Genomic DNA, 144,179 nt, shown 5'->3' on the forward strand with positions numbered 1-144,179 from the left:
GCACTCCCAAGACCCAAGAGGCTGACCTCAGCGCCGCATGGCGGTGGTGCGCCTGGCACCCTCGGTGGAGACCGTCCAGGTCGTGACAGAAAAAGTGTGCCTCCCCCCGCTGGAGCGGTGACTCAGACGGCTGGGAGCGTCGTAGGGGAGGCCGCTCGGCGCAGCGCTGGAACTCGGGGCAACCACTGGGACTCCGGCGGCTGCCCAGGGGAAGAGTGGCGAGGAGAGCTGTGTGGACTCAGGACACTGGGGCCTGCCCTGAGGAGGAGGAGGAGGAGCGTGGCCACTTGGATTCGGAGTGACTGCACCAGAGCTGCAGGCGGTTGCCAGAGGAGAAGCTGCGCGGCGAGCTGTTTGGACTCAGAACGACTGCTTCTGAACGCCGGGGCCTGCCCTGAGGACGAGGAGGAGGAAGAGGAGCGCGGCCGCTTGGATTCGGGGTGACTACACCGGGGCTACAGGCGGTTGCCAGAGAGGGGGCTGCGTGGCGAGCTGTTTGGACTCGGACCACTTCTGGGCCCCGGGGCCTGCCCGGAGGAGTGGGAGGAGGAGGAGGAGGAGCGCGGCAGGTCGTTTGGACTTACAGTGACTGCATTGGGCGCTCCAGGCGGCTGCTCAGGGGAGAGGGCGAATGGTGATTGTTTGGACTTGGAGTGGCAGCTCCTGAACACAGGGGGGCTGCCTGGAGGAGAAGCGTGGTGGGACGCTTGGTCTTGAGTGGCCACACCAGAGCTCCGGGCGGTTGCCCAGAGGGCCCGTGCTGCGGGTCGCATGGACTCAGAGCGGCCACTCCTGAACACCGGGGAGTTATCTGGAGAAGGAGGAGGAACGGGGAGGGTCACTTCGACTCGGGGTGATTGATTGCCCAGGGCTGCGGGTGGTTGGTGGAGGTGGAGGCACGCAGTGAGTTTCTTGGACTCCTAGTGACTGCACTGGAATACTGGGCGGCTGTCTGGAGGAAGAGGCGTGTGGCGGGTCTCTGGGATTCAGAGCGATTGTACAGGGCCCTAGGTGGCTGCTCAGAGGAGGGGCCGCATAGCCAGGCGATTAGGTGCAGAGCAGGGTCCCAGGATCTAGGAGGCTTCTTGGTGGAAGAGCCACACAGAGACAGGCTTAGGGCGGAGCGAAGGTTCCAGGCCTGCGGGCAGATTCTCTGAGGAAGGGCAGCCTAAGGAAATTCATCTGCAAAGGGTGAGGCTCCCAGGCCCAGGAGGTAGGGCCGGGCCCCTGGGAACTTTGCAGAGGAAGGCAGCCCAGCCCAGGCAGTAGCTGTAAATTGAGGGGAACCTCTAAGAGGGAACTGACCAGCGAGACCTCCTCACCGGGTGAGTCTTCCCTGCTGGGTGAGGTTTCCCCACAAGGAAACCACAAGGACGGTAAAACCAGAGACTCAGGCCCAAACAGGCCTTGCCTCAGCCCACAGCCTAGGTCCCCTTTGGATGACCATTGGTTAACAAGTGGAGGCACCTCTGCCCACTAGCAGGGATTATACCCCACCTGAAGGCCACCACTCCTAGAGATGCAGCTTTCTTGTGGAGCACCGCATTATCAACTTCCTCCAAGACTTCAGCCTACTGAAGGCTAAGGGGGGATATATATAGAAATCTTCAGGGACATTGTAAGTCAATAGAGGAAATCTGCAATATCTCAGCGGTTCTCTGATACCTGAACAATATGAGAAAACAAGGAAAGAAAATGCTGCAAACAAATCTAGATGTGACATCAATAAAACCCAATGACAGCATGGCAGAAGAAATGACAGAAAAGGAGTTCAGAATGTACATAATTAAAATGATCAGAGAAGCAAACGATGATATGAAAGAGCAAATGCACGCACTGAATGATGAGAGGAAAGAGCAAATGTAAGCATTGATTGATCGCACCAATCGACAGTTAAAAGAGCAAATACAGGAAGCAAAAGATCATTTCAATAAAGAGTTAGAGATATTGAAAAAAACCCAAACAGAAATCCTTGACATGAAGGAAACAATAAACCAAATTAAGAACTCCATCGAAAGCATATCCAATAGGATAGAACACCTGGAAGACAGAACCTCAGACATTGAAGACAAAATATTTACCCTTGAAAACAAAGTTGAACAAACAGAGAAGATGGTAAGAAATCATGAACAGAATCTACAAGAACTATGGGATATCATGAAAAGGCCAAATTTAAGAATTATTGGGATTGAGGAAGGCCTAGCGAAACAAGCCAAAGGAATGAACAACCTATTCAATGAAATAATATCAGAAAATTTCCCAAATCTGAAGAATGAAATGGAAAATCAAGTTCAAGAGGCTTATAGGACTCCAAATACACAAAATTACAACAGACCCACACCAAGGCACATTATAATGAAAATACCGAACATACAAAATAAAGACAGAATTTTAAAGGCTGTGAGAGAAAAGAACCAAATTACATTCAGGGGGAAACCAATACGGATATCAGCAGATTTTTCAATCCAGACCCTAAAAGCTAGAAGGGCCTGGAACAACATTTTTCAAGCCCTGAAAGAAAATGGATGCCAACCAAGAATCTTATACCCAGCAAAACTTACCTTCAAATTTGACGATGAAATAAAATCCTTCCATGATAAACAAAAGCTAAAAGAATTTACAAAAAGAAAGCCAGCATTACAGAACATTCTCAGCAAATTATTCTATGAGGAAGAGATGAAAAACAAAGAAGCAAATCAGCAAAGGGAGGAATTATCCTAAAGGAATTGTCAAATAAAGGAGGAACCAAGTTGTGTCAAACAAATAAATAAATAAAATTTAAAAAATGAACCAAATGACCGGGAAACCAAATCATATCTCTATAATAACCCTGAATGTTAATGGCCTGAATTCATCAATCAAAAGACATAGACTGGCAGATTGGATTAAAAAGAAAGATGCAACAATATGTTGCCTGCAAGAGACTCACCTCATAGAAAAAGATACCCATAGACTAAAGGTGAAAGGAATGGGGAAAAACATACCACGCACATGGACTCAGCAAAAAAGCTGGAGTATCCATCCTCATTTCCGATAATGTGGACTTCAAGCCAAAGTTAGTCAGAAGGGATAAAGAAGGTCATTTCATACTGCTTAAGGGAAGCATAAATCAGCAAGATATAACAATCATAAACATCTATGCCCCAAACAGTGGCTCATCCATGTATGTCAAACAAATCCTTCTCAATTTCAGAAACCAAATAGACCATAACACAATAATACTAGGTGATTTTAACACGCCTCTCTCACCACTGGACAGATCTTCCAGACAAAAATTGAACAAAGAAACCATAGATCTCAATAACACAATCAATAATTTAGACTTAACGGACATCTATAGAATATACCATCCAACCAAGAGCAAATACACTTTCTTCTCAGCAGCACATGGATCCTTCTCTAAAATAGACCATATATTATGCCACAAAGCTAATGTTAGCAAATACAAGAAGATAGAGACACTAGCATGTATTCTATCAGATCATAATGGATTGAAGTTAGAAATAAATGAAAGAGCAAAACACAGAAACTATTCCAATATCTGGAGATTAAACAATATGCTATTATATGATGAATGGATAACAGAAGATATAGGAAGGAAATTTAAAAATTCTTAGAGGTAAATGAGAACAAAGAAACATCATACCAAAATCTCTGGGACACTATGAACGCAGTACTTAGAGGGAAATTTATTTCATGGAGCGCATTTAATAAAAGAAGTAAAACTCAACAAATAAACGACCTAACACTACAGCTCAAAACCCTAGAAAAAGAAGAACAGAACAGCACCAAAAGTAGTAGAAGACAGGAAATAAACTCAGAGCTGAAATCAATGAATTGAAACAAAAGAAACAATACAAAAAGTTGACAAAATAAATAGTTGGTTCTTCGAAAAATAAACAAAATTGATAACCTTTAGCCACACTAACAAAGAGAAGACGAGAGAAAACCCAAATCACTAAAATTCGGAATGAACAAGGAATATCACAACAGACAGGATTGAAATACAAAACATAATTAGAAGCTATTTTGAAAATCTATACTCCAACAAAATAGAAAATTTCGAAGACATCAACAGGTTTCTAGAGACATATGAATTGCCTAAACTGATCGAGGAGGACATACACAATTTAAATAGACCAATTTCAAATACTGAAATAGAAGAAGTCATCAAAGCCTACCAACAAAGAAAAGTCCGGGACCAGATGGGTTCTCAGCCGAGTTCTACAAAACCTTTAAAGAAGAGCTCATTCCAATACTTCTCAAAGTATTCCATAAAATAGAAGAGGAGGGAACCCTCCCAAACTCATTCTATGAAGCCAATATCACCCTGATACCTAAACCAGACAGAGACTCATCAAGGAAAGAAAATTTCAGACCAATATCCTTAATGAACATCGATGCAAAAATTCTCAACAAATTTTAGCAAATCGCATACAAAAACATATTAAAAGATAGTGCACCATGATCAAGTGGGTTTCATTCTGGGGATGCAAGGTTGGTTCAACATCAGGAAATCAATAAACGTAATTCACCATATTAATAGACTTAAAGTCAAGAATCACATGATTATTTCAATAGATGCAGAAAAGCATTTGATAAAATACAGCACCCCTTCATGCTCAAAACACTAGAAAAAATAGGGGATAGTGGGAACATTCCTAACATTGTAAAGGCCATTTATGCTAAGCCCATGGCTAATATCATTCTAAATGGTGAAAAACTGAAAGCATTCCCCCCTAAAAACTGGAACAAGGCAGGGATGCCCTCTTTCACCACTTCTATTCAACATCGTTCTTGAGACTCTGGCCAGAGCAATTAGACAAACCAAAGAAATTAAAGAGATAGAAGTGGTGAAAGAGGAACTCAAACTATCCCTGTTCGCTGATGACATGATTATATATTTAGAGGAACCTGGAAATTCCACCAGAAAACTCTTAGAACTCATAAGTGAATTCAGTAAAGTAGCAGGTTACAAGATCAATGCCCATAAATCCAACGCATTTTTATACATAAGTGATGAATCTTCAGAAAGAGAAATTAGGAAAACTACCCCATTCACAATAGCCTCGAAAAAAAATAAAATACTTGGAATCAATCTCACAAATAGGTGAAAGACCTCTACAATGAGAACTATACAACACTAAAGAAAGAAATTAAAGACACCTTAGAAGATGGAAAGATCTTCCATGTTCTTGGATAGGAAGAATTAATATTGTCAAAATGGCCATACTACCTAAAGTGCTATACAAATTCAATGCAATTCCAATTAAAATCCCAAGGACGTACCTTACAGAAATAGAGCAAGCAATTATGAAATTCATCTGGAAGAATAAGAACCCAGAATAGCTAAAGCAATCCTTAGCAGAAGAGTGAAAAGGGGGTATTGCAATACCAGATCTTCAACTCTACTACAAAGCAATAGTAACAAAAATCGGCATGGTATTGGTACCAAAATAGAAAGGTAGATCAATGGTACAGAATAGAGGACACGGATACAAACCCAATAAATACAATTTTCTCATACTAGACAAAGGGGCCAAAAATATGCAATGGAGAAAAGATAGCCTCTTCAACAAATGGTGCTGGGAGAATTGGAAATCCATATGCACAGAATGAAACTAAACCCATATCTCTCACCATGCTCAAAACTAAACTCAAAATGGATTAAGGACCTCGGAATCAGACCAGAGACCCTGCAGATTATAGAAGAAAAAGTAGGTCCAATCTTCACCTTATTGGTCTAGGATCAGACTTCCTTAACAGGACTCCCATAGCACAAGAAATAAAAGCTAGAATCAACCACTGGGATAGATTCAAACTAAAAAGCTTTCTCTCAGCAAAGGAAACTATCAGCAATGTGAAGAAAGAGCCTACAGAATGGGAGAATATCTTTGCCAATCATACTTCAGATAGAGCACTAATCTCCAGAATCTATAAAGAACTCAAAAAACTTACTCCAAGAATTCAAATAATCCAGTCGACAAATGGGCTAAGGAAATGAATAGACACTTCACAGAAGAAGATCTACAAGCAACCAACAAACATATGGAAAAATGTTCAACATCTCTAGTAATAAGAGAAATGCAAATCAAAACCACCCTAAGATTCCATCTCACCCCAATTAGAATGGCGATTATCAAGAATACGAGCAACAACAGGTGTTGGCGAGGATGTGGGGAGAAAGGTACACTCATACATTGCTGGTGGGGCTGCAAATTAGTGCAGCCACTCTGGAAAGCAGTGTGGAGATTCCTTAGAAAACTTGGAATGGACCCGCCATTTGACCCAGCTATCCCACTCCTTGGCCTATACCCAAAGGACTTAAAATCAGCATACTACAGAGACACAGCCACATCAATGTTCATAGCTGCTCAATTCACAATAGCCAGACTGTGGAACCAACCTAGATGCCCTTCAATTGATGAAAATGATAAAGAAACTGTGGTATATATTACAATGGAATATTACTCAGCCATAAAGAATGATAAAATTATGGCATTTGCAGGCAATGGATGAAATTGGAGAATATCATGCTAAGTGAGATAAGCCAATCTCAAAAAGCCAAAGGACGAATGATATCGCTAATAAGTGGAGGATGACACTAATGGGGGGGAGGGAAGGGTTAGTGTTAGGGTTAGAGTTAGGGTTAGGGAGGGGGGCAAGTATGGAGGAAGGAAGTACTGTATAGAGGGTAAAGAGGGGTGGGGGGGTGGGGGAAGGGAAAAAATAACAGAATGAATCATCAACATTACTCTATGTAAATTTATGATTACACAAATGCTATGCCTTTAGCCATGTACAAACAGAGAAACAACATGTATCCCATTGTTTACAATAAAAAAAATTAAAAAATATAAAAAAATAAATAAATAAATGGTTTATTTTTGCTCATAGTTGGAAAGTTTTAGTTCATAGTTAATAGGCCCTGTTGCTTTGTGGTCTATGATCAGGCCATACGTCAGGTCTGGATGCATAGGGGGCAAAACCTCTCACTTCATGTCTGGGAAGCAAAAGAAAGAGAAAGTGGGCATTTGCCTGCCTCTCGCCAGTCCATCGCCTGCCTCACTCCTCCATCACCCAACACACGAGAGTTCACCTCCCGATGGTCCCACAATAGTCAGCAAACTGATTGCCGACTGCCAGTGGAGCACCAGCTGCCTGCTGTTGCCTGGATGTTCACTGTTACAGTACTTGCAGGTTTGATTACACGTGGCTGCCCGCCATTTTGAGACAACAGCCAGGCCCCCTAGGACCCCTGGCCGGAATGACTGAGCCCCTATCCAGGATCCCTCAGCCTGACCGATCACTCTCCTGCTCTGGGGCCCTCACATCCACTGACTGCTCCCTTCTGCCAGGACCCCCAGACCAACTGACTGCACCCCATCACCAGGACCCCAGACCTACTGATTGCACCCGGCCTCCAGGATCCCACAACCACACCAAACACACCGGACCTCCAGGACCCCTGCCTGACCAACTGCATCCCGCCTCCAGGACCTCCTGCTGACCACGGCCACACCCTGAACTGCAGCTCCCATTTGCCAATACATTTGGAAGCCAGAGCAGCCATCTTGGATAATCCTAGAAGCCATAGCTCCGATTTTAGGTGGGGCAAAACGCATCCTGAGATGCCTACTAGAGGCTTAAAGCACATTGTCAGGTACCTCTCCTGCATCAGGCTACTGAACTCTGGGAGGTTTCATTACTATATGACTGTTATACTGTAGATTTTCTTTTTTCTCCTTATTGAAAAAATTTGTTTTTATTTCTTTACTTTTCTTGCTCTCTTTTCCTTTTGTTTACCTGTTCCCTCAGTCTCTTTGTCCCTTTTTTGCATGCTAACATCCAATTCTTTTGATTACACTCTCACCCTTTCTATTATCTAGAACTTCTATATATTTTTTCTTATCCCATTAACAGCCACATTCTACATCCCTCTGCATACTCTTTGTCCTCCATTTGAAACTGCAGACCCTATTGCAAATATGTTTGTTTTACTGAAGATAATATTTGAACTCATTCTGTTTATTATGACAATTTTGTTATTGTCCTCATAGGGCTATTTGGTCTAGGATTGCATAGTGTCTGAATTGGGCACTGCTAATATTGATCTCCCATTAAAGAAAAGGTCTTGGAAACCTATAGGGCCACTATAAGCCTATAGTGGGGAATCTGCAATACCCCAGATCTGCACTGCTAGAGGAGAAGATACATGAACAACATGAAAAAACAAGGGAAGAAAATGATCCAAACAAATCTAGATTCTAAATTAATAGAATCCAATGACAGTATGTTAGAAGAAATGTCAGAAAAGGACTTCAGATTATACATGATTAAGATGATTTGTGAAGCAAAGGATGAGATAGAGAGCAAATGCAGGCAATGAATGATAATACCAATAAGCTGAAAGAGCACCTGCAGGAAGCTAAAGATCATTTCAACAAAAAGATAGAGATTCTCAAAAAAAAAAAAAAAAAAAAAAAAAAACGGAAATCCTTGAAATGAAGGAGACAATAAGCCAAATAAAACTCAATGGAAAGCATCACCAACAGACTAGACCACTTGGAAGACAAAACCTCAGACAATGAAGACAAAACATTTAATCTTGAAAATAAAGTTGCCCAACAGAGAAGATGGTCAGAAATCATGAACAGAATCTCCAAGGACTATGGGAACATCAGGCTGAAAAGTCTAGGATCTCAGGAGGATTGAAGATCTTCCCAAGTTCTGCGATCAACTTACCAGTGCTAAGTTTGCTGGCAAGGCTCTCTGCCAACTGACTTCCTTTGGCCAGCTGCTCTCGGAAGTGCTGCTCCATGTAGTGGTCCATGCTGTTGTGCTGAGTAGCTCCTCAAAGGTCTTTACTGTGTTCCTGACATGCTGGATGAGAAGGAAGAGACTGCTCTCCCAATCTTCATCTTCTGCTGCAGACGAGTTAACTCTAGAGCCTGATCCTGGATCAAGGAATATTTCCTAAAGTGGGAAAGCAGCACAGCAACAGGGTAGAAAAGGTTATGGTGCTTCAGCAGAAGGTACTTGAGAGTATCACCAAAAAAGGCCCAATGTTTATCAACCTGAGCATGGAAAAGGAAAGAAGAAGGAAAATTAAAATGTCCTATAGGTGAAAATTCTTTCGAAAATAGTCATTCCTCCTTTGTCATATTTCTGAAAATGCAACCAGATTTTCTTCTCTTTTCATCTTTCAAATCTGCCATTCAGTACCTTTCTTGAGCTTATAATACATTTCAGTTTGGCAAACAAAACCAGGTGTTTATTGGAAAGTTGAGAGAAAAAAATCAGTCATGTGAGAGAAGAGACCACATCAGGTTCCAGATAGCAAAATTTTTCTTTCACTAGGATGAACTCTTGTGTCTTTTCTATAGATAACCAGTTGGCAAGACATCTTCCAGCTCCTATAATTTAACCACTGAATGCTATCACTTATGTTTCTTCCACTATAACTAGTTCAGTGCTTTACTCACAGGTGTTCAAAAGAGTTTAAAATAATTTGAACTGAGTTAGAGTATCATGATATACTGTCTAATGTAACTTTGTTAGAGAGAGTAAAAGAGAATATTAGTTCTTCTTGCTCTTGAGAGAGGCAAACTAGTTAAGTATCAGTAGTAGGAATTGGCAGGGCTGGATTTTAGTCCCAATTCACCCTATCCTTCCACTGAAAACTTGGGAAGTCAGTCTACTACTTTGTATCTCAGTTTCTCCATCTATAAAGAAAATTTAAAATACCTACTTTGCTTTTCTGAAAATATGATAAGTACTAGAATTTAATGTTGGAACAAGTACAGCAAAATCTGTAAAGCATTTAAAAGAAGACAAATTATCCCTCGTTACTTTGGTAATGGTAAACCTATATGACCACCTTGACATCTACTGTGTTTCTACAGCTGGTTGGCCAGAGTAAAACCAAAACCTTCTTTCTTGGAGACTTGTCAGTGTTATCTGTATTGTTCCAGCAGGGACCATGGGTACTGGCTATTTTGTGAAAAGCTGAAATTTGCCAGAGATCCCAGAGTTGCTAGTTTAGAATAGGTTATCCAGGTACTGGAAAAACTCAAAGTGGGGATTAGAGCAGCTCTTACCCCAGATAGCACAGAATCACTTTTGAATCTTTTAAACATTATACTTTATTCACATTTCCATCCAAAGTTTCTCATGTCATTATGCAACTAATTAGAATAAGCTGGGAGTGCTTTATTCATCTTACATCCACAAAACCAAACACAGAAGAGACTCTCATTAAAAATGTTCCATAATGAAAAAGAGAAGTGCTTGCAAACCTCAACTCATCCCTCATTGCATTTCTGCTCTATGTGTCTCTCAGGAATCCTATGAATTCTCCATTGAAGCACAAAACTCTTCCCTCTAAGATGGATCCTGTTCCTACCTGTGGAACACTCTACAACATGGGAACGTCCTTTGGAATTCATCCCAACAGGTGACAACTTCTTAAGGAGTTGGGCTCACCTTGTGTTCTTCAGCTGGGCTGAAAAGCGGCTAGAACAGTTAGAATGTTCTGTTGAGACTACCTTTTTATATATTTTCCTTCCCCACTCAGTTTGGGCTCTTCCATGGAAGAGACCACATCTTATTGGTGCTTAATATAGTGTCTAGAAAATTAAATATTCAATAAATATTTATGCCATATTGTGTTTTTTAAAAGCCTTTCTAAATATAAGTAATATTAGGTATAGAAAAGTTTATTCCTGGGGTTTCAGATACAAATATCTCTTTCTGACCCTTAGGATAGAACTATTTAAGGTAAGAACTAACATCTCTAATTCCTTTCTAAACATCTTTCATCTTTTCATCTAAGCTCACACTTCTTGGTGATCTTTTGTTGGGAGAGCAGCCCCAAGGTCAACATCCTGGGGTATGGACCAGGACCTTATACTCAAATTTCCTTCCTCTTGGATTTGATATTCCTTTTCCTAGTAGCATAAACTAGCTCTGTGTCTATCCTGTAGATGTTCAAGTCCTTGCTGCTTGGTACAAGCTACTATTAAGATTCTGGTGATGTGAGCATTTCTTAGTTCCCTCACTTTTAGACCCTGGCCTCACTTTGACACCTATGCTCACTTCAGCTACTCAGGCCTCCTTATCACTTCCAACCCAGAATGTGCTCCTTCTCCCATCTGCTCTTTCAGTCTAAAATCTTAGGATATAAGTATAGTGTTCCTTGAAGAAAAACCACAAACACATATATACACACCTACACGTGCAATCACAGGAGTATACAAATGTATATGCACAGACATATTAAGAGCCAAGATCTGATGCTGGATGTAAATACTAAGGTAATAGTATACCAGTCCATCAAAGATGCAGAAGGGCAGGAAGGGACCTCATCTAATTTCACAGGTAAGGACAGTAAGTCTCAGTAAGAATAAGAAATATACCTGATCTCCCATAATTGGTAGGTAGAAGAGTCATAAATAAAAATTTTGGCTCAAAACTCCCAACCTAGGCTGGACAAGGTGGCTCATACATGTAGTCCCAGTGACTTAGGAGGCTGAGGCAAGAGGATCTCAAGTTCAAAGTCAGCCTCAGCAATGGCAAGGCACTAAGCAACTCACTGAGACTCTGTCTCTAAATAAAATAATAGGGGTGGGGATGTGGCTCAGTGGTCGAGTGTCCCTGAGTTCAATCCCTGGTACCTAAAACAATAACAACAACAAAAATCCTTCTAACCTAATGTTCTTTATCAATACCATACATCTTGTTCTGACTTTCAGGGATCTCTAAGATAAATAAAACTTATTCCACTTTCCTGGAACCTATCTATTATTCTGTATACTATAGGTCTTTTATTTATTCTCAGTTTTCAAGTAATAAATGACACGTCACAATGAAAATTAAGTCATATTTAGTTAATTTGTTGGTATAGTATTTGGCAATTGTGCTGGGAGGCAGTCTTCATGAGAACAGTGGCTCGCCCTGCCTTGTTTGCTCCATATCCATAGTGCCCACGTGTTTGCCATGTAAAAATATTTGTTGAAAAGTAAATGTACTGAGTTTGCTGCAAACAACTAATTTAACATATTTTTCCTACCAAACTCTTTCCTGGAGATGTGTTGAAGAAATAAGACACAGCCCTTGGAAAAGACAGTCCTGGATTTGAATGCTAGACTCTCCATTAACTATGTAATATATTGGGTAATTTAGTTCTTTATGACATCATCTTTATTAGTAAAATGGCATTTATGGTACTAAATTGATAGAATTTTGTGGCATGTATGACTTACTTTCTAAGAGTTTGATGAAAATATATTACTCAATAAATATGAGTGTCCCATCCCTATTTCTGGGTGGGCCAGCTACTGACCAAGGGATCACCTGCATCATAGTCATGTGGAACATTGATAAACTCTGAGGAAGTTCCCAGGAATATGCATTTTACATAAATAACCTGTTAATTTACATGCAAGTACAGACCTAGTGAAAGTCAATGTTTATTGTGCTCTAGATTAGATTTCTCAGGATCCTGTAGTCTTGGAATAAAGAGTTGAGGATCTAGTGTAAGATCAAGGAAGGAATCACTTTGGAATTACAGATGGGATATATTATTCAGATAGAGCTTGTCAATGGACAAATTATGGAGGTTTGCCAAAATTGTGTGGGAGCAGGAGGAAAAAAGGGCTCATATATAGTTTCAAAAAACACAATCAACATTATAAGTTTATGTTTAGAAAAAATCCTAACATTTTCTTAATACAGTATACCTAAAGTAAATCTCAATAAAATATCCCTGACAAGTGGTGCTAGGCATGAGGTAGAGTCTATATTCTCTATCTTTAGTGGTTTGCAAGGTTTAAACAACTCTGAGACTCACTGTAGTATCTTCATATGGTTCACAGTATCTTCACATGGTATCTTCACTCACTTTGAATGTGAGACCAAGGAGCTACCTTATTCTTGCCTAAGATGCCTTTACCAAGCTTATATGAAACCAAGATTATTATTAAAAGCATGAAATAAGAAATTTTGCCATGATTCAAGATATACAGAGCGTAAATGGGGGATCTATATAAATCCACCTTCTTGGGCACTGGGATGGCTCAATATTCAGCTGAGAAACACGTGAGGCAACAGGAGATTCCCATCAATCCAGGAAAGAGATACAACTCACATGATGAAGGCATCAACTCAAGAACCCATGGAGATTTTGTATTTGTTGAGTACATATGTGGTTGTTAGAATAAAACGAAATTGCCTGGTATAATTTAAACTAGTTAGTAGTAAACATTTTACAGACTTTTTTCTAAAGAAAATCCAGGAAGGTCTTAAGAGAAAGCCCTACAATTAATCTATGAAGCGTTTCAGACCCTAAAAGCCATTACGACAGCAGCAATGACTTAATTCTGACCATGGAAGTGTCTTACAATGGTCTCTTACCTGCCGTAAGACTCAGAAGAGACTCCTGTTTCCTCAGGCCAAGGATTCTGCTCATTCATCTCCCCTTTCAGCAGGTCCCTTCTTCTCTAAGGGATGATCCACCCTAGTCTTCAGATGGAACATTTTCTTAGGAAGAACGCTCTTATAGCCTGGATGGAGAAGAAATGTGTCTAGGTCTCTGTGATGGCCAGGATTTTCTCCAATGCTACCTAAAGGAATTAAAACAAAATTAAAGATGTTGGATTACTAAAGGAGATCCCACAGGCGCACAGAAGCACAGGAGTAGAACCTAAAGGAAAGTAAAGAGTAAAGCCCACAAAGTGCCCCTTTGAAGAGGACCCCAGCAACCCGTTGGGTTAAAGAATGATATAGCAAGTAAGAAGAGATGCTGACATGATGGGGACAAGGAGGGTCCACAAATGTGTTAGAAGAAAAAGCAAGAAAATGATTAACCAAATGAATGAAAAAATGGGATATCGACTGGTCTAAGGGATAGGTATTTTTGATTATTATATTTGAGATAAAGTTCCTAGTGAATGTCCCTTTGGACATCAAGAAGTATTTTTTACCCAGAAATTCTGAGAGTCATGAAGGTAGAACACAATTTGAGATGTCAGAACTCAAATCCCAAATCACTGTGACATTAACAATAGTGCTACGGGAAAGATTCAGGGTGCCAGGTCTTGAATTACAATCACAGAATTAGAATGTGGAGGTAGCTAAAGAAGCCCTGCCTTCTGGTATCTGCCATACTCAACACAGGCTGTCTTTCTCTGGCTGTCTTACCAATATAGGTCACCCCTCCTATCAGCCAGTTTTAATATCTGTGTACCTTTTTGCTCATATTGAAAAACAACCATTTTTTAAAAAAAATCTAAGCATATTTCTTTTTCGGTCTTGCTTTTGCATAGAAAACAGCAAAACAACATGTTCTTAGCATTTTTTAATATTTAACATATATTTTATTGGTACATAATAATTGCACATACTAGTGGGAGTCATTGTGACATATTCATGCATGCACATCTTTTTATTTTCCTGAAGACAGTTTCAATGAAAACAATTTTGGGAGCTTTTTGTAAACGAGTTCTTAAAAACATCTAGAGGTTCTTACTGTTTCTCTCTAGGAACTCTGGGTTTTCATCCTCTACAGTTTTTCAAGGACAAAGTGACCAAAAAGACTATAACGTTCTAAGTTTAGCACAACAATGTCTTATCTTTTCATCTCATAAATTTATAGTATAATCCAATGCAATATTGGCTTTCTTTCTCTTGCAATAGCAACATGTAGGTGTTTCTTTTAACACAGGGTCAGTTTTAACCTTCCAAATGCTCATCTCCATCCAACTTTGTTACTTCTAGGTGTTTTTGCATTGCTTTTTTCTCTTTTAATGTCTATGAACATTGCACTTTGATACACTGTGTTTTAAATTTTATTCTGGCTTTGTAAGTTCCTTTCCCATTTGTCAAAGTCATTAAAATATTTTATTAATTTACTTGAATGTGAGTAATAGGTACTTCAGATTGTGTTGACTCATAAGTCTAATGGATTTCTTTATTCTTTTAATCAGGTATTGGCAGAGTTGCCTTAGCTGAAAATATGAAAATGATTTTATGACAGATCACAGTAAAATCTAGGCCACAGAATGGGTGGAGAGGATGGCAAGAGCAAGAAATAGTTTTTAGTGACAGAACAGTTGAGACTGTGAAGAGAGTTTCAGATACAACTAGAATGGGAGCGATCCTCTTGTCGCTGGCTCTTTGCGGTTCCAAAATCCGTGGATATTTGTCACTGCCTGCAGCAACAACTTGCACGGGTCTTATGGGTGGTGGAGTGGAAACTGAGGCACTTCTATCTTTCTCTTTAGTGCACTGCTTTCTTGCTTGTTTATAGAGGATAGAGGAAATGAGGTTTACTTGCTTTGAGAGGAGAGAGAGACCCCGCTTATCAGAGAGAAAGAAACTTTGCTTAAGAAACTTTGAAAGAAAGACAGGCTTTTCTTAGAGCTTAGAAGGAGAGAGGCCTGCCATGCCTTAAAGTCCTGCATCCTGTGACCTAAGGTGCCCTAGTGATGCGTCTCAGTTCTCCGTTTGGCAATCTGCCTTCCGCCCCTGCCCCTACTCGCTGCTGTGTTCTTTCTTCTCCTGCTTTTCTGCTAATGGCTGCTTTTTTTTTTTCTTCTCTGGCTACTGCTGCGCCGCGTGTCTTCTGCTACTGCTTCTCTGCTAATGGCTGCTGTGTGTATGTCTCACTCAGCCTACGCTTATATCACCTCCAGGACGCGGAGAGCAGGGCCACGCCTCTTACACAAAGATCAGGTGAGTGGTCGATCAGGCAATTAATGCTCAAGAACACATGCGCATACATTGTGTGCATGGACGAGAAAATCACCTGAGTGTGCTTATGTCAATTAACCTCCTCGCTGCCGATGTGATCAGGCGCCATCCTGGCGCCGCCAACATGGCATAGCCCCCAACATCCTCTGACTTTGCTTCCACTTCCTAGGCCTCCATTTTATGGTGCCTGGGTGTTTAACAACAGCACTCCTGAGGAGAAAGTCCTGATTTGTACCATTTGCCTATTGCCATCAGGTAAATACACTCACACTGGCCAATTTTAATCGGCCACTGAAATATCACTGAATACAGAGTTGGGAAGAGAGGCTAAGTAGCACATCATGATATAATATTCCACCATATAAATTCAACAAATGTACCACTTACACCCATTAGGATGACTACTATTAAAAAACACAAACAAAACAAAACAAAACAAAAATAAATAGAAAAGAACAAGTGTCCATGAGGATGGGTAGAAATTGGAACTCTTTTTTTTTTTTTTTTTTTTGGTACTGGAGATTGAACCCAGGGGTGTTTTACCATTGAGCCACATCCCTAGCCCTTTTAGTTATTTTGAAATAGGATCTTACTAAGTTGCTTAGGGCCTTGCTAAATTGCTGAGACTGGTCTTGAACTTGCAATCCTCCTGTCAGTAGTCTCTTGGGTTGTTGGGATTATAGGAGTACGCCATCAGACTTTATGCTTTGTTGATGGGAATATGGAAAACATTATGGCAGTTCATGAAAAAATTAAAAATAGAATTAAAATATGATCCAGCAATTTTACTGGGTATATATTCCAAAGAATTGAAAGCAGTACAAAAATATTTATATCCATGTTCACAGCAGCATTATTTGCTGTGGCCAAAATATAGAAGTAACTTAAGTGGCCATCAATTGTTGAATGGTTAAACAAATTGCGGTGTGTTTATGTATAATGACATATATTTAAAAAAGGAGAAGCTTAAAGACATGCTGTATGAAATAAGCCAGTCAAAGAAGACAAATACAGTATGATTCTGCTCATATAATGTACTTAATATTGTCAAATTCATAGAGACAGAAAGTAGAATGTTTTCCAGGGGTTGGGAGAAATGGAGAATGAATCATATTGTTTCAATGGTATAGATTGCAGTGTTGCCAGAGGGAAAAGAGTTTTGTGATGGCTGGTGGTAATGGTAGCACAATAATGTGAATTCGATGCCATTGAATGTATACTTAAAAATGATTAAGGTGTTAGATTTGATGCTATGCATATTTTATGACAATTATAAAATACACTAGGCACAAATAATTTCAAGAACATAGATAATAGTAAAATGGCACAAGATTAGGGTTGGGAATATAACTCAGTTGGTAGAGTGCTTGCCTCATAAGCACAAGGCCCTGGGTTCTAATCCCCAACACCATCAAAACAAAAAGATGTCTTGAAATAATTAAAAAGCAATAGGTTTTTAGTTCTTATTTCCTTTATGTGTCAGCATATGTTTGGCCTTTTAACATGTATTTCAATCATCGACAAGTATCACTTTTACTTTCTGAATGAAAAGGTTTAATTAGCCAATGCTAAATGTTGGGTGCTATCTCTACCATTCAATTTGAGGGGAGTCAGCAGAAGAGCCCATGTTTCTGGTCCTCTTAGGACCTGTTAAGTGGGTTCTCAATATACACTTAGGGATGGAGAGATGCCACTAAAGAATCTACACTCAGACCACAAAGGAAATGCAGTTGTTAGCATTTAATGAACCTCCCCCCAACCCTCTATAGCTTCAAGCTTTCAGAAAACAGGTGTCCCCAACACATTTAGTATTCTCAGAATTTGGCCTTCATGATGACAGCCTACTTTGGGAGCTTTCCCTTCCCCAGAACTTTGTAGTAGCCCAATTACATCATATCAATGATGGGAGTGGCTCCTGTCTTGCTTTTGGCAGCACTTACTCGTGTGTGATCAATATCTACAATTATCAAGGTTGACTGTTGGACCAGAAGCTCTGATTCTTCTTTAAGTGGTAATGCCTTATACCAACTTTCCCAAACCTGGGTGACATTGTCAAAGTTGATCCTATGGTGGGTGATGCATGTCACCATGATTACCCCAGGTTTCTGGTACTTCCTATGGTTGCCAATGTAGCTGTGGTTGTGACTCATGTGACCTCAAACTTTTTGTGTCTTCCTCTATCTGGATGGCAAGTTAGGGTTGAGGACAAAAGATCTACTTGTATTTTTGATATAATTTATTTAATTGTAAGTGAATATGCTTTAACCCAGAGATGCCTCTGTAAGAGGATGTTTTTGATATCTAAAACATATTTTATTTTCTTGCCTACTCACGTATGATCCCAGTTATGTTAAGTTTCCAGACAGGCAAAACTTAGTTATAACCACAGAAATCAGAAGAGTGATTGCTTCTTTGAGGTATTTTGACTGAAAACTTACATGAGGAAAACTTCCTGTGTTGATGGAATTGTTCTCAAGACTTGGTTTGGCTGATGATTATAAGTGTGTGTACATTTGTCAAAATTCACCAAACTATATGCTTTATATGCATTACTGTTTATAATTATATCACAATAAATACCGTTAGCATAAAACATGAAATTACAGAAAGTAGTTGTTTTAGTTTTTGATTTCTTCATGATGCATGTTTTACTTTATGTGTTCTGTGAAATCATAGAATTTCACATAAATTAAAACATAAATTCTAATAGAATTTTATATTCCCTGGAGAGTGCCAGGACTTTATTACTAATATTAACTCTATTTTACCCTCTTCCTGCCTTTTAAAAATATATGTTTTTAGTTGTAGATGGACACAATGCCCTTATTTTATTTATTTATTTATTTATTTATTTATTTATTTATTTATTTATTTTTATGCCATGCTGAGGACTGAACCCAGTGCCTCACACATGCTAGGCAAGCACTCTACCACTGAGCTACAACTCCAGTCCTTTTCCTGCCTTTTGAGTTATTGTAATCCATTTTATTTCAAAGTACATTGTAAGATAGACTATTTTATTGTTGAGACAGTGATATTTATTTGATTAGCTCACATATTTAACTTATCCATGGCTCTTCATTTCTTCCTTCATTTCTATGTTTCCCTTGGGACCATTTAACTCCTAAATGGAGAACTACATTTTACATTTCCTTTAGTGAAGATCTGCTGTTTATCTGGAAAGACTTTAATTTCACCTTTGTGCTGAAAGACATTTTCCCAGCGGATCAATTGTAGGTCAGAAATTGTATTATGGCTCTTTAATAATGGTTTCTTTGTCTTCCTTTTCTATTGTGTTTGTTCACTCTCAATCTTTGAAACACATTTTTGTTTTTGTTTTTTACCTTTGGTTACTTCTATATCTTCTCCTTTGATTTTCAACAGTTTTAAATGTGCTTAGTACAACAACAAAAGAAATGCCTTCACCAAAAATAACACAGAGAATAATGATGATCTTGATTCTACTGATAACATTGTGGATGGAGCAATTACTCAATCAGGCACATCCTTCAAGTAATGTGCTATGTATTACCATCTTCATATTACAGTTAAAAAAAGATTGAGGTACATCAAGTTTTTTTTAACTAACCTAAGGTCATGCAAGAAAAACAAGACTTCATCCCTGAAGCCAGGCTTAAATTACACCAGGTGATTCGCCATTCCTGTTCCAAGGAATTTCCAAGGCTTCCCACTATATATTTCTCAACAAATTTTAAGAGAAGATGAGAAACCATGAGGATCACAGGAGTTAGTAAATTGTTTGTTTTTGAGGGGTCAAATCCACTTGAATGTTATAACATAGTTTGGGGGTTGGATGTTATAAAACACCCGCAGCGTCCCTGGGTGGGCTTGAACCACCAACCTTTCGGTTAACAGCCGAACGCGCTAACCGATTGCGCCACAGAGACGGGACAGGCCGCAGCCTCTTCTGTACAGAGGATGAGCTCTCACTAAGTGTCAGCCAGTACCATCTATCTTCCTTTTGCAATTTGGGTAAGCTCCAAAACCTGGAAAAGCTGGAGTGAGGAATAGAGCTGGCAGTTTCGTTTGAAACCCGTACTTTTGCCGTTGGGTGATGCCAGAAACCAGAGGGCAGCGGAATGGTCCTCGCCTACCTCAGAAGCCAGCGCTCCTGGAGATATCTGGACCCGGGTCTGAGCAAGTTTGGAAGATATCCAGCCAAGGCACTCAATTAGGATTTGCATTAATACATTTGGACCACTAAACGTAGAAAAGGAAAATAGCCAGACCGTATATGAAAACAGACCCTCAGATCCACAATCTGCAGCCACTTACCCGGGAAACCAGTCCCTTATCTAAATAAACAACCCGAGAAGCCGATCTGCTGCAAATCGGACTGTGTAGGAAGTCAGTCCGTTATCTCTAGTAATCATTCAGAAAGCCGAACAACTTCAGTTAATAATTGGTTCAAAATGCCCGGAACTTGATCAGTATCTAACCGCTTCCCTAATTTTTGTTACCATAGCAACTTAGGCCCAATCAGAGAAAGCCAAATATACACCTCTAACCAGTCACACAGGATGACCCACTTCTAATTAGCTCACCTGCATCTTCCTCATGCCAGCAGTCTCCAACCAGGGCCAACCTAAAACCTACACTTTTTTGTTTTATAAATCTTCCCCACTTCTCTCTCTGCTTTAGAATCTGTCAAAATGGAAGTGACTTGGTTGACTCCCTTGCTGTGGCTAGCCCTGAATATGTGCTCGGTCCTCATTTATTTCCACACATCGTCATCTTGAAGCTGTTAGTCCTTTGAAAAATTCTGAGAGCCAAAAATGCTGCAGAGGAAAGGGTTTTCAAAGGAGGAATTTATTTGTATTTTTTTTAACAGACTTTACTGCGGCCTCTGTTTGCTTCCAGAAGTGCAATGTCCCATGAGGTGGGCAGCAGAGGTGTTACAGCGTACCATCTATGCTGCTGGAGGTCCACGCACTCAATAGGACAGAGATCTGAGAGGTCCTTGGGGTCAGTGGGCAGGACCCGGGCCAAAAGGACCTGTGAAGGAGAGGGAAAGAGGAGACAAGTGTGGAAAAGGACAACCAAGACCTCCTAGGAAATATACAGAGGCACAGGCCAGATCCTGCATAGTAGGAATTGATTTTTATTGTGTAATTGAATGGGGAGAAATGGAAAGAGTACATTGAAAAAAAATTTAAAAACGCAAGAAACTGTACATATCCAAAAATAAAGCAGGAAAATATTGTGAATGTTTTCACGTAAAAAATATTGAGGGCAGCACGATTGTTGTCAGTAGTCTTACCAGGCGTCTTGGTCGTATTCGTGGCGTTAAGACTTTTCTAGTTTCTTGCTTGGCAAGATTTGTTATGTTTTAGTGTCTCTTTTTAAATCCCTGAACCTGCTGCACCTGGTATGTGTGGCCAGAGAGCAGGGTTTACTAAGGTTCTCCATGACTAAGTCGGAAAGGAAGAAAACTCCCAAGCACTAATCTAAGAGCAGAGTTTCTAAGTAGCACTGGACAGTAGCACTGAACCTGGAGGAGGAACTGTACCTAAAGGTGAAGCCCTGAGGCCTGAGGTTATGGTTCAGTGGTAGTGTGCTTGCCTTGCATATGTGAAGCACTGGGTTCAATCCTCAACACCACATGAAAATAAATAAACAAAATAAAGGTATTGTATCCATGTACTACTAACCAAAAAAAAAAAAAAAAAAAAAAAGAGGTAAAGCCCCAACTGTGGAATCCTACTGTGGAGGATCCTTTATCTGCAGTTTGGGCTATTGTAAACGTGTGGTCACAATAGTCTTCTAATCGAGATGTTTCAAATCACAGCAAGGCTATTTGAGATGCAATGATGATGAGCTTTTTACAATAGCATCTAATACTACAAAACCTAATAAATGCAGTAAAACTAAACTTAATACCATCATCCCATCTCTTCCTACCCCAATTTTATGCAACAAATACATTATTGAAGTATAATTCACATAAAGTGCACAAATCTTATGTGCATGGCCTGATGAATTTTCACAAATTTTCACCTACATCAACTGATAGAAATACTTTCAAGACCTCTGAAAGGTCCATAGAACTCTTTTCAGTTAATCTCCATCCACCTTTGGTTCATTTAAAGAAACCCATTTTGTTTTCTGATTCTAGATTAGTGTTGACTGGATTTGGAATTCACATAAATGAAAATAATTTTTTGTCTTGGACTTTTATTTCATGCAACATGTTTTTGAGATGCATCCATGATGTTGAGTGTATTATTTTGGTGTTATTGGTATTATTCCTATGTGTAAACTTACCACTGTTGATGGACTACTGGGTTATTTTCAATTTTGTCTGTTGTGAACAAAGCTGTTATGTTCTTGTACAATTCTTTTTGTAAATATGTGCATTCATTTGTCTTGAGTATATGCTTTGTAATAGAATTGCCAGGTTATAGGGTAGTTATAAATGTAACTTTATTAGAAATTTGCCAAATAATTTTCCAGAATTGTTGTGCTCTGTTTTACATCAGCAACTACTTAACCTGGGTCTCTCCATGTTCTTGTCAGAACTTAACTGTTCTCTGTCTTTACAGATAATGGACATTTGGGTTGTTTGTAATTCTGGTTATTGTGAACAAAGCTACTATGAAAATTCTTGTTATAATCTTTGTGTGTATATATACATAAATATATATTATATATTTATGATGTACATATATAAATATTTATTATATTTATAATATATATTATATATTTAAATATGCATATATAAGTAATATATTTATATATGTATATATAAATATATATATATTTTTTTTTTTCAGTCCTTTGGGGAAAATATCTAGGTGAACAATTGTTAGGAACAAAGGAATGTTTATGTTTAAATTTGAAAGAGACTGTCAAACCAGAATGGTTATAACATTTTACATTTCCACTAAAAATCTCTGATTTGTGGTTGTTCTACATCACCAAGATTTGTTCTTTTTATATTTTATCATTTTAGTCATGTTCCTGAGTTAAGAAGTATCTCAATGTGATTTTAATGTCTATTTCCCTAACAACTAATGATACTGAGCACTCTTTTATAGGCTTATTGATCATTAGTATATATTCTCTTTGGAGAATCTGTTTAAACTTTGCCTATCCTAAAAATGTGTAAGAATTCATTATATTTCCTGGATACTAGTTCTGGTCTGACATATTTTATGAATATTTTCTCCTAGTCTGTGGCTTGCCTTTTCATTCTTACTGGTGTCTTTTATGAGAAGACATTTTTAATATTGATAATTTATAATATTTCCTTTTTACTTATTTCTTTCTGATATTCAGGAAATATTTCTTGGTCAAAAGGACATTATCATCTAAAAACTTTGTAGTTTATATGGTTTGGTCTGTGATCTGACTCAAATTAGCCTTTTTGTGTAAATTGTGAGGTAGAGATTGTGGATATGATGGTCAGCTTTCCATTACTGTAACAAATACCTGAGATACAAAAAGAGAAAAGATCTATTTTGGCTCAGTGTTTTGAAGGTTTCACTTCATGATTCATTGGCCCTACTTTTGGAACCTGTGGCAAGACAGTGCATCACAGCTGGTAGCACTAATGGAGCAAAGCTGTTCAGCTCATGGCTAAGACTAAAAATCTTTTAAAATAAGAATACATAGAGGGAAAGAGGAAGAGTTTGGGAATCTTATAATCCCCTTTCAGGGCACACCACCAATGACCTAAAACCTACCCACTAGGGTCTCGCCTCTTAATGTTTCCATCACCTCCCAATAGCACCAAGTTGAGGACCAAGCCTATAACACAAGGGCCTTTGGGGGACATTACATATCCAAATTATTGCAGTTGGGTTTTCACTATTAGATATTCAGTTAGTCCAGCATTATTTGTCAAAAAGACATTCTTTTCACCATTGAATTGCTTTAGTACTGTTTATGAAATCAACTGACTACATAACATGTGTCTGTTATAGGCATCTCATTTTCATTTATCTATACATGTATCCTTTGACCATTCTCATGCAGTTTTGTTTATATAGCAATAAACAGTTTATGATATTAAGTCTTAAAACCCTTCAGGTTTGACTTTTTCATATGACTCAATAAATCTGAAATGAGTACAGACCAAAGTATCCACCATTCAAACCAAGATATGCTGCCACTTACTCCTCATTTCATTGTAGACAAATGATTTTACATATTATGACTGACTCCTTTGCTAAAGATCCCCTATTAAACCTTCTGGAGAAAATAAATCTAATACCTTCAGAGCTGAACTAGACATAAAATGTCTGCAATATTCAGCAATGAATTTAGAATTTTCTTGAAAAATGAAACTCATTTTTCAGTTTCTTTGGCCACAGGAATTTTTCTATTACTTATGAGTATGAAACAAAATGTTCCATTGCAATATTCTGTGCTTCGCAGGAAGAAAAGCTTTAGTAGATACAACTAATATTTAGAGGCCAATATGAGGTTTTTTCATTTATCATCTTTCTCATTTTTGTAAAAACAGCATAAAGTGGGCTTTAAATGCTGGTATAATTTTTGGAATCTGCATTTAAATTTCAAATGATTAAAGTATTCATTGTGAACATCCTAGACTCATCTTAAGTTCCATCAAGAATGCACTTAAGTGGGCCCAACATTAGGGTATAAATCTGTAGTTCGTGTGTGAGAACTTCTCAGCAGGATTTGCTTTCTTTGGAATGGATAGTGATCTTGATTTTCCCTCACACCTGATAGTCCTCAGTACAAAACCTGTCAGAAATAATTTCCTTTGTTAAAAGATTTTACAGTATTCTTTTTTCAGAGAACGATTTTAAATAAGTTAGTTGTATCCTTAGAATTCACAGAAAACTTGGGGAGAGAGCATCCAGCCATTCAAGTTCAAATGCAATCCAGCTGGAGAGAAGGAGACATTGTACACTCACCAGTAATGGGCCAAGGCTGTCTGCTTTGGCTCCAATGGGAGACTGGAAGTCCCTTCGACAGCGACAGGAGTAGCAAGTTTCAGAGGAGGCCAACTTCACCTTTTTGGTGCCTTGAGATCAGAAAAATCTCATGGGATTTCTGCCCTTCCTGTTTGTCTATTCAACCTCTCTGCTGCTTCAGGACCTTTTTCGAACCCTAGTGGACAGGGTCCAAGAGGGCAGCAGCCCTTGCCTGCGAGTTTTATGAGTTCAAACCGACACAGAACATTACTGACCTTACTGACGGCGGGTGAGAACGCCAGGAAAGGGGGCGGCAACGGGTGCCCAGAGGAACCTTGAACTCGCCACCAGCAACCCACCCTGAACCTCCCAGGCTCCGGGCAAAGTGAATAAACGCCGTCTGAAAATTCTCTGCAGGTGACTGGGAAGGGAAGAGCCAGCAAGAGGAGCTGTGCTGATAGGACCTAACCCTGCCCCTGGCCCTCGAAGACGGCCTCGAGAGATTGATTTTGACAGGCAGGGCCAAAGAAAACTCTCAACAGTAGCCCAAACTCGGATCCCCAGATTAAGGATTTCAGACCCTAAAGTCTGGGCGAGCCATGGGTGGCAAGTTAAATCGATCTTCGTGCCTTCTTGTTTGCCCAAATTCAGAGACCAAGAAGAGTAAAATTGTGTGGCTAAAGTCTGCAATTAATCAAAGAGAAAATACAATTTTCTAAGTAATCGGGTGTGGGCTGTGAGAGAGGGACTCACGCGAGTTTGGGGCGTGAGCGTGTGGAAGGATGGGAGTTGCCATCAATGAACACGTGAAAAGGCTAGTGCAGCAGGTTGTTGTGAGAACAGCCGCTCAGGGCCCTGAGGTCTTTCTTGAAAAAGTTTTCCATTCGGGCGATCTAGGTTTCTGCATATCTTTGGTTACTTTAGTATTCCTGATTCTGAGGTGTTCCGCCCCTTCTCACCTTGCTCACTTCCCCTTTCCTGCGTCTTCCTGGCATATTAGTCCTCCGACTCCAATCGGTTGACAATCTCTGCCCACGCTGCCTCCTTGCGAAAGTACATCTCCAGGTAAGTGAAGTTACCGTGGCGAGGTAACTTGATCTGGTACTTGTGGGCTTGCCTCTCGGGAGCTCCACTGGAGGAGCGGAAGTTGGGCTTCGCTCAGTGCGCGGTGTATTGAATTGCAATTTGGATAAAGCAGGGAGCCGACTTGACAATTCCCTGAAGGGGAGGGAGGCACCAGGAGGATAGGAGTTTTCCGGAGGTCAGTGCAAGATGGTCCCCTACAGAAAGGATTTTAAAGAAGGTGCACAGCCTGAGGTTTTCAGGTGGTCTAGTGATTTGAATTCTGAGCCCTCACTTGCTGTAGCCGGTACTTGATTTCTGTTAGAGTATGGGATCTCTGCTCCCTGTGTCTACTCTACCTACTGCTGTGCCTCAATTTCTTCAGGAGTGTGCTGGAGGAATGGAGATAATATGGATTCTAAAATTGAAGCTACTCCGTAATATTTTTTTTTTTAACTAGGATATTTGCAGATAGTGGAATTGCTAGGTGAAATATAAAGTGAATGTAAGAGTCGTATGCATTTTGCCCCAAAGTACAAGTACCAAGTACATGCCCCAAATTTTATGAGATTGCATTTTTTTATCCCACATTTAAAGCAACACTAAAAATGATCAGTCTTTTAGATAGATTTTTAAACTACTTAGTGTTCCAGCAAACTCGAATTCAAGACTCTGATCTTTTCTGTTTTGGTGTTTACCCTTTCTTCCAGGTAAGATTGGTCAGAATTTTAAAAAATAATAATGTAAGCTTGGCTTTTTTTCAGTTCCTAAATTTTGTGGATGTGGTGCTGTTCCTTGTCTAGTCTTGTGGATATTCTTAAGACTTTAGGAACTTCTGAAAGGTGGTGCACAAAACGGTCCAACCCAAATCCATCTTCCACTTTGGAGGTGTTGATGGAAGTAAATCAGCAACAGTGATAAAGGCAACAGCATCTGAAGAACTAAGACTGATTGAAATCAGAACAGATTTTTAAAAAACAAATTGTCTCCCCACTCCTACACCAGGGTCTCAGTATATGAAGCAAGTGTTCTACCACTGTTCTACATCCTGTGTTTCTTAGAGGGGGATTGTTTTCTTATTTTAATTATTATTTTGTGTGTGTGTGTGGTGCTGGGATTGAACCCAGGGCCTTGTGCATGCGAGGCAAGCACTCTACCAACTGAACTATATCCCCAGTCCTAATTTTCATTTTTATGAGCAATTTATTTTGACAAGGACATTAGTGAAGGGAAACTTCTTTATTGCATCATTAACTTCTCTATAACTTTTCTCTTTTAATTTAATAATAATGAATTTCATAATAATTATAATAAAAATAATATGTCACATCTTACATCATTCACATTGACCTACTACAAAATAAATGGGCCGAACTTTGGTAGGAGTCATAAGTTGGCATGCATGGTGGCTTCTGTATCAGAAATATAGAGTCCTTTACTTTGTGAGAGACAGTACTTTTTTGGTTTGTTTTGCTTTTCCTTTTGGCTGGCAGAGGGATTGAGCATTGTTAATTCTTTGGCACAGTTCCAAGAAACTGCCTGGCAAGCAAGCTACTGCATTTTGTTGAGCCTTCTGCTCCCTAGCAGAGATCTGATAACACTGCAGTTAGAGCTATTGGGATTGAAAATTTTGTTTTGCCAACCAAACAGGACAGCCACAGGAGTAGCTAGTTTCAGAGGAGGTCAACTTCACCTTTTGGGTGCCTTGAGATCAGAAAAATCTCATGGGATTTCTGCCCTTCCTGTTTGTCTATTCAACCTCTCTGTTGCTTCAGGGCCTTTTTCGAACCCTAGTGGACAGGGCCCAAGAGGGCAGCAACCCTTGCCCTACCAGGCCCTCCCTGCCTGCGAGTTTTATGAGTTCAAACCGACACAGAACATTACTGACATTACTATTTATATACTGAAACTTCAGACATCAGAGGCTATAAGCACTCATGCTAAATTATGACCCATCTATTGGTGACAAATGTTAAAGGAATTTGCCCATTAACATTTATTTACTTGCAACAGTACCCTGAACTGAAGAATCTCCTCTGACAATTTAAGAGCATTCACAGCATAGGGCTGTAACTCATCCATTTCAATTATACATTTCTCTATACATTGAATTGGCTCAGAATCCTTACTCAAGATTTTTTCCCCCTTTACTGCAAGTTTTACCTAAATTCCATTAGTTGAATTCATACTTTCTCTTAGAGAAACACAGACCAAGGAGTTGAATGCATGAACTTGGCAAGTTACAACAGTAGCTGCCAGGTGACCATGTCATCTCCTTGAGTGAAAGTAGTGGGAGTATAGGGAGGTATGACCAACTTTGGAGGTCAGTTGGAGCAGTGGGGAGGGTTTATTTCCACCTGAAGTACTTGAGTCAGGATGAGGAGAAGAGAAGGATTGGATGTGCAAAGGGAGCAAATCCACCACAGCATAGCTCTGCAACTGCTTTTAGTTTTAAGAGGCCATCCACTCAGTTTTAACAAATTTTAGCAACAACTTAAGCACCATTTGAATGCCTGGTTTCAATCCTCCCTTGTTGATGCTCAGCCTCCAAGCAGTCATTAATATATAGGGTAATTGGAGGTCACCCAACAATCCGGGAAGAACATATTGGTACCACTCTGGGAAGCCTAATGTCTTGCATTGTGACCCCTTTGGGCAGGAACTTGTCAAGTGGTCAGGTAATCCCAAGCAACAGTATAATGGCAGGTGGTCTTGTCACAACTTCCATAGAATCCTCTTGTCATGAGATAATGAGCTCCAAAAAATCCAAGTTGTTTATAATTATATACACAGAGTAAGCAAGATTAGCGCTATTATCTGCTCTCACACCATAATCCTATAGCATGACACCAAAGTGGACAAGACAAAAACGAGTAATGGGTTGCCGTGTCATGAAGGAGCCAACGTTATAATACTGCAGCTAAGTAGTTATAGTCTGTAGTTGTATCCTATGGGAATGAGGACAAGATGGAAATTTCCATGGCTCTTAGAACCAGGGAGGCTCCCACAAAAGATCAGTAAGAAACAACTTTCTGGCAACTGCTAACAAAATTGCCCTATCTTCCCGTGGTTCAGCAGGACTTTTGGCTAAGGTTTGGGGTCAGACTATGGGTGAAACCTTGTCTATGTAGTTTATATGGAGAAGTATAAGGTAACCAGAGCAATGACCTTATATATGGACTTTGCAGAGCTAGATTGGATATAATATCCTTGGTTTGTACTTTCTTAAGTTTCTTGAAAATGCGGCTCCACTGTTGCCTTGCCTTGTATGTTAGTGTGCATCTAATTGTTACTCATATAACTTATTTCACAGAGTTGCTTAGAGAAGAACCTGAGGATGTTTTCTATAATTTTTAATAATTTTACTATGATATTGATCTTCTTGGGTAAATTTTTTTTGGAGGGGTGGGGGGAACTTACCAGGGACTGAACTCGGGGGCGCTTACCCATTGAGCCACATCCACAACCTGTTTTTGTTTTTGTTATTTGAGACAGAGTCTTGGTAAGGTACTCAGGGCTTCGCTAAATTGTTGAGGCTAGCCTGGAACTTGTGATCCTCCTACCTCAGCCTCCCCAGTTGCTGGGATTACAGGGATGCAGTACCAGGCCCTGCTCTTGGTTTAATCTTTCCTGATACCTGATGGATCCTTTCAATATGCCCCATCACAAAAGTAAAATCTATCATTTTTTTTCTTTTTTATAAATTGTCTCCTAGATTGTTCTCCCTAAAATCTGGTTACTATTCAGAGAAAAAGTTTAAAAAACTAAAAATTATATAACACATGATAATTTTTATTCAACAGAGATTTCCAAACAAGTTTAAAACAAAACAGAAAACAGCTCTTATGCCAGGCGGGGTGGTGCACACCTGTAATCTTGATTATTCTGAGCAAGAGGATCACACTTGAGGCCAACTATGGTGAATTATTGAGATCCTGTCTCAAAATAAAAAATTAAAAGAAACTGGGAATGTAGCTCAATGGCAGAGCACCCCTGGATTCAATCCCCTGTTGGGGGTCGGGGAGAGGAGAAAAGAAATCAAACTAAACTGATGGTTTCAACACATTATTTCCAGTTTAAACTATTAAAAAACAAATCACATGGAGTGGGGTTGTGACTCATGGTAGAGTGCTTGCCTAGCACGTGTGAGACACTGGGTTCAAATTCTCATCACCACATAAAAAAAAAAATAAATAAGGATATTGTGTCCATCTACAACTTAAAAAAAAAATCACCAATAATTTATAAACAAAAGGTAGCCGTGTTAGAAGAAGGAAACTTTTAAATGCATTTATTAATATATTTATCTTTAAAAGAGAAATAGTGTTGTTGGTTTGAAAATATTTTTTTTTAAATTTAATCTTCATTTAAGCTATTCTTGAACAAGAAAAAAATTTGGAAGATTAATCACCCCTCGGGCGGGAATTTTCTAATTGCCAAGAGATATAAAACAAAAGCAGATAGTTCCCCAAGTCTGGAGTTTGCTTTCTATTATTAAAAATATAATTTTTAAGCCAACACTCTGAAGACCACACATCGCCAGGGATACGGAATCCTTCCCTGGACACCGATGGGCCCACGGAACACGAGCTGGCCACGGGGCTGACCTGTGAACAAATTTGGTTCAGTGTGTTTGGGGTACAAGACCTGGGAGTACTCTTGCCACCTCTACTCAAGGCTGCCCTCTGTTGCTCCTCCTCACCCACCTCCCCTTTCCTTGGGACCCTGATGCCCCCTGGACACCTGGAGTGTCCTACTGGTCTTTCTCCCTTTTCCACTTTCGTTCCCTCAGTGAGAGTTGACCCAGCACTCAAATAGGGACCCGATGGATCCAGGGATCCGTGAGCAGAAAGCAATAATGGTTTTATGCGATGTTCAAAAGCAACCCACCAGAAACACTTTCAAAGACACTGGGTGGTTATTTAGTCCAGTAATTGCAGGGTCCTGGATTAAATGGATTCCGAGTCTTTAAGGAAGACATTGCTCGGTAGGGGCAGAAAAAAGCAGCCCACCAGTGCATTGGCCAGAAATCGAACCCGGGTCTCCCGGTGTGGGAGGCGAGAATTCTACCACTGAACCACCAATGCCCTCTTCTGGCAGTTTGTAGGTAGAACAATTGAAAGATAGTATCCAGAAAGAAAGATTTAGATTCCAAAAAAAAAGGTTTTGGTTTTGTTTTGTAGTGTTGGCTATACTAGACAAAACTATAAATATCAAAATATTGGATTATTTAGCCAAACACCTAACTCAGAAACTAAGTCTGTTCCAATGTATAACAGATCCTTATAAAACAAATATCACTCATGTCCATTGTTTTCTGATTCCAAATCTTCAAGTTTCACCCTCAAACTATTGCCTTACTGGTCTGAGAAGGTCACAAAAACTTGTAGGTTAGGTAAAATTCTAATTCAAGAAAGAAATAAGGAGAAGCAGAATTAAAATTAGAAGAAAGGAAATAAAAGGACAGAATCAAGATAGATATAATGAAGCAACAAATTCTGGTTCATGCAGTTAGTCCTTTGTAGCTGTTATGGTACGTTTGCTGAGTGAATGACCAGTCTTGTAATCACCTGTAATACTAACTATGTGTTTTTAACACTATAAAGCATTGGAAGAGATATGTGATATAAAAAAATTAATAATGCTTGCAATCAATGTTTGCTTGGGAGAATTTAATTTCCCAAGTTTATGTTTTGCATTTATTATCAACATAAGGAATAGGCTATTTCAAGAAACATTGATGGTTAAAATATTAATATATTGATATTTTAATTAAGTTCAAGTGGCAGAGACATTCTTTCACTAATTTTCCCTGGGAGAAATAAAACTGAGGAGAAGAACCTAGAGAACAACCCCATAAGTAGGGCTTTGAAATCATTATGAAATCTTATCTTTTGAAAGATAGGAACCATAAGATGTAATCATGCTTCTCTTTTGGAGACATCAAGCTAGGTCGAACTGAGTCACCAGCTTGAGTTGAACAAAGACATCACTCTTCATGTACACTGACCTCGCAGAACTTTGTCTATATATGTCCTTTGTATATAGATAAGATACACACGCACCTAAGATGCACACCAACTGGTCAGCACAACTTTAAATACCATATTCATCCAACCAGACCTCTATTTATTCCCTAAACTATAAACCTGCACTTCCTACTCTTAACTCCTAAGTTACAAAATGCTTCCTATAAGGCTCTTTATTACCAAGATGAACCCCAAAAGAAGAACAAAGGTGATCCCGTGAACAACCTGGAATGTTTTTACCAAGAGATTATAATGAAAAAAACGTCTTGAAGAGTTCCAACTTATGAGAGGTGAACTCTTTGCTTCCCACTCACTGGTCTCAGCCACATCAGTGGGTGATAGTGACACAGCTGAGAACCCATCATTACTCCAGGACAAGGGAAAACAGGCAGCCCAGGGTAAAGGTCCCAGTCTCTGTGTGACAAAAGTTATTGATTTTTCACCTGAGCAGTGTTGGACTGGGCCTAAGAAGCTGACGCAGCCAATAGAATTTGTCCCAGAAGATGAGATCCAGAGAAATCGTTTGTCAGAGGAAGAGATTCGAAAAATTCCTGTTTTCTTCATATAATCCAGGGGAACCAAACAAGGTATAGGCCAAACCAAGAAAAACAACATGGGTTGTTTCATTTTATTACCACTACCAAAATAATATTTTAAAATTAGCTTTGATTATTCCAAAGATCATGACATAGGCATAGTGATTGTGTTTATCCTTGACCTTGGCTATTCATTCTCTGCATAGTATATAAGTAGCATATTTCCCAAGATGTTCTTTGTGCTTCTCTTAGGTCCTAAACTACCCTTAGAATTTTAACAAAATCTTTATGACATGTTAGTCCTGCCCATTAGAAGCCCTTAAAGGAAGGAAGGAAAAGTAACCTGCCCATTGAAGGAAAAGTAACCTCTAATTTGCTAGACTAGTAATAAGTATTATTCATAGGACCACCATAACTGGTAGCCATGATGCTTCTGGAATTAGTCAATAATAATTGACCACCTGGTTGTAAGTAAGAGTTAACTGTTGGTTAACATGTGAGTTTTCCAGAATGCTCTGCCTGACTTCCATGTGACATATGACTTAAGTTTCTTTTAAGAGAAGAAGCAAAATGTAAACAAAGGTCCTCTGAGCTTTGAGAAATTGGCAACAAATTAACATTATGTATTATCCTTGTTTTATAGATCAAATCATTATTTCATGTCCATGGTATGTATATGTAATATCTGAAATGGAAAACTCATTTCCATGTTATCCAATAAGACAACACAAGCCCTTAAAGGATTACTATACTGTGTTTAATTTAAGATATAAAACAAATGATAATGCTAGTTTCTGACTATTCCGGAACTTTTTTTAAAGTCATTATGGATGAGGGACATTAAAGTGCTTTTTTTTAGTGTTCGGAAAAAAGAAAAAAAAGCCTCGTATGCATCTCAGAGTCACAATGCTAAAACTCAACAGGCTAGTGAGTTCCCTATTGGCTTATCACACCACCCTCCATCTCAACATTCTGTAATCAGACCCAAGCACAGCATCTCCCAAAGAACAGTGCATTGTCCTCAATGTTTCACTAAAATCTGTTCCTACTCCTGCCTAGTACATTTACCCTCACCACTATCCATCCATCCTGTTGTCCAAATCAGATCTTGCTATCTTCTTTAGATGAATGCTTTCAACTTCTCAATACAAGTTTATTTCCAGTATAATTATTAGTATTTAAATTCATTTTGCTCTCATTGCCTCTTCATAATTACATTCTTCCATGCCACTTTTTATATCCATTAATACAAATAGATTTCTAAAAAACTGACTTCCCTATAGCCAGTCTTGTCTACTCTAAACCATTTGCCACATTATATCCTGAGTGACCCTTCCACAGTGCAAATCTGGCTATACCTGTAGCCCCAAAACACATCTACCAATATGGTAGTCAAGTGTGTTAGTTAGCTTTCCACTACTATAACAACACCTAAGATAAATAAACTTATAAAAATAAATGGTCGCAGTGGTTGTCAGGAAATGCGAGTGCAGCCACATGGCTACTGCCAGTTATGCAGCGAGGATATCCGGTGGCTGCAAAGTCTGTAATTTAGAATAAAAAGAGCACTCCCAAGACCCAAGAGGCTGACCTCAGCGCCGCATGGCGGTGGTGCGCCTGGCACCCTCGGTGGAGGACCGTCCAGGTCGTGACAGAAAAAGTGTGCCTCCCCCGCTGGAGCGGTGACTCAGACGGCTGGGAGCGTCGTAGGGGAGGCCGCTCGGCGCAGCGCTGGAACTCGGGGCAACCACTGGGACTCCGGCGGCTGCCCAGGGGAAGAGTGGCGAGGAGAGCTGTGTGGACTCAGGACACTGGGGCCTGCCCTGAGGAGGAGGAGGAGGAGCGTGGCCACTTGGATTCGGAGTGACTGCACCAGAGCTGCAGGCGGTTGCCAGAGGAGAAGCTGCGCGGCGAGCTGTTTGGACTCAGAACGACTGCTTCTGAACGCCGGGGCCTGCCCTGAGGACGAGGAGGAGGAAGAGGAGCGCGGCCGCTTGGATTCGGGGTGACTACACCGGGGCTACAGGCGGTTGCCAGAGAGGGGGCTGCGTGGCGAGCTGTTTGGACTCGGACCACTTCTGGGCCCCGGGGCCTGCCCGGAGGAGTGGGAGGAGGAGGAGGAGGAGCGCGGCAGGTCGTTTGGACTTACAGTGACTGCATTGGCGCTCCAGGCGGCTGCTCAGGGGAGAGGGCGAATGGTGAGTTGTTTGGACTTGGAGTGGCAGCTCCTGAACACAGGGGGGCTGCCTGGAGGAGAAGCGTGGTGGGACGCTTGGTCTTGAGTGGCCACACCAGAGCTCCGGGCGGTTGCCCAGAGGGCCCGTGCTGCGGGTCGCATGGACTCAGAGCGGCCACTCCTGAACACCCGGGGAGTTATCTGGAGAAGGAGGAGGAACGGGGAGGGTCACTTCGACTCGGGGTGATTGATTGCCCAGGGCTGCGGGTGGTTGGTGGAGGTGGAGGCACGCAGTGAGTTTCTTGGACTCCTAGTGACTGCACTGGAATACTGGGCGGCTGTCTGGAGGAAGAGGCGTGTGGCGGGTCTCTGGGATTCAGAGCGATTGTACAGGGCCCTAGGTGGCTGCTCAGAGGAGGGGCCGCATAGCCAGGCGATTAGGTGCAGAGCAGGGTCCCAGGATCTAGGAGGCTTCTTGGTGGAAGAGCCGCACAGAGACAGGCTTAGGGCGGAGCGAAGGTTCCAGGCCTGCGGGCAGATTCTCTGAGGAAGGGCAGCCTAAGGAGATTCATCTGCAGAGGGTGAGGCTCCCAGGCCCAGGAGGTAGGGCCGGGCCCCTGGGAACTTTGCAGAGGAAGGCAGCCCAGCCCAGGCAGTAGCTGTAAATTGAGGGGAACCTCTAGGAGGGAACTGACCAGCGAGACCTCCCCACCGGGTGAGTCTTCCCTGCTAGGTGAGGTTTCCCCACAAGGACGGTAAAACCAGAGGCTCAGGCCCAAACAGGCCTTGCCTCAGCCCGCAGCCTAGGTCCCCTTTGGATGACCATTGGTCAACAAGTGGAGGCACCTCTGCCCACTAGCAGGGATTATACCCCACCTGAAGGCCACCACTCCTAGAGAGGCAGCTTCCTTGTGGAGCACCGCATTATCAACTTCCTCCAAGACTTCAGCCTACTGAAGGCTAAGGGGGGATATATATAGAAATCTTCAGGGACATTGTAAGTCAATAGAGGAAATCTGCAATATCTCAGCGGTCCTCTGATACCTGAACAATATGAGAAAACAAGGAAAGAAAATGCTGCAAACAAATCTAGATGTGACATCAATAAAACCCAATGACAGCATGGCAGAAGAAATGACAGAAAAGGAGTTCAGAATGTACATAATTAAAATGATCAGAGAAGCAAACGATGATATGAAAGAGCAAATGCACGCACTGAATGATGAGAGGAAAGAGCAAATGTAAGCATTGATTGATCGCACCAATCGACAGTTAAAAGAGCAAATACAGGAAGCAAAAGATCATTTCAATAAAGAGTTAGAGATATTGAAAAAAACCCAAACAGAAATCCTTGACATGAAGGAAACAATAAACCAAATTAAGAACTCCATCGAAAGCATATCCAATAGGATAGAACACCTGGAAGACAGAACCTCAGACATTGAAGACAAAATATTTACCCTTGAAAACAAAGTTGAACAAACAGAGAAGATGGTAAGAAATCATGAACAGAATCTACAAGAACTATGGGATATCATGAAAAGGCCAAATTTAAGAATTATTGGGATTGAGGAAGGCCTAGCGAAACAAGCCAAAGGAATGAACAACCTATTCAATGAAATAATATCAGAAAATTTCCCAAATCTGAAGAATGAAATGGAAAATCAAGTTCAAGAGGCTTATAGGACTCCAAATACACAAAATTACAACAGACCCACACCAAGGCACATTATAATGAAAATACCGAACATACAAAATAAAGACAGAATTTTAAAGGCTGTGAGAGAAAAGAACCAAATTACATTCAGGGGGAAACCAATACGGATATCAGCAGATGTTTCAATCCAGACCCTAAAAGCTAGAAGGGCCTGGAACAACATTTTTTCAAGCCCTGAAAGAAAATGGATGCCAACCAAGAATCTTATACCCAGCAAAACTTACCTTCAAATTTGACGATGAAATAAAATCCTTCCATGATAAACAAAAGCTAAAAGAATTTACAAAAAAGAAAGCCAGCATTACAGAACATTCTCAGCAAATTATTCTATGAGGAAGAGATGAAAAACAAAGAAGCAAATCAGCAAAGGGAGGAATTATCCTAAAGGAATTGTCAAATAAAGGAGGAACCAAGTTGTGTCAAACAAATAAATAAATAAAATTTAAAAAAATGAACCAAATGACCGGGAAACCAAATCATATCTCTATAATAACCCTGAATGTTAATGGCCTGAATTCATCAATCAAAAGACATAGACTGGCAGATTGGATTAAAAAGAAAGATGCAACAATATGTTGCCTGCAAGAGACTCACCTCATAGAAAAAGATACCCATAGACTAAAGGTGAAAGGATGGGGAAAAACATACCACGCACATGGACTCAGCAAAAAAGCTGGAGTATCCATCCTCATTTCCGATAATGTGGACTTCAAGCCAAAGTTAGTCAGAAGGGATAAAGAAGGTCATTTCATACTGCTTAAGGGAAGCATAAATCAGCAAGATATAACAATCATAAACATCTATGCCCCAAACAGTGGCTCATCCATGTATGTCAAACAAATCCTTCTCAATTTCAGAAACCAAATAGACCATAACACAATAATACTAGGTGATTTTAACACGCCTCTCTCACCACTGGACAGATCTTCCAGACAAAATTGAACAAAGAAACCATAGATCTCAATAACACAATCAATAATTTAGACTTAACGGACATCTATAGAATATACCATCCAACCAAGAGCAAATACACTTTCTTCTCAGCAGCACATGGATCCTTCTCTAAAATAGACCATATATTATGCCACAAAGCTAATGTTAGCAAATACAAGAAGATAGAGACACTAGCATGTATTCTATCAGATCATAATGGATTGAAGTTAGAAATAAATGAAAGAGCAAAACACAGAAACTATTCCAATATCTGGAGATTAAACAATATGCTATTATATGATGAATGGATAACAGAAGATATTAGGAAGGAAATTTAAAAATTCTTAGAGGTAAATGAGAACAAAGAAACATCATACCAAAATCTCTGGGACACTATGAACGCAGTACTTAGAGGGAAATTTATTTCATGGAGCGCATTTAATAAAAGAAGTAAAACTCAACAAATAAACGACCTAACACTACAGCTCAAAACCCTAGAAAAAGAAGAACAGAACAGCACCAAAAGTAGTAGAAGACAGGAAATAAACTCAGAGCTGAAATCAATGAAATTGAAACAAAAGAAACAATACAAAAAGTTGACAAAATAAATAGTTGGTTCTTCGAAAAAATAAACAAAATTGATAAACCTTTAGCCACACTAACAAAGAGAAGACGAGAGAAAACCCAAATCACTAAAATTCGGAATGAACAAGGAAATATCACAACAGACAGGATTGAAATACAAAACATAATTAGAAGCTATTTTGAAAATCTATACTCCAACAAAATAGAAAATTTCGAAGACATCAACAGGTTTCTAGAGACATATGAATTGCCTAAACTGAACGAGGAGGACATACACAATTTAAATAGACCAATTTCAAGTACTGAAATAGAAGAAGTCATCAAAAGCCTACCAACAAAGAAAAGTCCGGGACCAGATGGGTTCTCAGCCGAGTTCTACAAAACCTTTAAAGAAGAGCTCATTCCAATACTTCTCAAAGTATTCCATAAAATAGAAGAGGAGGGAACCCTCCCAAACTCATTCTATGAAGCCAATATCACCCTGATACCTAAACCAGACAGAGACTCATCAAGGAAAGAAAATTTCAGACCAATATCCTTAATGAACATCGATGCAAAAATTCTCAACAAAATTTTAGCAAATCGCATACAAAAACATATTAAAAAGATAGTGCACCATGATCAAGTGGGTTTCATTCTGGGGATGCAAGGTTGGTTCAACATCAGGAAATCAATAAACGTAATTCACCATATTAATAGACTTAAAGTCAAGAATCACATGATTATTTCAATAGATGCAGAAAAAGCATTTGATAAAATACAGCACCCCTTCATGCTCAAAACACTAGAAAAAATAGGGATAGTGGGAACATTCCTTAACATTGTAAAGGCCATTTATGCTAAGCCCATGGCTAATATCATTCTAAATGGTGAAAAACTGAAAGCATTCCCCCTAAAAACTGGAACAAGGCAGGGATGCCCTCTTTCACCACTTCTATTCAACATCGTTCTTGAGACTCTGGCCAGAGCAATTGACAAACCAAAGACATTAAAGGGATACGAATTGGGAAAGAAGAACTCAAACTATCCCTGTTCGCTGATGACATGATTATATATTTAGAGGAACCTGGAAATTCCACCAGAAAACTCTTAGAACTCATAAGTGAATTCAGTAAAGTAGCAGGTTACAAGATCAATGCCCATAAATCCAACGCATTTTTATACATAAGTGATGAATCTTCAGAAAGAGAAATTAGGAAAACTACCCCATTCACAATAGCCTCGAAAAAAAATAAAATACTTGGGAATCAATCTCACAAAAGAGGTGAAAGACCTCTACAATGAGAACTATACAACACTAAAGAAAGAAATTAAAGAACACCTTAGAAGATGGAAAGATCTTCCATGTTCTTGGATAGGAAGAATTAATATTGTCAAAATGGCCATACTACCTAAAGTGCTATACAAATTCAATGCAATTCCAATTAAAATCCCAAGGACGTACCTTACAGAAATAGAGCAAGCAATTATGAAATTCATCTGGAAGAATAAGAAACCCAGAATAGCTAAAGCAATCCTTAGCAGGAAGAGTGAAAAGGGGGTATTGCAATACCAGATCTTCAACTCTACTACAAAGCAATAGTAACAAAAACGGCATGGTATTGGTACCAAAATAGAAAGGTAGATCAATGGTACAGAATAGAGGACACGGATACAAACCCAAATAAATACAATTTTCTCATACTAGACAAAGGGGCCAAAAATATGCAATGGAGAAAAGATAGCCTCTTCAACAAATGGTGCTGGGAGAATTGGAAATCCATATGCAACAGAATGAAACTAAACCCATATCTCTCACCATGCTCAAAACTAAACTCAAAATGGATTAAGGACCTCGGAATCAGACCAGAGACCCTGCAGATTATAGAAGAAAAAGTAGGTCCAAATCTTCACCTTATTGGTCTAGGATCAGACTTCCTTAACAGGACTCCCATAGCACAAGAAATAAAAGCTAGAATCAACCACTGGGATAGATTCAAACTAAAAAGCTTTCTCTCAGCAAAGGAAACTATCAGCAATGTGAAGAAAGAGCCTACAGAATGGGAGAATATCTTTGCCAATCATACTTCAGATAGAGCACTAATCTCCAGAATCTATAAAGAACTCAAAAAACTTTACTCCAAGAATTCAAATAATCCAGTCGACAAATGGGCTAAGGAAATGAATAGACACTTCACAGAAGAAGATCTACAAGCAACCAACAAACATATGGAAAAATGTTCAACATCTCTAGTAATAAGAGAAATGCAAATCAAAACCACCCTAAGATTCCATCTCACCCCAATTAGAATGGCGATTATCAAGAATACGAGCAACAACAGGTGTTGGCGAGGATGTGGGGAGAAAGGTACACTCATACATTGCTGGTGGGGCTGCAAATTAGTGCAGCCACTCTGGAAAGCAGTGTGGAGATTCCTTAGAAAACTTGGAATGGACCCGCCATTTGACCCAGCTATCCCACTCCTTGGCCTATACCCAAAGGACTTAAAATCAGCATACTACAGAGACACAGCCACATCAATGTTCATAGCTGCTCAATTCACAATAGCCAGACTGTGGAACCAACCTAGATGCCCTTCAATTGATGAAAATTGATAAAGAAACTGTGGTATATATATACAATGGAATATTACTCAGCCATAAAGAATGATAAAATTATGGCATTTGCAGGCAAATGGATGAAATTGGAGAATATCATGCTAAGTGAGATAAGCCAATCTCAAAAAGCCAAAGGACGAATGATATCGCTAATAAGTGGAGGATGACACATAATGGGGGGGAGGGAAGGGTTAGTGTTAGGGTTAGAGTTAGGGTTAGGGAGGGGGGCAAGTATGGAGGAAGGAAGTACTGTATAGAGGGTAAAGAGGGGTGGGAGGGGTGGGGGGAAGGGAAAAAATAACAGAATGAATCATCAACATTACTCTATGTAAATTTATGATTACACAAATGCTATGCCTTTACGCCATGTACAAACAGAGAAACAACATGTATCCCATTTGTTTACAATAAAAAAAAATTAAAAAATATAAAAATAAATAAATAAATAAATGGTTTATTTTTGCTCATAGTTGGAAAGTTTTAGTTCATAGTTAATAGGCCCTGTTGCTTTGTGGTCTATGATCAGGCCATACGTCATGGTCTGGATGCATAGGGGGCAAAACCTCTCACTTCATGTCTGGGAAGCAAAAGAAAGAGAAAGTGGGCATTTGCCTGCCTCTCGCCAGTCCATCGCCTGCCTCACTCCTATCCATCACCCAACACACGAGGTTCACCTCCCGATGGTCCCACAATAGTCAGCAAACTGATTGCCGACTGCCAGTGGAGCACCAGCTGCCTGCTGTTGCCTGGATGTTCACTGTTACAGTACTTGCAGGTTTGATTACACGTGGCTGCCCGCCATTTTGAGACAACAGCCAGGCCCCCTAGGACCCCTGGCCGGAATGACTGAGCCCCATATCCAGGATCCCTCAGCCTGACCGATCACTCCCTGCCTCTGGGGCCCTCACATCCACTGACTGCTCCCTGCTGCCAGGACCCCCAGACCAACTGACTGCACCCCATCACCAGGACCCCAGACCTACTGATTGCACCCGGCCTCCAGGATCCCACAACCACACCAAACACACCGGACCTCCAGGACCCCTGCCTGACCAACTGCATCCCGCCTCCAGGACCTCCTGCTGACCACGGCCACACCCTGAACTGCAGCTCCCATTTGCCAATACATTTGGAAGCCAGAGCAGCCATCTTGGATAATCCTAGAAGCCATAGCTCCGATTTTTAGGTGGGGCAAAACGCATCCTGAGATGCCTACTAGAGGCTTAAAGCACATTGTCAGGTACCTCTCCTGCATCAGGCTACTGAACTCTGGGAGGTTTCATTACTATATGACTGTTATACTGTAGATTTTCTTTTTTCTCCTTATTGAAAAAATTTGTTTTTATTTCTTTACTTTTCTTGCTCTCTTTTCCTTTTGTTTACCTGTTCCCTCAGAGTCTCTTTGTCCCTTTTTTGCATGCTAACATCCAATTTCTTTTGATTACACTCTCACCCTTTCTATTATCTAGAACTTCTATATATTTTTTCTTATCCCATTAACAGCCACATTCTACATCCCTCTGCATACTCTTTGTCCTCCATTTGAAACTGCAGACCCTATTGCAAATATGTTTGTTTTACTGAAGATAATATTTGAACTCATTCTGTTTATTATGACAATTTTGTTATTGTCCTCATAGGGGCTATTTGGTCTAGGATTGCATAGTGTCTGAATTGGGCACTGCTAATATTGATCTCCCATTAAAGAAAAGGTCTTGGAAACCTATAGGGCCACTATAAGCCTATAGTGGGGAATCTGCAATACCCCAGATCTGCACTGCTAGAGGAGAAGATACATGAACAACATGAAAAAACAAGGGAAGAAAATGATCCAAACAAATCTAGATTCTAAATTAATAGAATCCAATGACAGTATGTTAGAAGAAATGTCAGAAAAGGACTTCAGATTATACATGATTAAGATGATTTGTGAAGCAAAGGATGAGATAAGAGAGCAAATGCAGGCAATGAATGATAATACCAATAAGCTGAAAGAGCACCTGCAGGAAGCTAAAGATCATTTCAACAAAAAGATAGAGATTCTCAAAAAAAAAAAAAAAAAAAAAAAAAAAAAACGGAAATCCTTGAAATGAAGGAGACAATAAGCCAAATAAAAAACTCAATGGAAAGCATCACCAACAGACTAGACCACTTGGAAGACAAAACCTCAGACAATGAAGACAAAACATTTAATCTTGAAAATAAAGTTGCCCAAACAGAGAAGATGGTCAGAAATCATGAACAGAATCTCCAAGGACTATGGGACATCATGGAAAGACCCAAATTTAAGAATTATTGGGATTGAGGAAGGCACAGAGATACAAACCAAAGGAATGAACAACCTATTTAATGAAATAATACAAGAAAATTTCCCAAACCTGAAGAATGAAATGGAAAATCAAATACAAGAGGCTTACAGAACACCAAATGCACAGAATCACAACAGATCCACACCAAGGCACACTATAATGAAAATGCCTAACATTCAAAATAAAGATAGGATTTTGAAGGCCGCGAGAGAAAAGCATCTGATTACATATAGGGGGATCCCAATATGGATAGCAGCCAACTTCTCAACCCAGACTCTAAAAGCTAGAAAGGACTGGAACAACATATTTCAGGCTCTGAAAGAACATGGTTGCCAACCAAGAATCCTATACCCAGCAAAACTAACCTTCAGATTTGAAGATGAAATAAAATCCTTCCCTGATAAACAATAGTTATAAGAATTTACAAATAGAAAGCCTGCCCTACAGAATGTTCTCAACAATACATTCCATGAGGAGGAAATGAAAAACAACAATGGAGGTCAGCAAAGGGAGGAACTACCTTAGAGAAAAACCATTCAAAGGAGAACCAGAGCCAAGTTAAAAACCAAAAATAAGTCCAAATGACTGGGAATATAAATCATATCTCAATAATAACCCTGAACGTTAATGGCTGACACTCATCAATCAAAAGACATAGGCTGGCAGAATGGATTAAAAAGAAAGACCCAACGATATGCTGCCTGCAAGAGACTCATCTCATAGAAAAAGACATCCACAGACTAAAGGTGAAAGGGTGGGTAAAAACCTACCACGCACATGGACTCAGTAAAAAAGTGGGGGTTTCCATCCTTATATCAGATAAAATGGACTTCAAGCCAAAGATAGTCAGAAAGGATAAAGAAGGTCATTTCATACTGCTTAAGGGAACCATAAATCAGGAAGACATAACCGTAGTAAATATTTATGCCTCAAACAATGGTGCATCCCTGTACATCAAACAAATCCTTCTCAGTTTCAGGAATCACATAGACCACAACACAATAATTCTGGGTGACTTTGATGCACCACTGTCACCACTAGATAGATCTTCCAAACAAAAACCAACCAAAGAAACCATAGAACTCAATAACACAGTCAATAATAACCTAGACTTAATAGACATATATAGAATATTCCATCCATCAATGAGTGGATTCACTTTCTTCTCAGCATCACATAAAACCTTCTTGAAAATAGACCATATGTTATGCCACAAAGCAGCCCTTAGGAAATGCAAAAAAATAGAGATACTGCCTTGTGTTCTATCAGATCATAATGGACTGAGAGTAGAAATCAATGACAAAGTAAAAAGAGGAAATTACTCCAACACTTGGAGACTAAATAATATGCTATTGAATGAAACATGGATAACAAAAAACATCAGGGAGGAGATTAAAAAATTCTTAGAGGTCAATGAGAATGATGATACAACATATCAAAATCTCTGAGACACTATGAAAGCGGTACTAAGAGGAAAATTCATTGCATGGAGCGCATTCCAGAAAAGAATGAAAAGTCAACAATTAAATGACCTAATATTACAGCTCAAAGCCCTAGAAAAAGAAGAACAGAATAACAGCAAAAGTAGTAGAAGACAGGAAATAATTAAAATCAGAGCTGAAATCAATGAAATTGAAACAAAACACACAATTCAAAAAATTGACAAAACAAAAAGTTGGTTCTTTGAGAAAGTAAACAAAATAGACAAACCCTTAGCCACACTAACAAAGAGAAGGAGAGAGAAAACTCAAATTACTAAAATTTGTGGTGAAAAGGAAATATCACGACAGACAACACTGAGATACAGAACATAATGAGAAGCTACTTTGAAAATCTGTATTCCAACAAAATAGAAACTACCAAAGACATTGACAAAATTCTAGAGTCAATGCTCCTCCCAAACTGAACCAGGAGGACATACACAATTTAAACAGATCGATATCAAGCAATGAAATAGAAGAAGCCATTAAAAATCTACCATCCAAGAAAAGCCCAGGACCAGATGGATTCTCAGCCGAGTTCTACAAGACCTTCAAAGAAGAACTCATTCCAATACTTCTCAAAGTATTCCAGGAAATAGAAAAGGAGGGTACCCTACCAAACTCATTCTATGAAGCTAATGTCACCCTCATACCCAAACCAAGCAAAGACACATCAAGGAAAGAAAATTTTAAACCAATATCCTTGATGAATATAGATGCAAAGATTCTTAACAAAATATTGGCAAACCATATGCAAAAACATATTAAGAAAATTGTGCACCATGATCAAGTGGGGTTCATCCCTGGAATGCAAGGATGGTTTAACATCCATAAATCAATAATTGTAATCCATCATGTCAATAGACTTAAGGATAAGAATCATATGGTTATTTCAATTGATGCAGAAAAAGCATTCGACAAAATACAACACCCCTTCATGCTCAAAACACTAGAAAAAATAGGGATAGTAGGAACATACCTGAACGTTGTAAAGGCTATTTATACTAAGCCCATGGCCAACATCATTCTTAATGGAGAAAATCTGAAACCATTCCCTTTGAAAACGGGAACAAGACAGGGATGTCCTCTTTCACCACTTCTATTCAACATTGTCCTCAAAACTCTAGCCAGAGCAATTAGGCAGACCAAAGAAATTAAAGGGATATGAATAGGCAAAGAGGAACTTAAGCTGTCACTATTCGCTGATGACATGATTCTATATTTAGAGGATCCAAAAACCTCCTCCAGAAAACTTCTAGACTTCATCAATGAATTCAGCAAAATAGCAGGCTATAAAATCAACACGCATAAATCTAAAGCATTTTTATATGCAAGCGACGAAACAGTTGAAAGGGAAATGAGGAAAACAACTCCATTTGCAATAGCCTCAAAAAAAAAAATAAAATACTTGGAAATCAATCTAACGAAAGAGGTAAAAGATCTCTACAATGAAAACTACAAAACATTGAAAAAAGAAATTGAGGAAGACCTTCGAAGATGGAAAGATCTCCCATGTTCTTGGATAGGCAAAACTAATATTGTCAAAATGGCCATACTACCAAAAGTGCTGTACAGATTCAATGCAATTCCAATTAAAATCCCAATGATGTACCTTATAGAAATACAACAAGGAATCATGAAATTCATCTGGAAGAATAAGAAACCCAGAATAGCTGAAGCAATCCTTAGCAGGAAGAATGAAACAGGGGGTTTCACAATACCAGATCTGCAACTATACTACAAAGCACTAGTAACAAAAATGGCATGGTATTGGCACCAAAATAGACAGGTAGATCAATGGTACAGAATAGAGGACACAGGCACAAACCCAAATAAATACAATTTTCTAATACTAGACAAAGGTGCCAAAAATATGCAATGGAGAAAAGATAGCCTCTTCAACAAATGGTGCTGGGAAAACTGGAAATCCATATGCAACAGAATGAAACTAAACCCCTATCTCTCACCCTGCACAAAAATCACCTCACAATGGATCAAGGACCTTGAAATTAGACCAGAGACCCTGCATCTTATAGAAGAAAAAGTAGGTCCAAATCTTCAACTTGTTGGCTTAGGATCAGACTTCCTTAACAGGACTCCCTTAGCACAAGAAATAAAAGCAAGAATCAATAACTGGGATAGATTCAAACTAAATAGTTTTCTCTCAGCAAAGGAAACAATCAGCAATGCGAAGAGAGAGCCTACAGAGTGGGAGAATATCTTTGCCTCTCATACTTCAGATAGAGCACTAATTTCCAGAATATATAAAGAACTCAAAAAACTCTACACCAAGAATACAAATAACCCAATCAACAAATGTGCTAAGAAAATGAACAGACACTTCACAGAAGAAGATGTACAAGCAATCAACAGATATATGAAAAAATGTTCAGCATCTTTAGTAATAAGAGAAATGCAAATCAAAACTACACTAAGATTCCATCTCACCCCAATTAGAATGGCGATTATCAAGAACACAAGCAACAATAGGTGTTGGAGAGGATGTGGGGAAAAAGGTACACTCATACATTGCTGGTGGGGCTGCAAATTAGTGCAGCCACTCTGGAAAGCAGTGTAGAGATTCCTTAGAAAACTTGGATTGGACCCACCATTTGACCCAGCTATCCCACTTCTTGGCCTATACCCAAAGGACTTAAGATCAGCACACTACAGAGATACAGCCACATCAATGTTCATAGCTGTTCAATTCACAATAGCCAGACTATGGAACCAACCTAGATGCCCTTCAATTGATGAATGGATAAAGAAACTGTGATATATATATATATATAGATAGATAGATAGATAGATATATAGATAGATAGATATACACACACACACAATGGAATATTACTCAGCTATAAAGAATAATAAAATTATGGCATTTGAAGGCAAATGGATGAAATTGGAGAATATCATGTTAAGTGAGATAAGCCAATCTCAAAAATCCAAAAGAGGAATGATCTCACTGATAAGTGGATGATGACACTTAATGGGGGGTGGGAGTGGGACAAGAATGGAGGAAGGAGGGACTGTGTAGAGGGAAAAGAGGGGTGGGTGGGGTGGGGGGAAGGAAAAAAATAATGGAATGAATCAAACATCATTTCTCTATGTAAATTTATGAATATGCAAATGGTATGCTGTTACTCCATGTACAAACAGAAACAATATGTATCCCATTTGTTTACAATAAAAATAAATTAAAAAAAAAGAAAAAAAATTTGTTTAGGTCCTAAACCAGACATTAGGTCCTAAACCAGATGTTACTTATTGCGCATACTTACAACTTAATAAGCCCCAGATGTAGGAAATTCATTCTCAGTTCTGATCTTCAGAGTTTAGGATGACAGATCATCACTCTATGATCTATAACTTTTTAATGCATCAGAGGTTACTATGTTATACTGAATATAATAAAGAAGTAAAATGTTTTGTATAAATATTAAAACAGGATCAGAGAATTTGATTAATAAAATTTTGAACTTAAAAATCTAGAATTCTAGAGTTAAAAAAAAAACTCTCAAATTTTTGAAATGACTATTCAAACAGCAATTAAAAAATTATCCCTAACAATACATTAATGACCATTGGAGGAAAAAGTTGCAATACATCAATGAATTTGTCACAGGCATAAATGAAACCAACTAATATTTACCGAATGTCCAGTTTCTTGTTTATAGCTATTAATTGATTTGGCAAATAATAAATCCTGAGAAACTGACAAGTTAATAATAAAGTCTCTTGGAACATAGGTGATGTTACCTCATCTAGCCTGTATGGATGATGAAGAAAAGGGGAATCAGGAAAGACTTCTTTAATTGATGTTAGAGCTAATCTAGAAGGATAAGTAGGAATTTTATCTTTCATTATTTTAACTTTTTTTTTCTCAGCCAACAATTTTATTTTAATGAGTCATTTTTTGCTAGTCATTTGCTCCTCTGCTGCAAATTTGAACTACAATGTAACATACAACAAAGAAAATAAAGATCAACCATAGCAAAAAAAAGAAAAAAAAAATCAACTCACAATGGATCAAGGACCTTGAAATTAGACCACAGACCCTGCATCTTACAGAAGAAAAAGTAGGTCCAAATCTTCAACTTGTTGGCTTAGGATCAGACTTCCTTAACAGGACTCCCTTAGCACAAGAAATAAAAGCAAGAATCAATAACTGGGATAGATTCAAACTAAAAAGCTTTCTCTCAGCAAAGGAAACTATCAGCAATGCGAAGAGAGAACCTACAGAGTGGAAGAATATCTTTGCCATCATACTTCAGATAGAGCACTAATTTCCAGAATATATAAAGAACTCAAAAAACTCTACACCAAGAATACAAATAACCCAATCAACAAATGGGCTAAGGAAATGAACAGACACTTCACAGAAGAAGATGTACAAGCAATCAACAGATATATGAAAAAATGTTCAACATCTTTAGTAATAAGAGAAATGCAAATCAAAACTACACTAAGATTCCATCTCACCCCAATTAGAATGGCGATTATCAAGAACACAAGCAACAATAGGTGTTGGAGAGGATGTGGGGAAAAAGGTACACTCATACATTGCTGGTGGGGCTGCAAATTAGTGCAGCCACTCTGGAAAGCAGTGTAGAGATTCCTTAGAAAACTTGGATTGGACCCACCATTTGACCCAGCTATCCCACTTCTTGGCCTATACCCAAAGGACTTAAAATCAGCACGCTACAGAGATACAGCCACATCAGTGTTCATAGCTGTTCAATTCATGATAGCCAGACTATGGAACCAACCTAGATGCCCTTCAATTGATGAATGGATAAAGAAACTGTGGTATATATACACAATGAAATATTACTCAGCTATAAAGAATAATAAAATTATGGCATTTGCAGGCAAATGGATGAAATTGGAGAATATCATGTTAAGTGAGATAAGCCAATCTCAAAAACCCAAAAGACGAATGATCTCACTGATAAGTGGATGATGACACATAATGAGGGGTGGGAAGGGGGCAAGAATGGAGGAAGGAGGGACTGTATAGAGGGAAAAGAGGGGTGTGGGAGGGGTGGGGCGGAAGGAAAAAATAACAGAATGAATCAAACCTCATTACCCTCTGTGAATGTATGATTACGCAAATGGTATGCTGTTACTCCATGTACAAACAGAAACAATATGTATCCCATTTGTTTACAATAAAGTAAATTAAAAAAAAAAGATAAAGTGGTTAAGGTTTCCTATCCCCTTCAATGATATACCCCAATGACCTGAAGTTCTCCCCACTAGGCCCCACCTCTTAAAGGTTCCCATTTCCCAACAGTGATACATGCCAGGGAACAAGCCCCAAACATATGGGCCTTGGGGGACACTTAAGATCCAAATAGAGTACTAAGCAATAGCAATTCTCTCTCCCTTGATCATTGGAGTCCTGGAGATCATGAGAAATGTTAGGAAAAGAATAGCAATAGATCAATTCCCAGAGACAGTGGGTTCTGGACTTGTATTGGCTTTGAAACACAAGTACACACTGGAGAATCTCAAGTATCTGGCAGTGCTAGGAAATTAGGAAGTAAGGCTAAAAACAAATTACTGTACTGGCATACTAGGCCATCTGACTTTTCAATTTTTCCCTCCCAGCCAGTTTCCTAGAAACTGGGATGAGGCCACCTAAAGGCCCCTCTAAGGAAGTTTCCTAGAGCAAGAATTCTGACACTTGGTCTTATGATTTTTATTTTATTTTATTTTTCTTTTTTAGCACTGGGAATTTTACCTGGGAATACTCCACCACTGAACCACTGAACTACATCCCTAGCCCTTCAGGGTCTTGCTCAGTTGCCTAGGCTGGCCTGAACTTTTGATCCTTAGTAGTCAATTGCCGGGGACCAGCCCAAGCAGCAGAGTCCAGGGGTCCTTGATGGCCTGAAATGTAAAAGCCCCGAGTGATTAGGCGGCGCAGCGTCGGCGATGGACAGCAACCACACAGACTCAGGTCAGTGTTAGGTTGCTGACAAGTTTATTGAATTCACCAGCAATTTTTATACCCTTTACAAACTTACTAAGAATAAAGGAGGGAGTTTCAAGGGCATAGATAACAGAAGAAGGATTTGGGCATTTAGCCAACAGGCGCCATCTGGTAATATCTTATCTTACTTGACATTTTCCCACAATGAAGTATCCTTGACTCGAAACTTACAAAAGCAAGTTGTTGTATACTACTTATTTTTCCTTGAAGTTTAACTTTTATTTGATTTCTTACTGCTAAGATTAATTATAACTTCTAGTAATTTGTTATTAATTTTTTATGACTATAATTACATGTCTATGCTATGTTAAATCATATTATACTATTAAGAACCAAGTTATTGTCTTTAGAGTAAAAAATCTTCATCTAAAAGAACTAAAACTTTTCTTTTGAACTAAATATAATGTATTTCTGTGGGAGGCTCATTACTTTGCAGAAGAAACCAGATGTAATAAATATGTTGATCACTGAAGCTAAGAGAATCACTTATATGCAACTAGATGTCTGGGAGTCAAAAGTTAGCAAAAACATCACAAGACATATTGCTTCAGAATGTCCACCATTCCCTATAGGAATATTAGTGCTTCGTGTAAACAAATGAACTTTATTTTACTGGAATTGAGTTAACTCATATGAACTGTTTGTGTTCCCATCATCCTTCAACCGAAGAACTTTATTAAACATGATTAATCCGCGTAATATTGTGAGTTCTGGTGAAAAACAAAAAAGGAAGAGAGATTAACACTCTGAGGAAGGGGCTCCAGCTTTACTCAACTTACGACGAGTCCTTGCTATCGTCTTCCAGGGAAGGCCTTGGCAGCACCCAACTTATGACGAGTCCTTGCTATCATCCTCCAGAGGAAGATTACCAACCTCTGGCATGGGTCTTTATGCGCCAGGCACACTTCCCTGGCATGAGTTTTATGTGCTAGGCGCCCCCGCAGTTCCCCCTTTTTTGTTTTGAAGATCAAAAAGACCTTTTTGAATTTGAAGGCCCTTAAAAACCTTTGTTAAGAGTCGAAGAATAACTGGAAGACAAAAAATCAGTATCTCATGGAACTTCTGTTTCTATATACTTTTCTCCCAAGTTATTTTCTTGGCGGAGGGACTGATATTGTTGCCTGAGCATTAATACCTGTACAGCACTTACTCTTTCCCTGATGAAGGTAACTAGGAGATTTCATGGCCTTCATTTCCTCGATTTGACCCGATCCCCTATTTCTACACTAACTACTTGTTCTTAATTCTGGCTTTATTTCCCCCTCTAATCTTAGGAACTCCATGCTGCTGGGGAAGAAGGTCGATGACCGCTCTGACTTCTTCGAGCTGGAAGTGGGTGGCGTGGGGCAAGCAGCTTGGAGTTCCTTTTTTTAAAAATCGGGTCAATCAAGGGGTCCCAGGTAGAAGTCTGGTTGGGGAAGAGCATGTTGTAAGGTCATCTGGGGGTGGGTGCTTCTATGAGAGAAGAACAAAAAGACATGAGTACTGAAAGGAGATTAGTACAAAGTAAATGTTGCAGCATCTGAAACATGCCACTGAGTATCATGAAAATGACGGAAGTCAATTTTTCACCAGGTGGTGGAAGAACTGAGAAATTGTTCCCATAACTAGACCTAGCAAAGGCTGGAGAGGACAAGGCCTTTATTTGGGGACTTTAACATTGTCTAAGTTATCAGGAATGTAAACACAACATTTAACTCTTAATGTCATAGATGTTCCCAGAAAATATAGTTAAGCTACTTAATGTCATCTGATTTTTGTAATATATCCTTTTATTGATATAACCTGTGTTTAGTAGAGATCTCTATACTTCTGTTACTTAGGGCTAGGTAATCATACTAGCAAACATAGATTAAGTTTACCTGTGTAGCTTAAGAAGGTCTTAAACTGACTAAAAACTTCTGACTCTGGCAGTTTCTCTTGATAGTTATAAGGCACACTTGCTGAAGAATCTCTTTTTCATTTGTAGCTTCCAGTCTTTATTCTAGTGGGCTAATACAAGTGTACATCTTAAGTTACATTTAACTATTATTTTTTAAATGCCCAGGAATGGCTGTATTTTGGGTTTTAACTGCTTTGCTGGGTGTCCAAGATCAAGCTGGTCAAATTGACCTGGTTCCTATCTTGTTAAAGAGTCAGCTGAGTTCCCACAGGGGTCACTCGTAGAGAACTTAAGAGCACCTTCTTAGCTCCACCAGTGCCTTTGATTAGGCAGGGTCTCCTGATGACATGGCTTTCCTTGAAAGCATCAGGGATGTCTCCCTTTTTCCATGACTTTCCTCTGCAGCAGATGCACTGAGTGATTTTTCATCCTCTAGTCTCAACAATCTCCTTGATCAGGAGGTTGTGTGACTCAGAGTTGCAGCGCTCATTAGAGAAGTCCCCTTATTCCCTGGGTTCAGGCTGACTTTGAGGGCAAGATACTGTTTTTTTGTTTTTTGTTTTCTTGGCCTCTGTATTTAATTCCAATTTCTAAGTTTGATCTTAATCATCCAGCAAGCCAGTCTCACCAGTCATAAAGTAAGAGTACTGGGCTTTAACTTTAATGTCCATAACTTTACAGTTATTTACCCTTTTATCTAACTGGAGTCTGCATTAGTACTGGAAGTTACCACTATCTGTTCTATAGGTGATGGCTTATTATCACAAGTTACCTAGGTTGTATGTTCTTGAAGCAGCTACTTCTGTAAAACAGTAACAAGCAACAGTTTTACAAAATGAAATTAGCAAGAGTAAAAACATATTTAGCTTGTTTAATAGCTATCTTGAATTTGGACTGAGAACCACATTATATCCCCTATTTGAGATCATAGTAATTTTATAACAAAAACCAATCTTTTGACTATAACTTTAAATAAGCTGAAGTCTGACTTATTTTGGAGTCACTCTAACATGCAGTAAGGTGGAAGGTATAGCCTTATCTCAGGTAAGGCGTGGCTCTTTACAGATCTTAAGTGTTCTAATTCTGATGTTGATCTTTGCTTCTTCCTTAAATATCATTAAATAGTTTACATATACTGTTTCCTGAGTCTATATAAACTTTATAATTAACACAATTTAACATTATATCTAAAACATGAATCAAAGAAAGGCTGAGAGAGCTTTTAACTTTCCTTTTGTGTGGCAAAATGCTTTCACCTTCTATTATATGAACCTTTAAACAAATCAGGCTGTTACTACCTCTTAGATATAAATTTTCATTTAAATTTTTATCTCAGTGAAATAAGTAACCAATTTTACATATATCTTATTGATAATAGGTCCCATAATAGAACATTGAATGATAAAAATAAATCCCCAATAAAATGTACTCCTTAAGTTTAAAATTACCATTACAGACAAGTTTATTCTGGAGAATAGCAGCGCTTGATAAATTCCCTGCTTTAAAAACTTGTATACCTGGAAAATATGAACACATTTAATATGCAACTAGTGACCATTTCACAATTATCTTGACACTTTTATCTTACCAAATTTAGCCTCTAAAGAAAAATGTAGACTCTGCAACACAGCACAACACTCTACAACAGTTGTTTAACCACAATTGTATACACCCCAATCTTTAAGATTAATTGTTTTAAAGAATAAAACTTAATAGACACAAAGTTAAGAGTAAATTAGTGTTTCAAATCCTTGTTATTTTACCATGTTATTTTACCATATAGATTAGACTTTGATTTATATCAGAACATTAGCATTTTACCTTAGGAAAAACCTTAAATAGCTTTAACCGATTGTCTCACATACTTGTAACCAACTTAGTTACACACAAACTTGCTCAAACTTTCTCTTCACTTACACAGACTTTCTTAGCACTTACTTAGACCTTCATGTCATCATATAATCACTTTCTTACCCAAAAACATTTTCTTTTTCTTTCTACTAAATATATATCCATACCCAGAACCTTTTATTTTCTCTTTCCTTACACGGACTTTCTGTCGACACCTTTTTGTTCACATTCTGAGACAACTCTCATGAAATTTTTGAATTTAGATAAATTACTCCATTTTAGCAAGATAAAATACCTTGTTGTTTATAGTACTTTAACTGAAACACAGTGAGAGGGGAGATGGTAACTCTAAATCCAAACCTAAGAGCTCCTTGGAGCTTTGCAGAACTGGAGGGGGAGCAGGGGCAGTGATAAGGAAGCAGATGGAACGCTTATCCTCCTGGTTGGGGTTTTACCTGTTAGGACATAACTCTTAATAACCTTGTTTTTAGTAATGACACAAAGCAATTTTAAACACTTTTTAGTTTACCAACCTATGAAAACACCAATAATGTTTAGGTATGATACCCCATGGAATTTAAGGAGTTAAAAGTACTTAATGTTATTTAACAATTAGCATTTTAACTTTGCAAATTAATCAGATGTCTTTACAAACACATTTGAGTAGTCCTATACATGTTAAATTTAATTTACTTATTCTGCAAAAACCAAGATATCAGACAAGTGTCCTGAACAGTATTTGCTGTCTCTTTCCTGTTGAAGAAAAGTCCTAGAAACAATTGATATTAGACATTGTTTAACATCAACATTGCATTAGTTTGACTACTTAGAGACTTGCGAATTATTTCTGAAGACATTTCACTTTTATTAGTTTACCCAACTTAAATTGAACCCTTTTAAATCACGTGAATAAAAGTATTTGGATCCATTTTTAAATTTTAATTTTAGGAGCGCTCAGTTTGATACAGACAAAACATGACATCAGACACAAAAACAAATAACATAAAATCAAAGGCCTTGTAACTGTGAAGAACTTACTGTAACACCTCTTTTCTTTAATAAATGCTTTGCTATATCAAGAAATAAAGTTCTCTCCTTAGATGCTGTATTACCCATTTTTTCCAATCCCTGCCCTTTCTTTCTCAGTCTCTGTTACTGAGGGGACCGCGGCTCCCCGGGCAGTATCCTAGCTGCCAACCACCTGAAAAAAAGAAAAGAAAAGAATAAGACACTTACCAATCAGGTCCCTGTTCGGGCGCCAAACTGCCGGGGACCAGCCCAAGCAGCAGAGTCCAGGGGTCCTTGATGGCCTGAAATGTAAAAGCCCCGAGTGATTAGGCGGCGCAGCGTCGGCGATGGACAGCAACCACACAGACTCAGGTCAGTGTTAGGTTGCTGACAAGTTTATTGAATTCACCAGCAATTTTTATACCCTTTACAAACTTACTAAGAATAAAGGAGGGAGTTTCAAGGGCATAGATAACAGAAGAAGGATTTGGGCATTTAGCCAACAGGCGCCATCTGGTAATATCTTATCTTACTTGACATTTTCCCACAATGAAGTATCCTTGACTCGAAACTTACAAAAGCAAGTTGTTGTATACTACTTATTTTTCCTTGAAGTTTAACTTTTATTTGATTTCTTACTGCTAAGATTAATTATAACTTCTAGTAATTTGTTATTAATTTTTTATGACTATAATTACATGTCTATGCTATGTTAAATCATATTATACTATTAAGAACCAAGTTATTGTCTTTAGAGTAAAAAATCTTCATCTAAAAGAACTAAAACTTTTCTTTTGAACTAAATATAATGTATTTCTGTGGGAGGCTCATTACTTTGCAGAAGAAACCAGATGTAATAAATATGTTGATCACTGAAGCTAAGAGAATCACTTATATGCAACTAGATGTCTGGGAGTCTTGTAAAAGTTAGCAAAAACATCACAAGACATATTGCTTCAGAATGTCCACCATTCCCTATAGGAATATTAGTGCTTCGTGTAAACAAATGAACTTTATTTTACTGGAATTGAGTTAACTCATATGAACTGTTTGTGTTCCCATCATCCTTCAACCGAAGAACTTTATTAAACATGATTAATCCGCGTAATATTGTGAGTTCTGGTGAAAAACAAAAAAGGAAGAGAGATTAACACTCTGAGGAAGGGGCTCCAGCTTTACTCAACTTACGACGAGTCCTTGCTATCGTCTTCCAGGGAAGGCCTTGGCAGCACCCAACTTATGACGAGTCCTTGCTATCATCCTCCAGAGGAAGATTACCAACCTCTGGCATGGGTCTTTATGCGCCAGGCACACTTCCCTGGCATGAGTTTTATGTGCTAGGCGCCCCCGCAGTCAATTTTCAGATGTCTTCTAGGAGTACAGATGCTTCCACACAGGGACATTTTAGATCCTTTAGCTGAAAATCCTTGCCTTTAGAAGTTGATTTCCAACTGCTCCAAGACTAGTTTCTAGAAACAGTAGGCTACTTAGTGTAACCAGGGTATATGAAGTCATTGAATCCAAGTATGAATAGGTGATCTTATTTCTGTGAAGAAGCCTGGTAGATAAAATCTACAAGTGGGTGGTGGAAAAAATAACACCATGAGCATTAGATGTGTTAGAAATGATGCAAGACACCTTAACCTAAGAATACTGGTGCTTCAGTATTCAACATCTTATCTCCTACTGGAGTAGGTTTGACAATAGGCTACTACATGTGGCTGTTGGCTGTTTTTTTTTTGTTTGTTTGTTTGTTTGTTTTTAAATCCACCATTTAACTTCATTTACTATGTCTACTCAAGTTTTCATGGAAAAAGGCACAAGTGGTCTATGCAAAGATTCAACAGCCAGGCTAATGCTACAGTCACCTAAAGAAAGAGGAAAATAATAAAATAGGCAGTATTTTGGGAATACAAATTATTATTAAAGAGTGTGTCTACATATAGGTTTGGCAGTATTAGGACTGGGATGGAGCTATGATAAAGAAAGGATTAATGTTTGGTGTAAGGTGCAACAAACATGCCTCTTTTGAGGCAGAAAGTAAATTCTGCATGTGTTTCTAGGGCATGAAGTATTTGGAGCTAACAGCTTTCATTCTCATGTCCATAACTCTTGACATGACACCACCCACTAGTAAATGCTGTGTCCTAGGATATGAAGAATAATTTCAGTGTGTTTCTCTTTTTGGGAAAAAGGTCAGAAGATTTCTGTCCATGTTATGCCTATATTCTGATTTTCTATTGTCATGATGCATATGAATATATCCCAGGAGGAGATTTGAGGAACATAGTGAAAAGTCTTACATTCTCTTTTAGATGACCATTCCATAATTTTTCTTTGTCCTTCTATATATTGTACTGGTCTAGAAAGATGAGGAATTCAGCCATTAACTTTGGGGTCCAGGTATCTAAGAAGTCAGTTATTCATCTGTTAATTGCTCACCTCTAAGTGATTATCAGAGAACTCAGGTAACTTTACAAGTAAGAAAATAGTATCCAGAAATTCTGATTTAGGAGGGCACAGCAAATGCATAATAGAAGCTGTTCAGAATGGAGAGGAACTGCAGTGAGGAGGAAGCAAGGAAGTGCTAAAGTTGATCAAAAGCTTTAACTACTCAGTTAACAGCTGAGCTCTGTAACTGATTGACCATATGGGCATTCTTCACAAATGTGTCTATATTGAGTGGTAATGTGGACAGTACTCTTACTAAAGCAGAGTATGGCCACTTTATCTCCCTTCTGTCTAAATCTGCCAGCTCCAGAAGACTGAGTGACAATATAGTGGAAGACCTCTGCTTGCATGGGAAATACAAGTAAGGTGATATGAAAACTGAAAGGACAGGGAAATGGCTGTCACCCAGCTTGGTGTTTGGAGTAGACAAAACTAGGAGGGACAGAGGAGCAATGTTTGAAGTTTGATGGGGTGATTGTTCTAGTCCAAGTATCTTCTGCTGTTGGTTCAATGATAAGGAGGCAGTTGACATCAGAAAAGCCACATATATGAACATTTGATAAGACTGTGGGAGACAGACACAAAAGAGCAGCCGCTAGCTAGGCAAGAGTAAGCACTGTGTTCAACACCATCATCCCTCCCCATGCCAGAAGTGGTGTCATCCTGAGTTCTTCACTACGTTATTCACCAGTTAACATTTGGGATTTGCAAAGGGAAACTCTGACCTCAGACAGGGAGCGTAGGAATCATCCTAAATTACAACATGACAATAGTACAAAAGATTTAAAGATAAGAAATCTTAAAAGATTTATTAGTTTATTACACCTTTCTAGGGTAAAAATGAAAAAAAGTCAAAACTCTTTGTCTAACAAAATGGTTCATAGCAATTAATTTATATGTTGTTATCTTGATAATTAGCATAAAAGGCATCTAGAAAGAGATGATTATGTTTCACAGTAAAGATATGCTGAAGTAATGCTTTATGCTAACATTTATTAATGTAGCCACCTTTTGATTAATGCTTTAAACTAACCCTTTTCACTCCTTTTGTTTCTCTAACCTTTCTGTCACTTTCTGGTGTGACTAATATTAGTCATGATTCCTGAATATGCATATAGTATAATTTTTTTTTTTTTTTTGGTACTGGGAATTGAACTCAGGACACTTGAGCACTGAACCACATCCCCACCTATTTTTTGTATTTTATTTAGAGACAGGGTCTCACTGAGTTGCTTAGTGCCTTGCTTTTGCTGAGGCTGACTTTGAACTGGCAATCCTCCTGCCTCAGCCTCCCTAGCCTCTGGGATTACAGGTGTGTGCCACCATGCCCAGCTCATATAGAAACTTTTAAATCCAGGCCCATCTATCATGATATCTTTGCCTTGGAGCAGCTGACCTTGAACTAAACACTCTGAAACCAGGACCCAAAATAAATCTTTCCTCCTCTAAGTTCTTTTTGTTAGGTATTTTTGTCACAGTGATAAAAAAAGTTGACTAACATTATCAATGGTTGGTTGGTCCTGTTACTCTTGGGTCTGTTGTGAGGCAGCACATCATGGTGAGGAGCATGTAGAAGAGCAGAACTGCTCACTTCATGACCAGGAAGTAAAAAAGAAAGGTAGAGGATGGGACTGGGATTCCAATATCTCCTTACAAGGCATTCCACAATGATCATAAGATAACTCACTAGGCCCCACTTCTTAAATGTTCTATCTCTCAATAGTGCCAAGGTGGAGACTAACCCTTTAATACATAAACTTTTGAGGGACACTTAAGATCCAAAATATAGCAGAGCATTTATTTTAAAATTTATGTTTTTAATTCTTAATTTATTAAGCATAGTGATAATTAATATCTTTATCCTCATCCTGTATAAAATAAAGACTTTGTATTTTCCAGTTAGTGTCACTCTTTCTATATGCTATTATAATTTAATATAGGCCTAAGAATTTTAAACCCCAGAAGACTATTTAAATATATTTATGTAGTTAATACTAATTTAGATTTATCCACATATTTACTACTATCTTGCTCTTTATTTCTTTCTGCATCTCTGTCATTCCTATTATGGAATCGTTTTCCTTCTCCCTGAGAAGTATCACAAAATTCTTTTTGTGTTGGTCCGCTGGTGATGAATTGTTTTAGCTCTTTTTCTTGGAAAGTGTCTATTTTACTTTAGTTATTGCAAATGGTTTTTACTAAATATAGTATTCTAGGAGGCAATTATTTTCTTTTAGTATATTGAAGATATTTGCATTTGATTTTTATCTTTCAGAAGTGAACCATTCGTCTAAATGCTATGCATTTGAATGTACTCTGGGTGCTTTCTTTTTTTAAAAAATTATTTTTGTCTTTGCTTTTTTATTTTTTGCAGTTTTACTATAGTGGTTCTAAGTATGCATTTCCTTTTGTTTACCTTTTTTGGTCTTACCTTTGTTGACTTGCATCTTCATGTTGTCTGGAAAACTCAAACATTATCTCTTCAAATATTGTCTTTATTTTCTCTGTCTTCCACTTCTGAGCCTATAACTGGAAAATACCGTGGACCATCTCACTCTAATATATTTTAATTGTTTGTGTGTTTAGCAATATTTTCCTCCTTGTTTTACATTCAGAATTATTTTTCTTCCTCTTCAACTCACATTTTACTAATTCTTAAGCTGTGACTGTTATACTCTAACAAAGTTCTGAATTTTGATTATTTCATTTCATTTCAGTTTCTGTTTAACTCTCTCTAAATCTGTTGGCATTTTTTATAGTTTCCAGTTTGTGTGTGAAATGTTAACAGAACCCTTCCTATGTCTGCATGATATTTAATCTTTAATTAACTTTCTAGCTTTGTCTTTCTGGAACCTTTTAAAGATGAAATGCCAACCATATTATTAAGCAACATTATGTGTGATTTTAAAGGACTTCTAATTGATAGACTACACCTAGACTGGGAAAAGTAATACGTGTCTGATGAGAATCCATATTTTGAGCTTCTCTAAGTATAGTGATTCTTGTAACTTATATACAACTTGCATGGGCATTGGAAGCTATGCTAAGTTCTTTCTTATAAGAGATAATGACTCCTGTAGGACATGGAGTTCTAAGCCAGAGTGACTCTACATGTAGACCACCTGTCCCCATATGGAGAATAAGGAGCAAAGAACTAAGAGAAGATCTTCTAGATATTGTGTGGACTGCTCCACTATCTGTGACAAGGACTACTCCACAGAAGAATAATGCCCAATATTGCCCGGCTAGCAAACTATATTCCTTGTCTTTCTAATTTGATTGGTACCAAGTATGGCCTCTGAGAGTTTTATGATCCTGACTGTTGAGCTGAAGCTAAGAAAACCCCTAGAAGGCAAAATTCTTCCAAATTTTCACTTATTTCACGAACAATGTAGGCATCATTGTTTTACAGTCTTTCTGATAACTCCAATGTCTTTTAACAGTGTGGGGGTCAATTTCTATTGCCTGATGTGTCTACTAGTTTTCACATATGGTTTCGTTTATTTGTATCTATTATTAGCTTTGAATATGTGCTACACATTGAATTTCAAAAACATGTTTTGGGAATAATTTGAGATCTATAACGAAAGCTTTCCTGCTAAGTACCTGGGGGCACTCCCAGCCCAGAACTACGTTTAAACAACAAAAGGTAAAGGAAGCTCTTAATTTTGACTGTATGACACAGGGAATGTTTCATTTCTAGTTCATCTTCATCCTGAGATTATAGCCATTTGTAGTTTTATCTTAGTGTAAGAATATTCTTCTGGTAAGCTTCCCAACTTGTACAGACCCTGGTCTTTTATTTCTGCCCTATTAGCTACAGGAGTTTGTCAAAATCTAATTTGCAGGTCAGGAAACACCCTTAGCAAAAAAAAAGTTTGTTTTTTGTTTTTGTTTTTGTTATTTCAGGACTGATAATTCTTTATTGAATAATCATTACCAAAATGCTTTTGAAGAAGATGTTTCCTATATTTCACTCAACTTGTATACCTAGAAGGAAGGTTGATTTATATATCCTAACTACTATTACCAGAAATATATCACAAACTTTTAAAAATACACTAAGTAACTCAAAAAGTAAGGTCATATTTTACTGCTATGCTTCCACTTTGAATCTAAGTTTCTGAGGTCACCAGATAGTGCACAAATCACAGTCCCACCACAGTGAAAACTTGTCAGATTATTATGAATACAGGTTTTATTATGTAATACCATCTTTTCTCCTATTTAGACTCTGAATAACATAGTAGTACACACCAATTTACCTGATCTGTCAGAAAATAATGTATGAAACAACTTTGAATTCCATGCCATGTTTAGATGAATGCAAAATAGTTTGCTTTTCATACACATACCAAGCAAGGGGGATGACAGAATTGCATTGTTTATGACTTTTCAATCTGTGGTGCTTGTTCACCCTTTCAGTGTTCTAGAAAGCCTTCTTTTGTTTAGCTTTTATTTGGGAAACATCTTTAGGAAAAGGAAAATATTAATCCCATGATATTGAATGCCTACCTAGCACTGAATTTTCCTATCCTCCTCCTCTCACCATCACCTACATCAAAGTCTCTTCCTCCTTTGGTAAATACAATAGATCTTCATATGTAGAAGCTTCACGTATTTGTTTAATTTTGTAGTTTATTTAATCTATATGTTTTCTATCATTTGGGCTTGTTTCCTTTTTCCCTCCAGGTTCTGGAGATTGAACCCAGGGCCTTGTACATGCTAGGCAAACACTGTCCTGCTGAACTACATACCAAGCTGTTGGGCATCTTGAGTTAATTTTTCCCATTAAAATAATGTAAATTTTTTTCACTTAACATATAGTGGTAAGGTTTTTGAATGTAAATTAAAGTCATTCAGTAAATATTTAAGTAACAACCCAGAAGCTGCTAATCAAGACTAATGAGTTCCATACTTCTAATTTTGGATACAAGGTGTCCTCTGGATACACAAGAACTGAGAGAAGAGAAAATCTTAATCAGTTAAGTGTTCATTTATTTATGCATTCATTGTCAAGAATTTATTGCTTATTTGAGTGTCCTTGTAAAGCAAGATATAAATGAAGCAGGAGCAGCAATTCCTCTCCTAAAAATGCTTACGCTCCAGTTAGGGAAGTGAGTTTTATCATGTGTAAAGCAAATAAACTGTAAAATATAGAACATATGATAGGGTAGTCCAAGCTCTATACAAATAGGAGCAATAATATAAAAAAGGATCAATTGGAGGAGGCTGAAAAAAATCAAGACGTCTTCTTGGATAAACTTGTGAAGAAATTTATTTTGAAGAAAATGAAGACCAAGAAAATAGGGAATCATGAGTAAACAGACCAACATTACCCAATGCCCTTCCCGTCATCTCTTCAGCATCTTCCCTACTTCTAAACAACCCACAGAGATTTTTTTTAACATTGAATTTTTATTTAAATCTGATGGGAGTAGAGAAAGAGAAGTCATTCTCTTTCAATCAGGATTCATCCTAGCAGTGATTATTGGTAATATAATATAAATAAGAGCATTTGACTAAAGAGTAAGCATGCAGTCACTAAAATGAGAAAAGAGAGGGACTAGAGAATGGGTTATGTATGTGAAAGAATCACAAATTCACTGGCTTGGGGAAATGAGGGCTTCACAGAACTGACACACAGGAAATGACCTTTCTTCATGTAAGTTTTCTGAACTGAACCAACATTTCATCCATCTGCACAAGTATAAAACTGTTTCTAGACCCAAGGAGGAAGAATAATGATATGATTCCCGGAAGTCCTAACCTTTCTAGACCCATAATCTTATTTAGTTAATTTGCCATCACAGGTCAGAGTTCTTGAAACTGAAGAGACAGTATTGAAGATTGAGCTGTTTTAGGGACAAGTTCTTTAAGATCAAAAGAGCCAAGAGAGCTTGGCATAGTGATGCACACCTGTAATCCCAGTGGCTCAGGAGGCTGAGGCAGGAGGATCACAAGTTCAAAGCCAGCTTCAGCAATTTAGCAAGGTCCTGCACAATTTAACTAGACCCTGTTTCAAAATTAAAAAAAATAAAAAGGTCTTGGGATATGGTTCATTGGTTCAGCCCCCGGGTTCAATCCCTGGTAACACACACACACACACAAAGCAGCCAAGAGTTGGTTCTAGAAGTGGAAGGGGATGTAAAAGATTGCTGAGTTACCGTGTGGAGAGAAGCAAAACCCAGAGCTAATCAGCAATAAATTATGCTCTGATTAAACATTATAATTACCATACCATTGCTGCACAACACTAAATTTGGAGCTAGTTTGTGTCTCACTGCACCATTTACTTTTTGATCATGAAGAAGTTACTTGACTCTTTCAGCTTTATCTCGTACAAAATTGAGGCAATAGTAATATTTTCTTCACTAAGTAAAACATTTAATTTTCCCAGTTTTGCTTAGATACATGAATTTATTTTCATTTTTGTTATTTGGGCTATACATTGAGTTTTATTTTCACTTCCTGTTTAAGAATCAACTTAGCGGTTATTGGAGAAAGAGAAACTAAGCTGTGGTAAGAAAGGAACAAGTTAGACTATGAGTAAAGGCCAACCTTACCCATAGTCTGGATGAAATCTTAAAAGACAAAGTCATTGCTCAGAAATTTTCAAGGATTAGAACCACTGTACGTGTTTCTTCTGCTCCCCCAAAGTACAAGATGTTCATGCAAATAATCATTTCCCTGGCTGTCTTGATGAGTCACCAGTCCACCCCTACCTCACCCTTAGTAGTACTGCAAGTTGAGAGCTTTTCAAATTTCATAAAAACTGACCTGACTCCCACAACCTTGATAAAGAGGGTGAAGGTTACCCATTGCCTGGATTGTGTGTTGGAGCAACTGTAGGTGGGAGCATCTGTTGAGTGGCTCACAATGGAAGCTTTTTTGGGGAGTGGGATGGGGTGGGGGATATCCAGGATTGAACTCGGGCACTCCACCATTGAGCCACATTCCCGCCCCCCCATTTTGTATTTTATTTAGAGACAAGGTCTCACTGAGTTGCTTAGTGCCTCGATTTTGCTGAGGCTGGCTTTGAACTGGTAATCCTCCTGCCTTAACCTCCAGAACCCGTGGGATTACAGGTGTGCACCACTGCACCCAGCAACAATGGAAGCTTTTAAATTAGTATTGAATTGTAAGATTCCTTTTCAAACAATTTCATTTATAGTAAAGTTATTTTACTACCACTCCAATTTGCCTCCTTTCCTATAATATTACAGGAAATTATCACCACCCTTAATTTATTCATTAATCCCTAGAATATTGAAGAATAGAACTGTGTCACTGGACATATAGTTATTAGAAGTTCTGGGTTATGTTGTTATAAAGAAGGTCATTTCTTTTTTGTATACATCCAGCATTGAGAGGGTTGATGATAAGACTGAATGTATATATATATGCACATTCAGTCACTGAATATATATGAGACACTAGTTGTCAGCACCTTCATAGATTTATTATAGATGACATACTTTGAAGAAAAAGGAGATAAAATAGAACTTCTATAGAAAACATTCTCTACATTAGGATTCCATGACAATAAACTTTTAGTAATAATTCTGTTGTCACTGCCTAGAGCATGAAAGGGATGAGAAGAATCTAAAGATTTAATCCTGGTATGGGCATGGTGGGCATGTCTGCAATTCTAGAAACTTAGGAGGCTGAGGCAGGAGGATGGTAAGTTTGAGACCAGCCTGGGCAATTTAGTGAAACCCTGCCTCAAAATAAAATAAAAAGGACTGGGGATGCAGCTCAGTGGTAGAGCACCCTGGGTTCAATTCCCAGTACAAAAAAAAAAAAAAAAAATTATTCTGGTGATTATCATGTCTTATATAAAAATGCAGGGTACACTTTTAGGAGAATCACTATAGAATAGAAATAGTGTATAAAAATTCTAAATCATGAGAAGAGGGAAATAGAAAAAAATAACAAAAGGAAAAATTCAATAAGGAAAATTTAAATATTCAAAATATTTATAAATAACAATCAAATGATTATGAATCTAAAGTTACAGGATATGGCTAAAATAGTAATTATGATCAAAAAGAAACTCTTACATTAGTGTATTATGTGAAAGAGTAGAGGCCCCCCCTATAAAAAGAAAAAGGTAGAGACCCTCTGATATAAAACAAATATATCTAGTTAAGATTGACCAAACCAAAGTGGTTGTGAATAAAATCTTTGAGTTGTACTGACTGTGGTGAATACAAGGACAGAAATACCTGATATAAAATAATGTGGCCATGAGTTAAGGACATTGTGACCATTTCTGTGAAGCAACCCATCCCTCCAGAGGCCCCAGAAGCTACCGGTTTCAGATATGGATAGTCCAGCACCCCCTAGCCTAGCCTGCCCTGCTAACCTGCCAGATACAAGGCCTGAAATAGATAAACTGAAGCTTTCTGTTTGCATTTCTTGAAAAAGACCCATATTGTAAGCCTGACAAGATTTTTTTTGTGTGTGTGGTTTTCATTTTAAAAACGAGCTTGCTGAAGTTACTCCTGACTACTACTTCCCATATTTGGAATAGTAGTCCTGACACATCAGTCTGTTTTTTTCTCTTTCCCTAAAATAAACTTTTTCCTACTTTGGTCTCTGGTGGTCTCACTGTGTGTTGATAATCTGACCCCACAACAGTTAGAAATTAAGAAAGTTTGAAATTAACATCTTGAGCATAGGACTAAAGAAATTTAAAAAGAACAGGATAATGTCAAATATACCTTGATAATAAAAATAAAAGCAAAAATAATTAAAATAGAAAAACCAAGATACAATAAATAGAACCTATAGAATATAAAGTTGGTTCTTTGAAAATACTACTAAAAAATTACTAACATTGACAAACTTCTAGTGAAACTTATGAATCATAAATTATATATGAAAGGAATTTTAAGTATAAAACAAATAAGCCAAATCCATCAATACCTAAAATATATATAACAAATCATGATGAAATTAGATTTACTTGGCAATTTAAGAATTTTTAACAACAAAAAGCCTATAAATATAATTAATCACATTAATAAATTTAAAATTTTAAATAAATTTAAATCATATTATCATCTAAATTTAAAGAGAAAAGTGTTCAGTAAATTTAATATACATTTATAATTTAGGAAACTAAGAATAGGGCATCATTTTCCTTAAAAAAATGACCTACCTAAATTTAACCACGTAAAGATTAGAAAGAAAGAAATAGAACTCTGCAAACAAATCATTTGAAACAAATGTTAGACTAGGAATCCAGATATAAAAATCAATGCTCCCTAAATTAAACATATTTCCATTATATCATAGACAAACATTTTAAAAACATAAATTTTAAATTGCAATTGAATTAGTGTATATCTATATCACATTTTATTTATTTTTACATTATTATTATCATCATCATCATCATCATCATCATTTTGGTACTGGGAATTGAACCCCGATGTGCTTTACCACTGAACTATATACCCATCCCTTTTTATTGTTTATTTTGAGACAGGTAACTTCACTATAAATGAAATTGTTTGAAGCATTTTACAATTCAATACTAGTTCAAAATAGGGTCTTGCTAAGTTACTGAGGCTTGTCTTTGAACTTGTGATCCTCCTGCCTCAGCTTGAAGAGTTTCTGTGATTACAGGGGTGGACCACCACACCTGACTTATACCTCATTTTATTATGCCTCACTTTATTGCATTGCACAGATATTTAGGTTTTTACAAATTGAAGGTTTATGACAACTTTGTTGAATGAATCTATGGGGACATTTTTCCAACAATGTATGCTCATTTTCATGTTTCTGTCCACTTTGGTAATTCTTGCAATATCTCAAACTTTTTCATTATCATATTTGCTATGGTGATCTGTGATCAGTGACTTTTGATGTTACACCCATAATTGTCTTGGGAGGCCACAGACTGCATCCATGTTTGATAGCCACTTAACAAGTTGTGTGTGTGTGTGTGTGTGTGTGTGTTCTCACTATTTCACCTACTGCTTATTTCCCCATGTCTCTCCCTCTCCTTAGGCCTCCCTATTTACTTAGGTGCAACATTATTGAAATTATGCCATTTAATAACCCTACAGTGACCTCCAAGTGTTCAAGTAAAAGGAAGAGTCACACATTTCTCACTTTTAAATCAAAAGCTAGAAAAGATTAAGCTTAGTGAGGAAGGCATGTCTAAAATCTAGATTGGTAAACGCTGGGCCCCTTGTAAGTCAGGTTGTGACTATAAAGCAAAATTCTTAAGGAAACTAAACATGCTACTCCAGTGAACAAATGGTAAGAAAACAAACATCCTATTGCTGATATAAAGTTAGTAGTCTAGAAAGATCAAAACGGCTACCACATTCCCTTAAAACAAAGCCTAATCTAGAGAAAGGCTCTAACTCTCTTCAATTCTATGAAAGCTGAGAGAAGTGAGGAGGCTGCAGAAGAAAAGTTTGAAGCTAGCAGGGGACTGATTGATGAGGTTTAATGAAAGAAGACATTTCTATAATATAAAAGTACAAGGGCAACAAGTGCTGATGTAGAAACTGCAGCAGGTTATCCAGAAGATCTAGCTAAGATGATTGACATTCAACAACAGATTCTCAGCACAAATGAACCAACCCCCTTACATTTGAAGAAGATGCTATCTAGTACTTTCTAGTTAGAGAGAAGTCCATGTCTGGCTTTAAAGCTACAAAGGACAGCTGACTTGTTAGGGGCTAAGGCATCTGTTGACTTTAAGTCAAAGCCAATGCTCATTTACCATTATAGAAATCTTGTGGCCCTTAAAAATTAAACTGAATCTACTCTGCCTGTCCTCTGTAAATGGACCCACAAAGCTTGAATGAGACCTACTATTCCGAAAAAAAAAAAAAAAGAGTCCTTTCAAAATATTATTACTTATTGACAATGGACTTGGTCACCCAAGAGTTCTAATGGAGATACACAGATTTATGAGTTTAATTTTGTTTTCATGCATACTAATACAATATCCATTCTGCAGCCCATGGATCAAGGAGTAATAATACACTTTCAGATTTTATTATTTAATAAATACATTCTGTAAGGCTGTAGCTGCCATAGATAGTGAGTCCTTTGATGGACCTGAGCAAAGTAATTGAAAAGCCCTCTGGAAAGAATTTATCATTCTAGATGCCATTAAGAATATCTTTAATTCATGAGAGGAGGTCAAAATACCCACGTTAACAGAAGTTTAGAAGGTGATTCCAATCCTTATGGATGATTTTGAGAGATTCAAGATTTCATTGGAAGAAGTAACTGAAGATGTATTGGGAATAACAAAAGAACTAAAATTAGAAATGGAGCCTGATAATATGACTGAATTGCTGCAATCTCACATTAAAACTTGAAAGGGTGAAGAGTTTCTTCTTTATGGATAAGCAAAGGGAGTGGTTTCTGGAGATACAATTAACTCCTGGTGAAAATGCTGTGAACATTATTCAAATGACACTAAAAGATTTAGAATATTACATAAAGGTAGTTAATAAAGTAATGGAGGAGTTGACTTCAGTTTTGAAAGTTCGATCAAAGAGTATCACATGCTACACAGAAATCTTTGTAAAAGGAAGAGCCTGTCAATGCAGCAAAATGTATTGAATTATTTTAAGAAATTGCAGTGATCATTTTAGTCTTCAACAACCACCACCCTGATCTGTGAGCAAACATCAACAATGAAACAAAACCCTCCATGAGCAAAAAACTTATGATTCACTGAAGGTTCAGATGATCATCAGCATTTTTTAGCAATACAGTATTTTAAAATTAAGATATATACTGTTTTCCAGCCATAATTTTCAGTCATAATGCTATTACATATTTAATGGACTATTTACAGTGTGAACATAAGTTTCATAAGCACTGGGAAACCAAACAAATTCATGTGACTCACTTTATTGTAATATTTGCTTTGTTTTGGTGGTCTGGAAATAGAATCCCCAATATGCCTTTGTACACATACACACTTTTAGGAAGAAATGCCTCAAGATCTGTGTAAGACATATATGAATAAAAATATGCAACTTATGGAAAGTTATTAAGGAAAGCAAAATAATTGGATATATAGTTTATATATATCCAGGTTTATAGTTTGTGAGACTCAATGACATAAAGATACAAGCTGTCTCCAAATTAATTTACATGTTAAATGTAATTCTGATCTAAATCCTAACAAATATCAAGAAATTTGATGAGTTGATACAAATAGGCACATTAATGAGCAAAAATCCAAGAATAACCATGACATCCTAAAGATGAATAAGTTAGGGAGACATACATGACCATATCTGAAGATGTGTTAAAAAGATGTAGTATTAAGATGATGTAGTATTGGGACAGAGATAAGCAAATTGCCAGTGAAATAGCATAGACTATAGTCAGAATTATATATATATATATATATACGTTTATACATGTATATATATAAATACACACGCATACACACATATATATGTATATATACATATATACATACATATATACATATATACATACATATATACACACACAAATTGTATATGATATATAATTACATTATGATCACTCTTATCAGAATTTCTAATTAAGTACTTTAAATGGTGCTGAGATAATTGGTTATGTACATGAAAAGAAAAGAAATTGGAATCCTGCCTCACCACCATATATAGATATAATTTACAGACAGATTTGAGACTTAGGTGAAAAATAAAAACTTTGAAACTTTTAGGAGAAAATACTTTGACAAGGATTTTTTAAGCAAGACAAAAATACTATCCATAAAATAAAAGATTGATAAATTTGGCTACATCAAAACTAAGAACTTTTGTATATGAAAAGACAATGTAAGAAAGTGAAAACAAAAGTTACAAATCAGAAAAAATAATTTCAATGCAAATAGTCCACAAGGTTTGTATCTAGACTTAAATTTTAAAACTGCTGCAAATCAGTATGAAAAAGGCAAAAGTGCACAAAGTGAGCAGATAAAAGGTAAAGACATATTTCATTGAAAAAACTACACAGCTAGTGAATAAATATAGGAAAAATTGTTCAACTTCATAAGTAATCAGAGCAATCAAAATTAAGAGTACTATGGATCTGTTTTATAACCACAGATTTGGGGAGAGAAACTAAAAGTCTCACTATAATTTAGCAAAATAGAAATCCCTATATTTTCCAGGCACAATGGTGCATGCCTGTAATCCCAGTGAGCCTGAAGCAGGAGGATTGCAAGTCAAAGTTAGCCTCAGCAATTTAGCAAGGCCTGACCCAACTTAGCGAGGTGGTACCAAAAATGAATAAATAAATAAATAAAATAAAAATAATGTTAGATATAAATTTCCTTTTTACAATGGTAACTTCTACTTTGTTTTCAGAAATTCTGTGCTGTTTTTCAAAATAATTTTTATGTAAAGAAAGGCATATATAAGAGTGGCATATTCTGGTCTCCTAAAATAGTTTTCATCAAGTTTGGAAATTTTACACCTTTATTTCCTCCAATACTTTTTCTGTATACTACCCCTCTTTTTTAGGAACTCCAATTATATATATTAGACTATCACCATATGGGGGTTCAAGGAGGTCTCTGTAAGTGTAGAGGAGACCTTTACTCAGACCTTCCAGACTCTTGACACATCACAGAAAATAATTTAAAATGCGTCAGGTTTTAGCAAAGAGGAAGAGCTTTATTAGAAAGTAGAAGGTAAAGAAGATACGCATTCTCAGAGCAGAGGGCAGGATATCTTCACAGGTAGCAGCATTTTGGGGTTCTCAGGCTCTCTTAAAGGACACTTTGTGAGAAATGGCATGGAAGATATGGGGAATGCTGTCAGCTGGGTGCACTCAATTCTTTGGTCATGGGTCACAAGACATTCATGGTGGTCTGGTCTTCCCCAGGATCTTCAGTTTGACATTATTTCCTCTATATAGATAATGTGTGTAATGTGCCTATGTTAAAATACATCACCTTTGTTTCATCTAATCTGAGAATACATTATATAGGCTAACAGTACACATACACTTTAATCAAACTGCAATTTTCACAAGTGAATTTATAGTGATTCTAAGATTTGTAGATTTTTCAAGAATTTGGGAGTGACTGGCCTAGAGGAAAAAACAGGTCTGGAAATAAAGTCTGATCAAAGAGCTTTTGGATTTACACATATAGTCTCTTTTCTTCCCTTTTGTCTCCTTTCTATTTATCTTTATTTCTTCCATCTTACCTCAAGGCCAATAGAAGTTGTTCTTCCCCTCACTGATGTTCTTTTCATAATCTTTTTAATTCTGTTTTATTTTGAATAGTTTTGTTTGTTATGTCTTCATGTTCTCTAATTTTTTTGTCAGCCTAATCTGCTCTTAATCACACCCAGCATATTGGTTTTCATCTCTAGAAGTTCTATTTTGGTCTTTTTGTATCTTCCCTGTTTTAATTGAGTTAAGATCCTTCTGTGTACTCTATCACAGAGGTTTTCCTTTCCAACTGTTGGAAATGGGTCTATTTCCAGGTCTCTGTGAGTGCTGGGTACTGTTCTATCTAATTGTTTTAGGTGGTTCTTTGCAAAATCTGAGGTAGCTTTCTCACAAATGGACAGTGATCCCTACATTGCTGAATACTTGAGGGAGGCCCTCTATTGATCTCTGGAATTCTGTGTGACTGTTCTCCTTCCAGTTCTTTGGTCTGTGAACTCAAGCTACTTTGGTCTCTCTGGATTCTCAGCTCTGTCTCCTCAATTCCCCACTTGGTTCTGCCCAAATCCCCCCTTTCTGTGCCCCAACCTGATTTCACTTTTTTTTTTTTTTTCCAAAGTAGCAGTTGGAATTTCAAGGAATGGGTTGGGCACTGTTATGCTCTGTTGGTGAGAATGTAAAATAAAATAAATTCCCTGGTTTTAAATCCTGCTTCCGTTTTTCTAACTTTGGATGACTTACCGCACTCATCATTGACTAGTTTTCTAATTTGTAAAATGGAGATAATAGTGTCTACTCAGGTTATTGTGAGGTTTAGTGAGAAAATATATAAAGCATGAGTGCCTGACATATAGTATGTACTCTACAAATATGCAAAGATGATGATAATCTGGCAGCATTTATCCAAAGAAAAAATTTAGACTTTTTTTGACTGAGCAGTGCTGATTCTAGATACGTGTCCTAAGGAAATAATAAGTCAAATGTTTAAAGGTGTTACAGAGCTGGTCATAACAAAAAAGTTAGAAATATGCTCTATGTCCATGAAGAAATGTTGGTGAAAGAAATTATGGTATATCTACATAGTGGAAAACTTTGGAGACAAAATAGTGTAAGAGTTATGAATGTCTTTGAAGGTAAATTTCATTGTTCTGAGGCTTCTCTCATCTCACTTAGAACATCTTGAGTTCCTCTCAGGTCTTCCTTGTTTTCCACTTTTGTCAGTCAGCTATCACTATGTAACAGAGGGCCACATGTGCACTGGAGGGTTCTTGTCTCATGTCTCCAAAGAATGAACTATTCAGACAATGGAGGGTGAAAACTCGGTAGCAGACTTACTAGAAGCAAGCAAGGAAAGCTCCCACAGCATGGATGGGTACTGTCAGTGGCTCTTTATCTAGGGGTTTTAATATTGTTTTGATGAAAAACTAATCTTTCATTGGAGAGTCCCCCTTGATCTCTTTCTCTGATTCAATTGAAGGTGTACAATTTTAATTTCTTATCCCCATAATGGGATGATTTAATGTGTTTGCTAATCTGAATTTGTGCTGTGCTTGTTCCTTAAAACAAAATAATTGCTTGGGTTTAAAACAACTCCTTGGGGTTGACTAATGTTAGGGTAGTGGGGCCTTCCAGACAGGCAGCTTAAAACCAAGAAAAACAAAAACTAAACAAAAAACAAACAAGCTTTAGCCAGATTAAAATTTAGGGTTTAATCCTGGGTGGTGGTCCTGTGTCAACTCTAATAATCTTAAATCTCAGTGGCATACAACAGTGAGCACTTATTTCTCACTTGCAAGTTTGCAAAGTAACTGGGGCATGTCTACTTTAGGCTACAATGGCTAGGACAGCTCACTTTACACTATGGGTGGCTAGCCAGAGAATGTTCTCATCATGACAATTCCAGAAGCACAAGGGAGTGAGAGATAATGTGTGAAGCTTCCTTAGAACTTCCAGTTCTTGCCCAGTATAGTAGCACTTGGTTGTGATCCCAGAAACTGAGGCAGTAGGATTCCAAGTTTGAGCAACTTAATGAGACTCTGTCTCAAAATAAAATATAAAAAAGGTCTGGAATGTAACTCAGTGGTAAAGTACCCCTGAGTTCAATCCTTAGTACCAAAACAAAAATAAAAACAAAAAAAAATTTTTTTCTGGTTCTAAGCTAATAGTGCAATGTTGTTTCTATCCACATTTCAGTCTAGTGAAAGTCACACAGATGAGCTGAGTCAAGAGTCAGAGAGGTACCTCGGCCTCTCATGAAGATAGTGTAGACTCAGGGAAAAGAAATCGAGGCTGAAATTAAATCTATAACATTACTTGTCATCATTTTTTATTCCCTGCCAGTGAGATTGCTACCCAAGTCCTTTTGTATTTATCAGCTCATTCTAGTTTCTTTTTATCTCCCTTTCTCTGTTGACAGAATGCCTAAAAACTTCTTTATATCTTTACAAACCTGCCTCAGGAACCAACTCACTTTGGTGGCACAGAGTTTTCTATATCTACTCTAAAGCTCCCTTCTTAGGGATATTTCCTAAGGGATATAGAGAGGAGTTATTTGTCTTTGCTACAATGTTTACATTAAACATTTAATTTCTTTGAATTTTGCTAAGAGAAACAGTACAAACTCATAATGTCTTTCAGAAGATGGCATTTTTTGTTAAAATGGAACATTAATCCTTCCTGTACTCCCCAGAGGAGCAAAAGCTGGCTTTGTGTTTGGGAAACCCTTGAAGATGAGTGACTCTTTGAATGCCTCATGAAAGTTGACATAGGATCTTCTGGGTTCAAATGATCAAAATTAGCGAGGCCTTGAGCCAGTTATGAAAGTGGAGTTTTTCCATAGTTTAATCCTAAGAAACAGAGGGAGAATAATCAGAATGAACCGTTATTGAAACTTTAGCCCTTGCCCTGGATTCTGAGAGTTCCTAACCCCAAAACCAGAACTTCACACTGAGAGAGATGGGTTAAGGAACTTGAGAATGGGGAATGCGTGCTTCAAGAATTAGGGACGTATTTACCAGAAAATGGTCATGATGAAAGTGACCATGATGAAAGGCAATTTCCTTCCTCTTTTCTAATCTTGACTCCAAATCCCCCAGTAGAGCCTCTTCAATGTTTGGCATGTTACAGATTTTACTGCTGACACCAGCTTGGAGGTGATATGTGGCTCTTGACAGCTCTGCTCCTTTGGGGTAAGTTGGGTTTAGAGAGGGTGGCTAGAAGCATGTGGGTTCTGGCTTTGAAACAACATGTTTTGCCTTCCTTGGATATATTAGGTGAGAACTCATGAGTATATGAAGATAACTTTATCTGTGCTTTGATGTTTTATTGGTGCTTATTATATCAAAAAGGTGGGAAGGGGGACCCTGAGATACATTTAGACTGGAAACCCCATATCAAAATAAAGCTTCTTCAATAATCATCAGTTCTGCTGGTACTTGATTTTTGGAACAATGGATATAGAGAATCTCAAGAGACCTAAATTGCCCCCCCCCCCAATTTTCATCAATTCTGTCTCTCCAATTCTTCTATCTCATCATCTTCCACTAACCAACTGATGTCTCTATTCTCTGGTTTCTTGCAGTTCCAGTTGGTGGGCAAGTGGGTAAGTGACCTTTAACTCAGATTCTCTTCTAATGCCACTTTCCTTCTTCCAAAGGATGAGTCCCATTAACCTAAAGAAGAGAGAATAGACAGAAGAGTTACAAATGTTGTAAAATCCCTGATATTCAGAGTGTAATATGAGTAAGACCTGTAAGGTTTCTTTCTGAGGTTTTCTGAATGAGCCCTGACTGTGGCACTAAATGCCTATATGGACTGAAAAGAGCCGGAATGGCCAGAATTGCAAAAACACAGATTCAGCTATTCTGGGTTTTCCAACATCCCTCTAAGCAATCCCTGTTACAGGAAAGCTAACTCAGTTTCTTCTCCAAGAGAGAGCCAAGCGGGCACTGAAGGCTTCAAAGGGAGCCTTTCCGGTCTCCATTTCCAAAGCAGATGTGAATGAAGTTTTGTGCTTTACCCTCAGAAACAGTATAGCACTGAGGCAAGGAAACTGACTCCAGTCAGTTTGCACTAGTTTAGAAACTTGCTTCATTGGGAGAACTAGGGAGACCTAAATCAGTAATTCCATCTGCAGGAACCCAAAATCTCTAACAACCAGATTAGGATTTAATAATAATAAAAAAAGAGCTCTCTCCGGCAGGGTCTGGACACTCTTAAAGTTCGGCTTTTGTGGGTTCCTGCTTGTCTATTTTTTAGACAATCTAAATACGCAGTTTTTCCTTGTGCTATCCACAAAAACCTCACTACTCAGAGCCCTTCCTTTTACTCCATTTTTTGCTTTGTTTTGGTTTTATCCCCAAACAGAACCCACAAAGGCAGTGATCACTTTGCAGCCTCCGTGGGTAAGTGTGCTCCAAGATGAAAAAGTCACCTTATTATGTGAGGGGCCTCAACAGTCTGGGGACAACTCCACACAGTGGTTTCTCAATGGTACAGCCATTCAGACCTCAACCTCCAGGTATAGCATCACTGCAGCAAGTATCAATGATAGTGGTGAATACAGGTGCCAGACAGGTCTCTCAATGCCAAGTGACCCTGTACAGTTGGACATCCACAGAGGTAAGTGTGGCATGGAACAGGAGGGATGGAAATCACAGGGTCTTCCTCTGTGTTTTCTCCTCTGTGGATGCCAGTTGTGTGTGTGTGTGTGTGTGTGTGTGTGTGTGTGTGTGTGTGTGTGTCTTTATTTAAGTAAAAGCCTTACCTCTAAGCCAGGTGCAGTGTCAAATGCCTATAATCCCAGTGGCTTGGGAGGCTGAGGCAGGAGTTCAAAGCCAGCCTCAGCAAAAGTGAGGTGCTGAGCAACTCAGTGAGACCCCGTCTCTAAAAATTGAAATACAAAATAGGGTTGGGGATGTGGCTCGGTGGTTGAGAGTGCTGCTGAGTTCAAACCCTGATACTCCCCGCAAAAAAGGCTCAGCTCTAAATGCTTACTTACCCAGTGAAATTAAGTCAAATATATTTGAAACATCACATCAAGATCCTATGCACCAACAGCTATCCAATGGGGCCACCTGTGAGTAGGGTGTCCAGAGAAAAATTCAGACTCTAAGATTTTATCATTAGTTGAAATTTATGCCAGCACATAGTAAATAATAATAGTTCAGACAAATGTACAATGATGAACAGTGAAAAGCCTCTTTCCCACCCCAAAATCCTAGTCCCACAGTCACCTTCCACTAAGGCAAAACTACTAATATACATAAACTTTTTTTATATGGTACTAGAGATTGAACCCAGGACCTTGCACATGCTAGTCAGTCTACCACTGAGATACACCCTCAGCCCTATATCTAAACTTAAAATTAAAAACTGATTGTTACAATACTCTATGTATTTTCTTATATCTTTTGTCACTTAAAAAAGGAGGTCTATTTATATCAATAAAGATGTCTTTTATATGTCTGCTATATGACTGTAATATGATTAATTTAACCATTCTGCCTATTAGTACTAAGGTTTTTCCATTCTTCTACTTCTATAAACATACTGTAATAAACATCTTATCTTATACATATAGTCTGTGGCCCATTTCAAAGTGTAGTTCTACAATAATATTCTAGTCATGGAATTAGATGAGACTTTAATGTATAGAAGCAGGAAAATAAACCTGCCACCCTTTTCCATCTATAACTAATTTCTATTTCCTAGAGATGGAGACTATAGTGTTCTTTTGGGAAAAATGTTTCATTACTCAGAACAAAACACCCAAATATATTATTTAATTAAATCAAAAGCAATAAACTCAAACTTCTATGTAATTGATAATGCTAAAGGTAATACATGCTGGAGACAGAATTACATTTATGTAGACTCAGTTGTTTTCAGAGGAAACGTGATTTAGTTAAGGAAGTATTAAGAATGTCTAGGGTGGGCTGGGGAGATAACTCAGTTGGTAGTGCTTTGCCTTGCAAGCACGAGGCCCTGGGTTCAATCCCCAGTACCGAAAAAAAAAAAAAAAAAAAGAATGTCTAGGGAAACTAGATGTTCTTGTGTCCCTTAAGAATCCTAATAAGGGAATAAGTTCTTAGGATGCAGATGTGAGGGGAGAAGGTAGGGTGCTGACAGAGACATTTTGACAGGAGATTGTGTGTAGTTCGAGCAGAAGAAGTTTCTCCTGAGTCAAGTGACCCCAAAAAAAAAAAAAAAAAAAACGCCTATTTTCTTCCTTTGTATGAAGACTATTCACATATAGCAAACCCTACTCACAGCTTGACCCTACGGGGCTGCTCTTGGTACACGGGACCTAAGTGCACCTTTCAATGAATGTTCACCATGTAAATGCTGCCCAGAACAAGAAACAGAACATTTCCAGAACCCAAGAAACTTCTTCTTGCCCTTTTCTAGTCACTATTCCCCAACACTGACTTCTAACATCATAGTTTTTACCTGTTTTTGAACTTCACATAAATGACTACATTATTGTACAGAATATACTCTTTTGTGTCTGGCTTCTCAACATAACTGTGAAATTCACACAGGTTGTGAAGTTGAAGTTCACAGTTCTTATTACTCATATATTTTTCTAGTCTACTGATAGATTCTCGGGTTGTTTCCATTTTGGGCCTTTTACAAATAGTACTAATGTGGACATTTTTTTATACATCTTTTAGTGCAAATAGCATATGAATCTGTTGGAAAATGCCTAATAGTTTATTTGCCAGTCACAAAATATGCACATATTCAACTTTAGTAGATATACTGCTAAAGAGGTATTTAGAGTCCTTGTACGTTGACTTTGAGAGTATGAGAAGTTTTGTTCCTCTGTCTTCATTGGCATTAGGAGTTTTCTATATATTTCCTTTTTGCCATCCTGGTGGATGTATAATAACATCACACTATGGTTTTAATTTGTATTTCCCTGATGACTATATATTGACTATTTTTTCACGTTTTTACTTATTTGAATATTCCCTTTTGTAAAGTACCTGATCAGGTCTTTTGCCAATTTTTATTTTATCTGTTTTTTCTTATTGCCTTATGTAGTTCTTTATATATTATGGATTTGAATCTTTCAAGTGTTGTAATTATCTTCTACCAATCTGTGGCTTGCCTTTTCACTCTCTTTTTTTGTTTGTTTAGTGAACAAATGTTGTTAATTTTACTACCGTACAATACACCAAGTTTTTGGGCTATTGTTCCTTCTGCCTTTTTAGAAAATGTTTTGGCACAATTATTCAACAGTGGAGGATTCAATTACAGTTACATTGATGATCAGTCACTTCAGTTTAATGTGTGGACACTGAGATCAAGAAAATACAGCTGGTTGGTGGACCCAGGTCCTAACCATGTGGCTTGGAATGAATGTCCTGTTTCTACTCCAAGGTCATCAAAGTGGGGGAATGATGTTTGAGTAGGAAAATTAGTAGAATATGTCTGCTAAAAACTTCATCCCACGAATTTTTGGTGAAATGTTCTCAATGTCATATAAGGTTAGAATTTAAAATTTTTCTACTGTGATTTCTTTCTTTTTTGTTACTTCTAAATTATTTAGAAGATTTTGGAGGGTGACTTCTTTATTGATTTCCAACTGTATGGCATTTTGGTCAGATTTTGTGTAAAATGTAGATCGATTCCTTGATATTTGTTGAAAATTGCTTGTTGGCTTAGCACATGCTCAGTTTTTAAACTGTTGCATGTGTTTGAAAAGTATATGAATCTTCTCTTAGGTACAGGATTCCACAAAATCAAGTCTATTAATTGTGTCATTCAAGCATTTTCTATTATTACTAGTGTTTTGACAGTTTCTGATGGAGGTGTATCAAAATCTCCTACTATGCTCTGCATATATAAAGCAAAGATGTGTGTTTGGGTAGTGCAGTCATTCAGCACTTCTTAGTTGGGGACAGAAAAAGACAGGAAGAGTGTGATATATTTAGAAACAGTATGGCAGGATCCATGACTGTAATAATCATGCTACATATAGCATTGAAACACCTGCTTTCTATTCTTAGATAAGTTCTAGAGGGTGGAAAGTCCTATTGTCTTTCCTCCTTTGACCCTAAGAATTTCATCTTTATTGAGCCAAACCAACTGCCTCGGGGAAGGAAAAAAGTAAAGGACGCATTTTTTGGTTATGTGCAGAGGTGTCATCTTAGAATTCTGCCTACTACATAAAATAAGCTGTTTTGTCAATTTCAGATCTCGAAAGGGAAGATAAGAAAGGGCTTTATGTACAACTTCTGGTAAATATTACCTTTCTTTCTGCTAAAGCTATAGATATTTGAGGAATGAGACACAGGCCTCAGATTTAGCAGAGGTCAGAAGTTGGAATGTTGCAAAGAGAAAATGATAGGTTCCCAGGGCGAAGATTTGGCCTTGTATCTCCTTCACTATATGCATATATTTGGGCTCCACATTTTTCAGATTGGCTGCTACTCCAGGCCTCTAGCAGAGTCTTCACCGAAGGAAAGCCTCTGACTCTGAGGTGTCATGCATGGAAGAATAAGCTGGTATACAATATGCTTTTCTACCAAAATGGCAAAACCTTTAAGTTTTCTCCTTGGAATTCTGAACTTACCATTCAGAAAACGAACATGAGTCACAATGGCATCTATCACTGCTCAGGCATGGGAAGACATCGCTACACATCAGCAGGAGTATCTGTCACTGTGAAAGGTACTGTATCTGAATAGTTACAGCAGTATAGTTGTAAGGACCAAAGAGACCATTAAAATCATCTAAAAATCTCACTTAAATTTATAAGTGAAAAAACTGAGTTCTAGAGAGGTAAACTGCATTACTGAAGGCCACTCAAGGACCAGTAGCATGGTTAGGACCAGAACTGAGGTCTCTAGGTCCCAGTTCATTGCTCTTTCCAGTATATCACAATGCCCCATCAATAACTGGAGGAGTTAATGTCAAAGTCAGGGCATAATAAAGATTCATTTCATTAATTTTATTTTAGTTCACTCAAAGTAGCTAAGGGAATTATTAGAAAATAATCCAATGGATCTCATGAATGCTTCACAGAAATGGAAGAGAAAGACATTAGGTATTGGTTAACTTTCCATCTATCTCTCAGGGGCATTGTGGCCCTTTTGCCTCATTTCTCTCTAAACATTTGTAAATGAAACAGCTTCCTCTGTTCTAGTTTGCACATGGTCTTTTTAGTATTCATGATCAGCAATAATCTTTCCTTCTGTCTGAAAAAAAAATAGTCCACTCCTGTAGGAAAGAAATTATTGTTCCAGATTTTCTTTTGAGTCAGAAACACAAGTACAATTCACTAAACTGTCAAGTGTGTGAGTTAGTATCAACCTGGATAGACCATTGCCAAAAGAGTGTGGTTATATTATAAATAAGATGACCATTCGGGGAAGTATGAACTATGTAGAATATTCTCAACAAGATGTGAGCAAGCTGGCAACTCTAATTATGTATATTAGAAAACCCCAGAATGCCTCTCTGCTAGAAATGGAAAAAAATATGCCTTATGGATGCATTCTCTTGGGACAAGTTTCTCAAGGAGTTGGAGGGTATGTCTTTTGTGAAAAGAACCTTGATGCTGAAGCAGGCATCCCTGTCCCCCACCAACTTTCTCTTTAGAGCTATTTTCAGTTCCTGTGCTGACAGCATCCTCATCATTCCCCCTCCGAGAGGGGAAGCTGGTCACCCTGAGCTGTGAAACAAAGCTTCTCCCAGAGGGGGCTGACTTGCAGCTTTACTTCTCCTTCTACATGGGCAGCAAGACTCTGAGCGACAGGAACACATCCTCCGAGTACCAGATATTAACTGCTAGAAGAGAAGATTCTGGCTTATACTGGTGTGAGGCAATCACAGAAGATGGAAACATACTTAAGCGCAGCCCTGAGTTGGAGCTTCAGGTGCTTGGTGAGTGAGAATGATGGGAAGATATTGACACAGGAGAAGGGGCTCCCTTTTCTCTCATAGGATTGAGGCTTATTCAAGGGTTTTTATGACCCAGTCAGAAGGAGGAAAAAGCCCATTGGTGGGCCTTTCCATTCTTGATTCAGAACTTTACTATTCTCCTCACAAATTTCATTACATTTCTTTTCTTTCTTTTTTCTTTCCTTCTTCCATTTCTTTCCTTCATCATCCTTCCTTCATCTTCTGTTGTCCTCCCTCCCCCTCTCATTCACCTCCTTCCTTCCCTTTTCTGCCCTCCCCTTCTCTATCCCTCATCAACAATATATTGAGTTCCTCCTGTGTACTGTTATATGTCTGGGGATATAAAGACACTAAGTATGATTTTTAAAATTTATTTTTGTGGATTGAAACTGTGGATGCTCTACCACTGAGCTACAACCCCAACCCTTTTGTTTTTTGCTTTGTTTTGTTTTGTTGTGTTGTGCTGTGTTTTGAGACAGGGTCTTTCTAGGTTGCCCAGGCTAGCCTCAAACCTGAGATCCTCTTTCCTGAGCCTATCTGAGTTGCTTTGATTGCAGGCATGTGCCACCATGCCCAGTATAGTTTTTGAATCAAGGAACTCACATGGTGGATTTATGAGAGAGTGTTGTTTTCCACTGCACAAAACTACCTAAGTGTTTATTTAACCGAGGTAGAGGGATTGTGAGCTTCAGAACAAAGACTCTTTGGGGGAAAAGTTAATTTTCAAGCATTAAATGGCACAGAGATAGCAGTTGTCTCTGAAATTAAAAAGTAAGTCCACTGACAGAGTTCCTCCAGTTCCTTCCTACCCCCTGAACTTATCAGTGCCTCCACTGGAGATAGGTGTTCCAGGCCTCAGTCATTTTTTTCTTCCACACATAACTCACTCAGACCCCTCTGGTTTCTAAACAGTATCTTTTCTCTTTCTGTTTCAGGACTCCAGTCATCAACTCCTGTCTGGTTTAACATCCTTTTCTACCTCTCAGTGGGAGTAATATTTTTGGTGAACACTGTCCTCTGTATAACAATTCATAAAGAACTGCAAAGAAAGAAAAAATGGAATTTAGAAATTTCTTTGACTTCAGATTATAGGAAGAAAGTAAATTCCTACCTTCAAAAAGATAGAAATTTAGAAGAAGAGGTGAAGTGTCTGGAACAAGAAGAACAGCCTCAAGAAAGAGTACACCAAAAGAATCCCTAAGAAGGAGAGCAGTGGCAACTCAGTGATGGCCATACATCTGGACTGCCCCTGCCCCTTCCTCTCTATGGGAGCACGGAGGCACAAACTTTCAAAAGTTGAAGGACACTGGAACTGTGGGTCCCATGACATATTACTGTTAAATAAAGCAAATACATGAACTGACTTCAACTGAGACATATTTGGAACTTTGGTAATCAGGTGATTTGAATTGAGACCTATCTAAAGAAATCTTTAAATATTTGGAGGTTAAGTTCAATCTGGTTATCCTATGAGATAGTTTGAAAAATAGTATATTTCTGAGAACAAGATTAAAAAGTGAGGTTGTGCATATGTGCAACAGATTAAGACAGAGAAGAAGATAGAATGAGATAAAGAAGGAAATAGATCACAGAGAAGGGGGTTGTGGTTTCAGGGAGAACAGAGGGAATTGTGTAGACTAAAAATAAGGAAATAGAACTTGCAAATGACTCTGAGGAGCTGTGAGAATGAGAAAGCTCACACCTGTGTGTTTGGGATAGTTGCTTCATGGTTTTTTTCTTTTAGTTAGCTAATAGAGAATGTGTCCAATCATGTTATAGAGATAGAAGAGATGAACATGAAAGAGCTGTCCATGATGAGAAATGGGTATGTTATTCATCTAGAAGTTTCTCATAATCTCTTTAAATCCAGAAACACCAGAAGTCCTGCCTATCTATTCCTATCTCCTACCTTATAGGAAGGCAGAATGTAACTCCTACTTTCCTTAATAAATAAACACAGATCTCCAATCATAGTGCTGCAAGGAGAAGTTTCCAAGAGGAAAATCAATGATATCATAAAGTATTGACTTTTGCTACCAGAGATTTATTTTCCCCTTCTGGTTTTCTGGATGATTACTAAAAATACACTGCTCTTCCACTTGGACTGTGGTTTGAAAACAAGACATTTCCCACACTCATAGCTAACACAAAAATTGAAATATGTTAATAAGACTTTACTAGAAGCTGGGTGTTGGGGTAGTATAACAAGCATAGAAATGTGATTCTAGATCATTTGGTTTTAACAAAATATAGCTTATATGACAAATGCGGAACATCCCTGCCTAGCCTCTATCCTGGCTCCACATGGTAGAATTCACCTCAATACCAACAACCTGGTAACATCCCTGTGTTTGCTTTCTGTCCCTGGGACAAAATACCTGAGAAAAACAACTCAAGAGGAGGAAATATTTAATTTGGCTCATGGTTTCAGTCCTTAGTCAGCTGGCTCCATTGCTATGGGCCTGTGCTGAGAAAGTATCATGGTGGAAGGGTGTGGCCAATGTTAGGTTGGGACTTAAGGGGTTACATGGGAGGGAACAGAACAGCTGAGGAAGCGGGCAGCGCACAGAAGAGCAAAGAGTGACCAATCAAACACAGACAGGTAAACTCCACTGACCCTTACATCCACCTATCACTCAGCAGGACCCCCTGCCTATTCCGGCCTATAAAGACCCTGGGCAGCTGGGGCCACATGCAGTTTTTTCCGGCTCCCCACCCTGACCTATACCCCACAGGGCTGGGAATTTTGCCCGAGAGCCAAATTCCAATAAAGCTTTGCTTTGGCTGTTTCTGTCCACTTTTCTTTGGCTACCAGCCCTTGCCCTGGAGCTTACAGCCAAGAAGAGCTGCTCACCTCATGGCAGCTGGAAAGTAAAGAGAGAGGCAGGGGATGGAGGGAAGGGGCTGAAGACAAGATATAGTCCCCAATGTCACATCCTCAAAGATCTACTCCCTTCAACTGGGTCCCACCTCCTGCAGTTTCCACCAGTTCCCAATAATCCATTTGAATTATGAGTTCATCGGTGAATTTATCTACTGATTGAGGTTAAAGCCCTCAAGAACCAATTATTTCCTAAAAGCCCCATCTCAGCACATTGTTGCATTGGGGACCAATCCTTCAGCATGTGAGCCAGATGCTAACCATCAATGATTCCCAAGCAAATTGGTACTTGAAATAGATGCAACATCACCAGAGCCCACTGCTGTAGGTAGACATCCTTATCTAGCAGAATCAGACAGTTCCCTATCTAGTTTCCCTGAGAGAATGTCTCCCCTAACTCCATCCTAACCTCTCCATCACAGAAGAAGCTCCCCCTTTACCTGTGTGTCTATAAATAAAAGAAAGTTGGAGTACTCCATGTTGTTGTTGTTAAAGGCCAGAGCTGGTATGGCCGTCACACCCCCTCTCATTTAAAAAGAGTATTGGCTCTTGTGTGTTTATTGAATAGATAAGATTTGGGGTAATAAACTGGAAAACAACCAACATCCTCCTCTGGCAATTAACCCTTTTCTTATCCACGCGGGACATGGCAAAGAGGCCCCCCTACACACTGTAGACAAAATTCCACATCTGTAGACAAAAAGAATATTCTTCCCTTTACCTTCAAAAATATAATAATTATCTCAATAGAAGCACAGTAACTCCAACATTTGTATTAAGAGAAATGGTTGCACCGGGCACAGTGGTGCACACCTCTGATCTCAGAGGCTCAGGAGGCTGAGGCAGGAAGATTGCAAGTTTAAAGCCAGCCTCGGCAACTTAGCAAGGTGCTAGGCAACTCAGTGAGACCCTGTCTTTAAGTAAAATACAAAAAGTGGCTGGGGATGTGGCTCAGTTGTTAAGTGCCCCTACATTAAATCCCTGGTACCAAAAAAAAAAAGAAATGGTTGCCTGTCATAGTAGGAGTTTTTTTGGTTGCACATAATATTTGGTCTTCTGGACTGGGAAAGCAGGAAATTAGAAGAACTGTAGGGAATGAGCGCCATAGGAAAGAGTCCCAAAGACTGGCATAGGAACATTCTGCAGGAAACTCTTGCCTGAGAAATTGAGAACTAAAGGGGGACATGATATTCACACGCAGAGGGAGACCCTCTGTCTACCCACACAGGATGGATAAAATTTCAGGGTAAGAATTGGGGAGGGACAGACCTGAATATAGACAGAGCGCTATACCTGGGGTAAAGCTGGAAGAAGTCCAGTCATTGCAAAATTATAAAGTGCTTTCTCTTTCCCACTCTCTTCTTTTGTGCTTCCTGTCCCAATTTTTCCACACTTCTTTGTTACATTTGTTTTTTGTGATAATTTACTGCTTAAATAGTTTATTTGGTTAAACCAATTTCTATTTTTAAAAAACATTTTTTAGTTGTAGATGGACATAATACCTTTATTTTATTTATTCATTTTTATGTGGTGCTGAGGATTGAACCCATGCCTCATGCATGCCAGGCAAGCACTTCTACCACTGAGCCACAACCCCAGCCCTAAACCAATTTCTTAATTGAAAAATTGCTTTCCCGTCTACCCCCTCATTTCTGTCTTATAGCTCTATCAGGAATAGCTTTGTAGAGTCCCCCATTCCCCAAACCTCAGGACTTGTAGCATTTCATACCTTCTCCAAGTGGGTTCCCAGTCCGTCAACTTCCCTACAAGGGTTGGATGCCCTTTCATTGCATGCACCCCTCTCTATCTAAGAGCTCCCTTCTCTTTTCTATATTTACTTCATTCACTACTGGAAACATCCATGTCAACTCTGTTGGGGAGAAAGACTGAAAGGATCCTGAATTCCTTCTTACTTAACATCTTCCACCTTGGGCAAAGCCTATATATGAGCAAGGGGCTGGTGGTGGTTAACTCCATTTGGGAATAGGGAAATCATGGGAAAGAAAGTGGAAGTTTATCTAGGTTTGCTCTAGAGACAGATTAATAAGCACCTGTAGGGAAATTTTACCTTAGAATGTCAATTTTGGAATCATTAAATCTATTTTGTTTTAGATATAAAGACAAGTGCACTGATCGATTGGATTATTCACACCAGTTTTTCAGAGAGAGATGGAAAAATCAGAGGTTGTGCTCACCTGAGCCTTTGGAGTGGGATTCTTGGCATTGTCACCGAGGAAGAGCCAGAGTTTTTTGTGATTTGTATGCCACTACTGGTCAGTCCCATATTTCCTCTGCACACACCAGAGGTTGACCAAAAGCCATTTAAAGACCCAGGATGAGTCCTCCAACCAACAAAAAATAGAAGTTAACAGATAAATATCACCTATTATGTCACCCCTCAATGGAAGCCTAGTGTGTTCCACCCATTCTCTCAGAGGGTCCCCCACAGGAATAAGCCTCAATTCCCAGAGTGTCAGCCTACTTATTAGTGCCTCTTTTACTGACTTCCCTCCCATCCTGTCTCATTTCTCTACTTCTATCATGGTCCATCTTGAGATATTTGTACCCAAATCCTGGTCTTGGTCCTGTTTGAGGGGAAGCTAAATTATGACAACTTGGTCCTTTAATTGAACCCATTCAGCAACACCAATGACTGGTTTTTAAGTAATTTTTGTTGATTGTTTTCATGTAATTTCAGTTTGTTTGGTAAAACGAGAAAAAGGGGAGGTCATCTTTAGCTAGTTCCTGGACCTTCTTTTCAAGCTTTGCTGGACCTTCCATGAAGGACTGATCTTTCTCTTGGTCTACAATATTCCTTTGCTCTGGATGCAAGTATAAAACAACTTTTAATCAGATTTTTTCAAGACTCAAACTAAGCACTCTGATTCATAATTCTTTTTATTCTGCATTTATTTCCAACATCTTTTCAACCTAAGCTACCCTCATCAGTTCTTTCCCTAAATCTAGAACTACAGTTGCCCTGAAAAGTCGTCTGGCCTAGAAAGAGAAATAACTGAGATTCTATAGGCCTTAATTTATATGCTTCAATAAATATTCTTACAAAACACTCTGCCAGGAAAAAGGACCAAAGGATAAAATGGAAATCTGTGGACCAGATGAGTTTCTTGGACCTCCCTTGACTGAAGTGCTGGGAGGATGAAGGAGGATAAACCTCCTTAGGTACAGCAAGGACCTTGCTGGAAGGGAAGCAGCAGAAGGCAAACTATCTCTTATTCGGATATCTCATAGTTCCCCATGGTATGTCTTCTCTCTCACTACAAGGAGTAAAAAACTCAATTCACACAACCACAATTGTGTTCCAGGTAGTCTTTGGCTGGAGGTGCATAGACAGCAACTACCCCAACCCTGCAAAAAAAAAGACCCCAAAAGTTTTTAAATTAATGATCAGAAACTGAAGAGAATATTAATTTAATGAATCATGTTTAAATTTTTGTAATCACTAGCACTTTCATGACCTGCCTTCCTATGATTATGTTTGGCTACCTTGATTAAATGTGAATGTCTTCAAGTTCATGTCTACAATAATTAGGAGTAAGTGACTTCTACATATAACTGGTAAAAACTGCTTTTCAACATTTGGGGTACGAATATAGTCACAACTCTGTCTTTTAAGTTTCTCACAGTAAAACAATCAATTCAAGCCCTTCATACAAGATTGGTAGGAAGTTTAGCATCATCATCTTCTTGGAGCTTCTGCCCTCCCGTTGGCTCATCCTGGAATCCTTGGTAATTATGCAGTTCAAAAAAAAACTTAAGTTCTAGTTTTCACACTCTAGCAAGAAGAGTCCTGGCATGTAACCTGACAGCCATGGTTGCTGCTGTGAGTCTTCTTGGTCCATTCACTGTCTCATCACTCAGATTCTGTTCCTAGACACCCCAGTTCCATGAATGAAAGAAAGAAACTACAAAGATGACACACTTTCTTGATGCCACAGTTAGTGCCAGGTGTTGTTCTCAGAGCTTTCCAGGGCCCAAGCTCGTAGTGCTCAGTGCTTCCAATACCCCTGTTACTCATCCTCTGAGGTGCTCAATACCCTGAGAATGCCACATCAGAGCAGAGGTGTCTTAAATTTCTACCACTAGTGAATATAGTATCTGTTTCTCTCTCTCTCCCCATGCTGGGGATCAAACCCAGTGCCTCATCTACCACAGGATAGTTGTGGAAACACTTGGTGATAGCTATTACTGGAGGATATGGGAAATCTATTTTACCAATCCCCTTTTGAAAGTGAGTTGAAAAACCAAGGTTAGGTTCTAGGTCAAGCGAGGTGCATCCAATAGAATAGATTCATTTTGATCACCATTTTGTCCATTAAGCATAACTCAATGTATAGTTATATGTTCAAGACTGATAATCAGGCACTTCTAATTAAGCAAACTTGATTGGTCTTTAATCACTTATAAGAACAAAAATACTAATAATACAAGTTAAATCTTTCAAAACTTAATATTAAAACAAATAAAATATACCATCAGGACAAATCAAACATATATTATACATTTATATATATATATATATATATATACACACACATACATATTTGTGTGTGTGTGTGCACGTGTGTGCTGGAGATTAACTCAAGGTCTCTTACATGCTAGGTACTCTACAACTGAGCTATGTCCCCAGCTCTCTTATTTTTTTTTTTAACATAATGCTCTTTTCAGTATATATGAGAACAATTATTGATTGTTTATTGTGAATTTGTCTATTTTAACAATATTTTTTGTTTAAAATTTATGCTCAAAATTGGGGGCTGGAATTGTGGCTCAGGGGTAGAGTGCTTGCCTAATATACATGAGGCACTGGGTTCAATCCCCAGCACCACATTAAAAAACTACATAAAATTAAAGTATTGTGTCCATCTACAACTAAAAATATTTTTTAAATTTATGCTGAAAATCCAAAAAGATACATAAGCTAAAAAACTTCTCTCCAAGGCTTCCAGCCTTTCAATATTCTTTTCAAAAGACAATTGAGAGTTGGGTATATAACTCAGTTGATACAGTACTTGCCTCACATGCACAAAGCTCTGGGTTTAATTCCCATCACTGTTAAAATTTTAAAAAGACAATATCAGTTGTTTTTGTATCTTCTCAGATATTTTTAGGCAAAGAGAGACATTCTTCTCTCCATCACCTTGTGGACACAAATGATGGTAGAATATGCACTCCTCTGTATCTTTTTCAAATAATTTATCAGTGGACAAAATAAAGTAGTAGAGAGTGTCTACATTTTTTAAATTATGGCTGTGTGTACCACAATTTAATTAAATAGAGTTTAATTAAGGAGTATTGACATTAATTTCCCTTTAGATAAGGGGGTCTTTCTTGTTTAAAAAGTATAAAAACAGGGAAGGGGTTTCTTCTACAGTAGACACACTGTTGGTTTGATAGATCAAGAATCCAGAGTTTTTCAGTCAATTTAAATGAAAAAATATTCTCTGAAATTATGTTAAAAATTAATTGGGCAGTCACTACCTTTTCTTTGTCTATGATGTCTGTAAGGGAGAAAAACATGTGACCTCATTATGATTGACTCACAAAACTTAAAAGGATTAATATTGAGTGTATACATGTTATTTTTGATATTTTTTCTGAGTCAATAAATTATCTATTACAAATTTGAATTTCACATTCTCTTTAAAGGTGATTTTCTATGGTAGACAAAAAGATCCACTGCCTCCATTCCCCAAAGAAAGACCTACTATCAACTAAGGACTATGGTCAGCAGACAGTCTCCAGTCATCTTTTTGGCTGCTTCAGCTGTGGAAAGCTGCTTCACCCAAGTGTCATTTCTAGGCAGCCTGCATGCATTACCTAAACAGGACAGGGGTTCAAAGGCATTCTAGCCAGATGTGGGATATTCTAGAAAGCAATCCTCACTCAGAAATACCTCACAGGGTTGGCTAAGGCTGTCTTTATCCAGCCTGCACTATCCAGAAGTCTGAGTCTAGTAGAGGGCTGGAGTGACTGGCTCAAGTCACAGCTGGAAGTTACAATTAAAGTGCCATTCCCCAGGATGCCATATATTAACTGTCTCCATCAGGAAGACTGCGTGAGTCCAAGAACCAAGGAGTGGATGGTATTCCCATTTACTGTCACTCCTAATGACCCACTGAGGAATTTGTGGGTTCCCCATCTCTGCAACTCCTGACTGCAGGGTTAGAGATTCTAATCCCTTAAATGGGTATGACACAGCCTGGATCCAGTGGAATTATAATCCTTAGCTGATGCCTAAGTACTTTAGGTTTCTTTTATCTAGTGAGCAGAAGGCAAGAGGAGTAGTCACTGTCTTGATAGAGATGATTGATCCTGATCAGCAGGAGGAGACGGACTGCTGTATACAATAGGGATAGAGAGGAATATGTATGCAACCCAAATAATCTACTTGGTGCCTCATATTACTCCCTTGCCCAATGGTGATTTTAAGTAGACAGGTGCAGCAAATGCAGACTTAGAAGGGCTTAGTGATCAGGTACTCAGGCCCCTTAGGGTCTGGGTCATGATACCAGGTTAGCCTCTAAGGCAATAAGTAGCCATTGTGACCCTGAATCCAAGTGCTACAACAGGTGCTATAGTTTATCGCACTAACCTATTTTCCATCAGGAAGAAAATCCCAGCGGAATTCAGAAAGAGGATCTTCCCAACCATCTGTGAAGTAGATCCAGATGGCACAGGAGTACACAGTGGTCAGTGTAGAAATGTATTGCCCAAACCCTTCTAAGAAAGGACTTGCTGACTGCTTTAGGAGACAGCCTACAGCTGTTAATTAGCACCTTCAGGGTCTGCCTCAGCTTTCTCTCTGTTTAAGTCCCACCCTTCGTGGAGCACCCTGCATCTCCTGCCTCAACAAAGCTGCACATTCCTGGGGGCAATAGTTCTTAGAGTTCTTTACCAGGTCAGTCAAAGTTTCTTTGGGCTACACTGCATTCTGAGTCTCCCTCTTGCCAGTCCTACATCCTTACTCTTCCTTTCACAGGTGTTCATCCCTAGTAAATTCCTTGTGCTCCCAAACTCTTAGCATCTAATTCCAGAGAGTCCAATCTGAAATAGTTCATTTACCACAACAGCAACTTATAGTATTTGGAGTCTTATAAGACCTCTATGATCAAATAATACTTTGAGACACATTTATTTTAACATAGTACATAAATTGGTTACAGAAAAAAAAATGCACACATGGTGCTATTTGGTATAGGAGAGCAAGCCTGATATTCCTGTGATTCTAGTTTAATATCCTATCAAATCAGATTTTTTTTGTACTAGGGATTGAAGCCAGGGGTGCTTTATCACAGATCCACATCCCCAGATCTTTTAATTTTTTTTTTGAAACAGTGTCTCACTAAGTTGCTGAGGATATTGCTAAATTGCTGAGGTTGGCCTTGAATTTGCAGCACTCCTGTCTCAGCCTCCCAAATTGCTGGGATTACAGGCATGTGTCACTGTGCCCAGAGCTTCAGTGTGGTGTATGATGTAAAATATTTTCCCTCCTTCTTACTGGAAGGGAAAGGAAAACTTTCATTTGCTTCTGATTGTATTTCTGTGAATAACAGACTTGCTTTTTGAAGTCAGGATTTGGAATTTCACTGGTTATCATTTGAAGTAAAATGCAAGACAGCTAATTTTACTGACAGAAATCAATAAATGAAGCACTATAAACTAGAATTAAGTCCTATGGGTTTTTCCTATCTTATATTTAGGGACAAAGATAGGTATTAGAAAAGAATATGTTGGCCCATGTTGAGATGTACTGAATGCTAGTGTATTGCAGACACATAGGACAGAATTCATGACCATTTTAAAGATCTTGACTTTTATTATTAAAAAAAGAAAAAAAAAACCAAACAAACAAAAACTCACTTGGCTTCCAAGGGAGAGTCTCATGAAAGAAAGGCAAATATAATGTAAATAAGAAATATTAATACAACTGCACTTTATTTCATCTAAGCGACAAGCTTATCCACAGTCCACTACCTGCTCTATTCACTTGTGAATCAAGCTGTGCCAGGATAGGCTGGGTTATGTTAAGGTAATAAAGAACTCATTAGTCTCAGAATCTTCTGAAAATTGTTTCATTCTATTTTTTCATGCATTATATTTTTACATAACAATGGGATTCATTTAGATATATTCACAAATGCATATAAACAGTTTCTCCATTTTCATCTCCAGTACAACCCCCTTCCCTCCCTTCCTCCCCTCGTCCTTTCCTCCCTTCCTCCCTTCCCCTGATCCCTTTCCTCAGCATTTTAAAACAAGTTTGTTATTTATTCCTGTTACATCAGAGTCAGCTGAGAGGGCTGATGAAGGCACCATGGTCTGAAACACAGCCAGCTGTATCAGCGAACATCTCAGATCAGGAATTCAGTGTTTCGTCCCAAGAGTGACACACAATATTTCACTTTTGACTCATTAGTCAGACTAAGTTACATAACTCAACCTAACCACAAAGAGGATGTAAAATCCTACAGTAGGCATAAAGTAAGAGCTGAAAATACTGTGTGAATGGCATAAATACTATCTCAAGAAGCATTTGAAATATGTAAAAGCATGGTGGGAAATATCAGTTGGCTTCAAAAAAACAGACTCCCAGTGATAGGAGACAGATGCGAATGGTAGGAATATGAGTTTAAGGGAATAATTCTATAAAAGGGGTCCAATATACTGACCCCCATATGATTTCTTTTCCAAAAAGCAATTTACTCGCAGCCCTGTCTGGCTTAAGTGGACAGGATATGTCACATTTCTCACCAAACTACCTGTTATTTGCAGGAGAAATGCAGGCCCAAAATAATATTGATAAGATGAACCCAAGTTACCCTGAAGGGAGAGACTTCTGTGACCTTCTCACAGACCAGATCCCCGAACTGAGGGAGATGAGGATAATTCCTCCTAACCACAAAACCTATAAGAATTTATGGATAAGAATCCAATTAGAACCAGTTAGCGTGGGCCGAAGTGACCTAGAGTTATCATGGCAGTGGGGACTTGAAAGTCTGATGTCATCCTGCTATCCGTCAAAAGTCAAGAGGTGGACCTGGGTGGGACTTTTTGGAAACTTCTCTGGGACCCCCAATAAAGTGAGAGTTGGGGAGAGGCATACATCCTTCTCCTGAGAGGACTCACTCCCTTGAAAGTGTCCCTTTCCCTGTTCCTTCAATAAACTCATGCTTGTAAATCTGAGCAACATGTCTGAAATCTTTCTGACTTGATGACAAGAATCCAGGTTTGAAGAAGGATCTTCACGTTGCCTGGGTTGCGGAAGGTCACAGCCCTGTAACACCGAAATTTTCACCATTCTCTGTAGAGGGAGAATTGGCGTATCATCCTCACCCATGATTCTATTTCTCTGATGTATATCCAAGGAGATAAAAAGATCTTTCGACAGTATAAGTAAAAGGAATGTACTGAAGGTGTTTCATGTTTTCTTATATAATTTAGAAAAAAATTGTTTTTTAAGAAAGCACTGGATACTGTAAATCCATATTCATATTTTTTTACTTGTTTGCAAATCTGTTTGCTGTCATTTACCAATCATTTTTATGTTCCTAAGAGGGATGTGTTAATAGATTCTATTGTAAATAACCTATTTAATGGTCATTAATACACTATTTTGAGTTCAACACTGAGCTAGTGGCTAGAATCCTACTCTGGGATGGACACATCACTGCCAGGATGCTTCTGTACCAGGAATGGTGCTCAGAACGTGTCACGGAGAGGACCGCTGGTGCCACCTTGTGGTTGCATGTGTACATATGACCTTCACCCATTGCCGGGGCCGAGGCAGCCAGTGCACCAGGACACAGCTGACGGGAAAGCTGACAGGCGATTCTTTTCTACAAACTCTCCCTTAAGCCCCATGAGAAATTTGCTTTCCCAGAACAGTAGGAGAGAGAAATGAGTGGGTCAGCTGCAGCGGCGGCAGGTGGGTGCAAGACGGCAAAAGGTCATGTGTATCCGATTCGCCTCAGTACCGGGGAGCAGTACCAACTCATGGGTATCCCCCAGAACCCAGCACAATATTCATTCGGGGAGGGAAGGTGTGGAAACTAAACCGCAGGGTGCATGTATCACCAGAAGCCGGAATGCAGATGGAACCGCAGCTCCCCAAGCATGTGCCTGGCCGATTGATTCCAACTTACTAGCCCCCAGCGGCCCAGTGCGGCGCCCCTTGGCGGTCGCCTGTAGAGTTCGCAGACTCGGCTGCTCCCGGAGCAAGTGCGCCTGCCTGGTGTCGGCTCTGAAGAGGCCTCTGCGAAGACAAGGACTGGAAGATCGGAAGCCACAGGAAGGAGAGAAAGGCTCTGGCCTTCCGCAGGCGCTCTAGCTACTCAGTCTACTCAAGAAAAAGGCAGCTGGAGGCAGAGGCGGCAGTGGCAGGGAGGGTGCTGGTAGAGAATGCGAGGCAGCCGCCATCTTCCCAGTCCAGGAACCTCCCTTCTGACTCCATTCCCGTCAGAGCCTGGGGGGCACAAACAGCAAGCCGGCATGCAGGGAGCCCCCAGGATCAAGGGCTGCCCCAAAATGAATTCGGAAACTGTGGGGTTAGTCCACAAAGATTCAAGATCTATCCTATCCCGCAGAGGGGGTTTCCTGGATTGAGAACCAGTTCCCAAAGGGATCGGATGTAGGACAGGTGTTTTTTTTTTGTTTGTTTGTTTTGTTTTGTTTTGTTTTTTGGCAGGAGGGGGAGGTAAATGGTGTCTTTCTTCTTTCCAGACTCCCAGAGGCAACACCCAGGGCCACTTGGACCTACGGAAGCTTCGCCTGTGAGGGTCTTGGACCTATCCTGTAATCCCTGGGTCTTCCAAGCCTAAACACAATGTCCCAGAGTGGACAGGTGGGGAACAGAACAAGCAACTGGTTAAGAGGAGGTGGGTCAATTAAGGTTAGTTTCTCACCTTCCGGACTTGGTATGGAGAACTCCAAATTCAAAGACCACGGGAATTTCTGCTACAGGAGTCCAGACACATTTCAGAACACTCTGAGGTTCCTAGCCTGAGAAGGCATACCAGAAGTGGACCAACTGGTTTGGGGTAAAACAAATAGTTGGGTCCATTCTAGGTCTTCCCTGGCTCAGTGCCTTTAGAATTTAGGGATTTTCCCAGAAAGACGAAGGATTAGCCCAGAGCTATCTAGTGGATCTAGACCTGAGAACAGACAAAATGAAGATACAGCTGGCAGATGCCTAGGAGGGGGCTGACAATCCTCACTGCCATAGGCTTAGCTGTAGACAGACCCAGGGGCTACAGAGGAACAACAGTGGAAGCAAGGAAACAATTTAGAAATCCAGGTGAGAGATAATGGCAGCTTGAACTAGCATGAGAGCCTCTAGCAGTGGACCTATTGAGAAGTCACATTTAAAATATGTTTCAGAGGAAGTGTCAACAAAACTTTCTGATTAATTAGAGGTAGGGTACCTAAGAGAAGAATGGGGAACAACTCAGATTTTGACCCAGAGCAATAAACATTCCACTGACTGAAATGGGAAGGAGCAAGTTGGTGGAGCAGGAGGGAAAGGTGGAACAAGTTGCAAAAGGTTTGTATTGGACCTATTGTTTAAGATTCCTATTATAGCCCTGCACAGTGGCACAGGCCTGTAATCTCAGTGGCTGGGGAGGCTGAGGCAGGAGGATGAAGAGTTCAAGACCAGCTTCCGCAACTTAGTGAGACCATAAGCAATTTAACAAGACCTTATCTCTAAATAAAAAACATAAAAAGGGCCGGGGATGGGGCTCAATGGTTAAGCCCTTGGGGTTCAATCCCTGGCATGCGCGCGCGCGCGCGCGCGCGCGCGCACACACACACACACCCACACACACACACACACCCACACAAATTCCTTTTAGACATATGAGTAACTTAAAGCAATGGCTTATTCTCTAGGGAAGAACACTGGAGCAGAGAGAAAAAATTGACTGACCTCATATATCTATATGTAGATATATAGAGAATTTAGAGCCATGAGACTAGAAATGACAGTGTAAAGCACAGATAAAAAAACAAAAAGGGTCTAAGGCTCTAAATTTTAGAGGCAGAAGTGGTAGCAATGGATGTTGCCAAGAAGTAGCCAGGGAGGTAGGAGGAAAACACAAAAATTGTTTCAAGAAGGAAAAAGCAACCAACTATGTCAAATTCCCATGAGACTATTTGATTTGAAAAGGGATTGAAAATCTGTAGATCTTTTGTTTTTGTGGAGGGAAAGGGAGAGAGAATTGATGTCATCACAATGTAGACTTTTCCAATCCAGGAAAAAAGTATAACTTTTTGTTTATTTACGTCCTTGTTAATGTCTCAAAATGCTGTTATAATTTTCTCTCTAGAAGTATTGTTAGATTTATTCCTATATCCTTCATTTTTGTGAGTTATCCTAAAAGGTATAGTTAGAATCTTAAGAAGTGATTATTACCAGTTTAATAACAATAAGAATATAAAAATAGCCCTAAAAAAATCTGTATATTAGCTGGGCATGGTGGTGTACACCTGTAATCCCAGTGGCTCAGGAGGCTGAGGCAGGAGGATTATGAGTTCAAATCCAGCTTCAGCAATTTATTGAGGCCCTAAGCAACTCGGTGAGACCCTGTCTCTAAATAAAATATTATAAAGGGCTGGAATCTGGCTCAGTGGTTAAGCAGCCCTGGTTTTAAAAAAATATAAAACCCTGTATATTAAACTTAGCAAGGAAAGTAGGACGTTGTTCTCACCCAGTCCCCACAAAAACAAACAAACAAAAACCTTAATAGGCTGAAAATCTGGGACTCCTTGAGGTCTTTCAGGTGTTTGGGGTATAGACTTGCTAATGCACATTTGCAGTAAAATAGGAGCCAATAAAATTGCTGTCTTCTTTATTACCCATTTCTTGTTTTGTTTCTAAATACGGAATCAGAACCCCCAAAGGGTAAGAAACTCATCTTTCAGTCTTTCTTTTTCATTTCCATATCATCTTCCAGTTTTCCTTTTTCATTTCCATATCACACTAAGCACATACTACTCCTTAGCCCTTAAGACTTAAAAAGGGTAAAAAAGAATAAATTGTGGAGAGAGTGCATGTGTTAAAGGGAAAGATTGTAGGACATGATGTGGGAGTTAATGGACAAGGAAAATCTCTCTAAGAAAAGCTAGAAATAATTGATTTAAGCCTTCTGGAAAAACAAAGTTCCTTAAATGTGATATTTGCTAAAAATACAATTTAACTTCAAGGAAGCAATTAAGGTCTCAAACAGCACTTATCTGAACCTAGTTGTGACTTTGAAGTCCATTTTTAGAAGGGCAGAGAAAGACTTCCAGTAGAAGAAACAGGCATTTACATAGGCTTACAAGTACCACATTTATTTTGGGAAATAATCGTTTCCTAACTTTAATTCAACCACACAAGCTTAAAATTTCACAAGCTTTGATTATAATAAACTAGTTTTTGTTTTGTTTTGTTTTGTTTTTGTACCTAGGACTGAACCCAGGGGCACTTGACTGAGCCACATTCCCAGCCCTTTTTGTATTTACTTAGACGCAGGATCTCACTGAGTTGCTTAGGACCTCACTAAATTGCCAAGACTGGCTTTGAACTGGTGATCATCCTGCCTCAGTCTCCCAAGCCGCTGGGATTATATCACCTCACCCAGCTAGAATTCAAATCTTTTTTTTAAATTTTTTTTATTTTTTTTAGAATTCAAATCTTAAACCTATACTTACTAGCTGCTTGAATTGCGATTTCCTATCTTTCCTTCTTCTGTGAAATCTATATTATGTACATAATAAAAACTAAACCTTATTTTTTCAATCTATTAATTGTTTGCCTTACATGGATTATTTCACTTAACCTTCCATGCTGCTGTCATTACCTCACAATATCAGTGGAGATTTAAATCTTTTACTTGATCATTATCTTGATTAATTTGCATAATACATTCTCTTCCCTCAGTGTTTGATAAAACTGTCTGGGCTGGTCCTGTATTTAAGAGTAGATCTTTGATTACCTTTTTAATTCCTCTAATAGTTATAGTTCATTCGTGTGTTCTGTTCTTCTAGGAGCAACTGTGTTAATCTGTAGGAAAGTTAAAACTTTACTTACATTTGCAAATAAATTCACATAAAAAATACATATGTTAGCCAAGTACACTTGTAATCCCAGTTACTCAGGAGGCTGAGGCAGGAGGATCCCAAGTTTGAGGTCAGCCTCGGCAACTCAATTAGACCCTATCTAAAAACAAAATACATATCGTTTTAAATTTCTTCCATATTTAATGTTACTTGTTATGTGCCTTTTCTCTTTCAATGTTAAATTTACCAGAGAACCCTTTATTTTTCTGAGCTTTTGGTTTTATTAACTTGGTGGAATCGGGAAATATGACCTATCCCATTGATTCTGCTTTTATTTAAATTTATTCCTCCCACTTTCATCATGTTTTGTTATTGTTCCTTTATTCGTTTAATTCTTTTTGGGTTTTTTCCTTTTTTTTTTTTTTTTTTAATCAGGGATTGAACCCAGGGGCGCTTAACCACTAACCAATATCCTCAGTCCTCCTCCCCACTTCTTAAACATTTTTTATTTCAAGACAAGGTCTTGCTATGTTGCTAGGGCCTTACTAAGTTGAGAGGCTGGCTTTGGACCTTCAATCCTCCTGCTTCAGCCTTTAGTTCCTTTTTTAGTAGTTCTTATTTTCTCTTAAACACATTCTAAAACTATGAATTTCTTCTGCTCATACAGATTGTAACTTATAAAATATAATTTTTATTTTGACATCCCTTTAACCTATGTATTTTCTCTTAAGAGTATAGATTAGGGAGAATATGCTTAGTTGTTTTATTGCTTTATAATCAGTGAATATACCCTACATGGTTTCAGAATTTTGAAATGTGTTGAGATTTAATTTGCCCTCTTGCTCATGGTCAATTTTTATTAAAATTCCATGTAAATTTGAAAATAATGCAACTCTCCCATTTTGAATACAAAATCACATAGATATGTAAAATTATATCAATCTTATTAACCACATGTATCTGTCAACGTGTATTAAAAGTAATTACTGTGATTTTGGACCTAAAAAATTCTAGTATCCCAGCAGCTTGGGAGACTGAGGCAGGAGGATCTTGAGGTCAATGCCAGCCGCAGCAAAAGCAAGGTGCTAAGCAACTCAGGGAGACCCTGTCTCTAAATAAAATACAAAATAGGGCTGGGGATGTGGCTTAGAGATCCAGTGCCCCTGAGCTCAATCCTCAGTACCAAAATAAATAAACATATAAAATAAAATAAAATAAAAATATCCTTGTAACCAGGAGAGTGGTGCATACCTGTAATCCCAGCTACTCTGGAGGCTCAGGCAGGAATATCGTAAGTTTGAGATCAGCCTTAGCAACTTAGCAAGACTCTGTATCCAAATAAAATAATAAAGTCCTTGTGTGCATATTTGTATGGGTAGATACATGTGTGTATACTTGTGTTAAAAAGCAAACAATTCATGATCATTCCTTAATGGATTACAGTTTTTATGAATATGAAATACCTTTCTTCTAGCCATATATATATATATGTGTGTATATATATATATGTATCTAATCTACTTTTTTCTAACTTCCATATAATAACATCTCTATCCTTCTGAATACAGCATAAATCTTGCTTTGCCTGTTTTCCTTCTCTTCACTCTTGCTCTCCCTGCTGCTTCCCGTGTTAATGTCATCTGGAATTTAAATTCCAGGTTTTCTTAATTTTTTTAAAGACTCTAATAGCAATATGTTTTATTAGGTATATGGTCACCTTTACTTCTTGTATACATCATTCCTTGGAATCTTTAAAAAAATTCTTATTGGAGGCTAGAGATGTGGTTCAGTGGTAGAATGCTTGCTTCACATGCATAGGACCCTGGGTTCAATCCCCTGCACTGCAAAAGAAAAAAAAAAAAAATTTAGTGGACAAGAATTCTAGTAATTCTCTTGATGGTCTGAAAAGTTTTTCACACCTAAACAAAATACTTTTCCCTGTTTTTTTTTTTTTTTTAAAGATAATGCTTCATTGTCTTATATCCAGTACTGCCCACATATATCTGATATCCTTAGACCTTTCTCTTCAACTTTTTGTTCTGAAATGTTATTACCATGTATCTAAGTAAGGGTCATTTTCATTTCATACTTGTATCTTCAGAATTTAATGGAAACTTGTAGTATAAAGATGTACGTCTGTATGAATTTAGATCCTGTGAAATATCCTCCTTGACAATCAAAGTCAGGGAAGAGGTAGGGGATGTCACTGGCAAAGATTATAATTTAATTGGTGTTCTGAAGTTGTGCAGTCTACAATCACCAAACCTTATTCGGTATGTCTATATTTTGTTTCTTAAATTTCTTCCTTATCAAACTTCTCATCCTATTGGGTGAATTTACAGGTATCTGAATCTATTTTTCATGTCATTTAACTTTCCTTTCATATTTTTCATCATTGTAACTTTTTTTATGGCCTTGAGGGGGCAATTTCTAACTTGATCTTTAATTTTTCTCATCCATGGAGGGGTATAGGTATGGAGTTTGATTCTGGATTTGGACCTTAAGTTTTTTTCAATAGTCAAATCTTAAATTTCTAAGATCTTTAGTTAATTTTCTTATGTTATCTTCTCCTACATCTGAGGGTATTAAATATACTTATTTTGAGCTCTCTTCTGTTAACTATTTCTTTGGGTTTTACTCTTTAATGTCTCTGATTTAATAACATAATTCAGATCCATAGTAGCTCAATTTTACTTAGACTCAAGACATTGGATACTACAGCGATATTCCCTTCAAAGTTCTCAATCTACCATTTTATCAGAGGCAGGTTTATGATGCAGAAAAACCTCTGCTTTTTTTTCAGCTGAAGGAGAGAGAATATTTTGCCTTTTAAAATTTATGATGACTCTTGGTTATGTACACATCTTTGTATTGGGGGATTCTTTTTGCTGAAATGTATCTGTGTGTAAAAGATGGCATATGATAATATTGTGTGCTTCCAGAAGCAAGTCTGTTCATGATGGGAACTCCCAGTAACCTGATATATTTTTCTGTCTCTCTGAACGAAGTTTGACTACACTCACTGATGGAACCACTTTTATGGCTTATTATATTCCCTAGGAAAGGGTAGATATAATAAACCTTACCTGCTATTCCTGCAGTGATACCCAAATGATCATCCTATCAGTTGTCCCAAGACCAACTCTTGTTTCTGGTATGTTTGTTCCAAACAGTGTGGATCATTCTTGGTCCACTCCTATCATCTGGAGTACTCTTGACTTGAATACCATCTGCCATGTCAATTTTCTATCAGTTCTATCAATTTTATGTCAATTTTCTATCGTTTCTAGGAATTTGAAGTGAAAGATGATGTGCTAAAGATGGTATATTACTCATCTTTTCATCACTATGACCAAAATACCTGACAAGAACAACTTAGAGGAGGAAAGTTTATTTTGGCTAATGCTTTCAGAGTTTAGTCCGTCATCAACCACAACAATTATGCTGGGCCTAAGGTGAGGCAGAATATCATGGCAGAAAGGAGGGGTGGAGTGCTGCCTACCTCACAGAGAGCAAGGGGAAAGCACCATATATGGAAGAACAACCCTTCCAGGGTATGTTCCCAGTGACCCACTTTCTCCAGCCATGCCCCAACTGCCTACAGTCACCATCCAGTCAGTAGGATGGATTGATAAGGTCACAGCTCTCAAAATCCAACCATTTCACCTCTGAACATTCCTGCATTAATGCAGCTTTTTGGGGACACCTCATATTCAAACCACAACAGATGGGAGGAATGCAATATACCTTTAGTACATTATCTTAAATTAGTAGTCATATTCACTTGTGTGTTACAGATGAGAAACTTGCATCCTTACTGCCAACCTCAACTACCACTAGTTGACATGCTTATTAAGTGTCAAATGTTAGCATTGTTATATATAATTACTCATTTATCCTTCATAAAACATTATGCAGTAAGCATTACTATTACTCCCAGTTTTTAGATGAGGAAACACAGATTAAGAAACATGCCCCTGTCATACAATTGACAAAGAGCCAGGCTGTACACCAGCTAGTTTCTCAATAGCCTGCACCTCTTACTAAAACATTATACAATATCATGCCCAGAAATTTTTAGGAACACATTATCTTCCCATACTGCCAGGAGGAGCCTTCAAATATACTTACTATCAATATAGATATACTTACTATCAATATAGATGTCACTATATTTCCATCTATCAGTTCCATCTAAATGGCTCAATCAATGCTTATAATCCATATGTTATTTTCTCATGTCAGGAAAAATAGTCTTTTTTGTTTGTTTGTTTACTTTCCTTTGCTTTTAAAATCTTTCAACTCTATTCCATCCCCCCCCATATAAAAGATTTGCATATACTAATCCAGAAAGATTTCTCAATTATAGCTCTTTCCCTCTCAAAAACATCCCCACAATCATAAACAACATGAAATAAACTTTCCTTAAACAAATGAAAGTTTTTTCTTACCTTTGTTTTTTTCCTTGAGGCTAAAGATTGGAATTCAAGTTTTACCTTCAGTAACTCTCCTGCTAAAATTGTATTCTTCTCTACACATACTTGCTATTTCAGCACAGTGGTGGGAGGAATGTCACTTAAGAATACTTCTACTAATACCTAATATGAAAATCAGATATCAAAACTGAAAAAGACTCGGAAAAAACTATCAACAATAAAACTTAGAGAAACAAAACATTCAATTTTTTATAATATAGCAGGGAAAAGAGTTAAGAAACCTCAGGAAATAAGCTTGTTTCCTTACTGGACCCAATTCTATGGTCCAGTAAGCATACTAAATATGTATGCAAGTTAATCATTGTAACTTTTGCCTGTTTTTTAACTATAATATGTTTCTTGAATAAGGAGACATGCCAAACTAGATGAAATATATTTCCATAGATATATTATCTGAGATAAATGTTCACTCTGAGAGCGACACTAATGAAATACTTACCATGTTCCAGCCACTGTGCCAAGTGGATTATATTAGAAGAAAGCTTGAAGATCAATAATTATAATACCTTCATTTCACAAAAACCTGAGAGTCAAATAAATTAAGAAGCCCCAGTGGTCAGTGAATTTAGCACTAAGTTCCTGTAATTATTTAAAGTATTTCAGGGTTCAGCAGCACTTACAGAGGCTAATATAATCTAATCTTCATTGGTTCTGACAAGATCTCAGTTGAGTCATCTTTCCCTGGCCTCTTGTCTGGAAGTCTTCAGAAAAAGGTCAAGGAATTCTCAAGTGAGAATCTAAAATTTGCAGTGAAAGAAGTCATTATATATGGCACATTTTATGCGATTTAATTAGATGTAAATTTGAACTACATTATAAAATTATTAATAAAATTTACTGTAAGTACAGAGTTATCCTGAGGAGAACTTATGAAGAATGGCTTAATTTTACCCTTTCAGTAAATTATAAACTAAGGTTTTCCTATTTTATTTAGTTCAAAAAAAAATCCACTAGCTTTTGTCAGGATGTCTTGAGTTATGCAAATTTTTGACTGAGTCTTCAGATATTCATTCTACATATTAACTATGGCCTTTTGTGTACCATAAATTTCTTCTCCATTCATTCTGAAATTCTTTCCTTTCTCAGAACGCTAGTGGACTGGGGATGTAGCTTAGAGGTTGAGTACTTGCCCAACCTGTACAGACCCTGGGTTTGATGCCCATTACTGTGCAAAACAACGAAAACAAAAACCACACACAAGGGCTCTGACATACCCACAGCTTGATTTTAACATTTGAGCACCAATTTTAACATTTGGTGCCAAAACGTATTAAAATGCACACACTTGAGAACACTTAAAATCACCTCACCACATCCAACCTCACTGAAATCGGCAAACTGCCAGAGGCACCAGAAATATGCTTAATGGGCAAGCAATTTCGCAGTTCTTACAATCAGAAATTTGTTACAGAAACCAGCACAGGGTCCTTGCCCTGGAAGTTTTCCTGTGAAAATGATCTGTAAATAGTCAGAGTAAGCCTATAGAATGTTCTGCTTTCAGTAAGTAAAGAGCAGTAATATAGGTTGAGTCGGGTTGAGGGATATATTGTATGACAGAGGTTTTTGGGCCATGGCTTTCAATCTCTGCATAAGAATCAACATATGGATCAAGTAATTCTTTATTGTGGGGGACTCTCCGTGATTATAATGCACAGCATCATTTTTGGCCTCTTCCCATTAAATACCAGTAACACCCCTCTCACATCATGAAATAAAAATATCTCCTGATGTTATCTTATGTGAGTGGGTGGCAAACTCCCTGATTGAAGTCAGGGGAGGATGGCAAGGTCAGAATTTATAGACAGGCTAACACACTAAAGCTTATACCTACTATGTTGGAGAAAGTTTGTGACATGCCTAAAAGGACAAAGACAAATAGGTTGAAAAACTGAAGAACAGTGGAGTAGGGAATTGGGAAACTGACAACTTCTCATCTACTTAGTAGAGAACAAACCCAGCTTGTTCATTACTCTCAAAAACACGATGCCGGGCGTGGTGGCACACCTAATTCCAGCCACTTGGGAGACCAAGGCCAGACTCTGCAACTTTGATGCGACCTCAAAAAGTATTGTAAGGGGTAGGGATATATCAGTGGTAGAGTGCCCCTGAGTTCAATTCCCAGAAAAAAGAAAGGAGAAAAAGAAAAAAAAAAAAAAAGGCCTCCAAACTAGTGAAGACTAAAAACAGTCACTCTTTTGACATTTCTCCGCCTCTTCCCAAAGACTCTTTGAAAGGGTAATCAAACCTTATTTCCCTAGCTATTATACCAAAGCTTCCATCAAGGACTTGGTAGGGACTTTACTGAGACATTCATTTGGGTAATACTAATTTCCTAATCCTAAACCTAAATGTATTCGTGACTACCGTCACATCGCACCTAAACAAAAGCTAACAGCCCCTTTGTGTTTACAGCCATTTTCTCCGATAACTGAAGTGGCTCTGAAAAGAGCCTTTGGGGTAAAGTAGTTGATCTATCGCATTCTTTGTGCACTCTTACTTCGAGCTGGTGTACTTGGTGACCGCCTTGGTACCCTCGGACACTGCGTGCTTGGCCAGCTCGCCCGGCAGCAGCAGGCGAACTGCCGTCTGGATCTCCCGAGAAGTGATGGTGGAGCGCTTGTTGTAATGCGCCAGGCGAGAAGCTTCGCCAGCGATGCGCTCAAAGATGTCGTTGACGAACGAGTTCATGATGCCCATGGCCTTGGACGAGATGCCGGTGTCAGGGTGGACCTGCTTCAGCACCTTGTACACGTAAACGGAATAGCTCTCCTTTCGGCTGCGCTTACGCTTCTTGCCGTCCTTCTTCTGTACTTTCGTAACAGCCTTTTTCGACCCCTTCTTGGGAGCAGGAGCAGATTTCGCTGGATCTGGCATTGTTTCTGTCCGCGAAGAAACAACGCACTTGAAAAGAGGTAATCAGCGACTACAACAGAACCAGCTGGTTACGCGCTACTTATAGAGAGGGTATGCAAATGAAGACTCCCACAGTACTGCATTTTTTATTGGTTAATTTACAATAATGTCGTCATAGAGGGGCGGAGTCCATGTAAATAATAGATTCTGGTTGCCCTTCCTTAGTGGTCATTAGAACAAAAGTCTTAACAACCAATCAAAATATTCCATTTCAAATTAACCAGTAAATTACGTACAGCGGTAGTTTCACTTCTTTGGGGTATTTTCAGCTAGTGAATTTTCACTAAACCGTGTATTTCTATGCGGAATTTTTAGAGCACTAGATAAAGTTAACTACCCCTTGCTTTTGCATCGTTCATATTTCGTAGGTTTTAAGGATACTCTCAACCCCTTCGTTTTTAAAAACCGGTAGGTATTCCTTGTATTATACAACAAAGAACCTATCACGTTACAAACCAGCTTCATATAATTCCTAAACACAAACTAAAGAACTCGCTTCCGGTCTTGACCTCAATATTATCAGGGCTCAGGGCATCCCTTGTTTTCGCTCAAAGACTTTCCCTCACACAATAGGAAAAGCTACACCAGCAAGTAAAGGAGGCTTGACCCGTACCAAGATAAACTCCTGTACCCAAAGAACCAGATTACAGGTTGGGTGTTGGGATTCCTCATCCACCACGAGGGAGTTTTCCCTGACTTTACTACTCAAAATATTGGTGTACAGGCGTGGACAGCTGAAAGGCTGGTACAGCTGCTCTTGCTGACAACGTAGGTGGCTCTGAAAAGAGCCTTTATATTGGCTACTCAGGACATCATTTAAGCCCGCTCCCCGCGGATGCGGCGGGCCAGCTGGATGTCCTTGGGCATGATGGTCACGCGCTTGGCGTGGATGGCACAAAGGTTGGTGTCCTCGAACAAGCCCACCAGGTAGGCCTCGCTCGCCTCCTGAAGCGCCATTACCGCCGAGCTCTGGAAACGCAGGTCTGTCTTGAAGTCCTGCGCGATCTCGCGCACCAACCGCTGGAACGGCAGCTTGCGGATCAGCAGCTCCGTGGACTTCTGGTAGCGACGGATCTCGCGCAGGGCCACGGTGCCCGGCCGGTAGCGGTGCGGCTTCTTGACGCCGCCGGTGGCCGGTGCGCTCTTGCGGGCCGCCTTGGTGGCCAGCTGCTTCCGCGGGGCCTTGCCACCGGTCGACTTGCGGGCAGTCTGCTTGGTTCGGGCCATGCTTCACCGGTTTTAGGGAAACGAGGAGGAAATGTTAAGCAGTCTTATTTGTAGACACAGCCCGGCCTTGATTGGGCTGGAAGAGAGGAATTTCTAGACTTGTGATCTCATTGGCTAGAATTCAATCCTGCTTACTGAGAGAAGATTGTTAAACTAACCATTCTTCCCTTATTCCTTCCCTCTTCCTCTACAGTTTGTCGACCACGAATATCTTTTTTTTTTTAATGACCCTTACTTTAAGTTGGTGTAACTTTGTAACAATAATTTATAAAATATTTTGCTCACTTTAACAGGTTTCTTGCAAAAAAAAAAAAAAAAAAAAAAAAAAAAAAAAGCATGGGACCAGGTTTCTGCTTGTTTCAAGTTACCTGTTACTGTAACTCTCCTCCCATAGCATTTATTTAGCGTTTTTTACTATGTTCAGTACTTAGATGCATTATATCATGATGCTTAACAAAACACTTTGTAGTGGAAGGAATAAACAATTATATTTATCTGACTTCTAAACTCGACCAAAGCCTTGTTGATCTTCAGTATGCTGACCAATGTTATATTAAAACTTCCTCCTTTCTTTACTTTTTACCTCCTCGGGATTCTGTCTCCATCCCCACACCAAAGGCCAATTAAGTCCTGCAGATGAAACGCTTTTTGGTCAAAGATAGATAAGACCAGACATATTAGTTTCTCCTTTACAATAGGGAACAGTTTCTAATCAAGTCCTAATCAGCTAGATGACAAGTTAAATAAAGTTTCAAAACATTTTATTCATTGATTACTGAGTTGTGAACATTTTCTTCAATGAAGATAAAATGTTTTCTAACCCTTAAAAGTTTAATGTTTCCTATAGTCTCTACAAGGACAGTGAAGATCCTTTGCCTTTAGTTAACTCATATGCTTTAAATTGTTGTTCAGGAAAGTGCATGTCATAAGACAATGCTTAAAGGTTACTACCGATAAGGTAAAGTTGTTAACTAGGTAATACAAAACTTTTAATCTCTTGTTTTATTGAAAAAGCATTACATAAAGCTTTATAAAAGCTCAAACCTAACAACAAAAGCAGGTCCAAGATGCTTAAAACTTACCTTAATGGTGTCAGTATGAATTATTTTCTCCCTTCTGATATCAAAGTCAAAGTGATTTAAGGGGGTTTTCTGAACTTTACACACAATGTAAAACTTATTGGTTTAATCTCTTCAAGGATCCCTCACAGGTAGCAACCTCCTTAGGGAGATCTAAAATGACATCCCAAAGTGTGACTAATGTGAATAAATGTTATTCCTGTGGTGATTTTGTAATGACTTACAATATAGTGAGTGCAACTCCATGTTTAAAAATTATTCTATCTATACTATATTATTTAAACTCAACTCTGAAATAACACAGAGTTCAATGGACACTTTTAAGACACATTGGATGGTTTGATTGCATGAGGATAAGAGGGAACTATTATTTTGAAATACAGAATCCAAGAGTCATGGGATTTATTTTACTTTTGGGGGGGTGGTACCAGGGGTTGAAGTAAGGGGCACTTGACCACTGAGCCACATCCCCAGCCCTATTTTGTATTTTTTTAGAGATAGGGTCTCACTGAGTTGCTTAGCACCTCACTTTTGCTGAGGTTGATTTGAACTAACCATCCTCCAGTCTTAGCCTCTAGGAGCTGCTGGGATTACAGGCCTGTCCAACTGCACCCGATACTTTCTGATATTTTACTTTTATAACTCAGAGAATAAGAAAGTTTAAAGTCTTCCTCTGGTTTAATTTTTTTTTTTTTTTTTTAAAGTAAACTTCTAAGAATTTCTACTTCTCAAATAAAACAGAGATATCACTTTAAATACTAATTCTAAGGCAACAAATAAAATAAAACAATCAGAATCAGCATGGTGAACTTTCAAGGGCTAGGGATAATCTTTCTCAGAATACAATAATCTCTGATGTAACTATACCCTTAGAAATCACCTTTAATACAGAATTCAGATACATATTAGTTCAATATCACCTACTCCCCATATTGAACACTAGAGTGACATTCCTATGAAAGTTCTATCATTTTATCAGAAGCAGGTTGATGATGATGAACCTCTGATTTTCTTCAACTGTGGGAGAGAAAGAATATTCCTCCTTCTGAAATTTTTTCATCAGGAAAGATTTAAAAAAAATTTTTTTTCCCCATTTTTCAGGATTACATCTAGAGACACTCTACAACTGATCTATAATACATCCCCAACCCTTTTAATTTTTTTTTTTTTTTTTTTTTTTTTTTTTTTTTTTTTTTTTTTTATTTGGAGGGGGGACAGAGTCTAGGTTACCCAGTCTGGCCTTGACTTACAATATCCCTCCCTCAGTCTCCTTAGTCACTAGGAATTACAGGTATGTGCCACCATGTCCAGCTTTTCATCAGAAATTCTTAATGCCTATAGTTTGAAGGTCAAGAACTTGAGTTACATTATTATTTAGCATGGGTTGTGGTGGGGGTGTGGGAAGCAGACATGAGGAGCTTAAATTTTTCCATACTGGAAATAAACAAGCAAAGAAAATTTTAATAATTATTAGGCATGTAATGTTTTGTATATATCTATGTTTATTTTTAATACAAAAGTAAAGGACTAAGTTAAAATAGATATTATGAGAAGACAGCTTATGTTTGATTTTTGTCTTCAAGTACCCCCAGAGTTATAAGCATTCCAAACTGAGACCATTTGAATCATAGATTTGTGGATTGGTTAGGCCTCATTTGCTTTCATCTTGACTATTATTCAGTCCTGAACCAAATTGCGAAGCCATATGATTTTAAGCTTCTTTCTTTATTCCATTCTGAAATAAACTCACTCCTTCAATATCCTGCCATTGGATAAAAATTCACCAACATTCTCCATTCTACTGGTCCTTAACATTTACTGATCATACTGTGCAACTTAGAAGTTATATGATTTCTAGCTTTATTATATAACATATCCTACTGAAATATAGTAGAATCAAGTAATTTTTTTAGAATCAAGAAATGTTTCAAAGCTATATATATGTAAAGAGATTTTATTTCACTAGCCATCCTCATGATATCTAAGCTACATTTTGCAGAGAGGTTAAGAACCATATATTTTGAGGACTTTCTTTTTTATTAGAATTGTGGGGGAAGAAGAATTTTTTTTTTTCAACTCCCCATAGGTTCTTAGTTGGAACTGACTCCATAACAAAGACAGAGCAATAAAAGAAAAACAAGTTTGTAAATATTGAGCATACACATGGCAGCATTCCCAAGATGGATAACTCAGAAAGGTGGTTAGAATCTGGGGCCTGTGTACTTAATAGGGGAAAGGAAGAGGAGAGGAAGGACACTAAGGGGAAAGCAAATGACTTTTTTGAAAAATAAATAGCACTTAGGAGAGTAGAAGACAGAATATTATGGTTCTATGACAATGTCTGTTTGGGTGTGGAACCAACTTCTCATGTATGAGAAAATTAGAGTTGCCTCCATGAAAGAAATTTACAACTGAGTTAAACAAAATGTTGAGTTCTTTGGGAGACTCGGTTTTTAAACAGATAAGTGATTTCAGGAACTCAAATGCCTTCAGGTCAAAATGATTCTTGTGCCAAAGTGGCAATTTTGGGGTAGCATATCCTTATCCCTTCAGAAGGGAAATGTATACACATCTTTTACTCCTTTCCCCCTTTGACACCAAAATTATCATTTCTGTGAACCTTGGCTTATATTTATCATGTTGCAATTTAGTAATGTCTTTCTTACTAATATTTAAAAGTCATTAAATTAGAAACTATTTTTTCTATAAATGATTACTGAGCATATACTGAATACTGAACTATTGAACTACATGTCAGTTTACAAAAAGTAAACAAAAACCACTTCCAGGAAGGAACACACAGTCAAGAGGGGAGTATGTAAGATAAGAAGGGATGTAAAATAATGTGATATTCTGCAAGAGTTGCTAATGGGTCAGAAAAGAGCAAGTGTTTTTCTACCTAGAAGCAGACAAGGGAGAAGAGATCTATTTGAATTCTAGGGTTTTGGTTTAGGCATGTAGGAATATGGATGTAGTGATGCATCCATTCAATGGACAAAAAAAAGCATGATTATTGGAAGGAGGTTGAATCCCCTTACCCCTAGGAATCATACCTTGGAGGTTTTGAATTGAAGCATGCTGATTTTGGGAGATTTTCAGCTTTGGGTTTAAAATGATTGAATCTATATGTCTGGAGCCTAGAAGTCTGAATAGATTTTTTTAAACTAGGATTCATCAGAATATTGAAAGTAGTCAGAGCCAAGAGATGAAACAAAGCATCTAACTTTTAAAAAGAAATAGTAATCATAAAAATTTTTCAGGAAACAAAAACCTTTCTGGTACAGAAATCAAAACATTTTTGCATGGGTGGTTCTACAGAGGGCCCTGGTAATGAACATGCTAACATCAAGGCCCCAGTCAATTTTTAGGGCAGTTTCTGGTAATGACTCTGGGCATAAAGCCCCCTTGCAAAACTTAATTCAACAAAGATTGTTAGCTCCTAGGGAGGTGGGTGGGTGTCTTAACCCGGACAGTTTGGACGCTTAAATCCTGGCTGAAAACAAGTGTTGATTTTAGAGGATCTGTAAATAGATGTGCAGACTATCCCTCAGTCTCCTCTATTTTTCATATACCCTGAAGAGCTTTGGACGACAGTACATTGGGGTTCACTAACCTCCAAGAGAAGGCTTGGCAGTATCCTGAGACCAGTTTTCCTAGGATCTGACTTCTGGCTGAATTGGAATATTGTGCCTACCAACCAACAAAATAGTACAAAGACTAGAAAATTACAACAAACTTCTCCCTCCCCTTGCCCTTCTACACATATCCCCAGTGCTGCTACCCTGGAGTCCGTCAACAAAATTTCTGGAACCGTTTTAGTTGCTGTTTTATGCAGTCAGGGGGTTTGAAACCATGGTTAAAATTGAATCCGGCACATCTCTGAACCCCATGTGCTCTTCCTCCAGCTTCTCCCACCAGATCTTTCCGCTTAGACTCAATTTAATGCCTTCCAGAAATCCACAGACGGAAAAACAGAAGCATAAAGACTGTGGAATCTGGAAACTTTATGTTGGGATCTGAATTTTCCCGGGAACTATGGAGTATTGATTTTTTTAAAAAAAGCAAAACAAAAAGAAGGAGGGCTTTGTAGAAAGCAGAAGAGAGCGAACAAAGGAAATAACGAAATGTTCAGAGAGCTGGAACAATTAGAAATCTTCCCGCCGGCGCGCTTTCGGTTTTCAATCTGGTCCGATCCTCTTGTATAACAATGGCAAGCCGCCCTCAACGCTGGCAAGAGCTGTTCTCAAGACTGCACTGGTCATGTCTGGAAGGGGGAAAGGCGGAAAAGGCTTAGGCAAAGGCGGTGCTAAGCGCCATCGTAAGGTCTTGAGAGATAATATCCAAGGCATCACCAAGCCCGCAATCCGGCGGCTTGCTAGGCGTGGGGGTGTCAAGCGTATCTCCGGCCTCATTTACGAGGAGACCCGCGGTGTGCTGAAGGTATTTCTGGAGAACGTCATTCGGGACGCAGTCACCTACACCGAGCATGCCAAACGGAAGACCGTCACTGCTATGGACGTGGTCTACGCCCTTAAGCGCCAAGGGCGCACCCTGTACGGCTTCGGAGGTTAAGCCTGCTCAACCGCCGTCTTAGCTTTGCGCTTTCACTTCCAAAGGCCCTTTTTAGGGCCAACCATGTCCTCTACAAAAATGAGTTGAGCACTTAGCAAAGTGTAACAACCAACGAAATCGGGAGGTGGGTTTTGTTTAAGTCCACAATCTGAACTGACAATGTGAAGATAGCGTTGCCTAGAAGGTTAAAATCCCTGAGGGCTCAACTTGGTAGCCAAGGATGGCTTGTCATTTGTTCTGGCTTCCCCTCCCCCCCCCCCCCCCCCCCGCCTTACTATTCATCGGGAATGAACGTGCTTTAGACCTAAGGACTACTTTCGAAGCTTGTTTTTATGAAGAGTTGGTTTGGGGGGGGGCCCTCATTTTCCACCACTTCACAAGGGAAGGGGGTTCAAGTCCTTTAGAGCCCATTCACACTGTATAGGTTTTTTTGTAACATGTATACAGTTAACTTGTACAATGTGTATTGTAGCTAGCAAAGCCCAATCCAGTCATCAACCATTTGAAACCAAAGTTAGGGTAGAGATGAGCTCTTTGGAGGTTTAAAAATAAGTGTTTGAAAAGTATTCTTTGATTCTTGTGTTCAACAAAAAGACCCCTTAATTTAGTCAAGAGCCTATGAGACAATCGACTTTCAGTGTGACATTGAAAGGTATACAGTTGGTAGACATTTTAAGCTGCTTCTCTAAAAGTTGAGCAAACTATATAACTTGTTGAAAACAAGTCTTCAAGAAACAGGTGATTCAGATATGTGACTTACTTGTTAGGACCTGTTTTAGCTTAGAATGGGGCATCTGCAGGAACACGCTCACCATCAATATACATGGTGCAGTTTAATTTTGACAAGGCAAAACCAAATTATTCTGTCTATGGGGCAAAATACAGTAAGCCATTCTCTATACTTCCTTTGTCCTAAACTTTCCTGATTTGGATTAAGCATTGAACTATTAACATATGCATGTAAAGTTGTGGGGTTTTGTTTTGTTGTGTGTTTGCTTTTTGTATTATGGACTTAGGATTTTACAGCAAAATTTGGCCTATTTAATTTAGAGAAGAAATTCTGTCATAGCCCAAAAAGATTAATTATTACTTTATTGGCTGCTCTTATTGGCAACAAACTCTTGAGGGTAAACTAGGTTTAAAACATGGTGCTTAGCAATGGAGATGCCAGCAAGGCAAGGGATACAAGATTTGTCCTTCAGGAACTTCCCAAAAAAACAGGGAAGGAAAAAATAAATACACAATACATAAATATATACATATACTTATATACACATAAGAAGTTCAATACAGACAATAATAGCTATAGGAATTCTAATGCTATAGAAGTCACTTGGTGCTGGGAAACGGGAAAGTTCGGACATAGGGAGGTGTTGGGGGGGGGTTGTTTCACTTTCTGAAAAAAGCAGAATGCCTGGCATCCTACTGGAGAAGACAGTAAATGAGGGTGGGAGCAGGAATGGGATGGCAAAAATAACATTTTCGAAGATGTCCTGCTAAGAAATAAGAGGCTTCTATGTTCAAGATACCTCATTTTTCCTTTTAAAATCTCACCAACAACTAACTTATATAGTATCTATATTTCAAATATAACTGTTTTTTTTTTTTTTTTAACTTTAAAGTCAATGCAGAATCCCTCACTGAGATGCTCTAAAGTAGTACACAACATTCTGAAATCAAAGAATTAAAAAAGGTGAGGGGAGTGGAATTGTGTCTCTGGTTGAAGTTAGAGGTTTGGAAAATGTAGTCTCTAACTTAGCAACACAGATCACTTGGGAATCTTTAGAAATACAAAATCCTTGGCCCCAACCCCAGACCTATTGAATGAAAAACCCTGGGGCAGAGTAATTTGCATTTTAATAAGCCATGCACTCCAGGTGATTTTGATAGACATTAACAGTTTTTCTTTAAAACATAAGTAGAATCTGAATATGTTGTTCCAATTTCTTTAACCATAATGTTAAATTTTGCTTTCTTTGAGGAAAAAGGAAACAAGTGGATGATCCTAATACATTTTACGTAGTAAAAAACATTATAGTCCGGCTCGGTGGCCACGCCTATAAACCCAGCAGCCTAGGAGGCTGAGGCTGGAGCATCACAGTTCAAAGCCATCCTCAGCGAAAGTGAGGCGCCGAGAAACTCAGTGAGACCTTGTCTCTAAATAAAATACAAAATAGGGCTGGGGATGTGGCCTAGCTGTCCAGTGCCCCTGAATTCAATCCCCAGTACCGCTGCCTATAAAAAAATTATAGGCAGAATAAAGTAAAATAGACTTCTTTGCCAAAACACTTGGAGAAAACACAAAAGATGAATGTAAAATGTAGTCAGTTTGTTTTACTATTATTGGTTTATACTTTCAATCATACAGAATTGACTTTTGTAATCAATAGATATGGTTTTTTTTTTCTTCTTTCTCCAAGACCCAGGTTTTTTTTTTTAAAGCCATTATTTTATTCATTTATTTATTTATTTAATTTATTTATTTATTTTGCTTTAGTACTAGGGATTGAACCCAGGGGCATTTTACCACTGACCTATGGTCCCAGTCCTTTTGTGTTTTGAGACAGGGTCTAAATTGCTGAGACCTCCAACCTGTAATCCTCCATCCTCAGCCTCCCAGTGGTACATGCTGGGATTACAGGCATGTACCACTATACCTGGCACCACTATACATCTTTTTATATACCCTCTTTAAAATGATTTTAATAGTGACCTCAGCTTTCACTTTATCAATTCCACTAGTGATTATGATATGGCATGACTGAATCCTTTGTTAGCTGTATTAAGCCCCTGAATATTGCCAAGTTACAGAACATGTAATTATGCATCTTTTTGCATTAATAAATGCCTTTTCTCTTAATTATCTCAACTATCTGTAACAGCAAGGATTATAGTGCTATTTTTTAACCATTTGTAACAGTGAAGAACATAAATCTATTTATTTGGTTTGCTAACAAATAATTTCTACCCAAGTGCTCTCTGTGAGCCAGCCCGTGCCTACTCTTTCCCTTCCTGGAGGAATTAAGGACTTCCACCAGAATATATAAACAAAAATGATTATGGAGTTCTTTCTATGGGACTACTTTCTTTACAGTGGTCATAGTGGCACTTGAATGTTCCACTTATTAATAAAATATCACTATTCCAGTTTGAAGGCTTACGTTCCCTTTCTGGGTTCTTTCCTCTGACTAGCAGCAGTATCCTCCCAGACACCCAGGCTAGATAGCTACCCTAAGTCATCTTTCACTATGTTCTTAGTTTCTTCCCTTGAAACTTCTCACTCTGTACTTTTCATTCTAGCTACTAGTGTATTTGTTATTTCTCTACTTGAGCCAAAAGAACTGGCATTTATGTACATATGGATGGATAGAGGAAGAATGTTCACAAAAATTTAAGAATGATTACGGGTGTGGTTTTTTGCTATCTCCATTGAACATTCTAAATTGTTGGCTTTTTAAAAATAAACACAAATATAATCTCCTGCCCCTAAATAATCAGATGGTAGTCTGGATTACATAAATCTTGACAAATACCTTTGCTATAGTTGAATTTTCTTATCTATAATGTTACTGAGAAATCCTGCCTTTCTCATAAGAATATTTAAGGATCAAATGAAAAGATCTATGTGGAAAGAATTGAGGTGAGGCCATGAAGTGACATAGAAACCAAAGATGATGTATTTATTGCCTATTTCACCCAATCTAATTCTTACATGCTATACAATCACTGAGAAAGGGAGTCACTAGAGCTAGAATTTAGAGAGCAAAGCAGACAGCTGGTTGAAGATGGGGTATTGAACAAGTTTGCAAGGTTAGACATTTTCGTACTAAACCAAATATGCATGAAGTTATGAAGAATCCAATAGATTCCCAGCAGACTTGACTATATTTATGAATATTCAGATCCTCAAAACAGCACAAGGTAAATAAATATTGCCCTCATTTTACAAAGGAAGAAACTTTTATGTGGGTTATATAAGTTAGCACTCTCTGATACACCCTGATGCTCCTTTTACTAAAATATTTATCTATTAATAGACTTGTGATATGGATTTAATAGAACTATAAAATATTAGTGCTTAAAAGGACCTAAGAAATCATCTGGTCCAGTTTTCTCAGCACATTTTTCCTCTGGTTTCAGGATAAAACTCTTCTCTCAACCTTCCCATCAGATCCCTTAGTGGTACAAGATGTTCCCCAGAGGCCTGTCCTTGGACTATTACTTCTTATGCAGCTACTTGTTGACAGTTCTACCCTCTTGTGTCCTGAAGTGAACTCTTCAGCAAATCCTCCTTCCAGATCACCCACCCCTCCCTCTCAGGCTTCTTCCCAGGCACTCAGGGAGGTCTAGAATCATCTTTAATTATTTTTTGCCCCAACAACTCCTTTCTACCCTTTTCCCCATCTGGTTCAGGCAAACTTCAACATGCAATAAAGTTGTTTTCCTCCTGTCCTTTTTTGTGGCTGGTTCCCTTGACCTCATGTTTTCTGATAAATCTGTGTGAGAATTTATTTTAGATAAATACCCAGGAGCAGAATTTCTGGTTCCTATGATCTGTGTAGACTTAATGGGCCTAAGAAGTACCAGGTTGTCCTTTAGAATGGCTTCCCTAGTCCACATTCCACAAGCAAGATGCCAAGCATCTAAGTCCTCTTGGCCATCCCTTGGCATTATTCAACTTTCCAATATTTGCTGGACTATTTAGTATAAAGTAATGTCATTATTATTTTAACTTACCTATCCAATTATTAATTTTATAATCATCTCAACATATATATATATATTAGATTTTGTGCTTTCTCTTCTATAATCCACCTGCTATTCATATCCTTTCTCCTATAACGCTTATAGAGTAAGAGCTATCCCCTTCTCAGCTTAGTGACAAGACTCTAAATAAGCTAGCCTCAAAGTCCCCACTACTGAAAACTGATTTATTACTGGTCTTGACCTGTTTTGTGAACTTCTTGCCTCTCATACTTCTCTTTATCTTTCTGGCTTTTCTGCCTCCATTAGACTTCCCCAGTACAAAGTTTTCTTACAAGAAGAGCTCCAGAATTGTTTCCCTTGGAATTTCAGATAAGTCAGTCCTTCACCACTTACCACAGATTGCCATCAATTAATACATTTCTTCTTCTCATAGAACCCAAAGATCTGGTTTCCATTTCTGCAAATTTATATGCCTTCCAGTATGAAGAGACGCTGGAATTACTACTGAACAAAACAATCTATATCTGAGTGATGATTTCATTTTGTTCTTGGTAATTTCTATAATGCAGTGGTTTATAGATGCAGATTGTAACCATTAACAGGTGAGAAAATCAATTTAGTAGAGGGAGTTAGCATCTTTTTTATTTCCCCCATTAAACAAAATAGGATTGAAAATATCAAAGTGTGGCAGGAAAAAAAAAGCATTCTGTACAACTTGTTTCAATTTTAGTTGTGTATGAATGTGCAATAGATAGTAATACAAAATGTATCTCACTGTAATTTGGAGTCAGCAGAAATCGGTTACTGTAAGATGTACAATATCTCTGTGTAACTCTTGTACATATAGTTTCCTGAAACAATCAAATGCAGTTTTTAAAAAAAGCAAAGCTCAAGACCGAAGTTCAAGTTCTACCTCTGCCATCTTTTAGCTTTGTAATCCACATTCTCTCCCTTGCCACATTTAGTTTCTTCATCTATTCAACACAGTGAAAAAAAAAAAGACTTCCTCTCAGTTATTGTGAAACCAAATGAGAGAAAGTGAGTGAAAGATGAGCTATAAGCCACCTAGGAAAACAGGACTCCTTGTATCTAGGTTACGTGGTCTACAAGAGACTGATCATATGTTTAAAAGTATTCAGCAATTTAAAAAGATATATATATATATATATATATATATATATATATATATTTTTTTTTTTTTTTTTTTTGGTATAAGGAATTGAACCTAGGAATGCTTAACCACTGAGCAACATCCCCAGCCCCCCCCCACCCTTTTTTTTGAGACAGGGTCTCCATAAGTTATTTAGGACTTCACTAAATTGCCAAAGCTGGCCTGAAACTTGTGATCCTCCTGCCTCAGCCTCCTGAATTGCTGGTATGACAGGTGTCTGCTACCATCCCTGGCAACACCAATTGTTTCTGTGTCATTCTTTTTTTCCATGACATGATGGTAACTGAGAAATAGATCAATTAATATTAATGTCACTAATATTAATATCAATGTTAATTATGCCATCAATGCCTATATATTAAAACATGTGGAGCTCTGTTCTAAGCATTTGTGTGAACTTCTATCTCTTTTTATCCTCACTGCAATTCTGTGGGTGCAACTGTTATCCAGTTTTACAATGAGGAAACTGAGATCCCAGACTTTTCTCTTTGGAAGCTTTTTCTAAACCGAAGGGGTCTCAGATCTCAGGTCTCAATTCATAGCAGTGAAGTCCTCAAGCTTGTGTTTCCTAACCCCTTTCTCTCCCCTGCCATCTGTTTAGGCTGCTCTCCCAAATATGCAGATTTGAAAGGTATCCATGAGTACAGGCTTTCAGTGACAGAACACAAAATACCATTCTATTCCTGACTGCATATCAACAATGCCATTATGTTTTTGAGATTCAGTCAGTGAGACTTCCCATTTTCAGAGGTGCCTAGACCAGTGAGTTAAAGCAGCGCCATCATGGGGGCAGGTAGAGGATATAGAAGACTGGCACTGACATTCTCAGGTTCCAATGTCTGCTCAGCTTCTCCTGAGATGCTGGGTCCAAAGGTGCACCCAAGTCAGCTCTGAAAGTAACTACTTCTTTAAACTCAAGAGTACAGACACTATCTTGAAGTTCTAAGCAGGGAATGAGGGCATGTAGTCAGGGAACCAGAGGTAGGCTCTAGAAATGGCTGTAATTCTGAAGTAGAAATTTGTGACAATGCATATCAGGGAAGGCTACAGTGCCTACCTACACTGCTTTCCCCTTTCTGCCATATTTGAGACAAAAGAGCAACTTTACAAAATTAAGTTTCTCTGATGCCCTTTCTCTCATCTATTGTACCTCACTTACTGATGATTGCTTTTGACCTGTCAACTGTGCTGAGACAAAATATATGATATATATTATACGTCTTACATATATATTATATATATATATATAATACACACACACACATATATATGCACATATATATATACCCCCACATTCTTCCAGGTGCAATAAGGGAGGAAGATTAAGAAGAGCTGTCATTTCTTTAAATGACAAAAAGAAACTGATTTGGCCTAGGTGGATGGATTTAAGACTAGTGGACTTTGAAACCTTTCTTACTTTTAAAATTATTTTTAAAACATGGATAATTTAAATTAAAATTTTAAATACCAAAACAAAACAGTGTCATATAAGACCACAAGCCTGTGTAGAGTGGACTCTGCAACCCCATACAGATACCCAACCCAGGCTGTGGATTCCCACTTCTCAAATCATCCCTTAGACTGAAAAAAGCCATCCCTAAGACTGAAGGAGGCTTTTCCTAAGGCAGAGAAATACATTCAGCTACCTAAGGACCCTGTTCTGCCCGTTTTCTCTCTCGCAAAAACTTGAGCTTGGGGCTACTTTTCTGCACTTAACTGGGGGAAAAAAAATCTCTTAAAACCTTGAAATTATGTCATCAAATATCTCTGCAGGAAAAATGTAACGGAAATACTGAGTTCAGGAGGAGAATCTAGGCACATCTCAGCTTTCAGAGAACGAAGATAGCTCAGTGGACCTGGGTAGGAAATATTCCAGTTAAAAGGCAGGCTTGAGTTAGGTCACATTCCTTGCCAAGCTGATATTGGCTTAGAAGTGGGTGAAGGTACGGTAAACCTGCCAGGGTCTCAAGCAACCCGTAGCTCTCTCATCAGGACCGCCAACTCACTCAGGCAGAAGGCGGGTGAGACCATGCGGGCTATTTCCGGGAGAGGACCGGCGGTCCAGGACTGCGCCCGCTGAGGCCACTTCCGGCTGAGGGGCCGAGAGGTCGCCGGCTAGGGCCAGTAGAGAGCGGCGCTTCCCTCGCAGGCCAGCCCAACCCCGCCCAGCGGCGGAAGGCTGCGGACCGCGAATTCCGAGCATCCCCTAGTGACTCAATCGCGGGATAAGGTCGTCCGGGACCCGGCCCGCGGCCCTGGGCAACTTGCCATTCCGGGTGGCTACCGATAGCGTAGAGGGTTCCCGGGGAGGGGCGAGTCGCGTAAAACGGACAGGGCAGGGCTGCGGCTGTGGCTGCGACAGGGCGGTGGGGAGCCGCACCAAGAGCTGAACCGCGTGTCCCCGATGACCAGGCGAGCGGCAAGCCCGCTGGACTCTCCGCCTGCTCTGCGACCTTCTTTGCAAAGCTAAAGTAACGCCCCCCCACTCCCCTCGCGCGGGAATACCAGACCGCCCCCCCGGAGAGGGCGGAGGGCAAGCGGTGCGGCTCCTTCCGAGCGCTGCTGTGGGTGGCTCTGAAAAGAGCCTTTGGATGCGATGGAACCCGGAGCCTAGCCAGCGCGTACTTAAGCCCGCTCCCCGCGGATGCGGCGGGCCAGCTGGATGTCCTTGGGCATGATGGTCACGCGCTTGGCGTGGATGGCACAAAGGTTGGTGTCCTCGAACAAGCCCACCAGGTAGGCCTCGCTCGCCTCCTGCAGCGCCATTACCGCCGAGCTCTGGAAACGCAGGTCTGTCTTGAAGTCCTGCGCGATCTCGCGCACCAACCGCTGGAACGGCAGCTTGCGGATCAGCAGCTCAGTGGACTTCTGGTAGCGACGGATCTCGCGCAGGGCCACGGTGCCCGGCCGGTAGCGGTGCGGCTTTTTGACGCCGCCGGTGGCCGGTGCGCTCTTGCGGGCCGCCTTGGTGGCCAGCTGCTTCCGCGGGGCCTTGCCACCGGTCGATTTGCGGGCAGTCTGCTTCGTCCGGGCCATAGCGAAAAGGCACAAATTCTCCGGCGCAGCGGCAGGCACAGTAACCTGGTGCCCGCCGGACTCGGCAGTCTTTATAGGCACAGTCTTTTCCCGATTGGGCGGAAGAAAATTGAAAAGTCCCGCGCTGGCTGTCCGTTGGCTGTGACGTCATCCGCACCAGCTTCACTGATTGGCTTGGGCAGAATCCTGCCTACCACGCACCCCCCCCCACCCCCTCCACCCTCCTCCACGGCCTCACTTTCTCCCTTCCACTTTGCCCGCGGTTTTCCTACCTTGTTTTCTTTCTATCGTTCTCTCTGGGTGACATTCATCTTCGGTCTCTGCTTAGTCAGATGGCTCCTGCACTCTTTGGTCGTTCAGTCCCTTGGAACAGGTTACCGCAACGTCCTCTTCCTTAGGCTATGTGGCTGCCGAGTGGAGCCTCAACTTTTATTTGACCCCCGCCACCCCCCGCCCCAACGCCTTGTCCCGCCTCCACCCTGCTCCCGGGTGGCTTCGTGACGGATCACTCGTCCGCGAGTTCGCGCTTCTCGGGTGGGAGAGTTGTCTGCCCCAGGGGCGCAGGATTCCGCCTCTGGAAGCCTAGGCGGGTACCCGTAGCTCTGTCGCTACTTAAAAAACAAGCAACAACAAACGAAGCCAGCTCAGTGAGGCCAAGATGACCCAGGCCCGCCACGCTTCCCCACAGCAGACAGGACCTGGGCTGGTGACTACGTCCCCCTAGGAACTACTGGTCCTCCTTCAGGGGTCCCGCAAAAGCCTGCGAGAATGTGTTGTGTGGCGTGGGGGGCGGTGTCACTGGGAACTGACGCTCGGCAGAGGGCCGTGGCGTTAGCGTTATTGATCATAGAGTTGCCCGTAGCGCGCGGTGTTTGGTGCCTGTCGTGCTAGGTCCCAAGACTCGGCCCACCGGGCAAGGGCGGGTAGAGATGATACGGCTCCAGTCTCGAGGAGAGGAACGGTTGGGGAGTAGTGTGCACCTGCCTCTTTACCGCGCCCACCTCCCGTCCTCTCCGGACTCCCCGCTTACTACGCTACGGGGTGGGGGTGCGGGGTCGGTTACTGTAACAACTCTTTTTACTTGAAAGTGTGGGTGGCTCTGAAAAGAGCCTTTGATTTCACAGGCACCCCCTTCGGGGCGCGAGGGCTGGGGTGGGCGGCTACCGGACGCCGGCCTCACTTCACTTTCCCTTTGCCTTGTGGTGACTCTCCGTCTTCTTCGGGAGCAACACGGCCTGAATATTGGGTAGGACGCCGCCCTGGGCGATGGTGACTTTACCCAACAGCTTGTTCAACTCCTCGTCGTTGCGGATGGCCAGCTGGAGGTGACGGGGGATGATGCGAGTCTTCTTGTTGTCGCGGGCCGCGTTGCCAGCCAGCTCCAGTATTTCCGCGGTGAGGTACTCGAGCACCGCCGCCATGTAGACTGGCGCGCCGGCCCCCACCCGCTCGGCGTAGTTGCCCTTGCGCAGCAGACGGTGCACCCGCCCCACCGGGAACTGGAGACCGGCGCGGGAGGAGCGCGACTTGGCCTTAGCGCGGGCCTTGCCTCCCTGCTTGCCACGACCGGACATGACAGCGACAGTCAACGCGACCAGCTCCCGCCTGACCACCTGGAAAGTCTCCGCAACCGGCGCCGCTTCTCCCTTTTATAGGCAGAACGGCGATTGTCCACCGAGCGCTCTCATTGGCCAAAGCATAGTTTTGTCCCGATGACCAATAGCGTAGCTCAGTCAGAATCCACTCATTTACATAATCTCGTCCCCCTCGCACTGCCGCCGCTGCGAGCCGGCGAATCACAGCGTGGCGCGATCGCGACCTTAATTTGCGTACAGCCTCTATAAGTACCAGGCCGTTTCCGGTGCGCCCCTGCGCTTCTGTGGTGCTTTTGCCTTCCAGGTCCTCTTGCTGCTTGCGCTTCTTGCTTCTCGCCATGCCGGAGCCGGCCAAGTCCGCTCCGGCTCCCAAGAAAGGCTCCAAGAAAGCCGTCACCAAGGCCCAGAAGAAGGATGGCAAGAAGCGCAAGCGCAGTCGCAAGGAGAGCTACTCCATCTACGTGTACAAGGTGCTGAAGCAGGTCCACCCCGACACCGGCATCTCCTCCAAGGCCATGGGCATCATGAACTCGTTCGTCAACGACATCTTTGAGCGCATCGCGGGCGAAGCATCTCGCCTGGCGCATTACAACAAGCGCTCCACCATCACTTCTCGGGAGATCCAGACGGCAGTGCGCCTGCTGCTGCCGGGCGAGCTGGCCAAACACGCAGTGTCCGAGGGTACCAAGGCCGTCACCAAGTACACCAGTTCCAAGTGAGTCCCCTCTTGGGACGCGCTTGCTTCTAAAGGCTCTTTTCAGAGCCACCTCATCTTCTCAGTGAAAGAAGCTGTTATTTGGCTGATGTCTCGTAGATTTTTACAACAGCTCTTACCCAGACTATCATTCCAGTTCCCTTGTCCTTACCTATTTCTGCCTCAGAAAGAAGGACCCAGTGGGACCAAAGTTTTAGTTTACACATGGTTTACACACAGATGAGCCTCTTCCAGAGTGAAACAGTTTTTGATGCTTACTGATAAGACGGATTTTAGTATACTCAAGGAATGGAGGCGGGAGTGTTAAGCAGTGCTTTTAAGTTGCTGAGACGGGATTTGAATTTGTGATTATCCTGCCTCAGCCTCCTAAGCCCCTGGGATTACAGGTGTGTGCCCTCGGTACCTTGGTTGTGATTGGAGCTAATTGTAAACATCCCCCTTGTCTAAGTTTGGTATTTTGGGTAAATAGAATCAATAGGAGTTTATTGCTCATAAGCAAGACGTAAAACACAGGATAACACAAGGTTTCTGTTAAGGATAGTGGAATTTTTCTAAGATGTTGATATATATATATATACAATTTCCCCATCGTAATGGTTTGGCATTTTACAATCATCGAATAAGGATAAAAAAGGAAGAGGAAGGATTTCAGGAACCTGGGGCCTGATGATAGTCATTTCCATAACACTTCCATAGTTAAAACTAAATCTTAAAAGCACTTGTGCCTTTCTGAAATCATTCTGTTCATCTACCAAAAATAGGAGTGGCACTCAAAATTAAATGTTAAAAAAAGGGAGGCCCACTTGCCTGCACGTGGTGGAGCATGCATGTAATTTCAGTGAGTTTGCAGATTGAGGAAAGCAAAGGATTTGCAAATTTGAGGCCAGCCTCAACAGTTTAGCAGGAACATGGCTCAAACTAAAAACGAACTGGGAATGGGAATGTAGCCCAGTGGTAGAGCATCTTGGGTTTAATCATCTGGGGGGGGGGGAGATGCCCTTTTCATATTTGAGACTCGCTACCTTGTTTCCTAAAACATTTCAAAGGCTCTTGATCCCTGAATCTTTTGAGATGCACAATATACATTATATATTCTTTAAACCCCACATAGTTCCATTGAACTCAAGTCACTTGTGGCAAGAAAGATGAACAACCTAAAGGAGCATATGAGGTGATTCATATGTTTGATAACTAATATATTTGGTTATATAGTTGCCAAATTCCTTGGTAAGAAGTTAACACTTCTCAGTCACCACCCTAGATCCTTTCCCCAGAAATGTTTCTTACATTAAATACAAAATTAACTTCATTTAATATCTTAATTCAGAGTACCAAATATAGCATGTCTTTTTTTTTTTTTTACTTTAAATACATTTTAAAAAGCAGCCACATAAGAACAGAAGATGAAGTTCTAAAATAAAGGCATAAAACTTCCTAGAAAAATTTGTTAGCATAATGCAGCAGTGGCCTAGATTCATCCTCTTGCTTTTGCTCATTTTTAATTTTTTTGTACCTACATAAAATCTCAAATGTTAACTATCTTCAAGCATGATACACTTCCTTTCTCTGCCCCACTTAACTAAAAACAGATAACTTATTTCCTAGTTATTGTGCAAAATCCACCTACCTTCATTAAAACAAAACAAACAAACAAAAATCCCAACACTTAGTCCTCAGGAAATATTTCCTGCTTTTGCTGGTGTCTTTTTTCCCCTCAAAGCTAGGGACTGAACCCACAACCTCCAGCATGCTGCACATACTGTACCACTGAACTATACCCCCAGTCCTAGATTGTGCCTTATGTGGCTATCCTGAGTGATGAGACAGATTGCTGAAACCTGAAATTTTTGGTGAAAGCATGGACATGGAAGTGAGGAGGAAAGGCAATAGGACAGTCTGAGCTCTCAGAGTAGGAAATATATTCATTTTAAGAGGAACTCACAGGATTTGGGGTTAAAAATCTAATATATTAAAGAGTGGTCAACTTTTAGTTCTGGGGACACAGAATATGGGTAAGATAACAAAAAAGAGTTAATCTTGAAAGGTAGAGAGGGACTTAATGTAATTACATTACCCATCTAAACACTATAGTTTCCTGTTCTCACCAAAATTCATAGAGTTGTAAAAGCAAAACTAGCATTTGGTTCACACTCTGTTAAGAATATTTGTGCACATTATTTTCCACAAGGGAGAAGAGAAAAAAAAAAAACAACACTTTGCACATTGACATAAAACAGGAATACAGCAGCAAGCAGAGTAGAAAAATGTTACTCTCCATAGAACTACATTCTAGTTGATGGACAAATGAAAATAAGCAAAGAAATATATAATAATCAAGGGGTGATATGTACTTTGACATTAAAGAGAATTTGAAGTGTAATGGATGTTATAGACCTGGGACCTTCTGAGAAACTGAGGAAGTGTGACTCGTGGGATCAAGTCAGAAAGATTACAGACCTGTCACTCAAAGTAACAGGAATGAGTTTGTTGAAGAGATAGGAAAAGGGAAAGGAGACAATCTCAAGGGAGAGAATGGAGCGTCTCAGAGAGGAGAGGGACAACATGCCTCTCCTGCACTCCTGTTTTATTGGAAATCCCAGAGAATATTCCAGAGAATTCCACCCAAGTCCACTTCTTGACTTTTGACTGACAGCAGGGTGACATCAGACTTTCAAGAATCCACTGCCATGGCAATTCTAGGTCACCTTGGCCCATGCTGACTGGTTCTAATTGGATGCTAACCCATAAATTCTTACAGATTTTATGTTTAGGAGGAACTATCCATATGTCCCAGAGTTTCAGCACCTGGTCACAAAAGTCTCCCCTTCAGGGTAACTTTGATTCCTATTATCAATATTATTTAGGGCTTGCATTCTCCTACAGTGAACAGGTAGTTTGTTGATGAATGTGACATATCCTGTTCACTTAGCCAGGCAGGGTTGCAGGTAAACTGCTTCTTAGAAAAGCATGTGGGGATCAGCACAGTGGGCCCATTTTATGGAATTATTCTCTTAACCTTGTGTTCCCACTATCCTCATCTGTCTGTTCCCTAACATGGGACTGGCAAGTCTGATCAGTTAGTATCATAGAAGAGACCCAAAAGTAAAGTAAGGGAGTGGACTATAGAATATTTTGGGAAAAAGTTTTCTAAGAACAGCAAACAGCAAGTACAAAGGCCATAAGAAAGGCATAAGTTTGGATTCAAAAACAAGCAAGGTAAGCAACATGGCTGAAGCACAGTGAGCAAAAATTGTGGGAAATGACATCAAAGAGATAGGTGAGGGCCAGATTAATACAGGCCATTGACAAGTCTCATAGGCCATTGCAAAGTTTTTGTCTTTTACTTTCAATGAGATGGACTGCTTTTGGACTGGAATCATGACATGAGTTATGTTTCTAAAACTCTCTGGATGCTCTTTTTAAAAACAGACCACAGAAAGCAAACATAGAGGCATGGAGAACTTAACAGTAATATTTCAAAAGAAAGAAGTACTCATGATATACTTCGTTTATTTTATATTGATACATGATAATTATATACAACAATGGGAATCATGCCATATTTTTACGTGCACGTAGCATAATTTGATCAATTTCATTCCTCTCTGTACCTTTCCTTTCCTTCCCTTCCTTACTCCCTCTGGTCTTCTTACTCTACTGTACTAATGCCCTTCTATTTGAATTATTATTTAATTAGTGCATTATATGTAAAAGTTGTATTCATTATGATATATTTGTACATGGACATAGCATAATTTGGTAGATTTTGTTCCCCAGTACTTTCCCTTATCCTTGCCTTCTCCCTCCCTATTGATCTACTCTATTGGTCTCCCTTTGTTTTAGTTAGCTTCTTATTGCTGTGACAAGACCTGACAAGAAAAATGTGGTGGTGGGAGTTTATTTTGGTTTACTGTTTCAGAGATTCAATCCATGGTCAGCTGACTCCATAGACCTTGGCCACATGATAAGGCACATAATCATGGCAGAAAGGTGTGGCTGAGGAAAGCAGCCAAGGACATGGCAAGGATGAAACAGAGCTCCATTCACCAGGGACAAAATATAAACTCTGAAAGCATTCCCCTAGTGATCTACTTCCTCCAGTTATACCCTACCTGCCTATAGTTACCTGCCCAGTTAATCTGTATCAGTGGATTAAGCCACTGATTAGTTTATAGTTCTCATAATCATTTCACCTCTGAAAATTCTTGCATTTTCTCACATGAGATTTTGGGGGACACTTCATATCTAAGCCATTTTCAGTTTCAGTTTTATTTTCATGAGATCCCCTATTTTTTCTCCTCTCTCTGTAGCTTCCACATGTGAGAGAATACATTTGACCCTGACTTTCTCAGTGGCTTATTTCACTTTAGCATGATGTTCTCCATTTACCAGCAATGACAAAATTTCATTCTTTCAAGACATATTTTAAATTAAATTGATTAACTGAGTATAGGTTATGACAAAAAGCAAGGAATCAAGGATTTATTGCAGGTTTTGGGACCAAGTGTTTGGAAAGAGTTTCTGTTTACTTGATATGAGTACAAAACAGGTTTGGAGAGAAAAAAACAAGAGTACTATTTTGAAATAAATTTTTAGACTCCTGCTAGGACTCCAAGTGGAAATATCAAATATCTTATGGGTATATACACACACAAACCCTGAACCATTTGAAAATAACCTGCAAATTGCTGGCACTTCTTCTAAATACTGTGGCATGTCTTTCTTAAAAGGGACATTCTCGTACATTATCATCCATACCCTACATTATCATCCACATTATCATCATTACACCCAACAAATTTAGTATTGATTCAATAATATTAACCAATATACAATTCATATGTGAATTTCTTCACTTGTTTATTTTTCAGTGCTGGGGATCAAACCCAGGGTCTCATACAATTCAAGCGAGCCCTCTACCACTAAGTTATAACCTCAGCATATTTTTTTCTTTTCTTCTTTTGCAGTGTTAGGGATTGAACTCAAGGCCTCATGCATGGTAGGCAAATGCTCTGCCACTGAGCTACATCCCCACATAGCCTTTCCAATTGGGAAGGAGAGAGACAAAAGAAAAATGAAATAAAACCTATATAGCTGTTATATTAGTTTCCTGAGATGACTGTAACAAGTTACTGCAAAGTTGGTGGCTTAAAACAATACACATTCATTTTTCTTAGAGTTCTAGAAGTCACTAGGTAGAAATCAAGGCTGTGCTCCCTCCAGAGACTATACATAAAGGAGACCCTATTCCATGCCTTTTGCATCTTATAGAGGGATATTTCTTGGCTTGTGCTATCTTCAATTCAGGATCATAGCATCTTCAGATCTCTCTCAGCTTCCAACACTTCCTTCCTCCCTTGACCTTCATGTCCCTTATAAGGAATCTGCTGATTACATTTGGGGCCTACCCAGAGAATCCAGAATAATCTCTCAGTCTTAGAGTCATATCTATAAAATTCCTTTGGTCCTGTAAGATAATATTCATAGGTTCTAAGGATCGGTATGGACATATTTGAGGGCTATACTGATCCTACCATAGCTTCAACTACTATTATGGGTTGAACTGTGTCCCCGCAAAAGATATGCTGAGTCTAACCCACAGTGTTTTAGAATGTTGCCTTATTTGTAAATAGGGTCTTGGCAGATGTAATCAAGTTATAATGAGGTTATTGGGGTGAGACCAAATCCATTTTGACTGGTATCCTTATCAGAAGATATTGAGACACACAGGAAGAAGGTTGAGGTAGAGAATGGAGTTATGCTGCCACAAATCAAGGAAAACCTGGGACTACCAGACACTGAAAGACAAGGAAAGATCCTCTCCTAATGGCTTTGGAGGGAGCAGGGTCCTGCCAACAGCTTGATTTTGGACTTCTAGCCTCCAGAACTATGAGAGAACAAATTTCTGTCACTTTAGGCCATCTAGTTTGTAGTACTTCGTTATGGCAGACATAGGCACTTATTATAAGTGCTATTATTTTTTGTAGAATTTAAAAATTTTAAATTTCAGATTTATTTTTAAAATAAATTCCATGATGATAATATTAATCTTTGGTCAAATAGTGATTCTGAACACTTGGATGCTTGATCCAAATGTTTACTTATAGTACGTGTTTTTCCTCATCTCCCCTATTTGATATCTATGAGACCTGTCAACATAAATGTCCTAGCATCATTTTTAAATATAATATAAAATTTTTAAATATAATATAATATAATATAAATTATTTTTAAATATAATATAATATAAAAATATTCTGGGAAATTGTTATTATTCCTAAAATATTTCAAGATTAAAATTAAGTAAGAGATTATCAAACAAGCTGGCTTAATTGGAAGTCTGAAGTTATAGCAGGGCTCTAGGGTTGGCTGAGCTCTCTGAGTGACTCAGTTCTCTGATTCCCCCACATTGCGCCCTCCAGTGCATATTGTCTGTAATCATTCTTGCCTTCAAACCCTTATATTCTGCTGCCTCTTGAAAGCAAAACTTCTTCCCAAAAGATAACAGCATTTTTCACTTTCCTAGAGTTATTCACCTGTTAGTTAATTTCTAAATGTTAAATACTAGTTAGATGGGTGAATAATTGCAGTGGGAAAGAGGACTGGACATGTAAATCAATTAGGCCAACCCAAACAACTGTGGGTAAAAATCTGCTTTCTGGGAAACACACATGACAGTATTATCACAGAAACAATTAGAAAACTAAATGTTGCACGAAAGTGAATAACTGTTATGGTTTGGATATTAGGTATTCCCCCCAAAGATCCTGTTAATGCACAGGTAAAACAATAGGATCATGAGAGAGCTATAACCTAATCAGTCCATCCTAGTTTGAATGGACTGACTGGGTGGCAACTGTACACAGGTAGGACATGGCTGGGAGGAGGTGGGTCACTGGGGTCCTGCCCTGGAAGGGTGCATCTTTCCAATGGCTCCTTCCCCCTATGTGCTCTTTCTCTGTGTTTCCTGATCCTACCATGAGTTGAGCAATTTTTTTCTGTGGGGCCCTTCCCCCATGATCTGCTGCCTCACCTTGGGCCCACAGCAATGGAGTTGGCCACTGCCCCAAATAAACTTTTCCTCCTCTAAGTTGTTCTTATTGGGTGTTTTGGTCACAGTGACTGTTTTAGCTAATTAAAACAAATAACATACCTTACAGGCCTATCATCTCCTGAATTACAGTACATGACAAATAGATAAGAAGAAATAAGATCTAGAAGAATGCATGAAGGTGATACTCATTCCTTCCACTGTGTTCAGAGGCAATTACTTTATTTTTGCTGAGTCCTAGATGCACCTCTCAGTGTCCCAAATGTGCAACTCCTGAATAACACGCAGCTTCTCAAATCTAAATCAGAATTCTGGATTTCCCTTCTGTGCTCCAACCCATACCACCTCCCAGTATTCCATCCTAATAGCACCATTACGTAGCCAGTTTTTCAAGCGAAATCCAAGGAATTTCACTCTTTATTCTCCCAAGCAAAACCTATTTTACCTATAAAATAAAATCTTAAAAATTTTTTTTCAGTTGTTGATGACATAATTTTTTAGTTTTTTTTTTTTTAAGTTATTTATATGTGGTGCTGAGAATTGAACCCAGTGCTTCACACACACCAGGCAAGAGCTCTACCACTGAGCTACATCCCCAATCTCTAAAATAAAGTCTTAATTCCAACATTTCTCTTTCCATTATTACCACTGTACTCCAACACTCTAGTCTACTTAGTGGTTCTCAGTTTGACATGAATCAGGATCATTAAGAGAGCTTGTTATTAAAAAAACACTAAGACCAGCCTATAATCCCAGCAACTCAGGAGGTTAAGGCAGGATGATCACAAGTTCAAGACCAGCCTCAGTAATTTGGTGAGTAACTTAGTGAGAACCTGGCTCAAAATTAAAAAGTAAAAAGGGATGGGTACATGGCTCAGTGGTTAAGCACCCCTGGGTTTAATTCCTTGTACCACCCCCCCCCAAAAAAAAAAAAACCCAAAAACCTATTGAGATCAGAGAATGTTCACGTTTAATAATGCTGATGCTGCTCATCAGGAAACCAGACTTTTAAGAATCACAGCTCTAATCCCAAACACATCAACAAGTTCCTAACTTGCTTCCTTCTTCTACTATGATCAACCAATAATCTCCAAAGTAACCTTTTTTTTTTTTTTTTTTTTTTTTTTTTAAGGCTAAGTTGTTATTTCATTCCCGGCCTAAAGTAGTCCAAGGGTTCTCGAAGCACTGGAATAAACTGTCAAACCAACCAACCTCCTTTGCACAATATTTGACCTTTCTCTTCAAGTGTTCCAAACTCTCAATTGTGAAATCTAGCATATTTTGTTGCCATTGCATAGAATTAACCTTTCTCTCCAAAAACTTTTCAAAGTGGCAGTTGGGGAAAACACTATCATCATAGATGTAACTGTATGAGATAGGTTTTACAGGATATCAAGAGAGAAAGATGTCACTAACTTTACCAGTTACTTCCTAGTTGTCAAAATCAAGCTTTCATCTTCCTCACTAGGGAACCTCCTCCTAAATGCAGTTAAGTTTGTGCTTGTCAACAAAACACATACTCAAAGAATCTTACTATACATAAGAAATTGAAATTATTTTTGTGGTACACACCTCAGAAGCATACGGCGTAGGCAGGCTTGTCGAAGAGCATTTCACTAGGTTGGCACAATTTAAGAGACAAGGTCAAGGAAAGAAACGTTTCAAGACCATATTCCACAATAACTTTCCAAACTGATTGAAAAAACCCACTCTGAAATTCCTCCACAACTAACCAACTATTTCACGGAGGAATAACGGTAAAATTTCCTTTTTGTCACAAGGCAAAAAACGATATTTAGGGCAGCTTCTTTCACAGAGAAGATGAGGTGGCTCTGAAAAGAGCCTTTAGAAGCAAGCGCGTCCCAAGAGGGGACTCACTTGGAACTGGTGTACTTGGTGACGGCCTTGGTACCCTCGGACACTGCGTGTTTGGCCAGCTCGCCCGGCAGCAGCAGGCGCACTGCCGTCTGGATCTCCCGAGAAGTGATGGTGGAGCGCTTGTTGTAATGCGCCAGGCGAGATGCTTCGCCCGCGATGCGCTCAAAGATGTCGTTGACGAACGAGTTCATGATGCCCATGGCCTTGGAGGAGATGCCGGTGTCGGGGTGGACCTGCTTCAGCACCTTGTACACGTAGATGGAGTAGCTCTCCTTGCGACTGCGCTTGCGCTTCTTGCCATCCTTCTTCTGGGCCTTGGTGACGGCTTTCTTGGAGCCTTTCTTGGGAGCCGGAGCGGACTTGGCCGGCTCCGGCATGGCGAGAAGCAAGAAGCGCAAGCAGCAAGAGGACCTGGAAGGCAAAAGCACCACAGAAGCGCAGGGGCGCACCGGAAACGGCCTGGTACTTATAGAGGCTGTACGCAAATTAAGGTCGCGATCGCGCCACGCTGTGATTCGCCGGCTCGCAGCGGCGGCAGTGCGAGGGGGACGAGATTATGTAAATGAGTGGATTCTGACTGAGCTACGCTATTGGTCATCGGGACAAAACTATGCTTTGGCCAATGAGAGCGCTCGGTGGACAATCGCCGTTCTGCCTATAAAAGGGAGAAGCGGCGCCGGTTGCGGAGACTTTCCAGGTGGTCAGGCGGGAGCTGGTCGCGTTGACTGTCGCTGTCATGTCCGGTCGTGGCAAGCAGGGAGGCAAGGCCCGCGCTAAGGCCAAGTCGCGCTCCTCCCGCGCCGGTCTCCAGTTCCCGGTGGGGCGGGTGCACCGTCTGCTGCGCAAGGGCAACTACGCCGAGCGGGTGGGGGCCGGCGCGCCAGTCTACATGGCGGCGGTGCTCGAGTACCTCACCGCGGAAATACTGGAGCTGGCTGGCAACGCGGCCCGCGACAACAAGAAGACTCGCATCATCCCCCGTCACCTCCAGCTGGCCATCCGCAACGACGAGGAGTTGAACAAGCTGTTGGGTAAAGTCACCATCGCCCAGGGCGGCGTCCTACCCAATATTCAGGCCGTGTTGCTCCCGAAGAAGACGGAGAGTCACCACAAGGCAAAGGGAAAGTGAAGTGAGGCCGGCGTCCGGTAGCCGCCCACCCCAGCCCTCGCGCCCCGAAGGGGGTGCCTGTGAAATCAAAGGCTCTTTTCAGAGCCACCCACACTTTCAAGTAAAAAGAGTTGTTACAGTAACCGACCCCGCACCCCCACCCCGTAGCGTAGTAAGCGGGGAGTCCGGAGAGGACGGGAGGTGGGCGCGGTAAAGAGGCAGGTGCACACTACTCCCCAACCGTTCCTCTCCTCGAGACTGGAGCCGTATCATCTCTACCCGCCCTTGCCCGGTGGGCCGAGTCTTGGGACCTAGCACGACAGGCACCAAACACCGCGCGCTACGGGCAACTCTATGATCAATAACGCTAACGCCACGGCCCTCTGCCGAGCGTCAGTTCCCAGTGACACCGCCCCCCACGCCACACAACACATTCTCGCAGGCTTTTGCGGGACCCCTGAAGGAGGACCAGTAGTTCCTAGGGGGACGTAGTCACCAGCCCAGGTCCTGTCTGCTGTGGGGAAGCGTGGCGGGCCTGGGTCATCTTGGCCTCACTGAGCTGGCTTCGTTTGTTGTTGCTTGTTTTTTAAGTAGCGACAGAGCTACGGGTACCCGCCTAGGCTTCCAGAGGCGGAATCCTGCGCCCCTGGGGCAGACAACTCTCCCACCCGAGAAGCGCGAACTCGCGGACGAGTGATCCGTCACGAAGCCACCCGGGAGCAGGGTGGAGGCGGGACAAGGCGTTGGGGCGGGGGGTGGCGGGGGTCAAATAAAAGTTGAGGCTCCACTCGGCAGCCACATAGCCTAAGGAAGAGGACGTTGCGGTAACCTGTTCCAAGGGACTGAACGACCAAAGAGTGCAGGAGCCATCTGACTAAGCAGAGACCGAAGATGAATGTCACCCAGAGAGAACGATAGAAAGAAAACAAGGTAGGAAAACCGCGGGCAAAGTGGAAGGGAGAAAGTGAGGCCGTGGAGGAGGGTGGAGGGGGTGGGGGGGGGGTGCGTGGTAGGCAGGATTCTGCCCAAGCCAATCAGTGAAGCTGGTGCGGATGACGTCACAGCCAACGGACAGCCAGCGCGGGACTTTTCAATTTTCTTCCGCCCAATCGGGAAAAGACTGTGCCTATAAAGACTGCCGAGTCCGGCGGGCACCAGGTTACTGTGCCTGCCGCTGCGCCGGAGAATTTGTGCCTTTTCGCTATGGCCCGGACGAAGCAGACTGCCCGCAAATCGACCGGTGGCAAGGCCCCGCGGAAGCAGCTGGCCACCAAGGCGGCCCGCAAGAGCGCACCGGCCACCGGCGGCGTCAAAAAAGCCGCACCGCTACCGGCCGGGCACCGTGGCCCTGCGCGAGATCCGTCGCTACCAGAAGTCCACTGAGCTGCTGATCCGCAAGCTGCCGTTCCAGCGGTTGGTGCGCGAGATCGCGCAGGACTTCAAGACAGACCTGCGTTTCCAGAGCTCGGCGGTAATGGCGCTGCAGGAGGCGAGCGAGGCCTACCTGGTGGGCTTGTTCGAGGACACCAACCTTTGTGCCATCCACGCCAAGCGCGTGACCATCATGCCCAAGGACATCCAGCTGGCCCGCCGCATCCGCGGGGAGCGGGCTTAAGTACGCGCTGGCTAGGCTCCGGGTTCCATCGCATCCAAAGGCTCTTTTCAGAGCCACCCACAGCAGCGCTCGGAAGGAGCCGCACCGCTTGCCCTCCGCCCTCTCCGGGGGGGCGGTCTGGTATTCCCGCGCGAGGGGAGTGGGGGGGCGTTACTTTAGCTTTGCAAAGAAGGTCGCAGAGCAGGCGGAGAGTCCAGCGGGCTTGCCGCTCGCCTGGTCATCGGGGACACGCGGTTCAGCTCTTGGTGCGGCTCCCCACCGCCCTGTCGCAGCCACAGCCGCAGCCCTGCCCTGTCCGTTTTACGCGACTCGCCCCTCCCCGGGAACCCTCTACGCTATCGGTAGCCACCCGGAATGGCAAGTTGCCCAGGGCCGCGGGCCGGGTCCCGGACGACCTTATCCCGCGATTGAGTCACTAGGGGATGCTCGGAATTCGCGGTCCGCAGCCTTCCGCCGCTGGGCGGGGTTGGGCTGGCCTGCGAGGGAAGCGCCGCCCTCTACTGGCCCTAGCCGGCGACCTCTCGGCCCCTCAGCCGGAAGTGGCCTCAGCGGGCGCAGTCCTGGACCGCCGGTCCTCTCCCGGAAATAGCCCGCATGGTCTCACCCGCCTTCTGCCTGAGTGAGTTGGAGATACTAATGCTTCGCCTGTAGATGTTATTTGATAGGTTAGTTAGTGCTGTCTCTTAAACCTCTCATTATCTCCGCCACCCAAGTCGTATGTTAATTGTTCCTGGGCACACCTGAGGTATTTGAGTTGGGCGTGTTAACTCCTTGGAATTCTCAGCACTTTTTGCTGGGATCTCTGTACGGATTTTTTTCCATACATCAGTTGATCTGTCCCGTATCTTAATTTTCTTTGAGATTGCAATGTGGGTTCCGTGAGCCCCTCGAGCCAGGACCTTACGCCAGCCTGGCTCTGCCAAGCTGAGATCTGCTGCTTGCAGTGTGGGAAGCACGTGCAAAGCTGGTGTTAGCTGCCTCACGAATCAGCAGATCTATGAACTTCGATAAGGACCCTGTTGGCCTGCCCAAGTCACCTGCCTTGGAACTCCGCGCCTAATCGCTTGAGCTGGCCATTGCAGCCCGAGAGTTGCACCCACAGGAGCAAGGGGCTCTGGCCGTTCTCAGAAACCAGCAGCGGTGCAGTTTAAATCTGATTACAAATTAAATCTTTCTTAATTTGTAATCAGAACTTTATGCTGCAGTTTCACTCAGGAAAGGCCCCGGAAGAAAAGAGCATTGCCTTCTAGGAATCCTGCACTGGAGAAACAAGGAAATTCTTCCAAGGATGGTCTCCCACTTTCAGTTCATCTGATGCAATGTTGATTTGTTTTGGTACCAGGGATTGAACATGGGTGCTTAACCACTGAGCCACATCCCTTTTATTTTTTACTTTAGATACGGTCTCCTAAGTTGCTCAGGGCCTTCCTAATTGCTGAGGTTAGCCTTGAATTCACAAGGCTACCACTGCCTCAGCCTCTCGAGCCCCTGCAATCGCTCTGGCTGATAAAGTATGTTTTGATGTTGATATCACAGTCGTCAAAGAAGAAGGAATGGAGCTGACCAGATTTTGTGGAGTTGAGCGTCAGACATGACAACAAGCCATGGGTGGGATAGCGTCTCCCAGAACTGTTCTCACTGAGCACTTAGAACTGATCTAGCTCTCCAGGAGCAGGTGCAAAGGCTCTTAAAGCAGCACCACAGCCCTACCTGAAACACACACACACACACACACACACACACACACACACACACACACACACACACACACACACACACACACACACACACACCAATAAGGGAGATGGTAAGTCGCCTACAAAAGCGAGATGTTCAGGTTTTCCTAATATCTGATGACTTGAAATATTGTAGAGCATGTTGCTTCAAAGCTCAATATCCCAGCAACCAAAATTGCTGCCAAAAGACTGAATTCTACTTTAATGGTGAATACATAGAGGTTTTTTTGTTTTGTTTTGTTTTTTATTTTAATTTATTTTTATTGTAAACAAATGGGATACATATTGTTTCTGTTTGTACATGGAGTAACAGCATACCATTTGTGTAATCATACATTTACATAGGGTAATGATGTTTGATTCATTGTTATTTTTTCTTCCTCCCACCCCTCCCACCCCCCATTATGTGTCATCATCCACTTATCAGCGAGATCATTCGTCCTTTGATTTTTTGAGATTGACTTATCTCACTTAGCATGATATTCTCCAATTTCATCCATTTGCCTGCAAATGCCATAATTTTATTCTTTATAGCTGAGCAATATTCCATTGTTTTGTGTGTGTGTGTGTGTGTGTGTGTGTGTGTGTATACTGTGATATATATATATATATATATATATATATATATATATATCACAGTTTCTTTATCCATTCATCAATTGAAGGACATCTAGGTTGGTTCCACAGTCTAGCTATTGTGAATTGAGCAGCTATGAACATTGACGTGGCTGTATCTCTGTAGTATGCTGATTTTAAGTCCTTTGGGTATAGGCTGAGGAGTGGGATAGCTGGGTCAAATGGTGGTTCCATTCCAAGTTTTCTAAGGAATCTCCACACTGCTTTCCAGAGTAGCTGCACTAATTTGCAGCCCCACCAGCAATGTACGAGTGTACCTTTTTCCCCACATCCTCGCCAACACCTATTGTTGCTTGTATTCTTGATAATCGCCATTCTAATTGGGGTGAGATGGAATCTTAGTGTAGTTTTGATTTGCATTTCTCTTATTACTAAAGATGGTGAACATTTTTTCATATGTTTGTTGATTGCTTGTAGATCTTCTTCTGTGAAGTGTCTGTTCATATCCTTAGCCCATTTGTTGATTGGGTTATTTATAATAGGTTTTGATGAGACACAGTTAACAGCCCAATCTGATGAGAAAGGAAAATTATTAAATTTCTAAAAGAAAATTTTTACTTCAAGAAAATAATTATGATGGATTTACAGATATGGAAGGCTGTCCTCTTGCTGATGTTTTCATTGAATTTAGAGAAAATGTGATCTGACAACAAGGACAATGCCAAATGGTACATTACTGATTTTTGTAGAGCTTTTGGGAGAACTGGAAGAAAACTTCAATTTTTATACAGTTTGTTACAACTTCAGATTAATTTTTTTAAGTTATACAAATTGATACTATTTGCTTACAATTGCCTATAACAACTTAATATAAGTTGAAGTAAATTATAGTCAGGTCACCTAGAAGATTGCTTTTTTAAAAAAATTTTTTGTTACAGTATTATTAATCTGAATTCCTTATATGTATTCCTGGCTATATTTTACTTGATGCCTTTTAAAGGTATAGAGTAAAATAAACACATTCACTCTGGGAAATGTGGATTCAGCAGACTTAGGTGAATATTGGTTTTCCCTTTGGTATCTAAATAAAATTTTATCCATCTATCAGGGGGAAAAAAAAGATCCCAATGCTACTAGGCCAAATAATGACACAGGCAATTCTAGCTAGGAATGAACCAGAGGTAAAGGAAGGAACTGATGTCTCTGGTTCAGCATCCTGCAAAATCACGCAGTGCTGTTTTCCTGGCCTAGGTATAATTGTGGGCAGCAACATGGATGGTAGGCCTGGGCTTCAATGGCCTCCATAACCCAGGCCACTCTCTGAGAGCTAGATCCTAGTGGTATGGCTCCTTGCTTTTGTCCACAGCATGAGAAGACATCTTAAGAAACAGATGAATTCTGTGTAGATATTTGAGAAGTTAGCCAGCCCAAAACCCTCTAAGTTCAAGTTACCAGGCAGCATTGAACCAATGGAAGTCTGTATGTGTCCCTCTCCCCTACCCTGATGGCAACTGCACACCCCAGAAGCTGTAAGGACAAGAAAGCTAAGGGAGAGTTAATTCAGGAAAGAAATCCTGCACCAAGTGAATGGCAGTCAAGGACTAATCCTGTTCAACTAGGGCAGTGAGACAGGACTTTGCAGATCATGTACCATACACTATTCTTAACCCTCTCGATCACTGTTTATTTGTATAAAGCCAGTGTTTCTCCTTTGTCTCAACACAGTTAATAGGTAAAAAGCATTGTAAAATTGACAAGACTTCACAGAGGGGAGTAGAAACAATCAAAAATATTTTTGAAAACTTTTTGCCCTTTAAAGGAGTGTGAAAACAAAGGAAGTAGAGCCTGTGGCCAACTCCTTAGAGGATGTCCCCAGTTTTCAGTCCTTAGTCTTGCAGGGATTTTCAGAACAGGCTCTGTCATAGGCTGAATTATACACCCACCTACTCACCCTTCCATCATTTGTACCTTGAGGCTCCAATCCCAGTACCTCAAAATATGACTATAGTTGGAGATAGGGCCTTTAAAGAAATGATTACATTTAAATGTGGCCATTAGGGTAGGCCCAACACAGACTGACTTGTGTCTTTATAGGAAGAAAGGATTAGAACACAAAGGGGTATGTGAGGTGACCATCTGCAAGCCAAGGAGAGAGGCTAAGAAGAAACCAAACCTCCCTATACACTGTGATTTTGGACTTGTAGCCTCCAGAATAGGGAGAAAATAAATTTCTGTTATTTAAGCCACCTAGCCTGTGGTTTTGTTATGGTAACCTGCTATGGCTTGGATATCATTTGAGATGTGTCTCCCAAAATTTCATGGACCGGAAGTTGTGTCCTCCAAAGGTTCATATTGGACCCAGTATGGACATGTTGAGAGAGGGTGGAGCCTAGTATAGGATAATTAGTTTGTTAGTTATCCTCTCAGTGAGCTGGTTATTATAAGAGTGAGGCCACCCCACACAAATTAGCCCTTCTGCATGTGGTTGATTCCTTTCTGTTTCTCCACAATATTATGACACAGCCAGGATACCAGCACCAGGATGTTTGGGTCCTCCAACCACCAGAATTGTTAATCAAATAAAAATCTTTATAAAGTACCCAACCCCAGGTATTTTGTTATAGCAACAGAAAATGAATGAGCATATAACCCTAACTAATATAGCCCCCATGGTCTCTTTCTAGAGCCTCATTGTCTAAAGGCTTAGACTCAATGAATGGTGGATCTTTGGGACCTGTACTCAATTATAGGCAAAAGCAGCAATGACTTAGAGCTGTGTGGGGATAGCATCTCATTCAATGAAATTTGCTTTCAAAGGTGCGGCCCAAAGTTCTCAGAGGGTGAGTAACTTTCCAGTGTGTTAGAGCCATTAGTGGCTAAGCAGACCCCTGAACATTCCATGTCAGGGCCTTTCCACCCCAAGGATCACTCACTCTGAACCGAAACTAAAGCAGATTTAAAAGCAATATGCACAAATGCATTCTGTCATGTACAACAAATTAGAACAAATTTAAATTTTTTTTTAAAAAGCAAGATGCCAATCAAACTACTAAAGATATCCAAGACCCCCCCTGTGGTTCTGGGTTTTGAGGACAGCCTGTACATGTCATGGCTAAGACAGTTCAAAGGTCCCTAACTTAGTGGCAAGAAATATGCCTTGCCTTTACCCTCCTCACTTTTCTGGCTACTGCTGCCCTCTCTGCTGTGACAGTTGAGTGCTCACTCAGGAGAATCAAACATCACAGGGTCTATAAGGAGCATGATGAAAGAAGTCAGAGAGGGAGGAGCACTGGGTAGTCCCAAGCCTATCCTCTCTTGGCTGGGAGGAGACGATGGAGCCCTCATGCTTAATTTTTTTGGCTTCCTGTCAAAGGTGAGCCTTTGAGGACAGGGCCTTTGTCGCATGTTCTTTCTTCCGTGTGTTATGCTGCATAACACAGGCTCTGGGCTTTGGCCATGAAAGAGTTCCACAGGTTCTCCGTTTGGCTTCACAGGAAGAGGAAACAACAAGGCAGTGTAGGTAACTGCATGTACACTCTCACTTCTGAGGAAGTGCGGCTTAACAGACCCATTCCCTCTCACCCAGCCTGGGGCCAGGCCTTGTCAGGACACTACTGGCTTTACCTATCAGCAGCCATCTTGGGGATTTACCCCACAGTGCCAGGGCAACTGAATCTAGTTCTCACTAGGGTCTGGGAGGAATTCACCAGTGCCTTTCATTGGCAGTTTAATGACAGCACTGAATAGCTTTCTGGTAATAGGACAAAGATGACATTCCTACTACTGTTCTTTGAGGGCCAAACTTACTAATAAGAAAACTTTTGGAATGTTTTTATTGGTTTGAGAATCTAGGGCAAAGTATTACCCAATCTTTTTAATGTCAAAAAAAGTTTGGATAAAAGTTCAAACATTTCAGGTACATAAGGAGTTTCCTACTCTCAGAATAGTCTTAAAATCAAGCAAAAAGCAATGCACAGCCTCTTGAAAATTTTCATGCTATTAGGCCTGCTTCCAGAAAATCTGCCATAGAATTGGTATTAATTGAATTGTAAGCTGGGTCTTTTGATAGAGCTGATGGTGGCCTCAGCTAAGATAGTGGTAGTAGTAGACAAATGAAGTGATGGATGTGAAGGAAATACAGAAGATAGATTTAATAAGATTTGATGATTTAGGCATTTGGAGAAGATGAGAGGAAGGAGCTTATGACCTTAGCAGCTAGGAGATAATGGTAGATTTTATGAAGGTAGGGAATGTAGGGAAAAGAGATTGCTTTTTAAAATCAAGAAAGTGAATAAAGAGCTGGATGCTGTGGCACACACCTGTAATCCCAGGGGCTTGGGAGGCTGACACAGGAGGATTCCAAGTTCAAAGCCAGCCTCAGCAATTTAGCAAGGTCCTAAGCAATTTAGTGAGACCCTGTCTCTAAATAAAATATAAAAAGGGGCTGGTAATGTGGCTCAGTGGTTAAGTACCCCTGGAGTCAATTCCTGGTACCACTTCTCTCCCCACAAAAGATGCATAAAGGCTCTATTGACATTGAAATTGAGGTTCTTATCTAGGTGAACAACCCCTGGAAGTTAGGAATATTAATTTATTAAATAAGAAGACTCAGCTGGAGATATTTGTGGGCAAGCCCTCAATAGATAGATAAGAATAACAGAAGGCAAGGAATTGGATGAGATCTACCCCCAAGTTTCAGAGAAAAGAAAAGGACTGAAGCTGACACCCTGGGCAAGCAGGAATATTGATGGGAGATGAGAGATGAGAATGCCAAGAATCAGAAAGGATAACTGGAAAGGAATGAGGACCACCAGGAGAGAGTATGTTCCCAAGGAGGCAAAGGGCCATGTTGTGTATTGAAATTCACAAGTAACAATAACATGTTTGTTTTGTTTTGTTTTGTTTGGTACCCAGAGATTGAACCCAGGGGCACTTAACCACTGAGCATTCCTAGCACTTTTTCATTTTGAGACAGGGTCTCACCAAGTTGTTGACACTGGCCTTAAACCTGTGATCCTCCTGCCTCAGCCTCCCAAGTTGCTGGGATTACAGGTGTGCACTGCCATACCCAACTTTATTTATGTATGTATGTACTGGGGATTGAACCCAGGACCCCATGCATGCTAGACCTACCACTGAGCTACATCCTCAGTCCTGATGATGCTTTGAATCTTTTCTCTTTTAATCACCATGATAACCGGACAGAATAGGCAGATGTTTTATAATCCTCATTTTGTAAACTAGGAAGCTTTTGAGTATTTTTGTCCAAGTTCCCACAACTATTAAGTGATAGGGCTAGGGATTCTATATGTAGTGCAGGACTCCAAAGTTCATATGTTTAAGCAGAAAACAGCAAGTGAAGAGCTCATATTGGAAGCTCAGAAGTGAAGTGACAACTCAGGTTTAAGGGCTTCCAGCTTCAAGTGACATTTCTCTATCCACTTACCCATTCCCTACCTGACTCCACTACACTTTTTGTCACTCCCCTGCTTTAAAATCTTTCCATGCTCTTTATCCTGTATCTTCATGATGAAATTCATACCCACACATTATAATACTGAAAAGCAGAAACTAAGGACAAGGTTGCAAGTTTGGTTGGAGTCCTAACTCAGCCTTTTACTACCTGCATGACTTTGATAGATGCTTCATTTCACCAGGCCTCAGGTCCTCATCTGTGAAATGGAGATAATGGTATCTGCTTGCTGGTGTTATATGAGCCATTCAAAGAAACAATGCCCATAAAGTGACAAGCACAGTATCTGATCCAAAGTGAACAGTAGGAAAAAAATTAAACACTATTAGTAACTATTCAGAAAAATTAAGACAAAATTATAAAAGTAAATCTTACCACCCCTAAATTGTAGACGTCCCCTGGTTTTTAATTCAGTGTTCATGAGCTATTCCCCTAGCTGCACAAGTTTCTGGCCCTACCTAATGTCTGCAATTCTCAACTATGCCTTGGCAAAAAATTTTTCTGTCCAGACACCTTCCTCTCCTTCAGACACCTACTCTAGTCGTCAGGATTCAGCCTGTGAAGCTTTCCTCGCATGCCCCACTGCACCCCCCACCCCTCAATACCACTCTGATTCCTTCTCAGGCCAACAGACAGCATCCTCAGTTCTAACAAGCGTATCCTCTCCCCTGTTTTAATGGCTTCTCCCAGAATTAACTTATCCTTCCAGGTAGATGCTGAGTTTTTTTAAGGTGAATATTTTGCCTTGTTCATCTCAGTAGATCAGCATCCTGACAGTGCCTAGAACATACTAGTCAGGAAAAACCTGATGAGGGACCTAATTCCACTAGCCTCTGAATGTCACTCAAAAGAACATAATCCCCCAAGCCCTTCCCTGCTCTCCAGAATTTATAGACCAGAAGCAAGTCTGGCCTGTACTCTGGAAGGAACTTCCTCCAG

At 39.7% G+C, this 144,179-nt stretch overlaps 7 protein-coding genes and 3 pseudogenes across 12 annotated transcripts; 5 read left to right on the top strand and 5 right to left on the bottom strand.

Moving 5' to 3' along the window:
- The first annotated feature begins 25,557 nt into the window (after positions 1-25,557).
- FCGR1A (Fc gamma receptor Ia) lies at positions 25,558-82,717 on the top strand. Of its 3 annotated transcripts, none has more exons than XM_079107676.1 (7): positions 25,558-25,721; positions 74,537-74,629; positions 75,022-75,042; positions 75,807-76,061; positions 79,869-80,120; positions 81,051-81,335; positions 82,289-82,717. In XM_079107676.1, exons 2-7 carry the CDS (start codon positions 74,599-74,601, stop codon positions 82,552-82,554), a joined length of 1,110 nt encoding a protein of 369 aa, XP_078963802.1. In that variant the 5' UTR covers positions 25,558-25,721; positions 74,537-74,598; the 3' UTR covers positions 82,555-82,717. The 3 variants fall into 3 exon arrangements, with proteins under 3 accessions (XP_078963802.1, XP_078963801.1, XP_078963803.1); XM_079107675.1 differs by having other exon boundaries at positions 25,560-25,721; positions 74,568-74,629; XM_079107677.1 differs by having other exon boundaries at positions 25,663-25,721; positions 74,540-74,629.
- Positions 82,718-104,951: 22,234 nt separating this feature from the next.
- Positions 104,952-105,736, bottom strand: H2BC18 (H2B clustered histone 18). The gene has a single exon (XM_079108005.1). The coding sequence runs from the start codon at positions 105,660-105,662 to the stop codon at positions 105,282-105,284; it is 381 nt and encodes a 126-aa protein (XP_078964131.1). The 5' UTR covers positions 105,663-105,736; the 3' UTR covers positions 104,952-105,281.
- Positions 105,737-106,114: 378 nt separating this feature from the next.
- On the bottom strand, positions 106,115-106,957 carry LOC306642289 (histone H3.2). The gene has a single exon (XM_079107941.1). The coding sequence runs from the start codon at positions 106,926-106,928 to the stop codon at positions 106,518-106,520; it is 411 nt and encodes a 136-aa protein (XP_078964067.1). The 5' UTR covers positions 106,929-106,957; the 3' UTR covers positions 106,115-106,517.
- A 4,388-nt stretch (positions 106,958-111,345) lies between these two features.
- Positions 111,346-112,737, top strand: H4C14 (H4 clustered histone 14). Its single transcript, XM_079108083.1, has one exon. The coding sequence runs from the start codon at positions 112,268-112,270 to the stop codon at positions 112,577-112,579; it is 312 nt and encodes a 103-aa protein (XP_078964209.1). The 5' UTR covers positions 111,346-112,267; the 3' UTR covers positions 112,580-112,737.
- Positions 112,738-121,028: 8,291 nt separating this feature from the next.
- Positions 121,029-121,815, bottom strand: LOC306642226 (histone H3.2-like). Its single transcript, XM_079107836.1, has 2 exons — positions 121,766-121,815; positions 121,029-121,632 (listed from the first exon to the last, which is right to left on the bottom strand). The coding sequence occupies exons 1-2, from the start codon at positions 121,798-121,800 to the stop codon at positions 121,083-121,085; spliced, it is 585 nt and encodes a 194-aa protein (XP_078963962.1). The 5' UTR covers positions 121,801-121,815; the 3' UTR covers positions 121,029-121,082.
- An 839-nt stretch (positions 121,816-122,654) lies between these two features.
- On the bottom strand, positions 122,655-123,115 carry LOC306642303 (histone H2A type 2-C-like; annotated as a pseudogene). Its single transcript has one exon. The product of its transcript is annotated as a histone H2A type 2-C-like (transcript).
- A 219-nt stretch (positions 123,116-123,334) lies between these two features.
- On the top strand, positions 123,335-124,582 carry LOC306642353 (histone H2B type 2-E). The gene has a single exon (XM_079108041.1). The coding sequence runs from the start codon at positions 123,427-123,429 to the stop codon at positions 123,805-123,807; it is 381 nt and encodes a 126-aa protein (XP_078964167.1). The 5' UTR covers positions 123,335-123,426; the 3' UTR covers positions 123,808-124,582.
- A 7,398-nt stretch (positions 124,583-131,980) lies between these two features.
- On the bottom strand, positions 131,981-133,191 carry LOC306642344 (histone H2B type 2-E). The gene has a single exon (XM_079108029.1). The coding sequence runs from the start codon at positions 133,107-133,109 to the stop codon at positions 132,729-132,731; it is 381 nt and encodes a 126-aa protein (XP_078964155.1). The 5' UTR covers positions 133,110-133,191; the 3' UTR covers positions 131,981-132,728.
- A 228-nt stretch (positions 133,192-133,419) lies between these two features.
- LOC306642311 (histone H2A type 2-C-like) lies at positions 133,420-133,881 on the top strand (annotated as a pseudogene). The gene has a single exon. The product of its transcript is annotated as a histone H2A type 2-C-like (transcript).
- Positions 133,882-134,720: 839 nt separating this feature from the next.
- LOC306642218 (histone H3.2-like) lies at positions 134,721-135,509 on the top strand (annotated as a pseudogene). The gene is made up of 2 exons (XR_013766968.1): positions 134,721-134,770; positions 134,905-135,509. The product of XR_013766968.1 is annotated as a histone H3.2-like (transcript).
- Positions 135,510-144,179: the final 8,670 nt, after the last annotated feature.

This window comes from Sciurus vulgaris (assembly GCF_902686455.1).
Source record: "Sciurus vulgaris genome assembly, chromosome: 1".
Lineage (NCBI taxonomy): Eukaryota > Metazoa > Chordata > Mammalia > Rodentia > Sciuridae > Sciurus > Sciurus vulgaris.

Excerpts from the sequence above, each read along its gene's own strand:
- FCGR1A (XM_079107676.1), top strand. The coding sequence starts at position 74,599 with ATGTGGCTCTTGACAGCTCTGCTCCTTTGGG. Across the intron at positions 76,062-79,868 it reads ACAGTTGGACATCCACAGAG|ATTGGCTGCTACTCCAGGCC; the intron begins GTAAGTGTGGCA and ends CACATTTTTCAG. Across the intron at positions 80,121-81,050 it reads AGTATCTGTCACTGTGAAAG|AGCTATTTTCAGTTCCTGTG; the intron begins GTACTGTATCTG and ends CTTTCTCTTTAG.
- H2BC18 (XM_079108005.1), bottom strand. The coding sequence starts at position 105,662 with ATGCCAGATCCAGCGAAATCTGCTCCTGCTCCCAAGAAGGGGTCGAAA.
- LOC306642289 (XM_079107941.1), bottom strand. The coding sequence starts at position 106,928 with ATGGCCCGAACCAAGCAGACTGCCCGCAAGTCGACCGGTGGCAAGGCC.
- H4C14 (XM_079108083.1), top strand. The coding sequence starts at position 112,268 with ATGTCTGGAAGGGGGAAAGGCGGAAAAGGCTTAGGCAAAGGCGGTGCT.
- LOC306642226 (XM_079107836.1), bottom strand. The coding sequence starts at position 121,800 with ATGTCACCCAGAGAGAACGATAGAAAGAAAACAAG. Across the intron at positions 121,633-121,765 it reads AACGATAGAAAGAAAACAAG|CCAACGGACAGCCAGCGCGG; the intron begins GTAGGAAAACCG and ends ATGACGTCACAG.
- LOC306642353 (XM_079108041.1), top strand. The coding sequence starts at position 123,427 with ATGCCGGAGCCGGCCAAGTCCGCTCCGGCTCCCAAGAAAGGCTCCAAG.
- LOC306642344 (XM_079108029.1), bottom strand. The coding sequence starts at position 133,109 with ATGCCGGAGCCGGCCAAGTCCGCTCCGGCTCCCAAGAAAGGCTCCAAG.